The 144,179-nt window shown below is 34.7% G+C and overlaps 1 protein-coding gene across 2 annotated transcripts; it reads right to left on the reverse strand.

The window, feature by feature from the left end:
- Window positions 1-9,443: 9,443 nt before the first annotated feature.
- LOC118186947 (ornithine decarboxylase-like) lies at window positions 9,444-97,066 on the reverse strand. Of its 2 annotated transcripts, XM_085819870.1 has the most exons (11): window positions 96,918-97,065; window positions 70,078-70,208; window positions 62,944-63,040; window positions 60,085-60,161; window positions 41,997-42,169; window positions 39,920-40,054; window positions 36,325-36,490; window positions 28,976-29,132; window positions 28,712-28,806; window positions 17,097-17,317; window positions 9,444-9,629 (listed from the first exon to the last, which is right to left on the reverse strand). In XM_085819870.1, the coding sequence occupies exons 1-11, from the start codon at window positions 96,922-96,924 to the stop codon at window positions 9,509-9,511; spliced, it is 1,380 nt and encodes a 459-aa protein (XP_085675996.1). In that variant the 5' UTR covers window positions 96,925-97,065; the 3' UTR covers window positions 9,444-9,508. The 2 variants fall into 2 exon arrangements, with proteins under 2 accessions (XP_085675996.1, XP_085675997.1); XM_085819871.1 differs by lacking the exons at window positions 28,712-28,806; window positions 28,976-29,132 and having other exon boundaries at window positions 96,918-97,066.
- Window positions 97,067-144,179: the final 47,113 nt, after the last annotated feature.

Genomic DNA, 144,179 nt, shown 5'->3' on the forward strand with positions numbered 1-144,179 from the left:
TAAAATTTCAGAATTCTTTCTTGCTTGATTAACATATTACTGTTTCACTAGTAATATAATATACTAGTGAAAGAAAAACAAATTACATTAAAAGATCATCAAGAAGAGATTTAAGAGTATTAGAAATTTTCAGAGTTGATAGATATGTTAATGGAAATTACTAAAATTTGAAACAGATATTCAAATTTATTTAGCATGTAAAATTGTCATGTGCAGAAAATACGTTACATTTCATGAATGAAAATATTTTTGTCATACCAAGCACATAAAGTATTAAAATTGGCAGTTGGTTCTTTTTGCAATAATGTCACAGGATGTGCTCAGTGGGAGACGTGTGAAAATGCAGCATGTCAAGTCCACTGTGACTGTATGCAATAATATGAGGAATGTAGCCTAGTGTTGTGTTAAGGAAAGAAAAAAAAAAAAAAAATTGGAATGGTTAAACCACTGGTTCCATGACTAAATGGAGCATGATAAAGCTTTATTCAAGAGTGGCTTGGATTTAATTCAGTACATCCTCTGCTTGTCATCTGTGTCTAGCTCAATATTATGCAAGAACATAGTGATGATTTATGTTGATACTGATGGATATCTCAAATTTATAGTTTTTTCCCCTTCAGAATAGGTATTTCAAGTATGCTGCAGAAAAAGGCTCAAGTTCTCTAATTTACTAAAACTTTCCTATTTCCTCTGTGTAGGAAAGATGGCACATGTTATAATTTTAAATGATGAAGGGTTGTTATGACCTTTAAAATGGACAAGACACTAAAATTTCAATATTGGTCCTACAGCAATAACTGTGCAGCTCCACACTAAGAGAGCCAAGGGTGTCTTGCATTTCTTTCCCTGCCACCAAAGTAGTCAAAAGGATTTTCAGTTTGCCAATATTTGAAGTTCTTGCTATGTACAGGCACAATGAACTTTCAAGCATCCTTGTCCAGACTTGGTGCAGCAGCCTTTGTTACTAATTGTTATACTGATTAGGGCAGTGTAGTATTTGTATACTTTTTATTAATTTTAACAAGATTTCTTTATTGTTTTTTAGCAAGAATTATGCTTGCTTTAATGATTATCCCAATAATTGCAGTCTGTGGTCTTATTAACTGCGTATTTACATACATATGAATTCTAAAGTGTTCTTTCATTGAACTTCGGATTTTTAATTCTCTCTCATGCTAACCATAAAATGAAAGCACGCATTATCATGATGAAAGACAGTGTCTTGTTCACTTAGATTCGATTTTTGCTTTTAAACTGTCATTTGGGAATAGGATTTTTCTGAATTTATTGTCTGATTTGGTGGTAACAATTTATAATTCACTGTTCCTTTGTCGTCCAACCATTTGTAAAGCAGTTCCCCTTCTTATTAAAGGAGGTTCACTATGAGTTTACACCATGATCTTTTTATTCTGAAATTATTGTATAGTATCCACTTATGTAATTCTATCAATGACCCATCCAAAAAAAGTGGGAGCTTCATTTCTTTTCAGAAAGAATTGCATGGTGAAATTCGACCAAGCATATTCTGTTCTGTGAAAGTGTAGGGTACCTATACACAGTGCAAGATTTATGTATAAGGCTACACAAGCTATAGCGTAGGCCTCCCCCCCCAAATACCCTCTAAGTATCCAAACATTTTTAGCACTAACATATAATATCTGGTCTTATAAAAGGTCCCATATCGCAAATAGCTTAAGACAGCTATTCTCAACCTTTTCACTAACTCATACCATCTAAACAAAAACTGAGGAACTTTAGTACCACCGTTACATTGTACAATGATTATTTTTCAATTTCTCAATAGAATTATTTTGGTGGAAGAAATATTTTGCCATTTAACCTATTGGCTATGAGGAATAAATATGCACCCATAAAAAGATATTAGAATAAATATTGGTTACCATTTTTAATTATCAAACTTGAACACTGAAAAAAATACTTTGACATACAAATAAGTTATACGGAAGGGCAATAAAAATTTAATAACTTTATTTGAAATTCTCTTTTTTCGTTCAGTGAAAAGTTAACAACTATATTATGTTTTTGAAATATTCATTCGATCACAGGAAATTTCTATCAGTTGCTCTTTCTTCATGAGATAAAATTTTGCATATATTTGAACAAAATGAATTCTTAATCTTGTATTTTTAGACACAATATTTCCTTTCTCATTATTTTTGGAAAAATAGAAGTTGAAATTATTTATCAATGAAAAACAATTTTTAACGTCGGATGCTAATTCTTTTATTTTCACTTAGAAAACTTTCTTAAAAGTGGTGAAAAGCTTAAAGTGTTATTAGCTCGAGTTGTTTTATCGTTGCAATTATTTTATCTGGAATGGTAAACAAATTAACACTTTGTCCTTGTAATTCTGAACTTAATTCATTTACCTTTCCAAAGTTATCAGCTAAATGTGCTAAATGCATGAACCAAAATTCAAATAAATATTTTTGAAATTCAAATTTTGAATCAGAGAGGAAAATTTGAATTTCTGATCGAAGTTTTTTATTCGAAACCTTACTTCAGAATATAACAAAACATTTCATGTTCGCTGCCCATCTCTTGCATAAAATCGTAAATATTCTTGAATTTAAAGCTTGGCTTTTAATAAAATCTATAATTTTCAGAGCTTGATTCAAAAAGATTTTCAGGTTTTCTCGGATTGTTTTGACTACTAAAGTTTCATGATGAATGGAGTGTTGAGTAAATTTAATTTCATGCGAGACTTTCTTTATTTGAGAAATCTCACCGGAATATTTTCCTGTTAAAGCTGAAATCCATCACTGCCTATGCCAATGCACTTATTACAAGAAATGTCATTCTCTAACATAAAATTCTTAATTTCTTTGAAAATTTCATTGGCAGTTGCTCTATCATGAAGAGATTCACAAAATAAACACTCTTTCTTTGGCAATTTGTTTATCTTCTTGAAAACGAATGTAAACTAATAATTGAATAAAGTTCGTTACATCAGTACTTTCAGCCATCTGCAATGTGAAATACTCGCTGTGTTTTATTTTTTGGAAAAGTCTCTTTTTGCCATTTCAATGAATTCGTTGACTTTATCATTTGATAGCGGAATATTACTAATTTCATTAGCCACTTTTTCGTTGAATACCGTTGAAACGGTATCTTTAGCTTCTGGTAATATAAGGTTTTCTCCAAAAGTGCGAGTCTGCTCAGTCTTAGCAATTCTTAGGCTTACCAGGTAACTAGCTTCCAAACCTTTTTCCTTTGGAGTAGCAAAACTTTTCATTACTTGTGTACTAGTTTTAAACACCGATAATTTCCTCTTAAAATATTCTTCAGATTTATCCTTTAAATTGGCATGCTTAGATTCAAGATGTTTTTTAATAAACGATGGTTTCATATTTTGATTGGATAATAGTTCACCGCAAACAACACATTGAGGTTGTGGGTCCATTTTATCTCCATTCCAAGTAAATCCAAATGATAAATAACTTTCATTATATTTTCAAGACACAATATTTTCTTTTTCTTCAGTTCTTAGTGCTAGAAGATCGTCCTGAATCCATCCCCTGTGAATCCTAGCCATTTTTCCTTTTTGAAAATCTAGGTTTGTTTTATTTTTTTCTCATAAATATTTAAATGCACAATATTTTACGAGTTCTTCAAAAACAGGCGACAATATTCTCAAATCGCAAGTAAAGAATACAAAGCACAAGAAGATAAAATAAATACCTACTATTAGAGACAGCATAGAAATTATTCTCATTGAAAATGGAGCAATATGAGCCCAGAAATGATGTGCTGACATGCTAATAAATCGTTAAACTCTTAAGAGAATTAATCAGATACTATTGTCTCTTTAATAGGAACTTATTTTTATTTCCTATTAAATACAGCATCCATATCTATCACTTTTTGTAAAAACATCATTTTATGGCAAATTTTGTTATGTTTGTTTGTTTGTTTTGCTACAGCTAAAAGAATATTCATGAAACGGTCAACATGGAAGAACCATGAAAATTGCCATGCAGACAGATCGTTCGCCTCTTGCTAAAGTCTATCAGCGGCTATTAAACTTGAACAAAGCTCAGATTGCATAAATTTATGAGTTTTAGAGAGAAAAAAAAAATCAGGATGTTGGGGTTTTATTTTTTTAATTAGTAGTTAAAATACTTTGCTTATCACCAATTTTTCTCTCGTGTACCATCAGTTGAGAACCCCCGGTCTGATCAAGTTCTGGCCCTGCCCATACATAGTGATTTACATATTGAATCTTCTTCAAATGATCATGCACTGTACATTTTTTAACATATAATCTGTTTGATAGTTCCTGAACTGTTATAATGGGAATTTTCAGAGAGCTTCTTTGAGAAAGCACTCATTTACAGAGGATTTCCAGTCATTCAGAGGCAGCATATTTTTCATATACAGTATTAATATTACAGGCAGTCTGGCTAGCATTGTTTTTATCAAAATAAAAGAGCATACTATGATAGTGAACTTTTGGGTTTTCCTCTCTTTAGCACTGCAATGAAAAAATTTTGCTGTAAGCACACATTAGGATTATAGAATAGAATCAGAAAAGACCATATTTGTATATTTACTTCGACATCAGTCTGTATCCAGCAGTAACAAAATAATTAAATGAAAACTTCCTTTAATTTGAAAAACTACAGAGCTTTCCAGATGACCTTCTCTGTATATATATAGTATATATATATTACATTTATTAATTTGAAGGTCATTCCGAAACTTTATTGATATATTAGGTGAATTTTAAGCTGTATCATAAGCAGATCTTTCTTCATGTATATAACCTTTTTTCATTTAAAAACTAGACTGTTGATACCATTTTTGAAATACTTTAATTTCTTAGAATTCAGATCTGGTTGATAACTTATTGAACAGCATAAAAAAAAAAAAAACAGCCTCAATTCCAATTGAATTCCCTGAATGTTTTGCATTTGCTGAAGAATGAGACTTGTCTTACTATGAAACAGTAAGATTCATTTTCTTTTGGCTCATGCAGATACCTTACTGTGATTTTAAAGGCAAATGGGAAAACTGAATGCAATAAGCTTCAGAGTTCGTTTCATCTATCTGTGGAGCTCATAATTATTTACTTGATCTCCACCAAATGTAGAATAAAACATTTTCAATCACATGGTTTACTCTTAAGAGTATTTTATTTCTTTCAAAGTGCCACTGACTGATAATTTCTATTTTCTGAGGGTGGTATTTTATATGACACTCTGATTGTTACCATATCCAAGAGTTATATTTGCATCTATAGGGAAGTAAACAAAGCTGGCAATGAATTGGAATTTAAAGTCTTTAAGCATAAAGAATATTTTTCAGCACTATTTTGCATTGCATGCAAGTGACAAACTGTTAATGCAATTTATCTCACTTGAATGACAGCAACTTCAAAGCAAGTCAACAAATTCTTATCATGGCGAGAAGCACAGAATTGTGTTTGTCATGACCAATGTCAAATGCAATCCTGCACTAAAAGTGACAGTATGATTGACCAGTTCCATCCCAATAAAATTCTCTAGGGAGTGGGTCCAAGGGTTTTGCTATTACCAGACCACTTCAGAATACTTCCAGCTTGCCAGTACTTTAAGTGCCCCCATGCCTTATGTCTTCTCCTAGATTCGAGTGGTTAAGAACACTGAGTAGTGGTAGTTTAATTTGAGCTTGATTCCTTGTGAATAGGCTGACTGCATTATTGATTTTCATGGTTTACCCCATGTGTAAAGTGAACACAAGTCAGTTTACTTTCATGATGGCATGCCTCTATTTAGGTAGATAGCCCTCGTATGCTTTGCCACATTCAAATAACTTAATAGAACAAAACTGGGGCCCAAAGATACAATAGCCAGCATTGCTAACCACTATGCCGATCATAATATCAATAGTTGATAGTTGTGTGGCAACAAAGTATACTTGCAATAGAGCAAAATATTGCTGTGCGCCATTTTTTTAAAAAAATTTGAACGAGTTAACTGAGCAGAAGTTTCCCTTTGACCTCCATTATCATCCAAGTTCATCGTTTTCATAATCACCTGTGCATATGCAGTTTTTTCATGCCACATGAGACTTCATTGACATAAAAGTCGACATCGACATTTCACCTTAAATACATGACATTCTACTGGAATGATAAACCAGTATCTCTTCGTTTGAAGGAGTCTGTCCCTTACCATTTTAATGTGTTGGTTATAAGTGGTATGCTGATGAACTCAAGGCATCACATTATCGAATCATTGAAGTCTCATATGGCATGAAAAAACTGCATTTAATCAGGCTGCTATACTATTTAAACTCCTACATGTTCTGATTGAAGCTAACTGCTTAAGGATTTAATCATTTTACAATATTTACAATGCCTTCAGTTTGCATGCCCTTACAGCTTTTCCTTCCTATTGTTGAAATTTCAATTTTGAGCTTTGTATATGTAAAATCAACTTAATTACTTAAAAAAAAAATAAAAATTCAAACGATTGTTTTCGCTGAACCCGAAGATTGTGTTTCTAGACTTTTAACCCTTAATTAAGAAATTAGATTCTCAATTGTAATGCTGTTCGTTTATTAAGTTTTCTTTTAGTCATAATCCTAGAACTGGAATTACATAACTGCGTTGATGTAGCAAAATATGATACAGGGTGCGGCAGGAAAACTACCTTATTTGAACCGTGCGCCATCTAGCGGCATTTATTCCAAGAAGGGTGGGGGGTGGCGCTCATTGAAAAGAGCGGTATCTAAAGCAAAGAATATGTATTGCATAGACTTTTCAACGTACAGCATTTTCATCAATATAAATTGGCAATGGTGCAAAAACTTAATCGACGCGATTTTCTTTCACGAAAAAATGCATGCAAAGCCGTTCTTGACAGTACGCCTCATGATACCCTTGTGTTCTCTAGCGCTGAGGCTCATTTTCATCTTTTCGGTTGCAGCATGCATTAACCTTTTAACTGTCATGCCCGAGATTATCTCGGGCAATAACTGGTGTTCGAAAATGTCACGCCCGAGTATTTCTCGGGGTCATTTTTTTTTTTTTTTTTTTTTTTTTTTTTTTTTTTTTTTTTTGAGTGCATCGTATTGTCATACCCGAATATATATCGGGAGATGTTTATTTCGGCTACATTTGGTTTTTCCAATAAAAAAATTTGACAATTTGTGTACCCAAATCATCAAAATAACTTGACAGTTAAAGGGTTAAGCAAAACATGCGATAATGGAGTGGCACGAATCTCCGAGAATTTCATGAGCAGCTTCTCCATACAGAACGTATGACTGTTTGTGTGCATTCTTTAGAATAGGCATCATTGGACCATGATTTTTTGGAGAACATTTCCCTAGACGCCTTTTCTCCTTATGAGGCGATTGTCAGTGGCCAGCGCGCTCGCCTGATTTAGCCCCGTGTAATTTCTTTTTGTGGGACTATCTGAAATCTCTAACGTCCAAAGACCCTGGCTCAACTGAAGAACAATATTCAAGCTGCTATCAACAACATACCTATTGATATGCTGGTAAAAGTGGAAAGAAACTTCAAAACTGGACTATCTCAATGCATTAACCAGAACGGAGGCTGCCTTAATGATATTATTTTTAAACCGTAATTAAAAAAAAAAAAAAAAAAAACTTTAAGTGACTCTTAAAAAATTTAAACTGATATCGCTTATACTATTTGTGTTATTCATTTTTAAAATAAGGTAGCCGCACCCTGTATCATTCAGTCTATTGAGAACTGGAAGCTAAGGCATTTGCTGCAAAGAATGCATTCCTGTTTAGGTAGAGATTAAAACGATCACTGAATGTTTAACCAAATTTACATTAAATAAATTTTCTGTGCAAATACTCTTAATGAAGAAGTAACAAAATGCAGTCTAAAGTGAGACAGGAAGACTAGCTCAATATCAAAACAATTTTATTATAATGAACAAGAATACTTCGTTATTAATTAATTGCAGGAGGTTTATTCATATTTATGTCTATGTTATTTTTTATTTTAATAGCTGGTCACTTCCTGGTTAAGTATTCATCGGGAATTAAATGCTGCCATTTAGTCATTTGTCACCAGAAATGTTGCCACGGGGCCGAGTAGATATCTACGTGGGATATTTCCAAAATTTTAGGTTTGGTTTTATGTGATTACGGCAAAGCCTTAAGGGCTATCTGCCTGAGGGGTGCCTTCGAGGAGGACTTTCTAAGGGAAGGTTCGTATACACGTTAAACATGGGGGAAAACACGAAAACACCCATGCAGCCTGCCCGTCCGCCGGAGTTGAACCTCGAACCGAATTACCAGTGTTCAACGACTTTACCGCTCGGCCGCTGGTAGGCGATATATCCGTGAGAGCTTCGCCTTTAGATACGCTTTGCATTGTGTTGTGCTTAACGTTATTTATACTCTAGTGGAACTACTGATTATACTCTGTGATACTGTGAAGAGCTGTAGGAGTATTTTTGAGGAAAGTTGCGTGTGCGTTCAATCTACGAACCCGTATGCACGCGGCAATATTTTACAAATATTTTCTACAATAATATAAGACATTTCGTGAAGTATACCATTGAAAACTTATTTCAACTTTAATTTTAACTAATGGGTGCATGTTCTTTTGAGGTTGTAAGTATAAAAGTTCGTGCCTTAATATTCCAAGCATTTTATAGTTAACTAAAAGAGCACTTATCACAAGATTTATTATTTCTTGAACTGTTAAAATTTTGTGATAACGGGAGTGCAACGATTTTTGTCCAAACTTCTGTTATTTGGCAAAATTTTTTTTAACTATATAATGCTCTTATCCTCTGAAAACTATTTTTATATTCATCCAGGTTTCAGTCAGACGATCAATGTCAGATATAGAATCCTGATCAGGACTTGATTATGATTACTTTTATGCAATTTCTTCAAAAGTCTTTATTAACTGACCACTCATCTAACTGAAACTCATGCAAGCAAGTTTTGTAGAAGGTCGTTTTATCTTGTCTGAAATATCAATACATCTTTCTCACATTTGAACCCACCAGTGGTCAAGTGTATGATATCACCGAACAATTCACATTTTAATTACGACAAATCGGCTAGTTGCATAAGTAATTTTGCGGTTGTTTCCAATGTAAATAAAACTAATATCCTTCAGAAATTTACTTACATTCGTAATGGTATATTTTCCATAGGTAGTCTAGCCATTTCATTCGTTGCTATAATTAATTATCATACAAGATTATCATATTTAACGCTTTATTAGAATGTAATAGTAAGAGATTGCACGCAAACAGGCTCAAACTTTGAAAGACAACGGCATGTTTTTGACTAAATGCTTGGCAGGCTTCTCTGTAGATATTACAATTCCATGTTTTTTGGACGGGTTACCATTCTAGTTCTGTAATTAGAAGGCTTTTCGATAGCTGCTCGTGGAGAAATGTAATTAACGGAATTTAAATTAATAGGTAAAACACAAATGCTGTTTCTAATGAAATTATCAATTTATTAATGTTTAATTAAATTAATTAGAATTCATTTTTATTTATCTCATATATTCACTAAAAATGTAGTCATCATCACATTCTCCATTTTTTACAAGGGAAGTTTTATCTTTCAGATAGTCAACCACTTTCTCTAAGTTTGGAATAAAATCCATTTTCAGTCTGAAATAAAGCAAAACAAATTTTTAAATTTTTTAAATATAACACGTAAATAAAATTCAGTAATATAACAAAATTTAAGTTGAACATAAAATTTAAACAATACACATCTCATACTTTACATTTAAAATAGTAAAAGTTAATGAGTATAATGCAATGATAACGTGTGTTTCCTTATAATGTCTAATATAATTATTCTTATAATGTTTCTTTAATTGGATTGTTTGTGGTTAATGATAGGGAATAAGGCGTTATATTATTATCAGAATATTACAAAAGCCATAGCAAGATTGTCTTTCTAAAAAGGTATCTCACTGTCAGTATTTAGAATTGCATTTTTTTCATTGTGAGGTGATCTGTAACGGGTTGATACGAAACTTACACAGTCTACCACTACAGACCACCGTCGACAGGTGAGTGAAGTGTTAGGTTGATAGTACCATTAATGACTTATCGACGCGGAATGTAATAAGAAACTTCTCCGATTATTTGAAAGTGGAGTTTCTAGCCATAACTTTTGAGCAATAGTTGCGTTCACTGTTAAGTTACGCATTATGTAGCCGGGATACCTTACGACGCTGGGGAAAAATTGAGCTGGGGAAAGGAAAATTGTCCATGTAGGAGAGGAACTATAATCAAAGGAAAGTTTTGCTGCTGTATCGTGTACTTGTGGGAAGTCTTCCTTTATATTTCTGAGAGGAATAAATTTCCCGAGTTATCGTTAAATTGAGGACATCATTAAATCGATGGCTGATTGATTAAATGGAGATTTACGTTCGAACGAGTAAGATTTTGTGATTCTTACGAGAATAGTTGTTTATGCACGGACTTATCGACAACAACTTCCTCATACTGTAGAACACATCTTCAGAAGAAAATCTGTGTAAGTGTTTTCCTGATTGGATAGAATTTTGCAATGAAACAAAGTCATTTAAAGGGTGAATTTTCGAATAACGTACATATTGTTGCGTGCGTACGGATTCGTTACTAAATGAATGCACAAGTCCGATGAAAAATGAACAAAAATTTATTATTATCACAACAAAAATGCTTAAATTTTCTCAAATTATCACGCAGTATTACAATATCTCACAGTAGTTTTCTTTTAACTACTCAAATGTCCAATAGAACGTAATTCAAAACAGCTAAAGAACGCTAATCCGCGAATTCGCTACAATCAACAACAGTAGTTTTCTAAACAACAACAAACTAAGCAACTACTACGAACTGAGATGTTTTCCTCCTTTTATAACATTTTAAAATCACGCGCTAGAATTTTCCAGTACTTTCTCGAAATGAAAAAGAGTTATTTATTTATTTAATGCACGCGCTCTTGTATTTTCAATTTTCCGGCTTAGCTTTCTTTTAATATTCGTCACGCGCTGCACTGCGCGAGAAATAAAACCATTTAATTTATAATTGAACTAACATTTGCTTTTTAAATACCAAATTCGTAACACTGCCCCCTTCCCAAGGACTGCACGTCCCGGGCAGTACAATCCCTGGATAGGAAGCTAAACTTACAACTGTGGCATAAACATTACATTACAATATCAAACAACATGAACAATAAATGCAATAACTAACTTGAACAAATCAAATGCTATCAAATACTAAATACAAATCAAATACTAAATACAAATCAAATCAAATACACATTTAAAAACAAAAAGGACCATGGTCTTATACTATTTACAATTATTTACATTATGTACTATGGCCATAGTAATGAGCTAACCTGTCGTAATGAACGACTTTAGGTTTAGAGTTCGAAGACTTACGAATCCGAACCACGACGTCATTCAGCCTGTTTAGGACTGTGTACGGCCCATCCCAAGGTGACTGTAATTTCGGACAAAGTCCTTTCCGTCGAGTCGGATTCCACAACCACACCTTGTCTCCTTCGTGGAATTGATGTTCAGTAGCTCTTGTGTCGTATCGGGTCTTCATCTTCTCCGTCGCCAAGCTGACTCGCTCTCGTGCAAAATTGTGCATCACTTCAAACCGGGCCTGGAGATCTTGAATATATTCCTCAGACGATGAAGGAGCATCCGGAGGGCGGCCAAACAATAGATCACAAGGCAGACGAAGGTCACGACCGAAGAGCATCTGTGATGGAGAATAGCCGGTAGTCTCGTGGACAGCACTGCGGTAAGCCAGTAAAAAGAGTGGTAATTTCTTGTCCCAGTCCTGTTGGTTTCTGGAAACCACTAATGAGAGGTTATTAAGGATGGTTCGATTGAACCTCTCTACCATGCCGTCCGACTGGGGATGCAATGGCGTCGTTTGAGTTTTGTCAATGCCAAGTAGTTTGCATAGTTCTTTGATTACTGCCGAGGCAAAATTCCTTCCCTGATCGGAATGTAACTGAAGAGGCACTCCGAACCTGGAAATCCAGTGCTGTATCATTACCTCAGCTACTGTGACTGCCTCTTGATCAGGAATAGGATAAGCTTCAGGCCACTTGGTGAAGTAATCAATGACAACGAGTATGTATTTGTTGCCATCAGCAGTTCGTGGCAGAGGTCCCAGGATGTCAAAGGCGATACGTTCAAAAGGCGCACCTACGTTGTAACGTTGCAGTCTGCCTCGGCTGCGTTTCCTCGGTCCTTTCCGACCTGCACAGGCATCGCAAGATCGGCACCACTTTTGCACGTCATTCTTTGCATTATTCCAGTAAAAGCGCTCACGAACTCTCTGTAAGGTCTTCATAATTCCAAAGTGACCTCCTGTAGGGCTGTTATGTAGTTCTTTGAGGACATCAGGAATCCGGGATCTTGGAAGTATCAGTTGCCATCGGAACGTCTTCCCATCATCCGACTCGAATTTCCGGTATAAGACGCCGTTTCGAATGTGAAGTGAATCCCAGAGTGCCCAGTATTGTTTTGTTGTAGGACTACAGATAGAAATGTCCTGCCATGTAGGTTTTCTGTTTGATGACTCTATTAAATCAAGTATGGGTTTAATGTCGCGGTCTTCCAGCTGGTCTTTCCTGACTTCATCATCACTCCACGGGTCTCGATCAGCCGATGTTGATGTTGTAATTTGTCTTGCGACCGGAGTCAGCAGCTCGTATTTCGCTTCCACCCTGGAACAATATCCGCAGCTTCCTTGGCAAGGTCTTCTAGACAGGCGTCGGCGTTTCCGTGTGATGATCCCTTACGATGACGGATAGTGATGTCATATTCTTGGAGTCTCTGTATCCACCTGGCTATTTGACCCTCAGGATTTTTGAAATTTAAAAGCCAGGCCAATGAGGCATGGTCCGTGCGGAGGAGGAATTTTCTTCCGTATAGATAATGATGGAAATGTTCTACAGCTTTGACTATGGCGAGCAACTCTTTCCTTGTGACACAGTAATTCCTCTCCGGTTTAGACAGGCACTTGCTCCAGTAAGCTACTACACGTTCTTGGCCGTCTATTTCTTGGGACAAAACAGCACCGACACTTTCATTGCTCGCGTCGGTGTCGAGAATAAATGGTCTGTCGAGCTGAGGATACGTCAGGATTGGAGCAGATGTTAAAGCTTCCTTTAAGTTGTTAAATGCATTCTCGCATTCCTTTGTCCACAAGAATCTTTGCTTGCTCTCTGTCAGCTTGTGAAGTGGTCTTGCGATGGAAGAAAAGTTCTTCACGAATCTCCTATAGTAGGTGCAAAGCCCTAGGAAGCTTCTCAGCTGATGGACATTTTCGGGACGCGTCCAGGATTTAACCGCTGATACCTTTTCAGGATCCGTGCGCACACCTTCTGCAGAGATGACATGTCCCAGGTAAGTCACTTCCTTTCGAAACAATTTGCATTTAGCGGGAGTCAGCTTCAGATTGGCCTCTTTCAGTTTCTGAAGCACCTTTCTTAGATTTTCTAGATGCTCTTCAAAACTCTTTCCGATGATGATGATATCGTCCAGGTATATCAGACAGGCTTCGTAGGAAAGGCCTTTCAAAACAGTCTCCATAAGACGTTCGAATGTTGCCGGCGCATTACACAGTCCAAACGGCATCACTTTGAACTGCCAAAGTCCTTGTCCCGTAGTAAATGCCGTCTTTTCTCGGTCATCAGGATGGATTTCTACCTGCCAATACCCACTCTTTAAATCAAGTGTTGAGAACCACTTGCTTCCAGAAAGAGTGTCTAGAATGTCATCAATTCTAGGAAGAGGGTAACTGTCTTTCTTCGTAACCTCATTCAACCGGCGATAGTCAACGCAAAATCTTGTTGAGCCGTCTTTCTTTCTGACGAGAACGATGGGAGATGCCCATGGACTCGCTGAAGGCTCGATGACATCGCCTTCTTCCATATCTTTTAACAGTGTTCGCACCTCTTCCTGTTTAGCAAACGGTAGACGTCTTGGATGTTGCTTGATCGGGGGATGATCGCCAGTATCTATTCTATGTTGTGTCAAACTAGTTCGACCCACGTTAGAAGACGAGCGGGAGAAAACAACTTGAAGATCTTTAATGACGCGATCGGCAGCATTTTTCTCTTTATCGTTTAATTGTGCATTCTGCAATAACTCCGATGTAATGCTCTCTGAGGACACGGATTCTGGGATGTTACTCTTTTTTTCAACGCTGGTTACTGGAGTACATGTTGCAACCACTTCACCTTTCTTAATAACTCTCGACTTTTCAGTTACATTGGCGACTCTCACCGGGATAACCGTTCTGGATAGGTCGACGAGTGTTGAGGCTACTAATACTCTTTTTGGGATATTACAGTTATTGGGATATTCTATGATGCCGTACCGGAAATTTCTATTTTCGGCTATGGATCCAGGAAGTAAAATTTCTGTTCTTGCCGGTATTGTAATATAGTCTTGTGCTACGATTTTATGGACAGATTTAACTTCTTCATCATTAACGAGAAATAACGCTATGTCCTCAGATGTAGAATGCAATTCGTTATTTTTAAAATCCAAGGAAAAATTGTATTTCCTTAGAAAGTCCAATCCGAGTATGCAAGAATCAGTGATCTCTGCTACATATGCCGTGTGATGGTAAGCGGCACTTCCAAACGTGATGTTAACATTTACTTTTCCGTCGATGTCGATCTTCTCACCGGACACAGTCTGGAGGGTAACGCAGGGCGGCGTCCAGATAAGTTTGTTTCCTAGTTGTTGAGCCAAATCTTTTCGGATGATGGTGACGTTGGCTCCTGTATCTATAGTCATATTGCACGGAACTCCATTAATATGTCCTATTATGAAAAGTCCATTACTGCCGCCTCTCACTGCAGAAATCTGAAGCGCTTTAAACGGGGGCTTTTCATTATCTGGCAACCTCCGCCCCGCGAGATGGCCACTAATTAGTTTCCCTGCTTGTTAGAAGCGGTCTTAACATCAGTACCCTGGGGTGTTTTGCAGTTTCGTGGTATGTGTCCTTCAGCACCGCAGTTCCAGCACTTAACGGTCGGTTTCTTCTCACCAATATTCCGTCTCAAGGCGTTCAGTTGTCTAGTTAAATCGTCAAGTCGAGCGGTGACTTGATCCCCTGGCTCCTGGACTTGAGCAGCTCTGACTGGGTGGCGGTCTCGACGAGTGGCTTGCTGGGCTGCCTCAAATTTCATGGCGTACACTAGAGCACTTTTTAAATCTTTTACATCCGCCATTCGTAGAGCTTTCTGTATTTCAGTATCTCGGATGCCGTCGATAAAGTATTGCAAGGACAGGATTTCCCTTGTTTCTGTCGGGCATTCCGAAAAGGCGAGATGGGACAGCCTTTCAACATCCGCGGCGAGCTCCTGAAGTGTTTCGGTAGGCTTCTGTTGACGAGATTTTAATTGGAGCCTGCTGTAGTCTTTTAAACACTTCTCCCCAAAGCGCAACTCCAAGGCGCCGGACAGAGCTTCGAAATCTAATCTTTTGTTTTCGGGAAGAGTCTGAAGGATATCCACTGCGTCGGCTCTTAGAGAAGCGGCGAGATGACAGGCCTTAGCTTGTTAATCCCATCCATTCGCATCCGCCACGATAGAAAATTGTGTCTTATACACCTGCCAGGAGGTCTTCCCATCATATGTGGATAGCTTCAGAGGTGGACGAGCAGGCATTGGTAAGAATTTAAAATCATCACTCCTGCTCCCTGCCGACGCTACGAATTTCTTTAAAGTATCCATTTCTTTGGCAACTTCAGAAACTCTCTCATCAATTTGTTGTTCGATTTGGTGTTGGACGGCACAAACTCTTCCTTCAATTCGTTCCTCCACAGCAGAAACTCTCCCTTCTATATGTTCTTTTACAGAAGAAACTCTTTCTTCTATTTCTTCTTTCACCGAAGAAACTCTTTCTTCAATTAGTCCAACTTTATTTTCAACTGTGTCAATTCTGCCTTCCATAGCTTCAAATTTATTTTCTATTATGCAGGTAATCTCTCTTTTCATTTCTTCTTGACCTGCTTCAATCTTTTCTTGACCAGCTTGAACGGCTTTCATTTCGTCCTTAACAGAGTTGACGGCCCCTTCCATCTTTCCTTGGCTAGATTTCATCTCTTCTTTCATTTCTTCTTTAAACGAGGCAAAGGCTGTTATCAATTGCCTTAACTGCTCTTCCATCGCTCTTGTTATTGGCATTCAAATCCCACTTCTGACACCAAAAATTGTTGCGTGCGTACGGATTCGTTACTAAATGAATGCACAAGTCCGATGAAAAATGAACAAAAATTTATTATTATCACAACAAAAATGCTTAAATTTTCTCAAATTATCACGCAGTATTACAATATCTCACAGTAGTTTTCTTTTAACTACTCAAATGTCCAATAGAACGTAATTCAAAACAGCTAAAGAACGCTAATCCGCGAATTCGCTACAATCAACAACAGTAGTTTTCTAAACAACAACAAACTAAGCAACTACTACGAACTGAGATGTTTTCCTCCTTTTATAACATTTTAAAATCACGCGCTAGAATTTTCCAGTACTTTCTCGAAATGAAAAAGAGTTATTTATTTATTTAATGCACGCGCTCTTGTATTTTCAATTTTCTGGCTTAGCTTTCTTTTAATATTCGTCACGCGCTGCACTGCGCGAGAAATAAAACCATTTAATTTATAATTGAACTAACATTTGCTTTTTAAATACCAAATTCGTAACAATATATTATATACCGCTTTCTTTGAACATATTATATACTTATATAATTATACATACTTTTCTTTTACATATATTATATACTGCTTTCTTTGAACTATATACTGCTTCTTACATTATCACATATACTATATGCTGCTTCCTTTGAAAATAATTTATTTATTTAATTTTGTTGTATAGCTATAATGTTAGTAGTTAGTTTGATAACTATAGCATTTTAGAATTTTTAAATGAACCTACAAGTCATATAAATGTATCTCTACTAAAGAGCATTTTATTTTCATGCCAGAAACAATAAATGAGAAACTGTAAAAGAGATAATTGAAGTAATTGAACAAATAAATAATTGAAAAATTGATGTAGATTAGAAATTAAAAGAGCCTTACCGAGAATCATACTTGAAAACGTGCTTGCATGCTGGAAGAGGAACTGCACAAAAAGTGCTGCAGACGGCATAGCTGTAGGCTCCCATATTTTGCCATACAATAAATTCACCAATTTCCAGATCTGGAAGTAAGGCTTTCTTGCTGATCATGTCTTCTGAGCAACATGTTTGACCCCAAAGTTTGCTAAAGTAGACAGGCCGCTTCTTCAGTTCGGTGTCTTTCTGAAATTGTACAAGAAATGATAACTGAAGACAATCAGAAAAATGATCCATTACTAATGTTTTCTGATCAAGCAGGTAAAATGAATCAATTTATTCATTATCCCAGTAAATGAAACAATTATTTCTACTTCTTTTAAAGTTGGTGTTTGAAGGAGGAACTTGCGCTTCGAAGACTCCCGTTCAGTCTTTCTTATCTAATCACTATATCTTATCTCGTTTATTTTGCAGCTGAGGATGATGGTTCGGTAAAACCATCGAAACTAGTCCTGTGAAAATTTGAAAACATAACGTTGATTGTTGTTGTTTCACTTCTAAATTAGTGCTTGTTCGACGCGTTATTGTATCTTAAATAATTTAAGCAGTTCATAAACATCAACACGAGTGAAAAAAAATAATATCTATTTCCCCATATGCTTTTCTAAGTCCCCAGTAACAAAATCTCGCATATATGAGTACAAGGCTCACCCCATACGCTTTTTTAAGTTCCCGATATATAATTGCTCGCATAACTAGCCACAAAGTGAACAAATTTCACACATTCCGCAGCACTTCAGTAAGGCATCTCTGAAGTCTGTGTTGTGAAACATCGCCAACAACATACATAGATGTTCTTTGGCCAGCGACGAAGGTTTACCATGCTGAAAATATGTCTATTGAGCATGCGTGAAGCATAAACCATGCTAGGGCTAGAGGCAATTCAGTTTGTAATATGGGAGTGACGACGATTCTTTTGAAGCAGCTTTGTTCAACAAATGGTCGATAAACATCCTCTGGAATTTTCGTTTCCGGGATATCTGCGAAAACCAGTTCTTTAGAAAAATCCTACGAGGGACAAAGCTTCAAGGGAAACATTTTCCGTTCAGCTTCAAAACGGCCCGTGTGGCTAGCTGAGATATGACTCCAGCGAAGCATGTTTCGTGCGAACCCTCTGTATATTAAAGAACCTTGCTTTGGTTATAAGAGATGGAGAAGTTAGTTTCTTCAAGCCTTACGCATCGTTGGATGTGGTAACCCTTCAAGTTTTCGCAGGGTCTCATCATTGGAGGGATTTATCCAGTTCCAGGGAACCGGCTACGGAAATTTTTTTAATTCAGCGAACCGGTTGTTAAAATTGAATTTTAATATTTATTTACATACTTAATTTTTTCTCACCTTTTCCTATATCCGGACAACAATTTTTATTCGCGTAACTAGGCAAGGATTATTCATAAAAAAGAATGTTTTATTCGTGGCAAAACTTCTTAGTTCTTCTTCTTCTTAGAACTTTAAACAAGCAAAGCTAATTCCTTCCTCGAAAATTATTTAAAACTGTAATAATATTTTTATGACTTTCATTGAAACAATGTGAAATTATGTTAGAACATGCTTTTCTTTTATCCATGGTGTGGCGGTGGTGGTGTGGTGTATTTAATTACGGCAAAGCACACTAGGGCTATCTGCCTAAGGGGAGGGATGCCTTCGTGGAGGACTTTCTAAGGGAAACTGGCTCGTATACACGTTACACATTCTTCTATCCATATGTCTGTTTAAAGCAGCATTTCTCAACAATTTTATTGGGAAATTCTTAATTAATATTTACTTCTAAAAATGCAAATATCTACAGAGAATTGTTGAATACAAATATTTGAATTTTTTTTTAATATTTGTGTTCATTTGATTACATTTTAGTTTTTAAGAATGTTTATAACGTTCTGCGGTTTTTATATTTGTTTGTTTATTCGGTGCATTTGACATAAAAATTTTATTATGTACTTTTTCTTTAACTCTTTCACGACCAATCCGCCCCACACGGCGCTACATTGAGACAATCAGAACCGTCCGAAAACGGCCGAGATTGCAATCTTGTTTTCTTCCCTTCCCCTAAGGTATGCAGTAGCAGGTTCAGTTTCCCCAAATGCATTGATCAGTTTACTGCAGACAGCTTGTCCTAAGAGATTTCTTATCTTTTGGTTGCTCGTGAGATTTCGCAGTTGATTCTTTTTTGGTACAGTGTGCTTTTAAGATTTAAAAAGAAATAAAAGTGCAGTTTAAGAGTTTAAGGATTATATTTATTTTTAATCAATTTATTCCTTCCTATAAAAATAACGGAAGTAAACAAAACCTCAGTCGTGATGATAACAAAGCCAGAAAGGCTTGTTGGTCTGACCTTCGGAAAAGGTTTATAAAGAACGGGGTCAAAGGCTAATGGAAACTTTATTAGAAAGTACAAAGGAAATCATTCGAAATATTCACACCTATTTTCTGCGTTAATGGACGAGGAGGGGGAGGAAATTGCTGTGAAACTGGAAAACTATTTCGGGCGGTTTGGTATTTTGAGGATACAGGTTAACGAAGAGTCTGGATTTCAAAGAGTTAATCAAATTAATTTATAAATGTTTATTTTGTATATTATGTTCTAAATCTTGTAATTCTACATCGAAATTCAAATTGTTATAACTCAATTAAAACATGAGCAGAAATTCTCTCGAGAAGCCTTAGCGACAATTCTGTCGTCGAAATGGCGACATTCTGGAAGTTTCTAGAAAATGCATTTTTGAAGCTTTAGGAGTGATTTTACCAAAACTTCGAGGAGTGCTTGGTCGCTCTATAGATATGGCTACATTCATTATAGTTCAAGTCAGTTATACAATTGAGTTAAAAGTCCTCAGCCTTTTGACTAACGCGTACCATCTAAACAAAAATTGAAAACCTTTAGTACCATCACTACAAAGTACTACTACCACCACCACTCTTGAACAAAGCTAAGAGGGCATAAATTTACGAGTGTTAGAGAAAAAAATCAATCAGGATGTTGGGGTTTTAATTTTTGAATGTAATAGTTAAAAATGCTTTGCATCTTTGCGTACCATTTATTTTTCTCTTGCGTACCACCGGTTGAGAAACCGTGCTGTAAATGGTTGCTTTTTTGAACAAATATCGGTGTTAAATCCCTTTAAAGTGAGATGGCACTGCCATCCGCTACTGTTAACAAATTTATTTATTTATTTATTTATTTTGCTTCAATGGTGAAGTGTGGTTGCCGGAGTGTCTTCCACAAATGAGTAAAATAAAAATGATGAAATATAATAGTTTAGTTTGTTAATTAGTTAGTTTAGAGTTTACAGTCCATTTTAGTAATTCGCTGGACCATTCTTAGTGGTCCGTCAAGCTGGAGCTAAACCGGCTAAGTAAATAAGCTAGTTGAACAACAGGGATTTTGCCATTTTGTTTCTGGAGAATTTCTGTTTATGGATTACAGCCAGACGCTGAAAGAAAAGAGTAGGTAACACTTGAAACTCTGTTCATTATGGATGTTGGATTTAGTAAATTCTGAATTAAGTTTCTGTGATAATTCATTATTGATAAGTGTAGCGAAAATGGCTACGAAATTGAAAGATGTTCTCACTAAAATGAGAACTAAAAAAAATTATCTTATTGAAACTGCAAAAGAAACTTTCTGAGCCAGACTTAAGTGTTAGGGACGTAGAATTGTTAAAAACTAAATTTAGCAATCCGCAAAACGAATCTGATAATATTTTTTATTTTATTATTAATTCAAATACGGTAATTTCTAAAAATTCTGTTGTGCGTTTACATAAGATTTCGTTACCCACATTTTCAGAAGAAATGCATTCTTGGCTTTCCTTCAGGAATATTTTTAAAGCGAGTATTGATTAGAATCCAAATTTATCAGATGCTGTAAAATTTCAATATTTGAAATCAGCACTGAAAGAATAATCCAAACGATAGCTACAACGGATACTAATTATAAGTTAGCATGGTCTCTCCTTGAGGAAAGATACTCAAGCCTTAGAGAACAAGCGTATGCACATTTCAAAAGATTTATGAGTATTCCCGTTGTTCCAAACGTGTCAGCTCCAGCGATTCTAAATTTAATTTATGTTACAAGTGAAGATGTAATATCGTTAGAATGTTTAGAACAAAAGTTAGATGGGATTTCGTCCACTACATTGCTTTTATTCTCAGCCAGAAACTTGATCAGAATACGAAGTTATGATGGGAAAGAAATTTAAAGAAAGAAAAAATATCAGCATCACAGATTTATTAGAATTCATGCGAGGAGAATTCCAGTAATGTCTAAACGAAGTCAACCAAAGGTTTCTTCAATGGTTTGATGCATAACAGAGAAAAGTGTATGTATTTGTAAACTGTGCAATGCTGAGCATAAATTATTTAAATGTCCTAAATTTCAAAAATTCAGTTTGAAAGATGAGTATGTAAAAAGTACAATTTCTGTTTCTTCTGTTTTGGAAATCATGGAATGGGAAATTGCCATTCAAATTACTCTTGTCGGCTATGCAGGAAAAGAACAATTTATTGTGTTATAAGCGAGAAAACGTTTAGATTCCACGAAATAAAATCAGTTGTGAAATCGCGTCTCCATCGGGTCAAAAGTCAGATGCCAGCCAGTCTACGATACACCAAAACTCAACGTTCACGCGAAGTCATTCATAAATAAGGATAACGAATGTTTTACGATAGCTACTAATGTAAATAAAAATTGTAATAGAGTGAATAGAGTTCTACTATCGACAACGGTTGTTTACATTAAGGGAAACGAACCGAAAATATTTTCAGCCAGCACTTCGCTTGACAGTGGAAGTATGATTCATCTTTGTTCATCAGAATTAGCTGAAGCGTTTCATTTGCAAAAGTAATGTAAACATATCAGTAGGATATTTATGTTGGATTTCAATAACGGTGAAATAAAAAATGAGCGCGGTTATTTTAAATAGGGAAAAAATAAAAATAATTTTAATAGTTCTGAAAATTACTCACTTGATGCCTTCTAGACAAATTGATGTACGCAAAGAGTTATGTTAGCTGATCCAGACTTTCACAAACCGAGTAAAATTCAGTTGCTTCTTGGATCTCAAATATTTTTCGATCTGATAAGATCTGGGCAAATTTATGTACCCAATACAAATTTAGTGTTGCAAAACTTAGCGTTTAGGTGTTTGGTGAGCGGGAGCATTGAAGATTTGTTGAAGAAGTTTTTCGATTTGGAATCAATTGGTATTAGAGATGATCCCAGTTTTTACGATGAAGATAAAGCATTAGAGATATTTAATAAAATTGTTAATTTCAATTATGGTCGTTATGCTCTTAGCCTGCCATGAAAGAAAAATTGGGAACATATAGCAACAGTTTTGGTGTCGTAGAAAAAAAGAATAGATTCTGATGAGAAAAACGCGGCATGACAAAGCATTATACTTAAAAGGCAGAGGAGCTTTAAAAGAGTATCCTAATCAAAGGATAACAGAAAGAGTATTAGTTACTACGAAAGCAGTACACAAGCCAGTTTTTTATATGCCGCATGCGGTGGGTTATAGAGAAGAGAGATTTACTACAAAAATGAGTATTGTATTTGATGCGAGCTCGCATGAAATAAGAAGTCTGTCCCTTAATTTCAATCAAACTATATTTCACTTGCTGATATATTTAGATCTAATACAGTTGCAATCTTAGGAGATGTCGGAAAGACATTTTTACAGATCGTTTTAGCTGAGAAAGATAGAGATGCAGTTAGATTTTTATTTGTAAAGAATATTGGTATACCTTTGCAGAATATTGACGATCAGTTAGAAGTGTATAAATTTAAGCGTGTACTCCCTGGTTTTAATTCCAGCCCCTTTTTGTTGGCGGCAACTATAAAGCTGCATATCCAAAAATATAGAAATATGTATCCCGATACCTTTCAAACTCTTGATATATGTATGTATATTGATGATCTTGTTTCAGGAGCAGATGATATATCAGAAGTTCAAGGGAAGCAAAAATTTCAAGGGAAGCAAAGGAAATTATGCGTAGAGCTGGGATGAATCTACAAAAATGTGTGACAAATGATAATCGTTTAGTTAAGAAATGGGAAGAAGAACATTTTGACTTTCATCCACTAAGCTCAAATGAAAAGATACTCAAAGTATTAGGAATTCAATGGGACATTCAGGAAGATAGTTTGAGTATACAGACTTCTTGTTTGACTGAAATTTCGAGAAGAAAGAAAAGTACCAAACGCTTTATCCCCCAGACGGCTGGGAAAATATATGATCCCCTTGGACTGATCACAACATTCACTGTTAAAATAAAAATGTTACTACAAAAGCTACCATGGGATGCTGAGCTTCCTTCTGATTTGAATGCCGAGTGGTCTTTTAAGCGTTTCATGGCCAGACGTGGCAAATGTGCGAAAATATTCACTCATAATGCCACTAATTTTGTAGGAGCTAATTCTCTACTGAAGAAATTTTACAATGCAATTAATTTTCTTGACGAAACTTTAGCCTCATATTTCAGTTCCGAAGGAATAGAGTGGAACTTTATCCCTCCCAAGTACCCTCATTTCGTAGGGTGTAAAGTCCGTAAAGCATCACTTAAAGAGAAGAATAGGAAACTTGCATTTTACGTACGATGAGTTTGCAACAATAATCATACAAGTCGAGGGAATACCAAATTCGAGACCTCTTACAATGATTCTGATTGTAATGAAGTGTTACCCCAGGCCATTTTTTAATTGGGAGATCGATACACGTAATTCCGAAACCAATGATAATAGACGTAAATGAAAATCGGTTAAGTCGGTGACAGAGAACAACAAAGGCTGTTCAGATTATTTCGAAGGAATGGTCGGATGACTATTTAGGAACTCTGCAAAGGAGAATCAAGTGGATGGTAGAGAAAGACAACATTTCTGCTAGTACTATGGTACTCGTCAAAGAGGACTATCTGCCAATTTGAAAATTGATTTTAGGTCGAGTTTTTTAAGTCTATCATGGATCTGATAATGAAGTAAGGACTATTAAAATTATAACAAAATCAGAAGAATTAAAAAGAGCGATGACAAAGATCGCAATGCTTCCTATAGAAAACTAAACTTATATATTTGCATATGTAAAAGAAAAATTGTGTTTTATTCCAGTATCGTAATTGCAGTAATTATAATAATAGTATTATGTTGTTTATAAGTATATTAATTTTGATTTAAGAATACTTTGTAAAATTTCTTGAAATTTTGTAATTTCTATCCGGAGGAGAGTTAAATCCCTTTGAAGTGAGATGACGCTGCCATCACTACTGTTAACAAAAATAATGTTATTCTTTTTTTAAGCTTCACTGGCGAAGCGGAGGGCGTGTGATTGCCCGAGTGTCTTCCACAAATGAGTAAAATAAGAATGATGAAATATAATAGTTTAGTTTGTTAACTATCGATAGTTTGTTTAATTTAGAGTTTACAGTCTATTTTAGTAATTCGCCGGACCAATCGATGTTTAAAACGAATTTCTATTTTCCATGTTTTTTGCATCTATTGCATTTTCGCGTTTATATTTCACATTCTACCACACATCATGTTGCGAACATTTTTCTTTTTTTAGCTTTTTTATCACATCTCTAAATTGTGACCATCAGCTCTTTTATTCTCTGTATATTTTTCATCTGAATTTGTAACAATTTTCCAACCTGTAATCAGAGGAAACGTTTTGAAAGTCTGTTTCAAGTGCCTCAAGTTGGGAACTATATTCTTTTAAATCAATGGAAATTTGTAAGCTTCGAACCATTACAGATTTTTCATCGCCAGTCACTAGACAGTGCAAAAGGTGGAATTTTTTTGCTACGTGAATTAAAAGCAGTGCAGATGCTCACAGGTTCTCTTCGATTAGCGTCAATAAATTCACATGGAATACTTTTGCCAAGCTTAGACAAGCTTCCAAGTTCCTTCAAATACAGATGCGCAGTTCCTGATGACGAATTAACCTCTTTTGTCAGCACTTCAATACTTAAACATGGATTTCTTTCAATTGTAATAATGTGAAGAAAATTCATATTTGCATTCAATGTGTGTGTCACTCAATGATGTGTAGAAAACACATGATTATTGAAAAAAATATATGTGGACATCTCATGACTTCTTTGTATTCCTACTAAATTATACACATTTTTTGTTGTACTTCATTTAAATTCATTCCTTTCAGATTTTCCCTAATTATTCTAAATGAATCGAGCCCTGAAGGCAAGTTGAAAATGACATAAAAATCAGCAAACTTTAAAATTAAATAACTCGGTCAATTTTTTTTTGGTACTTGAGTCAAACTTCTAGTCCTTTTATTTTTTCATAATGAGTATAAAACTTTCCGAAATGTAAGTATAGGAACCGGGCGACCGCATTAAAAGTTAGACTTCGTTTTTTGCCCAAAATTAATTTTTCAAAATGTGAAATTGACAAATCATGAATATTTTCCTCATTTAAAACATTTCTGCAATCGGAAGTATATGTCTACCACCAACGATTACGAAAATAAAATAAAATTTTATCCTGGTAAGTGGGTGGTATATATATGTATACTTGATATTACCGATTGCAATATAAAAGTGAGGAGCCGAACTAGATGTTATTGCAGTCCCATAAACAAAATTTGAACTTGCTTTGGCTAATCGTTTTTGAGTAATGCAAGATACATACGTATATACATAAGAAGAGACGTCACGAAGAAATCCATTTTGCAATCCATTTTGAATGAAGAATGTTTTATTCTGTCTGTACGTACGGATGTCTCGCAAAAAATAGTCAAAATGGATTCGGGAACTGTGGAAATGGGTATTTCAGTTGGAATCGGAAACCCTATATTGTTCGCGATTACAATACTTCCTTTACTTCGCACAAGAAAGTAAAAAGACAGATTTGCCCACAGCGGTTGCTATCTTTCAAGCTAAGGTCGCCTTATCGAAACCTATAGAACCATCATTGGCGCTATTTGCGAATATGTCAAAACACCTTTACCATGCTTCCCTTCACAATTTTTACTGCATTCTTAGACTTAGACTCTATAATTGACCGAGCTATTGCGAAGAGCAACATTGCCGGTTCCAGAATTAAAGCCCAAGGGCATATGACATAAAGAAATCCGGACATGGAGAAAATCTCAGATGAGAAAACTGAGAAAAAGGTGAAAAAGAGAACCAAAAGAAGCAAGACAATCCAACAGTTCGCAAAACGTGACGAGCGATCAGAGCTTTCACGAAGGATCCAAGACAATGCAAATTCAATGACAACAATATGAGAAGATACTCTACAGCAAAGGTTTCAATGACAATTTCAAGTTCTTAAAACAACCTCAATCAAAACAACTATATACAACACAATTCAATACAACGATGCAACACTATTATCCGCTACAGCAATACTACAACACCCTAGTTACAGCACAACAATTTCATTACAACAATGCAAAATCCACAACAGTTACAACAATTTCGAATTAGAATATTCAAACTACAGTAGAACTTCAATCAAAATCAGATGCATTGGAAGTATAAACAGCTACCAATTGAGGAGCTAAGTGATAAAGTTGTCATCTCCTCCCATGAAGGTGTGAACTGCAAGTGGTCTTAGGCTTCTATCTACGAAGAGAATTTCATAATTAAAAACTTGAGAGTAAATAACAAAGTCACATTGCACAGCTTTGTTGAAGAATTTTTCATTAGATCTTCTGATATAATCTTTAATAGTCTCACGTTTTAAATTTCTATGTAAAAGTTCATTACGTATAAGAAAGTGTGAGTCAGTAATAATGCGCAGAAATTTGTTTTGCACTACTTGCAATTGATGAAGCTGAGTATGAGTGACCGTGTTCCAAGCAGTAGCAGCATAACATAGTATTGGCCTATATTATACCACATATTTATATGTGGACAGATTTATACCACATATTTATATGTGGTATAAATATGTCTTTTGGTACGTAAGCTAAGATTTGAATATTTTCCAATGACAGTTAGAAATCTGCACATTATGCTCATGGCTTTGCTCTTGACACTTTTAATGTGCTTGGACCATGTGAGCCTTTGGTTGAAAATAACTACTAAATATTTGGCTTTTGTGACCAAAGGAACAACTTCTTGGAAAAGGGAGAGATCTTTAAAAACAATGTTTTTCTTAGTTTTGCTGAGGATTAAAAGTTGTGACTTGCTAGCATTAATTTTTACACGCCAATTTCTGCACCAATCTCTACAGCATAGAGATAATTTTGCATTTTGTCTATTGCGTGATTTGCTTGGATAGATTTAATTGCCATCGCCGTATCATCGGCATAACATGCTAACAGAGAATAATTGTCCAAACCAGGGTGTGTTTCATAGAATATGTAGAAAAGATACAGCACTGGACTGAGAATACTTCCTTGTGGGACGCTGCATCTGATAGGTCTTGAATTGGACTTTTCATTTCCTTGAGCGACGAAGAAAAAGTTTTGCGTTTCTGCAAAAAAGGAGAAGATCAGAAGAATGAGTTCTCTGGGAAGTCCCAAACTGATAAAAGATGAGCTCCTCATGCCAGACGCGGTCAAAGGCTTTTGCCACGTCCAGCATAAGGAGCGCATGCTTGTTATGGAATGTTTACTGCATTCGCTGCTCTATTGCTTATTTATACTATATTCATAAGACATGACATGTCTGATGTGCTCTTCCGTAATCGCCATCAGGGACTATTAAAGCAGCATACTGGTATACGCGTGCTTGCAAGAGAGAATTTATCTGAGTGAAGTTATCTTTGCTCAGTGGTACTTAAACAACGGGGGAAAATCACTTGTTTCAGCCTATTAGAATATGTTTAAACACTAGCCCTGTCTGAAAAAGACATTACTTATGAGCCAGTCTAATTAATATCTTTCTTTGAACTTCTAATAAATTCTCCACATCAAATTTCTTTTCACCGAGACGTTGCATTGAAACAAATGAAAATTTTCGGTACAATAAAACTGAGAATATTACTAACTTTTAACTGTGGAATATTACAAATATGGAACTGAGAACTACTATGGAAAGAAGTAGAAATCGTTTTGAAGCTGAATATATTGAATTTATGCAAAATTAAACTTTGGCTCTATCATATACTGTTAAAGTACCATAATTGTTCTTTGGAGGTTCAGCAAAAATTTCCTTCAAATTCCTTGTATGTTTACTATATGAAAATGTTTCGATTTAAAGAAGGCCTATGCTTATTTTAATTTACATAGCAATAAATCTAAATAAGTAAGTGGTAAAGAGTATGTCTTTAAGTCCTAAACATACATAGCTTTCTATATGGTTCAGTGAGGTCAATTTTGGAGGGCTTCTGCTGTGGGATGTTTTGGTTTTTCATATATTTACAAACACACTCCTTTATTTCATTACTTTTTATTCGTAATATCTTAAGTTTCTTTCAACATCATAACGAAATTCACGCTGTTGGGATTTTTTTTTTAATTTACCTTGTTTAATTTGATTAAAAAAGAAAGAAAGATATGTTGTTGCTTCTCATTTCAGCTTTCTTTCTGCGCATATAATACATAAAATGAGAAGCAAACTTTGATTCTGAAAGAAAAGTAAATATGAAAAATTTATTTTTGTTAACTTACTCACCAATAATGGTACGGGTCGAATATCGTAAGCTTCAATGCCATGAAAAAATGAGCCGTAAATGCCATCATTTAGGAAATAATGTCTTTGAATATCATCTGTAAGATTGAAAATTAAATTTTAGGGATTTGTGCTTTACTCGAGAACACCAGTTGAATAATAGGAACGCAGTTAACTGCAAATATTTGCACATTCAGTGCATAGAAATGTATGAACATAATTAATATTTTTGTGTTGTTGTTTTAATTAAAGTTTCATTAAACTTACCTTTAGACGATGAATTATTTCGCATGGTTTTTTTCCCTATAATTGCTGTTGTCAGAGTGATCGCAGATGCAGCGAAGTAGCAACCAGGTTCTGCTATGAATTCAATGTCCTCCTCTGGAAAGTTTTCCTTCAAAGCTTGTTTGATTTTCTCAGATGTCTGATAATGATTTGGAGATGGATTAAAAATCAATCATAAGCTTTAAGAAAGCAAAAAAGTAAAATTTGATAAGATTTCTTTTATATACATAGGGCTACGATGAAGTTCAGTGAATGTGTTAATAAACAAAAAATTCTCATTTGATCAGGATAAAAACGTTCTATATTCCTTCGAATTAATGCTCGTTTCGGTATTGCGCGGGCAACCCTCGTAACAGTTGTTTTTTAGGGCTTTTTCAGTCACGAGAATAGAAAGAAATCAGCCAGAGGAAGATAAGTATAGCTCCTCTACATGCAATGAACTGTTTCATGGCGTAGGCTAAATGCGTCAGGGCATTATCATGGTGAAGTAATCAGGAATCCGCTTCGGCGCGATCTGGACGTACACAACGTCTTTTGCAATAAATTTGCCAGAACATCTTTGTACGCGTTAGCATTCATTGTTGCTGTTTCTGGTTAAAATAATCTTCCCCTTTTCAATGTTTTCGTCGATACGACATATCATAGGCCTACCGTATATCCCAAAAACGTTTAAACCACTCATAAATACGCTTTGAGACATACGGCTCAGGTCTGTAAACTTATTTAAGCATGCTAGGACTTACATTTGCAGATTTACCAAACTTCAAACAGAAACCTACATTTATTCTCTGCTCTCTTCACAGCCACTGATACACTTTTGCACGACAGAGTGTTACTAATGCCTGTCCCTAGGTCACATACATGTTCAAACACGTTACAGATTGTCTTCTATACGTCGCTGCTCGCAAATGAACGCGCATGTGGATTCTTTTTTTGTACATTTTTTTGATGTGATCCATCGGATTTTATTCGTATATCTTGCATAATACATCTTTTATAATTTTTATTTATTGAATGGTGTTATAAACTTTAATAACAATATTTGATTACACACTGTGTCTATACAAGTGAGTTAATTTTTTGACAAATTCAAAAACATTTTCCTTGCAGGTATTAACGGGGAATACGACGACAGTTGATTGCCGCTCTTCACCACATTCATTTATACAAACATATTAACATAATTAACACTTTTTGTTATTATTCTAATTCCATTAATAAGTTCCATTAGACTTATTTTTACAATTGTAGAATTGAATTATTTTGTATGGATTTTCCAAAGGTAATTTTCAATTATTATTATAACGCCTCAACTTGCCTTTTTAATTATCGCCTGCATTTAGTCAGAACATTCTATACATTTATTGTTTGTTTTGGTAAAGGGAACAACTGCTATTATTGATTCGAAACCTAAGTTCAGAATAATAATAAACGTTTGCTGTAAACGGCTTGGAAAATAATAGGGCCATTTACAATGCCATTTAAATTGCTTCTTGTTTTGTTCTTCACGCACTAAGTGTAAAACGCATAGAAGGTCGAAGTTTTGCATGCAATGATTTGATTCAGATGGCAAACATTAGTTCTGATTTCTTCCAAACAAATTTGAACTAAACATGAAATTTGGTGATCCGAAGTAAAACTGCAATCATCTGCTTGGGTCGAAGGAAGGTTGATTTCAGAAAATGAAATTAGACATGGTCGTAGAATTTGATAGACATGCTCGTAGAATTTTGATTAAAATGGCTGTGGAAATTTTGGAAACTCGTAGACATTTTTGAAATTTTGAAAATCATAGATATGGCCGTAGAAATTTTGATTTCAGAATTCTGGAATAAAGACCATGTTGTTGAAATTTTTTTTCTATTGGAAAGAGATAATTTAAAAGCAGTTTGTTCCATATGCACAGAAAAAGAACTCCATATTTTATGAAGATTTAATGGGAAGATTTCTGAACAGAAGATAAAAATACAGTCATCTGCTTGGGTTGAAGAAACTTTACCACGACCATAGAAATTTTGATTTCAGAACTCTGGAGTAAAGACCATGATGATGACATTTTTTTGATTGAAAAGAGATAATTTCCAAGGAATTTGTTCCTGATGAACAGATGATGAACTCCATATTTTATAAAGATTTAATGGGCAGACATCTGAATAGAAAATAAAACTGCACTCACCTGCTTGGGTTGAAAACGATTCACCACAGAAATTTCGGTTTTAGAAATCTGGAGTAAAGGGACCATATTATTGACCAAGTTTGATTGAAAAGAGATAATTTACTAAGAATTTGTTTCTAAAGAATACATGATGAACTCCATATTATATAAAGATATATACAGGGTGATTCTAAATGGTTTTTACAAATTAAGAGGGGTGATAGTACTCATCCAGATGAGCAATAATTACCATAGAATATAGAGTCGCATTCCACTCTGAGAGGCAGAAAAGAGGAATATTAGAATTCCAACGTGAACTTACAGCAGTGTTGGGAAAGCGAATGAACGAAACCAAAGGTTGCGCAATCAGTTTAGTGAAAAACTCACAGAGAGTGCGCAAAACGGATAAAACCTAAAACTTGGCGTTCGAGTGTTAATTCGAGCTCAGACTTTGATGGAAAACACTCAAATGCACATCTTTGGTTGGCAAGGTCTCAACCCAACGAGATATGAAGTCGTTGTCTCAACCTCGCAAACGATTGCAGCAAGTTAATTATCCAATCAAGGGCTCAATATTATCAACTAACTCCAACTTCCGCTGTATGCCGAAATTAGAATGAAAATTTCATGCTGTATTCCAGCTGTCAGAACTTCGTATCTCATAGAAAGGCGCTTCAAGTAGAATGAGCACAGCACAGGAAGTCCAGGAGGACAGGATAAGAGATGGGGAAGGGGGAAAAACTGCTCCCTTGATAGTATCAAACCTACCTTAATTTGGAGTTAGTTGATAATATTCAGCCCTTTATTATATAATTACTTGTTGCAATCGTTTGCGAGGATGAGACCTTGCGAACCAAAGATGAGCATTTGAGTGTTTTCCATCAAAGTCTGAGCTCGAATTAACACTCGAACGCCAATTTTTCGGTTTTATCCGTTTTGTGAGCTTTTCACTAAACTGACTGCACAAATTTTTGTCTCGTTCATTCGCTTTACCAACACTTGTAAATTCGGGTTGGAATTCTAATATACCTCTTTTCTGCCTCTCAGAGGGGAATGATACCCTATGTTCTATGGTAATTATTGCTTATCTGCATGAGTACTATCATCCCCTTTAATTCGTGAAAACAATTTAGAATCACTCTGTATATTATATAAAGATCTCAGTCGAATATATAGTTACTGTTGCAGGAAAATGTAGATGACATTATTCCATTCTCATTAAGTAGTTTCTGGCAAAGAAAAGTTTCACTATTCTCGCTACAAAGGCTGTTCGCACAAATCTTCTCCTTGTAATTTTTTCTTTTTAAGTGCAACTGTATTTTTGAAAGTATAAATTTTCGTCGGCTATTTGGCAGCTTTGTTTTCATGCTAAATGACGCTTTTAAAGAAGCAATGGATGGAAGGCTATGTTTGTGTTCCTTCCAAACAAAATTATTCCTGTTTAGTTATTAAAAAACACTGTGAAAGCCATGATTTTTTAATATCTAAAGCTAAGATACGAAATGATGTCAAAGAGGGAGAAAACATCAAAATTTAGCTTCAAATGGAAAAATTGTCCCAAATAAGTATCCAAGGAAAAAACGGTATGTTTCGAATTTTGGAAAAATAAGATCTTTAATGTTAAACGAAAATCCGCCAAATCAAGCTCAGTTACAAAATCATTAAAAATGCTCATTGTCAAATGTAAGCAAAGTGATTAATGCTGATTTGAATCTAAAAAAAGGCGAAAAAGCATAATGTACATCGTCTTTCTCCACAACGTATCGCTGAATGTTGAACACGCTGCAGAATTCTCCATGAGAAACATTTATCCGGATAAAAGGCAAAATGTCACAATAGTCGAATCTTGGGTGAACTTAAACGAATGTAATAAAAAGAGATTCACTTATTATCATCAAAGAGAAACAAATCGTAAAACATGGTTCAAAAAATCTAAACAAAGTTTTTCTAAGGGATTTATGATTTTTGCTGGTTTTTCATATCACGGAAAATTAAAAATAGAGAGAGTGCGGGAAGTGTTAGATCAACACCACACTTTATCAAAAACCTATTTTTACCCAATTTTCAAATATGAAATACCTTCCTTCCCTTTACACAATATGATTAATCAGTACAACTGAATTAAGACAAAATTAGCAGGGATACGTCAAAAAATCCACTGTTAATTTCCTGGAAATAATGGAAGAGGAAACGAGTATCAAGGCCATATCCTTCACTCATATCTCTACTAAATCTCCTCATCTCTATCACCAACGCAATTTTTACGCTTTATATTTTTTAAAAGCGGGTTACAATGAAAATCATCTAAAAAAATGGGCGAACAGCCTTTGTAGGATCTCATCAGTGCACTGATGAATTCACTGCAACTTTTGATTTCTTGCGAACTTTGTCCTAAAACTTGGTAGAAGTAGTATGTATTCTTGGCCTTCGCGCAAGGTTGATGTACATTGCGAAAAAAAGAGGACAATTCTGTATCTCCCGTTCTACTGGGCCGATTGACGAAATTGCGTTTTTCCTGTCTCGAAAGCACGACTTAAAATACATTTTAGATTTATATAAGTATAGCGTTGTTCTAATATAGGTATTCTGACACAAAATCGCACTTTTTCTGAAATGACATGCCAATTATTTCGATTCTGTGACTCAAATTATGCCAAACTGCCAAGTTTTGTAAAATTTGCACGAGTAGTTTTTAAAAAATGAGCTCTGAAATGTTACCTCCTCGATGTAATAATTTGTATATTAATCTCTCTTTTTTATTAAAATTATTTCATTGTTACTTTCAAATTTGGAAATTAAGGTTCAAATCCAAATAAAATTCGCCCATTTTTTATGATTTATTTTTAAAATTTGTATTTTAAAATAATTTTTATAAATTTTTTGGAAAAAAAATTTGGTATTACAATCTATAAAATTTTTACCATGATCTTAAAGTGGATGTATTTCTAAGCACACCTGCAAAAAATCAGAATTTTTTATTCAAAATTTCCGAAGATATACGTGAATTTATATACTGGCATGTTTTGTAATTTGGCATATTTGTTGAAAACGATAATAACATCAAATGTGGTTTGTTAAAATTATTTGAAAGTAGGAAAGATGAGACTTTTTTCCGCTCTTACGCAATGCAAGAAGGGAAAGGAAAATAGGTTTAACTTTTAAGAAGTTTACCAAGTGAATTATTCCTGGCGCAAACTGAAAAAAAATGCGCCAAGGTAAATTTTTGAATTTCTCCGTAAGTTTCATATCAAATTTTTCAAAATTTAATATTAAGGCATAATTTGTGTCGTGGAATCGAAATATGGAAAAACATTGGCATGTCATTTCAGAAAAGCCCGATTTCATGTCAAAATACCTATATTAGAACAATGCTATATATAAATCTAATATATATTAAGTCAAGCTTTTAGGACATGAAACGCAATCTGAATTTTGTCCATCGGACCAATAGAATGGGAGATATAGAACTGTCCCATTTTTGTTTTGTGCAATGTGCATACACATCTATTTTGCAATTTACCGTAAAGGAAGTCAATGCGTAGACGCATGAAAGCAAATTGTATAGGAAAAATTGGGCAAATTTTTGGATGTTGAAGTAAATGGAATTCGTTTTGTTTTCGATGACAGATGAAGCTCATTGTTTATTCTTTTGTATTTAATATTTTTTTATATTTGCTGATATACAGAGACTAGTAATTTTTTTTCTATTCTCCAACCTCCGAGAGAATTGTGAAATTGTGAATTTCTAAAATGTAAATAAATGATTACTTCTAAAGTAGATTTTTTTAGAATTTTATATATTTCTTTCACGTTATAAAATACTGTCATAAATTAAGCCAGACACTAATGATTAGATCGTAAATGAAGAGTAATGAGAGCTTTCTAAAACACAGGTTGTAACAGGAAGAGGTTTTCTTTTAACCCCAAGAATCATATAAAGATAACAAATTTACAAGAATTATATAATGATAAAAATGTAATATAAGGATTAAAATTTGTGTGACAAGCATTAATGCTGCATAAAAAGAATCATCAGTATTCCTTGTCTCACCCAGTCAGTGGTTAGACTTATTTTTCTTAGAATTTGATGCTTATTGTTTATATTCACGTCTGGATTGTGTTAGACCTAATGAACTTTCAAAATAGTTACATCAAATGCAGAAAGACCGTGGGAGAGAGTCATTAAGCCGAGGCAAGAGGAAGACATGCAAGCAAAAAAATGAAATGCAGCCAAAATACAACTATAAGATAACAAAACAATAAAAAAATCAAAGGTGTGTCAAACGAGTTTTCTAATTTCCATTTCTCAGAGTAAAAAATGATGCCAGACAAGGCAGTAAGGCAGCAAAATGGAGGTTCATATGGCATCCGCATAAAAAAGAGCACTAATAGGTGAGAGACAATTCCAAATCGAAAGAGATGGGTTTAAGGCAGAACCATTATGTAAAATAAGCACGTGCTTGGGGCATGACGGAAACGAGGCACACAAAAAGGATCCTTAAGATCTCGAGGAAAGGAGGCACTAAAAATGTTTTCCATCGCCAGTTTTGTGGTGGAATATTTGATGCAGCTAAACCACGGTCGTGAGAGATAAAATGGGGAGGGGCAAAAACAGGCGTAAATGCATGTGAGAACATCAGAATCTCTTAAGTGTTTAGGACCTGTAAAAGTCTTGATCCAGAGCTCGCTGAAGAGTCATGATCAGTAGACAAACGAAAGGTAGTGATTTGTTCTGGTAGGGTATTAAACTGAGAAGCTCATTCTTTGCTCGAATTCCTCTTTGTACAGATATTACTGTTATTTAGAATTCTGTGAAGTACAATGGATATTTTAGATCGGTAAGTAACATTCCTAAGTCCAGTTTTTAGGATATGTGGGTGTGTGTGCCCTTCTTTGCAGCATTACACCATGACTCTAATTACAAAAAAATGCAGTTGATTATATATTTGATCATAGCCAGTATTGTTCAATCTTTATGATAAAACACGATTTATAATTGTATCCTATCGTCAATTGCAAAAACTGTTGACACTCGAAGTGCAAAGAATTTGGTTGAAAAACATATGTTTATGGTGATGGACACTAGAATTAAATAAGCAAATTACCAATGCATACGTTTCTTAAAGTATTGGAAATATAAAATAACTGTCAAAGTTATTTTATTCAAGATACATACTTCATGGAATAATTTTTCTCTTTCAGTGGAGCCGAAAAATCCACCTCCGATGTCTACTATTGTGAATTTGAAGCCTAGTTTCTTTGCCTCATCGAAAACTTTTCGTGTGTCACAGATTGTGGAAGCGAAAGATCCAGGTTCCGTACAAAGAGCTCCCACGTGAAAGCTATCGTTAGAAATTAATATTATTTCAGGAACGTTTTTATTTAATAACAGTATATATATCAAAAGTCTTACGAAGTAACTATATTTTAATCATAATTTTCAATCAGTAAAACAAATTTAAGATTCACCATTTGACAAGATTAATTTTTCTGCCGAGTAAGAATTATGAATGTTACTTAATATTTGTTTCATATTAAAATATATTTACAATGTATTATTTGCAGCTGTGGATAGATCTGATTTGCAATGAGCAGAATTGAACAGAAAATAGCAGGAAATTTTTTATATTTCTAAATGTCTGAAGTTCTGGAAACAGTTCTACAAAACTTTAAAAGGAAAATTTAGATATTCGAATGAATTAAGCAGTGATATTTGAAAGCAACACAATTTGTAGAAATATTTTAATTCACTTCCTTTTTACTTCCTTGTACGAAGTTAAAAGGAAGTATTGTAATCGCGAAAAGTTTCAGGCAGCATATTTCGACGAAACTATCCCATTTCGATCTCTTTCAAATGCAATTTAACGATGTATTTCCGTGATATCTGTATGTAAGGGCAGAATAAAACACTCTTTTCCCCCCAAAAAAATTATAAAACTGCTTTAAAATGAATTCTGAAGAGAATTTTTCGTGGCGTCTGTACGAACGTATGTACGTACGTATCTCGCATAACTCAAAAACGAGTAGCCTCAGAACATTGAAATTTTGTATATAGGACTGCTATAACATGTAGATGTGCACCTCGTATTTTGGTTGCAATCGGCCTCACCAAACGTATATAAATATATTTATATATATATCCACTCTGTTACCCGGCTCAGTGATCTCAGTTTCTTTACTCTTATATGTTTGTAAATTGTACATTTTTTGCTTTAAAAATGATTGAATTATGTTGTTCTTATCTTCCGGTTAAGGTTTTTATGCCTTTAGTAAATCTGTATGCAATATTTTTATAATTATCAACAATTTTAAAATTGTTTAAGTGCCGCTAAGCCTAATAATGTTTTTGATGGCGGCTATTTCTCTTGTTTACATATGAAACAGCAGGATAGCGGATTCGTTGCCAATCTAGAGAAACTTAGCTTCGCAACAACAAAGATAACGCCTTCATTTATTATTTAAATCATGCTTAATCCTTTCTGGAATTTTTTCGAGGAAATAAGCGTTTAAGATTTACTTCATAATTTTTAATACAGATATTTTGAGTTTTTATGTATTTTTGCCTTGTCGCGAAGTGAAAACTGAATTAATTGAATGAGAAATACTCAATCGTCTATGAAAAACTGTTTCTTTTTTGTTTTGTTTTCTTAATTTCTTTAGTACATCGTTCTAGCTTTATTATAGTATTTCAAAAGAACATGTGGCAGCGATTAAATAATTCTTTAAATGATATAAATTTTGTGCATTCTGAGTTATAATATGAACGAAATATAATACTGGTAAGTAAACCTAGCGCCAGAGTGTCGCTATGGTAAACAAAGTGGATTTTAAAGAATGCATTTATTCTATTGTGGTTTATGCGCTGTCGGCGAAGTAGGTTTAATTCAATCTAATAAGTTTAAATGAAATGTAAGAAAAAATGCGTATAATTTAATATTACAAGGAAGTCATGTGGTGTACACATCATATTTTTTATTTAAGTTTACGATGTATAATAAAACTCTAATGAATTTTTCATTGCGGAGTGGAATTTTGCTGTATGCATTCGATATGTTGATTAAGAAAAATCATTCGGAATATTCAGTTACTGCTCATCAAATTTACTACATATGTTATTTAAATATTCACAAAAATATATTGTTGTGTGTGAAATGGTTCGTATTAGATTGAATGCACAAGTCCAATAATAGGTTAACAAAATTTATTCTTATCAAAAGAAATATATGAGAACGCTTGAGTTTTCCTCGGAGATATTCATACAAGTGTTCACAATATCACGCAGTATAATCAGTAGTCATACTTCAAACTACTAAAAACATTAAAATACAAAGCAATGCAAAGCGTTGTCTAAAGAGAAAGCTAATTCAGATATCTCAGTTCACGCGGAACTAAACAAATTGCAACAACAATAACTAAGCAACTTGCAACAATTACAATAGCAGCTAATTAAACAACTGAGCTGAGATGCTCTCTGTTTTTTTTCTTTTTTTTATAGATTTCAACCAGCCGACTAGAAAAATCTAGTAATTTCTGTTTTCCGAAATTTCTGGAAAGCAAGAAGAGTGGAATTACAGTTGCAACTAATATAGTAGTCAATAACATTTATTCAATTTAAATACAAATTAACGAAATATCCATTTATTTAATGTTAAATGCACGTGCTCCTGTATTTTTACTTTTTCGGCATAGCTTTCTCTTAAAATTTGTCTCGCGTTGCATTACACGGGGAAATACAACAATTTTAATTACAATTGTACGAAAATTGGCTATCTAAATACAAAATTTATAACAATATTTTTCAGTTACTATTAGCATGCTCTTTTGTTTAAACCAGGACTTTAAACTTTGTTAAACTCTCGCGACCATTTTTTATGGCTCAGAATCTTTTCGCGATCCCAGATATTAAATTTAAAATAAAAATATAAAAATAAATATCCTTCCGTAGATAATTTACTTCTTTGGTAAACAGTATACATATAAAAAGAAGTAGTTTTAGGATTTATTCTAAGCAAACAAAAAATAAAGAAAATTCTATTGAGACAGATGTGTTTGTTTTCTGCTGCGTAACAAATTAAATGTTGGTACGATATTTGACACTGCTGGCTGGACATTAGGCATCTTTAACATGTTTCAAAGTTGAACGACATTTGGTTTTATTAAGCCTTAAAGCTGCAAGTTACATAAAAATATGTAGTGCTGAATGAGAGAAGAACATTTAATGCCATTTCAGAAATAGTTGTAACTCCAATCCAGAATTCATCAAGGATTCTTGTGAAATCTCAAGTTTTAAGTTTGAATCGCTAGATAGTTTTCACAAATTCCTTTTTACACTTTATATAACAGGTGATTAATCGCATTAATATCAATTAATGTAATGTCTTTAAAAGTCTAATCTCATAATAGTAATTTCTTTAAAACTCTTATGAATACAGTTTCTTTAAATTCAACTATCGAATTGAATTTTCGCGACCTCATTTGGGTGGCGACCCGTAGTTTAAGAAACTTTGGTTTAAATGATTCACAAGGTGCATCATAGGCACAGACTTGACAATGAGTTTATCATATCATTAGATTGTAGAATCATTAAATTTGGAGAATGCATAAACTCAAAAGGTAAAAGTTAAGGCTGGAGGGTCAAAATGGATGATATTCTGATAATAACGCGAATGGGAAAATATAGTTCATATTCAGAATTATGCAAACCTAGAACAAAACAATTATCGCATCTAACATTTTCTTACATCGCTTTATATCTAATTATGCATACTTACCTTACTCCGACAACTTTCAGATTAAGTTCTTTAGCTCGAGAGAGCAAGTAATGGATTTCATCCAGTTTGCAACCGAATTTTTCACTCAGATCAAAGGCACATTGAATGTCTTTTGGGCTGAGACGTAGAAGCAACCTGGAACAAAAAACTGTACTTCATACTGGATTTCAGCCACATGATTAGAAATACCTGAGGTATAATAATATATAAATAATCAAAAGGTAAAAAATTAACTTTTATCTTTTGAGTTGTCTGTATCCATAGTCAAAATGAAGGAGACGGCAATATGTGCAGGCAAATTTTGAAGATGAGCAGTTAGTTACAAGTTAATTAAGTAGAAAGACACTTTAAAATGTTATAACTGTGAGGTTACTATAGAAGATTAAAAAAAGATGAAGTATGAAGATTATATTCACATTTATTTTCCCCCTCGCGCACACAAATAACATTTCACAACTACACGCTGTGAAATGCAGTTTGGGAAAAATACTCGTGGGATTGCATAATCTTAAGCTTAATTTTTCGTTTTAATTTGATAAATGTTAGAGTATAACTTGCAGTAAATTTTTCGAAAGCAAATTAAGAAATGTTCATTGATTCTTTTTTATACTTAGAAATAAAAATAAACGGTTCTAATATTTATCAAATGTAAAAATTTGCATTTATAATTGCAGCTGAATGAATCCTTTTTAAGTAAAAATAAAAATGATTTGAACTAAATATAAGGGTAATTTTCTCAATAATAAATATCTTGCAAAGTCTCTATGTTAAAGAAAATTGTATTTTAATAAATAATGACTTCGAGACTCAAATTCTGCGAATCAGTCCTGGATGCATCTGGCGTGATATATAGTACAATTGTCATCTTGGTAGATAGGTTTGGCGGTAACGCTGTCTCAAGGCAAGAAGTCTCCATAAGGGATGACGTAATCTTCCAGTATGGGAATATAATCTGCAATCTTCATCCGAGTATTGCCTTGCACCAGTTGTCCAATGCCAGTCTTCGAAATACATTCCCAAAACAGAGCCTACTTCCAAGAGCTGCATCCATCTTCGAACACACGCAGTGAAGATTATATATCTTTCTGAATCTCTTAGTGACTTTTAGTATTTTTACATGGTCAGCATGCTTAGGAGGGACTTGACATTTATTCTTTGGAAAAAATTTACTTTATTTTTGTACTTGTCTTAGATATTTATTCCTTGGAGAAAACTTACTTTTATTTTTGTACTTGCCTTAGATTTTTCCAATTTTTGCCTTAGATTTTACTAGAAGGTTTTAAACGAACTATTATATTTACTTTTATAGATTACGTATTTCAATAAAGTTCTATATTAATTAATTAGCCAAAGTAGAATTTAATAGAATACCTTTCAGTGATTTTATGCAGCAAAGGGCTACATTTTTGGAATTTATTAAATGGAGGCATTATGTGAAACTGAAACCTTAATTAAATAAGAAGACTCATTAAGTACAATTCAAGTGTTAATTAAATAAACAGTGAAAGCCTTTATTATAGTCTGTTACCTTACAATAGGAACTTCAAGTTTATTTTTCGCCCTCCCCCCGATTATACTCGTAACCATAGGAACAATGGGAAAGGTTATGTGGCTTTTTTATGTTTCCCGCATCATTTCCGTTTACCCAGTCCACCAGTGGCCAAGCGATAAAGTTGCTGAACACTGGTAGTTCCGTCCGACTTCAAAGCCCGATGAACGAGCTGTTGCATGGGCGTTTTAGTGTTTTTATCCATGTGTAACATGTATATATTTCTCTTAGAAAGCCTTCTATCAAGGCATTCCTTTAGCCAGATAGCCCTCGAATGCTTTGCCATAGTTAAATGTGCATAAAGATTTTGAATACAGCCTCAAATGACTTCTAGAAATTAAATATTCTGCGGTGATGACGACATGAGTTATGATCTCAGACGGGGTATGGCAACGGCCTTGAAGCGCCTATTTTAAAGTAACAGATTATAGTAAATTAAAATTGTATTCTTATTTAAGTTATTATATTAATCAGATGCGTTATATTTGATGCATTTAATGGCTGCTTCAAATCTTACTGGTCACCAACCTGGTTTCGGGATACTTCTCATGAATTTTTATGAGCTCTTCTTCAGCATCAAATGTCATCAAATCCACGCCCACTGAGGAAGCATATTTCAAGGCACGAGGTGTCTTGAAAGTATGCGCAAATACTATATTTCGAGGGTCTCCGCCAGCTTCTACGACCATTCGAATTTCTCCCTTTAATAAATAAGAAAACAACGAGCAGACTTAAAGAAAATAAATTACTGAAAATAAATATATTTAAATTAATTTAGAAACATATTTTGACAATTTCTTGATTTATTTTCGATGAACGAAAATCTGTATTTGAATTCTGGAATGAGTAAATTAAATTAGTATATTATTTACGTAGAAATGAGATATATCTTTGTTACGTAATAACAAATTATAACTTTGCAATCTCCGTAAATGTCTGTGTGTGTATAAGGTAAAAATACGAAACACAAAATGACTAACTTTAATTTCTCTCTTTAATTTCTGATGTTAATTTGGCTACGTCCCCTTCCCGGAATCTAAAGTGCGTCATCTGAATATTAATGTGTACTGTGTTTATGTAATCATGCTGTTGTTGTTGTGTGCTGCAGAAGCGTTTAAGTGTGCGCCTTTAAGATGTTAGCCTCACTGCTACAGCTCTCGTACAATTGTATTAAATGAACTTTTACTATACTATTGCGAACCTCTTTCTTTCGTTTCGCCTTGCTTCTGTTAGCCACGTATAATTTCCTGCCTCGCTATTGTCAAGTGTCTAAAAAAGATATGAGCTGTACAAACAGTGGAGTGCATATCTCACCCATAATAAAAATTTCGAAAATTAATATTGTGTCTCTGGAAATGCTTTATCCAGACATAAAATTATGTAAATTCTGCCACTTTTATCGGTGAATGTTATCCTTGCATCTACGCATTAAAGCCTCTGCAGGTAATTACGACATGGATAAACATCTCGTCTTTAACTGATACCTATCCAATTATCCCATTCAGTGGGTTGAAAAGGCTACAATTCAGTGAGTTGAAAAGGCTATTATCCCATTTAGTGAGTTGAAAAGGTTACTGATCATGCGTGTGTACCTTTCCACTACGTACGTAAAGATTTCCGTTTTCAAACATCAAACGAGTTAAGTACAATCTGGCTTCCGACTCAAAACTCGAAGCGAGCACTTTAGAGAGGGAAAAAGGGATGAGTAGTAGTAACAGTGAGAGTTACACTAAGAAGTTCCTTTAATTCCGATTGGACAAGAGCTGTCGCACAGCAGCATAATTACATAAACATGTAACGGATTAATTTTAAGATGACGTACTAAAAGATTGCTGGAAGATGACATAGCCAAATTAAAGTCAGGAATTAAAAAGATAAAATTAAGTAAGTAATTTTGATTTTCACATCTTTATATATAGAAATATCGAAAGCAAATATTATATGATATGGAATCATTTGATGTCAGTTCAAATGAATTAAATTAATTAAGCTTTCTCCTGAATGCACTCCATTTTTCTTGCTTGCTTGATTCCAGCTAACTTCCAGCTGCTCACTTCTCTCTGTCATCTGTATTTGTCTTAAAATGCAGAACTGGTACAAAAATGTTATAAGGAATGGGTGAACATTGCACTCATAATGATGTGTGAATCAGAATGTAATTCTAAATTGTTCTGTCCAGAACTGAAATTTGTTATCAGAAATATAATTGAATATAATTGTCAGAAAGGCTCCGTCTTACTGCACCTATGTAATTATTCATTTTGTACGCTTGCACCATCTACAGCTATCAGCAGTAATTAAAATTATTTGTAGCTTCTATGGCATCCTAAATTATTACATAATATATATATATATATATATATATATATATATATATATATATATGCCACACACACACACACATATATACATATATATAATATATATATATATATATATATATATATATATATGTATATGTGTGTGTGTGGCATCTGACTAACTTCAGAGTCCGATGTTGTCGTTGCGGAGTGGAAGGCAGCCGAATTGAAGACACAGGAGAATTTCACTTTTAAAAACTCCATATCTTTCTTCACTTAAAAAGGCAGATTACTCTTATTTTAGATTCTCCAAAATGACATATCCAATAATGATTTAAATTAAAATAAGTTTAAATTTAGACTTTCGACGTCATAAATATTCTAACAAAGGGAAGAAGAGAGGACAAAGCAGAGCAAGGTCTTATAGCAGGGATGGCAAGGAGCAGTTTCACGAAAAATGGCGCGAACTCAGCATTTATAGTAGCGATTACATAACATGCCAGAATGTTCTCGAAAGTACTGGTCTAGGGGGAAGATCCTGAAATTGCGGAAAGTTAATTAGAGGTTGCCTGTTCGCGTAGAGCAAAGCCATCGTATTTTTTTAATAAAATACGATGAAAAAATACGATTTATAAAAAAAAAAAAAAAAAAAAAAAGATGGCTTTGCTCTACGCGAACCTCATTTAATTTTCTGCAATTTAGGATCTTCCGCCTAGACCAGCACCTTCCAGAACATTCGCGCCTGTTACATAACCGCTACTATAAATAACGAATACGCGCCATTTTGCGTCAGAAGCTTTTTCTCTCTCTGTGCCGTTAGGGTCTATGCTACTGCGCTTCTCATCTTGCTTTCTTTATTAGAATAAGTTATGACGCATTAAAGTTAAAATACTCTTATTTAGTAACGAATAAAGTATCTACAGTGATAATTGAATTAAAGATATGGAATAAAGATGCACAGTTAAAAGCTAAATCATTTTTGTGTCTTCATTGGATTTTTCCTTACCACTCTGCAAAAACCATGCCTGAGCTTTGATGCCAAGCTTCACCACGACTGCTAAAATATCACATATATTTGCGTTTCAAATGTCTAAATAAAATTTATTAATTCTATCAAAGATGGATTTTTATTGAAAAGAAACGAGTTTTCACTTCATTGAAATAAAGTGCAGGTAGATGAATTCCATATCAGTATGGAATGAAAAAGGAACTAGAAAGTTTACTGAAGGTCACACTGAACAGGTATTCTCCAACCATGCTTCACATAATAAATAAGAAGAAAGCGAAGTTTATTAGCTTGTTATACAATCTCAGTAATAGCATTTCCGCAGACAATATAATACGAAAGACTATTATAATAAGACTTCCAATACGAAAGAAGTTTCTAATAATATAATCAGCCGACTCGCCAAGATTCTGTTAATATTAGTGCAGGAAAAGAGAATCAGTGAGTCATAAACTATTTTCCTAATAACTGAGAACTTACTGTCTTAAAATTAATTGCAAAAATTTCTTTTAAGGAAACCAGTGTCACCAAGTTTATCAGGTTCAATGTTCCTTCTAACCTTCTTCGGGAACATGCAAGGACCTGACTCGGAACAGAGAGCTTACTAAAGCTATGTTCAAAACTGTGGGAAGTAAACAGGATACACAAGAAGGGTATACAAAACCCTTTATTTTTCTCTATTTACAATGACTTCCGTACTTCGGAATACACCGACCCGCTACTTGGAGTCAAAACGTAAAAGTATAAAAATAAAACTAAACTCTAATTTAACTTTAGAATAATAAACGTGGAAGATTGGCCTTATATTAACAGGAAGCGTATGTAGTACAGAGAACTGTGAACACTACAATACGTTTAAATTTATCAAGAGGATTAAAACCTCTGGCCTGAAAGGCAACAAGCAACTGCGTAACTTCTAAGGTAAGCGGCCTGCTTCGACTCACTGCTTCCTCTCTCTCGCTTGGCAAAAAGCCACAACTTAAATACTTGGCGTTCGCCAGACAAACTTTGCATAAAAACCTTAACGCTTATAATTCTGGCCGGAAGTAGAAAATAAGAAGTGATAGTAAAGATTTAAAATAAAATAAACGTTAGTAAAACTTAAGATCCTTACATACTTCCCGCCAGAGTTAATTAGTTTGAAACTGAGGTCTAAAACGACCTTGTTGAAAACTTTTAGCTCTAGAATCTAACGCGAGGCCAATCTTTTACAAACATTTTTTTTCGCTAGAAACTAGAAATTTAAAAGAAAGAAATTTGTTTTTACAATAGCAGCTCCCAGGATACACAATTGTTTTTTCATCTGTACTGCATCCAAACAGGAGCTCTTATTCAAATCTGGTTCCTTCCAGAGATCTGAAAGGAAAACTAGTTTAATGAAATGTTACACAATGAAATGGCAAGTAACATGTATAATTATATTTCTCTTAACATTCTTATTTCATTCATGACTATTTTAATTATCTCTCCCCGAGCTCTCTGACATGTGTTGTAACAGAACACCAAACACGAATGTGTTTCTGTCTACGTGTTCCACACTTCCTCCTACAATCAAAACACTAACGTGTTAAAATTCAACATAACCAGTAACACACCCTAATTTCAACTCTAAACCCTGAGGTACTATTCTGAAAGTGTCTAACTCTGAAGTGTTGCGTCAGAGAGCCTAACTACATCATTCAACCTTTAACACATATTCACCATGCTTTAGTCTTTTTACAGTCACACGAATAAAAAAATTTTAACATTCACTTTTACCATATCACGGTATTTCTTAACATTTAAAATAACAGTTCACATTGTATATAAGAACATATCAACATGCCGTTAATTTTATACATTTGAAAACATACATTAGTAGTACATTGTTAACTTCTATTCTTTTCAAAGCAAGTGCCAATTCTTTCTACATTGAAATAATACATTTCAAAAAGTCTTTCAGACTAAAACTTCTTTCTTGCTAGAATGTTTTAAATAAAATTTATACAATAACGTTTTACAATATTTAAGTCTTTACACAACGCTATTATACATCAACTTTATTTTACGCGCGAGTAATTGAAAAACATAATACCAAAATCGGTAACAACTCATTTCTCGCCCTTTTGGCGATAAAGGTAGACCTCGCATGAGGTAAAACTTCTTGAACTCTGCCACTTGCAGTAAGAATGAAAGATTAACTTAAGTTTGCAAAGGAACATAAAATTTTACTTATTTTTGTGATATTCGGACATCCTTTTCTGGGCCCAGTCCTTAAAGGTATTTCAGATAGTTGTTTGATTTATCCTCCTTCTTGTACGGGCTCGCCCTTCAGTGCCTTCCTCTGGAAGCTTCCTTTTTTCACCAGTTCGGTCACCCTTGAATACCTTCTTTTTCTCCTCTGCTTGTGGTCTTGGCCGTTTGATGGCAGCTGGTCTTGGCGGAACCGGGAAACTTCTGTCGTGTTCCTGCTTGGACCTCGTTGCTGGCCGTTCAAATTTTCCTTGTAACTTTTCCTCCGCCACTGATGGCCCTTCCGCAGTTCGGCGACATTTGCTGCGGAGAGTCCTGTCGGATGAGTAGATCTTCCGTTTTAAAGCCGGGTTATAGTTGCCGTCATTTCTCCTGGTTCTCTTCACATCCGTCGTCCTTCTCCCTTCTTCATTCTGGGGGTGTTCGTGAACTTTCTTTTCTGGACGGTGGAACGGCTTCTTTTTCTTGCTACCTTCAGTTTCTCCGCGGGGAAATTTTCTTTTCACTTGCTCCTGCGTCTTAATGGCTTGCCCTTGTACTTGTCGTTTTTCCACCTCTGGAGCTTGTGCCTGCGGTGTCTGCCGTGCCGGATCCTGCAAAAGATCTGAAAATATTTGCATTTTATTACGATCAAAGTAGGGTTTGATTTGATCAATGTTTGCGGAGCAGGTTTCACCATTTCTGGCTGTTAACACTACTACAGCGTGAGTTATTTTTTCTATAACATATGGTCCTTCAAATCGTGGAAAAAATTAACAGTCTTATCTTCTGGTGCTGAAGAAAGTGAATGCTTAATTTTTAAAACTTCATCCCCTACTTTATAAGTTACTCCCCGTCGTTTCAAATCATAATAGAGCTTCTGTTTTCTTTGTGCTACTTCCGTATTCTTCTTTGCTTCCTTAATTAGTTTTTCTATATCACCCATTTTAAATTCTGGGGCTCTTTGTTGCACATAAAATAATTTATCTAACGGCGTTATAATCTTTCTGCCTAGAAATAACTCAGCAGGAGTTTTGCCCGTTGTATCATGTTTTGCGGTCCTAAGGGCGAAAGCAAATTCATTGACATAGTTATCCCAGCTCTTATGAAAATTTTTAACATAACTACGGATAATTTTCACTATATTTCTATTGACCCGTTCCGCTATATTTGATTGCGGCCGATACGGGACCATTTTTAAATGACGTATGCCCAGTTTTTGGCACATGTCTTCAAATATATTACTTACAAATTGAGGACCATTATCCGATATAACTTTTAGGGGCGCCCCGTATTTTAAAATATATTTATTTAAAATAGAATCAGTAACTAATTTCGCGGAGGCTCGTTTTAAGGGAACAATTTCGGTCCATTTACTAAAATGATCAACCATAACAAGGAGATAGCGACTTTTATTTAACTGACTTTTTGGGAAAGGGCCCAATAAATCGATGCCAATTATTTCATTTGGAAATTCGGATTTAATACTATTTAGAAACCCGGCCGGGCGGAAATTAATATAATTAACTGCTTGACATGTTGGGCAGGACTGGACATACGCCCTTGTTAACTTTTTCAGTTCAGGAAAGTAGACTGCCTCGCGTACGCGTTGGATAGTTTTTCGAATACCAGCATGAGAAGCTAAAGGGCTGTCATGGAGCTCCTGCAGGATATTTAATCTAAGACTAGCTGGGATAACAGGTCGAAATTCGTTGTTGGAATTCGTAGTTTTTGTATAGAATAATAGACCATCTATTAGTTCGTAATGGGCCGCCCTATTTCTTATCGCCACAATATCTTGGTGGCTAAAATTTTCAGGATCCTTTAAATACTCATAAATGCTTCCAAACTCAGGATCCTTACCCAGTTCGGTTATTACAGTTTCTCGGGAATTTATTGTACATGCTGTGAGCATTGCCACCTTTACGGTATTACCTTGTTCATCTATTTTAATTCTTGATAGGGCATCTGCTACGATATTTTCCTTTCCGGAGGTATGCTTGATTACCAGATTATATTCTTGCAGCTTGAGTGCCCATCTTATTAACCTTGGGGATAAATTTTTCCCTGAGTACAATCTAGTTACCGCCGCATGATCAGAGTACACTGTTATCGGCGCCTTTCCAAAATAGACTCGGAACTTTTGCACTGCTAACAGAACTGCAAGTGCCTCTCTCTCAGTCGCGGAATAGTTTCTTTGTGTTTGATTTAAAGTTCGGCTAAAAAATGCCACGGGCTGCTGATTTTGCGAAAGTACCGCTCCTACCGCATAATCCGAAGCATCCGCTGAAATTTTTAAATTCTCATCCTTTTCAGGAAATTTCAACACAGGGGCTTGCGTTAATGCTTGTTTTAATTTTTCGAAAGCACTATTGGCTTCGGCCGTCCACGAGAATCTTGCCTTTTTCCTTTTTAATTTTAACAATGGCTCAGCGATAGCTGCAAAATCTTTTATAAAGGACCTATAATATGAACAAAGTCCTAGAAAAGAAGAGAGCTTCTTTGCCGTGTTTGGAGTCGGATACTTTTGTACAGCAATTATTTTTGATTCGTCTGTCTCTATTCCTTTCTGAGATATCTTGTAACCTAAATATTTTAATTCAGGGGCTGCAAATTTGCACTTTTCGACATTAACTTTTAGACCGGCCTCATTTAATAAAGAAAACACCTGTCTTAAATCCTGTACATGTTGGTCGAGATTATCACTAGTTATAATGATATCGTCTAAATAGATAAATGTGGACTTTCCAAGAACAGGTCTTAACACAATGTCCATGCATCGCTGAAATGTTGCCGGGGCCCCTGAAAGGCCAAACGGCATCCGCAAAAATGCATAAGTGCCAGACTTGGTTATAAAAGCAGTCTTAGGCACGTCCTCAGGCCTAACCCCTATTTGAAAATAACCAGTCGTTAAGTCTAAAGTCGTCATAAATTTGGTTGATGTTATGTTCCTTAGAATTTCTTCTATGATCGGTAACGAATATACCGGATATATAGTTATGGAGTTTAATTTACAGTAATCAATCGCGAATCTCCACCTTTTCGGATGTGTCAAAGGATAGTCATTATTTTTCTTACATAAAACCACCGGGCTAGCATAACTACTTGAGATGGGCGTTATGATTTTTTTACGTAGCATATCGGTAATATGCCATTCTATAATTTTTTCCTTATTCTTATCATACCGGTATGGTTTTTGACGAACTGGCAATGCATCTCCGGTGTCAATACTATGGTTAGTAACCTGAGTAAATCCTGGAATATCACTAAATAACGAAGCAAATTCACTTACCACTTGTCGGATTCTATCTTGCTCGTCATTAGGCAGGTGGTCAAGATTTAACCTTGGCAATTCAGCCTTTTCTGCACGAACTGGTTTCATTGTCAGCTTAAGGGACGCTTCATTAAAATCCAGTGTTGCTTGTGCGTCTGAAAGAAAATCTATTCCTAAGATTATATGTGCTTGCAGATTCTTTACTATGAAAAACATAACCTTTACTTGTTCGTCCTTGATACGGACATACAGCGGTAATTTACCTATACACTTACATCTTTCTCCTTGCGCAGCTAACACTGTCGTATTATCCGAATTATATATACGATATTTACGAAAATACTTCCTAAAAAAATCTTCTGCCACACAGGAACACTGCGCGCCTGTATCCAGGAGTGCGGTGGCTGGGATATTATTCACGAACACTTCAATCTTCGGAAGAGTCAAATTTTTCACCATTACTGTATTTAACTTGTAGGAAGAGGGGTTTTCGTGACCTTCGGATTTCCGCACCCTCTCGTCAGCAGAAATCCGTTTTAGTTTAAATTATTTTTCCTTTCCGTGCTTTCCTTCTTTTTCCCCTGGCCTTGAGACTTTTTTTCTGGGTTGCTATTGAACTGTCGACGTTCGCCGGCTGTTTTTGAATGCTCGGGTTTCCTTGCCCACTGATTCGCTTTTTCTCCGTAGCCATGTGCTTGAGTTTGCTGTAGTCTTGGCGTACCAAATTGGTTTCGCTGTTGATATTGGCGTCTTCTTTCGACGTCCGCCGTTCTTCTACTTTCAAACTGGATTGCTAGCTCAAATAACTTTTCCAGTGTAGTCGGATTTCTTAATTTAATAAAGTCTTGCACTTGGGGCAGTAACCTCGGCAAAATCACTTGAATTATCTCAGGATCCGGACGGTTTCCATACAAGAGTTTGAAGACATGAATTTTTCTTAAAATAAAGGTGGAAAGATTTTCGATTCGTTGCTGATATATGCTGTAAAGTTCCGTTTCCAATTTTGCACGATCCCTTACGACAGGGAAGGCTTTTACTAGGGCAGTCTTGAAATTTTCGTAAGTATAGGTGAGACTTCCTGCTTGACCCAATAGACTTCTGCCTATACATTTGAACCAGTTAAGCGCTTGGCTCCTCAAAGCGCTGGTAGCTAAGGTAACTTTTTGAAATTCGTGCACGGGGTAGAGCATGAAGTGGTCATCCAATTTTTCCAAAAAACTGATTACCCGTGAGTTTCCATTAAATGTTGCTTCTGGTTTCATCAAAGCGCGCATGGTCTGGACGATGTAACCAAATCCTTCCAGGGCGGCAGCTGGCATTTCTGGATTCTGAGCCGTGTCTGCAGGCAGCACAGGTTCTTTTTGAAACTCGGCCATGGTTATTCTTCTTCGTTGGGCGCCACTATCAGGTTCAATGTTCCTTCTAACCTTCTTCGGGAACATGCAAGGACCTGACTCGGAACAGAGAGCTTACTAAAGCTATGTTCAAAACAGTGGGAAGTAAACAGGATACACAAGAAGGGTATACAAAACCCTTTATTTTTCTCTATTTACAATGACTTCCGTACTTCGGAATACACCGACCCGCTACTTGGGGTCAAAACGTAAAAGTATAAAAATAAAACTAAACTCTAATTTAACTTTAGAATAATAAACGTGGAAGATTGGCCTTATATTAACAGGAAGCGCATGTAGTACAGAGAACTGTGAACACTACAATACGTTTAAATTTATCAAGAGGATTAAAACCTCTGGCCTGGAAGGCAACAAGCAACTGCGTAACTTCTAAGGTAAGCGGCCTGCTTCGACTCACTGCTTCCTCTCTCTCGCTTGGCAAAAAGCCACAACTTAAATACTTGGCGTTCGCCAGACAAACTTTGCATAAAAACCTTAACGCTTATAATTCTGGTCGGAAGTAGAAAATAAGAAGTGATAGTAAAGATTTAAAATAAAATAAACGTTAGTAAAACTTAAGATCCTTACAAGTTTAACAGCATTTATATAAGATGAGACCCTCAGAAATGTGAAAGATAAAATACGATTATTTAAGAAATCTTTTTGTCTCTTTATTCCCCACAGAATGATGACAAAACTGTTTACTTCCTGCTGATGTTAGTTGGGGAAGATTTATACAAAATTATTTAATTTTTTTAATTACGATGTATGACTTCTGAAAGTACTACAACATAAGCGGTCAGCCGCCTAAAATAGTTACTGTAAAAAAGAAAAAATATAAAATGATTTTAACGAGTCCAGCTGTAGAGACATTAGGTTTTTTTTTTTTTTGTTAAAGTTGGAGAGATGAAAAATGAGCAATGCTCTCGCCTGCACTCGAACCACGGACCTCTCGAATACGCGTCGAGTGTGCTGACCACTACATCACGAAGGCTTGCTAAAAAGGCGAGAGAAATACCTTATATACTCTCCCTTTTAAAGGGCGACTGGTGATTAGGGGACCTAATCGCCAAATCCTGGTGGTGGAGAATCATCGTCCACCACCTTTTAGTTCGGGCGCCAATGTAGAAACATTAGTTTTTTTTTAAAGCAGAAGAAATGAAAAATGAGCAATGCTCTTGCAGGGACTCGAACCACGGACCTCTTGAATACGCTTCGAGTGTGCTGAGCACTACACCACGAAGGCATGCTAAGAAGGCGGGAGAAATACCTTATACAGCTAGTGTAATTTCACTGTTCCAGCTACTATAATACGAAGAAATGCGTTCCTTTTTTATAATTGCTTATTTTGTTGATCAGTAGATGTATTAAATTTTTTAAAAAATTAAATATCTGATATATTACCGAACGACAATCCATTGGTGAATAGAAGATAAAAATATTTTTTTTTCGGGAAGTGGCAATACGTTTCTTCTAAATCGCTTGAATTCGTTACTCTAATTTAAAAGCCAAATACGTGTTGCCAAATGGCAACACATGCCTTTCAAATTGTTCAGCTTCCTTGTTAGACGTGAAACACAAATATCTTATGTTTTGATGAATGGCAACAAATTATATTTTAAATGGCTGAACTTTTTCAATGAGAAATTTAATTTTAATCAAATTTTTAAATAGCTACAATTATAATTCACAAGTCAAACAACAAAAATCAGCGTTAATTTTCAAAATTTTCACAGGACTAGTTTCGATAGTTTTATCGAACCACCATCCTCAGCTGAAAAACCGCAAATGATTTGAGCAAAAATTTGCGGTTTTTCAGCTGAGGATGGTGGTTCGGTAAAGCCATCGAAACTAGTCCTGTGAAAATTTTGAAAATTAACGCTGATTTCTGTTGTTTGACTTGTGAATTAGAACTTATTCGGCGTGTGTTTGTGTTTTAATTAAGCTAGAATTATGTTATTTTTCTCGAATCCTCAATGCTAGCCTGAAGACGAATTCCAAGAAAGAATTTCACTTGCCACTATTAGCATTATGAACTGAAGAAGTGAAGGTTCATATTCAGGTGCCACTGCTAGTATTATGGACTTAAGAAGTGAAGATTCATAATGAACCTAATGAGGTACTTACTTTCGTATACTTACTTTCGACGACTATTTCTAGTTCTTTAACTATCGAGTTCAGAATTTGGGAACTATGATTACTGTATTATCACAGCCTCCAAAGTACACCGTATTTACTCGTCTGTTACCCCATTTTTTACTAATTTTATTGTAAGAAAATCGAGAGGAGTAAAATGATGGGAATAATTTAATTTCCAGAAGACGTGGTGAAAATAAGAATATAACAAATGAAAAGTAATCTTGGGTAAACTACCGATAACCATTACAAGATTATTTATTTAGAAGAAATCTACATTTTAGTAAAACTAGAGTAATATTAACATTTCATTGTCTAAACAGTTATTTCCTTTTCTACTTCCCTATGTCCAGAGTCTCGTCGCTCTCATTACTGTCTGTGTTGTCTGCTGCAGCTTGCAAAATGTTGTCATCATCACCATCAGGAGCACTAGACATCCTAGTTTTCTTGAAACACTTCACTGTTACTGCTTTATTAATCAGAGCCCATGCATCCAAAGTGTATACGAGCCAGTTTCCCTTAGAAAGTACTCCACGAAGGCATCCCTCCCCTTAGGCAGATAGCCCTAGTGTGCTTTGCCATAATTAAATACATCACTACACCACCCATGCATCCAAAATCCACGAGAAAATCAATGAGTAAAAGGAAAATGGGGATGTAATCAGGTTGCTGAGTTTGTGTACAAACTTAGCTAGCTTTCTGAAAGCCTTAAACATGTTGAAAATGATATCAATATAAGGTTGGATATTTTAGATGGGGAGATTAAAAAATAAAATTTTTAAAAGTAGGCTTATTTTAAATAACTTTTCATTAAATTTTTATGAATGAAATATAGACATAACTGAACCTCTTTCGTCTTGCATATGGCCCTACTGTTGAGATTAATACTTCTTTTCGGGAGGCTGTTTACGATATGTAAGTTACATATACTTTTTTTAAAATAAAACTTTCATTTTTTTTTCTCTGATTAAAACTGCCTTAATTCATATAAATTATAATTATTTCAACATGTTACATAGATCAATATAATATGTAAGCATATCAAACATTATTTAAAAAATGATCCATTAGAGTTGTTGCATATTTCTTGCTAGTAGCTTCTCAACAGTGATCTCCAAGACACGACATTGGTTGTAACTTTCTGTATCTCCGCGTTTAAGTTCGAGTGTTCCTCTCAAAATTTTAATACTGTCGAGACTCTACTGCTGTTGGTACAGGATCGGAATTTTCATTTTCGGAGTCACTTTCATTTTCTCTAATTCCTTTGTTTTCTCTGGTAACTTCGATAATCTCTGTATCACTCTTTCGTAGCAAGTCTGTATATTTTCATCGATTCCCAGATATTAAAGGAGGGTCTCATCATGCATATCCTCGTCGTCACCCTTGTCTTCTGACACATCTTGAGAGTTTCCAGAAATTTGCTTTGGATGAAAGCCGGCTTTTAAAAACAATTTGACATCGTTTGCGAAGTTACTTCATCCCACGCATTTTAAATAACATGCATAGCATGTACGAAAGAAATTGACTTAGCAGTTTCCTTAGAAAAACAAACTGCATCAGTCATCTCAGTTTCATTAATAACATTTCGAACTACTTCCTTCCTGTAAAGACGCTTGAATGCTTTTATAAAACCCTGATCTAATGGCTGAATGTTACATTTTAGTACACCCTGATCTAATGGCTGAAGGCACATTTTATAACCCTTTGATTTAATGGCTGAATGGTAGATTTTATAACACCCTGATCTAACGGCTGAAGAATGAAAGTTCTATTAGGAGAAGGGAAAACTAATTTTATACTTTTCAGCGAGAGACCAGTTGGATGGGCAACGTAGTAATCTAACAAGAGCGTCACTTTTTCTTGCTGAAGTTCTTTATCCCATTTCATAACAAAATGATTAGAAATACTGCTTGTCAACAAAGCATTCATTGTTGTAATAAGTTACAAACAAATGCTTGACGTCCTTCAGACAACAAGGGTTTCGGTCGAACAGATGACTAATGGAGTCTTTTTAACTGTTCCGTCCATATTACACGTTAATAACTCAGTAACACGTTGTTACATTTTTTACAGCCAGATGACGACCCATTTTTAAACATAATGTATGATCTGAGGTAGGGCTGGATAATAAAGAGCAGTCTTATCAGTGTTAGAAATTTGATTCGATTTGTATTCTTGCAAAAGTACGGCAAATTTTTTTCCTATCCGATTATCGGTTTCATTACAGTCTACACCTTGTTTCTCTAAATGTAATTTTCAGAAAACGATACTGTTTCTTTCTTTTCATTTCGTAAGCAATCCAGCGTTAAAGACAAAGTCCTCTACGAGCATTATGGTGGATTCTGTACTTTTTTTACATAGGATTTCTCGCGACATCGTAGCGTTCTTGTTCCTGACATTTCGAAACCACTCCAAGACAACAGTTTCTACATCGGTAGACTTTACACTTCGCCTTCGCTTACGTGAGACATTTGCACTTGCCATCAGTTCATCCGATATTGCCTCCATTCTTTAAATAACGTACATAAAGCAGATTGTGAAATTCTGAGTTCTACAAAGGATTCACATTTTGGCAAAGTATCATATTGCTTAAAAAATTCTTTTATCTTTTAAGGTTAAGTCCTTGTGTTTGGAAATTTCGAGGCATGACAAAACAGGAAAAGCACGATGTGCGTGAGTGAACTGAACGATGTGCGTGAGTGAATTGTATGAATAAAAAACAAGGACAGTTTTTAAACACATTCTTCCTCGCGTCTTTCTTATGTTCCCCCCGCCCCCCATCTGAACCAGTCATGGAGGTAGGAAGTAAGATGAAGTCGCCCTAAACAAGTTTCTCCGTACCCAGCTCTGAAGCACCGGCGATCCCTACGTGGTGACCAAAACATTGGGTCATTTACCATTGAGTTTTATGGGATTTGACGCGTTCGGGTGTAAATATTTTGTAATTACGTCGCAAATATACATATAAATGTATATATTTTCTTTTTCTACAACACTTCAGAGTCCTAAGTATGTGACAACAACATATTTTTAAACAACATTTCATTCTGAACGGAATTAAATGCTATACTTTTCACAGGACAGTTTTCTCAGAATGGTTTAATTTGAATGAAATATTTTCACAAATTTTCGTTAATTACATTAGAAAAAAAAATTAAGGTAATTCGATTTTATTCGGTTAAGGTACAAAAATTAAGATCAAAGTTTATTGTATTATTAATATTAAAATTATGCATTATTTCTTTTCTATTTATAGAGCTTCTTCCTAAAATACTTTCTTAAATACGACATGATTTTTTGGCTTCTTTTAAATCGAAAAATGTAAGTCAATTTATAATTAATGCTCTATTCGGTTCATTTTAAATTAGAGAATTATTAGGAATTAGCGAAATACTTTAAATAAGTATTTCGGTATTAAATAGTATTTGACTTTCTCTGAACATTTCTGAAAGGGAATAAAATAAGTTTTTTTTTTTTTTTTTTTTTTTAGGTATTATTTAAAACTTGTAACTGAGTTATTATAAAATGTAAAGGGAATAATTCTTTTAATTATACTTATCAGATTTATTTTTTTTACCCTTCATTTCAACAATACATATTCCAAAACTCTTTATTACGTTCTTAAGTGCGCATCTCATAGCATTTGCTTTACAATACCTTTTAACAGATTGCTTTCCAATACGAACAATTCTTGCTTAAATAGTTTTATAACGTATTTGTCAACAGGATTTCAATTTATGTTTACAATTCAATATTAAGGTTATTATATATTTAGATAACATTTATAATCATTATAAATTAGATACATTTAATCATTAGATTTTTTCACAGTTGTTTATAAGTGAATAAATTCTTCATTTCAAATACATTTATAAATAATTTAATGAATATTTAAGTATTTTGTCAAAGGCAGATACATGCTTTTTGCAAGTACATGCATAAATACCCATACATATTTCCTATTTTTCATTTCCGGCATGTGCAAATCTTTAATTTCTGTGCATTCACTATATTTTTCGTGTAAAGTAATTTACACTAATTTAGGATACACCCGAAAGTTTTACATAAAAAATATATATGAATATAATTTGAATGAAAATTATAAGTATTATTTTTAATACGCATTCAAAGGTCAGTTTTTCTTCAAAATTCTTTCACGATGGCATCTCTCTCTTTAGGCAGATAGCCCTTGCATGCGTTACTCTATTTAATAAAAACTTAATCTGACCTATGTGCCTAATTACAAATATTTGAACATACATAATTTTATATTTACATTTAGCCATCACGTTTCAAACTTTTCAAATCTTCTAGAAAATAAATTTTGGCAGATCTCTTTTAGCAATTTTCTTAAAATCTATATTTTTGTAGTGCAACTGCTTAGAATTTTATAAAACAAATTCATAATCAAAATCGCTGTTGTTAGTTATCGAAAAATAACCAAGATGCGATTTTTGCGTAAATGTCAGTAAACTATACAAATTGCTATTATCCATCACACTATGAATGTTTCTTTCATGCGAGAGTGTCCCTTTTTCGATTTCTATGGAACTGTCGTGTGTCGAAATAGACAGAATCTTGTCAAGCGAGCTTCTGAATGTAAACAAAGAACACCCCGTCTGGTGACCTAAGCTTCAAAGCAGTGCTTCATTTCTAGCGCGGAATGGCCCGTCCTCCCTTTCCTACCTCCATGCATCCAGTGATTATAAATGTTATCTAAATATATAATAAACTTAATACTGAATTGTAAACATAAATTGAAATCCTGTTGACAAATACGTTATAAAACTATAAGCAAGAATTGTTCGTATTGGAAAGCAATCTGTTAAAAGGTATTGTAAAGCAAATGCTATGAGATGCGCACTTAAGAACGTAATAAAGAGTTTTGGAATATGTATTGTTGAAATGAAGGGTTAAAAAAAATCTGATAAGTATAATTAAAAGAATTATTCCCCTTACATTTTATAATAACTCAGTTACAAGTTTTAAATAATACTTAAAAAAAAAAAAAAAAAAAAAACTTATTTTATTCCCTTTCAGAAATGTTCAGAGAAAGTCAAGTACAATTTAATACCTACTTAATTATTAGGAATTAGCGAAATACTTATTTAAAATATTTCGCTAATTCCTAATAATTCTCTAATTTAAAATGAACCGAATAGAGCATTAATTATAAATTGACTTACATTTTTCGATTTAAAAGATGCCTCAGAAGCCAAAAAATCATGTCATATTTAAGAAAGTATTTTAGGAAGAAGCTCTATAAATAGAAAAGAAATAATGCATAATTTTAATATTAATAATACAATAAACTTTGATCTTAATTTTTGTACCTTAACCGAATAAAATCGAATTACCTTAATTTTTTTTCTCTAATGTAATTAACGAAAACTTGTGAAAATATTTCATTCAAATTAAACCATTCTGAGAAAACTGTCCTGTGAAAAGTACAGCATTTAATTCCGTTCAGAATGAAATGTTGTTTAAAAATATGTTGTTTTCACATACTTAGGACTCTGAAGTGTTGTAGAAAAAGAAAATATATACATTTATATGTATATTTACAACGTAATTACAAAATATTTACATCGGAACGCGTCAAATCCCATAGAACTCAATGGTAAATGACCCAATGTTTTGGTCACCACGTAGGGATCGCCGGTGCTTCAGAGCAGGGTACGAGAGAAACTTGTTTAGGGCGACTCCATCTTACTTCCTACCTCCATGGAACCAGTTCTGGCAAACCTCTTGTCACTCACCTCCTACCCATGATTGGTCAAGATCGGAAAATTCTATCCTTTCCAGTTGCACGTGTAAAAGGGAATTGACTTTGAATGAAATGAAACACAAACATGGAGGTTTTCACAATTCCAGGTAAGAAAATTCTAGCATTTGCACCTCTGCGTGCGAAAGGAAATCGAGTTTGACCAAAATCGAAACACAACTTGTGTGACTTGAAACACAAACTTGGCGATTTGATTTTACAATTTTAAAAGGGATTTGATTTTTATAAGCGGTAGCGTTAATTTTATTAAGCGGTTATTTTTTTAATGATACTGTATTCATTTGCGTTCTTTCATTGGGCTTTTATTTTAATAAGCGGTTGATTTTATAAAGCAGTGATTTAATTAAGTGGTACCCATTGTAGTTACAAATTTCAAAACTTTGTGCTAAAATGCTAAGGGGAAAATACGCGAGTAAATACTGTACATATTTCAATCATTGATTGATTAATAAACTGAAAATTCGATTTCAAAATTATTACAAAAGTTATCAAAATAGAATAGATAGTTACCTCCGTAGCACAATCAAAGGATAATCCCACGAGAACGAATAGTCTTAGGAGCACAGGATCCGAATTCACTTTCACAGCTATGAGAACGATAGCGTATGTTTATGAAAGACGTTTAAAAAGACATTTACGAAATATGTTTAGAAAGTGAAAGCTATAAGAAAACAATTCAAACATTTCTTTAGTATGTTAGAAATACACAAGATGGACAGAATTACATTATAACGAGATTAAGTGCCATTTCAAGTGAGAGAAATTCGATTAATGCAGAGATTCCCAACCCTTTTAAAGAATTGTTTCCTTCATCGACCTCTTTACATTTTTCTCTAAATTAAACATAATCATTGTGCAAATAATTGCTTATGAATAACTTAAAGATAACAATTGGATTAAGAATATAAGCAAACGTTTTGACACAGATGATTTATTAGCTTTTATGTTTTATTATTTATTAGATTGCTGCAATTTTTAATTTTACAAACATAAGCAAAAGTTTTGAGACAGATGATCTATTAGATTTTATGTTTTATTATTTATTATATTGTTATAATTTTTAATTTTACAAACATAAACAAATTTTTAGGAACAAAAATCACAGATTTTAACTCTACAAATGTTAACAACTATCAGTGATCGGCAGAGATGAAAGAATAGTTGTAGATTTATGTCAGTATGGTTTATTAATTTTTTTTTGTGTGTTGGTCTTATTTTTTTAGTTATGTTTTCTTACATTTCTCTGTCGCTTAATAATTTTTAATTCTTTTTCTGACTTATAACTGGCGAACTTATCTCTTATTTGGCGATGTTATTTTACTTTAAAAATTATTCTATAATAATTTGATCATATTAATCGAATTGTTGATTACAATAAGCAATGCATTTCTAGTTGTCGTATACAAACAGACGGGACATCGTCAAATCGATAACAATATCTAAATGGTAATATTACCCGTGATCACATCAAGCAGCGTCTAGCATATTACTTTTGCAATTCGAAGCTCCTTAGGTCTTTATAATCACTGATTGTTGGACAAGAGTAAATCTTAAATGATTTGTGTTTTAATGACAAGTATTTGATGCAGATTCACTGAATATCACAAATTACTTTAATACCCAAACTTGTTCCGAAATTTTTTTGATTGTGTATCAAACGTCACATTTATTTCGGAATTCAAAATTCCGGTGAATTTTGAAGAATCCATAGCTGAAAGAGTAAAAGACAAACTGCTAAAGTAACATCATGCTTTTATACCTACCGGTATATCAATCCAAATGAAGAGTGAGTATGTTTTAGAAAATTTCAGAGTGAACAAACATCGTTTATGGAATAGAGTAAAAAATGTTAAACCACAATTTATTCAATCAATTTATCAAATGATTAAAGTGTTATAACCCTGTAATATAATGAAAACAATTTCGTTAAATTAAAACTGTCACATATTATTTAAAAATTATTTATAGATATTAAATTATAAAATTTTTTATAAAAATATTTTTGGGGGGATTGGTTATCTTCTTGATTAGGGTTACACAAGGATCACGGATACAGGATCTTCTTAATACAGGGGGAGCATAAAAACAGCTTCTGATTTCAACATCTCGCAAAATAAAAATTTACTTCGTAAATGTGATATTTACGACTAAGTTAACTCATAAGTTCTTCTTTTCTTTCCTTCTGAGAGACACAGTTCTCATTCCACTGTGGCACAGTTTCAACAGTTACAGTGCCGCTCGATTGTAGTGACATCGAAAATAGCTTTCTGCCCACAGCAGTGAAGTTAAGAGCCTATTAAAGTTTGCGAAAACAAGCAATGTTATTAGTACGGAATGTGGATTCCAACAAAACGTTGGCGTTAATAGGCTATACACAAATCTATTTTCAGGTAGTGTAAGCACTAAGTGGCTTTGTGTTTAATGTTCGCAAAAATTTGCTTAGCTCTCTGCAAATTTAGTGCTTATACTATAGTGATTTATACAAGCTGACGTCATTTTCAGTTGGCAACCTTGCTAGAACACACATGTGCATGTGCAGCATAACTACATATATGGAGAATCAATCAATTAGTATATCACCGACCGTTGAACGATTACTGCCATGAAAGCTTTTATTCAAATAGACTCTGTCGTACATTTTCAGACTGCATTGCGTTGGAAGAATGGAAATCACCAGCTTGGTGGGCAAGCCAGCTATGAGGATCAACTTATTTCCAACAAGACGGTGCAACAGTAAGCACCAGTGTGGCTATAATTCAACAGACATTTTCAAATAGTCTGATTTTCTGTCATTTCGTCATAGAGTCCACCTTTTATAGAGCGGAAGAAGTGCACCCTGTTGTAGCTGAGCCTATTATCATAGTCATAAGACGTAAAAGTCATTACACAACTTTATTTTCAAAGTTCGTTGCTATCTGCAGTGTTCGTACTATGAACTTCACTGGATGTCTATGTGCATACTCTTACTTCACAGCCACGTAAACCGCTTATTCCACAACCACTTTACTAGAAGTATTGTCCATGTTTCAGTAGCTATTTAAAGTTAGTAGGTACGACCTACTAGGTCAACTTACAACATACGTAAGTATGATACTCTGAGAGATAATTTTCTGCTTTATTTAACATTTTATGTTAATTATTTCTTTACGTTATCTTTTCGTGAATCTGTAATTGATATTATGGCTGTTTAGAAAGTAAACAATGAACCTAATTCGGAAAGTCAATACAATATCTATTTAACTAGCAAGTGGTGGTCCTTGTATTCAGTTGCTTATAAGTTTATTAAAACAAATTTCTGATATGTGAAATATATAAAATAATTCTTAGCAACAGAAAATCAAATTACCTTAACAAAGTAAAAATTCTTACCGTAATAAGGTCGAACATCAGGCAATTTTTCCCTCCAGAGCTGCAATTTATATAATATATCTGCAAAATCGAAAGTATAAAAAGCTTGTTCCTGACCCTAGAATTGAGAAATGATAGCCAATTTTAACTAAAAATACTTCACATTTCCTCAATATTTAGAAAAGTCAAAGCTTAATTTCTAATATCAGACATGCCAGAGCTCGCGAGGCCGTCAAGAAGGTTAAATGAAAGTAAATGAACAAAACAATAAAATTTTAAAATTATAATTAAACAAACCGTAAATTATGAAAAATAGTTAACTTTAAATATTGAATAAAAATAAGAAGCTTGTTTTATTTGGGGCTTCGATTTAAGTTAGGATTTGACTCAAAAACTGAGAAGTACCGGGAACTGAGAAGTTCTGCTGGGTTCGTTTTGAAAGCCCAGTTTTATGGTATAAGCTTTAAGGTCTCTAACTGTGTGCTCGAGCTACTGTGAACTCGGTGCTCCTCCATTTTCTGGGGATTATAGGGCCATTGTAGACTATGCCAATTGTTCTTAGAGAGGAAAGTTCTGCTATACGGAGTGGAGCCAGTGGGGCGGTTGTCTTTTGTGATGTGTGGCTCTTAATACAAGCCTATGTGTATCTTGTACTCTAGCTGCTGATGTAACATGTGTGCTGTGGCAGTGGTAAATCTTTGTAGATTACATTGTATACAGCTGAGAACTGGTATTCTCGTGGTGAGTGTTAACTTTAGCGTTGTGACGTGAGTCGAAGTTGTTGCTGAAGCTCCATTTTGTAGGCTGGACATGTTTTTCGCATTTCGTCTGGATGACTGCATTCGAAATCAGTACCCTTGTTGATATTGTACGCTGAGCAATTCTTACAGTTCGGTGCTTCTTGGCAGGTTTTTGTTGCTTGATCGTGTGTTCCGGCACACTGCAGCCAGGCCGGTTTCTCTGTACAGAATCTACTAATGTGGCCTATATCTTGGCAGTTGTGACAGCGTTGTACTCTGATATACTTTCTGAAAGGACAGGAGTGGAAACCCAGGAAGATTCTTCCGGATGTGCCGAGTTTCTGCGCGTAGTCTTTGTTCAGGGTAATCACCCAGTTGTTTTTTGAGTCCGCTCTGTGCAGAGAAGTTCTTGGTTGAATTGAACCTTCTTGGTTAGATGGAAGGTTTGAATCGTAGGCTGTTATGAGATCTCCCTCTGTTAGTTCTTCTGGTACCCCAAAGAGGATGATTGTTTCCTTCTGTGGCTTAGGTTATCTTTGTGAAATGGTGTTTATTGAGCCTGGTATCTTGCGAGATTGTTTTTTCATCTTCTTGAGATGTTCTTTCGTTTGGCACCTGATGAGGAGTTCTTTAGTGAGCGCTGGACGAACCTGTTGGGTTTTAATCCCAATCTTTGCCGGATTTAGGTGGGAAGCTAGGTGCTGCTGAGGTGCCTGTGGTGTTGTGTTTGGCTCTTTCGCTGCTACTAAGATGACGTTGTCCGAAAGTTGTTGCTTGGGTCGTATCTTCCTCCGTTGAGCAAGAGTAAAAGGGAGGTCTTCCTCCTGGTGTGGAGACGGGGAGATCAAGTGGGAAGCCTGTGCTGCACCGGGAGCTTGCTGGGAAGGGAGCTCTATTATTTAGAGTACTTTGTTGATTGATTCTGCTTGCCCGCTGAGGATTGCCAGTTGGGATTGTTGACAGTTAATGAGGAGCTCCTGTTCCAGAAAGATGTTATGCGCTAGGTCGATAAAGTCGGTGATGATCTTTAGATCGTCTTTGTTTAATTTATATCTTGCGTTGCGAGCTCCTAGATGTCTACTGATGAAAGCGCTCTGAGCCAAGAAATTTTGTGCTCTCGAGAAAGAGGAATCTAAGGTTGGCGGCTGCACAATTTCCTCTGAGGTGACTGAGGGCGTTGCTATTGTGGTAAGAATTGTATCTTTGATGGCATTACAGACGGTGCATGTGACTCTTGAAAACTTTAGGAAGAAGAAATTGAATCCTATGAAGTCCTTGTACAAGAAAGTGGAGAAAAGCAAATACCACACGCGCTGCTGTGCTAGCTGTTGCGAAGGGCTTAGAGTGCACGATCTCCTTTGATAATACTTATGAGCCAACGCGTGGACTCTTTTATCGCTGAGTGTTGAGCACTGAACTGACTCTAATGTTGAAAGATAGATACTTGGCAGGAATCTTGATGAGATGATTAACAGATACTTGGCAGTTTACAGGAATCTTTTCGGACTCTTAATGATAGTCCGGAAAGTCAGCACCACTTTTATTGGTTTAAATTGGTCTTCTTCTGCCTTTTTCCGCCTTCCGCCTTTTCGTTCGCCGTCTACTGCAAAAATTAATACTTTCAAGACTAAATTTCAATCTTCATTACAACAAAATAGTTCATGCGAACCAATCTGAAATTACAGCAAACATATCTGTTGATCATGCCTTACAAACTATGCAAGAAGCTCTACAATTTAATAGATCCAACCATCAGCATTCTTTAATAATACAGTAAAATACCGAAAACCCGCCAACTCCTGAAATCCGCGTTGCTTCCAAAATATAAACACTTAATTTATAGGTTTCGGGAACCACAACATGGAGGACGAAATACCGAAGAAAACATACTTGCCGAATAATGACATCATAATTACCGGATAATAATGAGTCATAACGCAAATATTACTGACCGGAAATACCAAATTATTGACATCATGGTAAAAGTTTTTTCCCCTTCAATCTGCATATAGGTAAAAAGCAGACGATTCATTCAACTTTTCTTTCAAGTTCACAATTCACTATATTATATTTTCTGAGCTTTGTTATTTCACGAGATGCTGCCGTTTTGTTTTTTATTCGGGTATTTTGTGAATAAATTAAAGATATTTTAAATTTCAGCGATTTTTAATACGACAGATAAGAAACGCGTTCATGATTTCACTGCTTGCAACGTTGAAAAACATAAACACGTTGCATTGACCGTAATGCAAAAAGTGGAAATTTTGCAAAAGATGGCGGCAGGTACTGCTCCTCAGTTTATAGCAGAATTGTCTGAAATTGCGACACGGACCGTGAATGATATATGGAAAAATAAAGAAAAGCTGTTGAAATTTTACAGCAACAGTGATTCTAACACCGGGATACGAAACCGAAAATCTTTGCATGAGGTGAAATCGGCAAAGCTCGATGCTGTCTTGTACGAGTGGTTCCTGCAGCGGTGGAGCGATGGGGTACCAATTTCAGTCCGCTCCTGAGAGAAAAGGGAAAACAGATTCATGCTGATTTAAAAATAGAGGAGCTGTGCGATTTCAGCAATGGTTGAATGAACATATTTAAGCAGAGACGCGGTATTACGTTATTAGAAAGCATGTGGGGGGAAACTTTCAGGAGATAAAGATGCTGCAGAGGAATTTCTTGATGAACTTTCTGTATTAGTGACAGAAGAAATCTTAGCCCAGAACAGTTTTTTATTATGGACGAGACTGGATTGGAAGACACTTGTGACAAGCGAAGCAAGAGCAACGTGAGGGGTGAAAGAAGCTAAAGAAAGAGTTACTTTTTTAGTATGCAGCAATGCAGCTGAAACTTACAAATGTGAACCAGTGGTAGTGTGTAAGAGCACTAATCCCAGAGCTCGGAAAAGAGTAAAATCCTTACCTGTGATTTACAGAAATAATAAAAATCCCTGGTTCACGGAATAACTTATTACCGAATGCTTCACGAAGCATTTCATTAAAGAGGCAAGAGGGCATTGTAACAATGTGGGGTTACCATCAAACTGCAATATTTTACTGTTGTTAGGCAACTGCTCTGCACATCCAGATGTAATCGCTTTAACATGTGATAATGTCGTGGCTCTTTTTCTTGCCCTCAAATACTATATCATTAATCCAACCAATGGATCAGTGCATAATACACAGTCTTAAATACCGCTATAAATCAGAGTTTCTGAAGAAAATTCTTTTAAGTGACCATTCTGTTTCACTTTGTGATAATAAAAAAATTCACCATCAAAAACTGTATTATGTTTATATGTTAGCTGAATCATAGAATTCTGTTTTCCAAACAACATCAGTAAATGCCTGGCATAATGTATGGCCATCTCCTTTGTTCATTGAAACTGAGAGTGATGACAGTGAATTTTCTGTTTTTAGGGTCAGTGCAGCAAGGGTTAAAGCAAGAGAATTGCTTTTATATTCTAAAGAAAGAATAAGTAAGGAGGCTTTGCAAGAAGAAGTTATCTTTGAGTGGATGATGTGTTCAGATGAGCCAACACTGGCATATCAGATGACCGATGATGAAATCATTGGCTTTGTTTTGATCTCGCTACAGAAAGAAAACGATTCCGACAGATAGTGAATTTGATAGAACAAAATATCTTTTAATGAGGGTTTGTAACACGGTGAAAATACCTAAAATTTTTAGAACAATAGAGCTGTGCCACAGAACAAGAAATTATGACTCTATTTATTTTACAAAAAAAATTTACTCTGGAGCATCCTAAAGTTTCAAAACAAACATCTATCAGAAAAATGTTTGAAATATATAAAAAAATTAAATGTTTTATGCTTTATTAAAATTCCTTTTTTTATATTTGTTTTCATTGTATACGTCCTTAATGCTATTAAATATCCCTGTAAAATAATTTAGCGCATATAATAAATTAATGTAATAATGTATATTTATATTATTGTAATAATTTAATTAAATATATCTTATATGCCTTTTTTATTTTGCTCTTTTAGTCTGAAAACTATGATTTATCATTTCTGTTCTGAAATCCGCAAAATCCTAAAATCCGCACAGCCTCTCATCCCAAGCATTACGAATTTGTGGACCTCTACTGTATCATTTGATATAAGAATCGGCATTCGCCTCTATTCCATGGAAAGACATACTAGCAATTTGACACTTTACAAGTTGTCCGCAAGATATATTTTTTCTCATTAAAGATTACTTATGCAACAGGTATCTACAATACACCTCAAATATAAGTGTTCAGTATTGTAAAATAACAAGAGGCTGTTCGAAAGGCTCGTGTCTGGAACCTATTCTACGGAATCTTATTGTCAATGTAGCATTAAAAAAGCTTTGGAAACGTCCCAGATACGTGTGCTCAAGAATATACAGATGATTTTCTATTTATTGTCAGAGGAAAAAGGCCGAAGAGAAACTGAAAATAACACTCATAATTCTTTACAAATGTTTCAAAGCTGGGCAATAAACTTCCAATTAACAGTCTCTATTCAAAAAGGCAAAGCTCTATACTTACCTAAACCAGGTTCTATTCTTAGAAATGTTAGAAGTCCCATGATAAAATCTCAGAGAAGAAAATTAATGTTGATAACATTAATTATCTTGGAATTATAATAGATAATCGTCTTTCTTGACACAAACATATACATTTTATAAAAATTAAATTATTAATTATCTCTACTTCCCTTAAATCAACGTGAAGAATATCCCCACAACTGTAGAAGATACGGTATCTCACTGTTATCGAAAGAATCATTCTACATGCAGCATCTGCCTGGGCACTAACTTCAATAACCACGCCAAAAGACTGCTTCTCTCAGTTCAAAGACATTTTCTACTCTCCCTTGCAAAAGCATATTGAACCACTCCTACTAGTGCCTTGCAAATTATAACAGGTATCACTAATAACTTTTACTCTGCAGAAAAAAACAACTAAAATAAAAATTTCAAAATTGAAACAAACATGTTGTTACACGACGATGGAATGCAGAAAGGAGGTAGAAAATACCTTATAAGTAGACTAATAGACAATATCACGATAGCTTTACGTACTTCTCCAAAGACTTTGATATTAGATATTTGATTTTAATACTTACTTTGGACATTTTTGGAATTGATTTATTTTACTTTTGATATCCAATTTTGATACATATCTTCATATTATATACTTTCAATTATATGATTACACATTTTTCTGGACAAAACATTCCTATTTTAGCCAAATATTGTAAAAATTGTACGTAAAAAAAAAACTGTAATTGCATGTAAAAACAGTATATTAAGTATAAAAAATTATGTACGGGTAATTTTTCTATGTAATGCTCACCAATGCATTCAATTGGATCAATGGAATTTTTTAATAAATGCCACGTAATAAGCGCTAATGCTGAAAAGTTGCAATGACGGTATATCAGCTTATTACGTGGTCTTCTGTCTCCTATCCGAGTCTGAACTATCATCAAGAGCTTTATGTTTTGTGGTAATCCTCATCAGATTTTGATGGGCCTTGGGCACTCCGACTATTAGCTTTACTGAAAGGAAGTGATGGGAAATCACCAGAATGTTCGTTGTTGGGAGAAGCAGCAACATCTTGAGGGGTGCTGGTCTGTTCAGCGTTTGCCCTGAGGAATTCTTGATCAGTCGCTGGAAGAACATCAGGTTACGGGATGCTTGTTCCGTCAGGTAGCCTCTATCTTCTTCGATCATCTGAAGGTTCGTAATTTCAGTTCCCATATAGTCGAGGAACCGATCGATGCTGGATGTTTAGAAGCAGTCAAATAAAAGAGAAATAAGTCGCAGTACGAAAGGCGTCACACTAAGGCCGTTCAGCTTTTTAGGAGCACGGGAGAAAATAAGAGGATCGCATAAGAAGGCAAGAGTGCTCTGTGTCTCTGAAATCTCTTCACGCTCTGTGTCATTGAAACTCTGCAACTGACAGAAAACTGATGGTCTCTCCGGTTTTATATAGATTTTATCCGTTCGCCGATAAATTTCCAGCAGTTTCAGGATCTCGAAATTGCTGAAGGGCATACACAGTTTCAACTACATTGGGTCGAATAAAGTTACAGCTACATAAGGATCGGATCAGTTGCAGTTACAGAGGGACCAGACCAAAATATCACCAGATAGTCACCGAGCTTGACGAATTTTGGCGATTCCTCGCTAAACTTAGTGACAAAAATTAGTCACCAAAGCAAACTGGGGAGATAGCGCCAGCCAATTTGACGAGATAGCCAACTACCTCAATGTTTAATGGACTCCGTAATCTTATTTTCCGTCTGTGCTTCGCATTCTAAAGCTTTCCTTACAACCTATACAAGTGCTATTGCATATTACGTATAATTTCACTATCATTATTTACAAGTGTACAAAACTCATAACAATATATGTCACTTACCACTTCTTTTCCTATGTCATTAAGGTATTCAAACATACTCTTGTAGACTTTCTTAGATGATTTTGATGCAAGTAGATGAAATAAATTTTTTTTATTGCACCCGTTGACCACTTGGTTAAGTTCTTTTGACCCTAAAATTTATAAAATTTGAAATAAAGAATTATCGTGCTCCAGTTCTCATCTTTGGCTAAAATAATTATTGGTATATCAATTGATTTATAATTGACTTCAACAAAACATTAAATAACATATGTTAATCATTGGTTACTTAACATTAGAAATTTCAGAAATTATAATACTTAAGGTTTCAACTATTTATTCTAATTCAGCATCTAGATATCTCCTATGGAAATGAAAATTCCTGCATAACATTCTCAGAATATGCTTTCATTTATTACTTTTACTGAAATTTTGTTATCAAGTTCTGACATTATATAAATCACAAATGTAGTGAATGTAATATCCGATTTTTTTTTTTTTTCTTTATTTGTTAATTCTTTAAACATTCCTTCAATTGTTATTCAGAGTTCTTTTAGTTTTAGTTTGAAACAAAGCAGCACTGAAGATTTTATGAAAATTTACATGAAAAGGCTTATAAACTTAAAGGGAATTATTGCGTTACTGGGTGAGTGCTCGCGTAGAGTAAGTGGATTAGCTAGCAGTTGTCCAGCTAGCAGTTGGAAGGTCAGTGGTTCGAATCCCGGCAAGGGCATAGTTGGATTTAGTATTAATTGCTCCCTAAACATTTTAATGTCTCTATAAACTGAGGTTCGATATTGGTTAAATATACACTAGATGTAAAACTTTCTTAAAGCATTCTTTTCTTTCTAAGAATTTTAATGTTTGTATTACAGGTGGGATGAACTGTAAATTTTCTGAAATCCGAATCTCTTGAACCTTCATTTAAGCATACCTTCTTACCATCATCATCATCATCATAATAATAATAAGGGAAAGCTTTAATTTAATATTAGACGTTTATAATTAAATGAAATTTTCTCATCTACATTTAAATGGGAAAGCTTGAATTTAATATTAGAAGTTTATAATTAAAGAAAGATTTTCCATCTACAGTTAATGAAAAACAAATTTAAGTTTACATTCGGAAGAGTTAAATTATAAATGAGCAAATATAAAATTTACAACAATAATATATAGCTGATTATATTTCGGAATACAGTTTTAAAAAATACATCTGCTGTTATTAAAAACATAGAAATGAAATTTAATAAATGATTTTAATATTTGAAACTGTCTAATCTTGAGATTCATTTTCTCGATATAATTTGAGAAAAAAATAAATTGAGGGTATTTCCTTGTTAAAGTAGTCACCGCGTTTAGTCACCAAAACTGATAAACATATTTTTTCAACATCTAACATACAAAGTTGATTTGCTTTATCTGATTACGGCAAAGCACTTTAGGGCTATCTGCATAAGGGGAGGGATGCTTTCGTGGCGAAATTTTGAAGGGAAACGGGCTCGTATACACATTACACATGGGGAAAACCACGAAAACGCCTATGCAGCTAATCCGTTCGCCGGAATTCAAGCGCCAGCCCAAGGTCGGTCTGGGGAGGGGAGAAACCTGGTGTTCCGCGATTTTATCACTCGGCCGCTGATGGATCCGTACAAATTAAAAACTAATTACCTCTCAGTCGGCAGAGCGTCGGGAAATAAACAAAGTAAGACATAGGTGAAATTACGGCACTTTTTTGTTGTTGCAAGCTACTATTCATAAGAAATGTTAATTAGGATAATTTAATACTTCCGAAGATGTTCTTGAGCTTCCTCAATGTGCTAAAGAATTCCATAAAATTTGTCATTGAGGTTAGTGTTTTAAAATTTTTCAGAATAAGTCTGTTTGGTTTGATATCTGTGATTACAGCAAAGCCTTGAGGGCTATCTGACTAAGGAAAGAAATCCCTTTATAGAGGACTTTCTAAGGGGAACTGGATCTTATACACATTACACATGAGGAAAACCACGAAAACGCTCATGCATGTTCGCTGGATTCGAATATCGGACCGAACTGCCAGTGTTCAGCGACTTTGCCGCTCGGCCGCTGGTGGTCCGTTTCGAAATAAGATTCAAGTTTTAAGATAGAACTAAATCTGGAATAGCTTCTGTTAGAATATATTATTTCGTTCTTATCAGAAAAAGGCTTTAAGGATTGTGCATTTTGTGGCTAGCATTATTATCATATTGAAAAACCGATGGATTTTATGAGGTTTGGTTTTTAGAAATTTGGGGTAGCAATCGGTTCTTAAAAGTAATGCATTGCATAAGAAAACTTCATGATACTTTCAGATATTTTTGATTTCTATAATAGTCTGGAAAATAATTTTAAAATAAAATGTCCCATTGAAGTTTCCATTCAGTTGTGCATTACTCGTGATTTTTTACTACCTTCTCATGTCAAGAAATGGATTTTTAACGAATTCTGTTACTTCTTCTCCCAATTCATATTCTTTTCTGCTTTCAAACACTTGCTGGCTAGGGAATCCCACTAGGTAGGGCTAGTGAGTAGCAACGGCTAGGAAGCCAATTGACATTCTATTGGTGTTAGCCAGGATCACATTTTCGTGCCCTTGACAGGTTGAGCACTTTTCTAGCTGGTATAAAGAATAAGTGAAACTCCAGTTTTGCCAGTGTCATCTTTCTGGATTTAAAGGATTATTGGAATGATCTGACATCCGGATTTCGGACATTGTGGTATAAGACGTTATCAGTGCCAAGAAGACAGTGAAGATGCAGCAGGGATAAATAGAAGGGCTAGGTCATTCCTTTGTTCGACTCCTCGCCGACACGAGCCTCATGGAGGATGTGAACTAGAAGTAATCTGACGTGTTTCTGTTGCACCTGCTCTGATTTCGCGCCTTTAAAACTGTAGTTTCATTCAGTTGCGAGACGATTTTCTGGAGGTCGCATATCCTAAATTAATTTTAATCATACATATTTGTTTTCTACTAATGCAAATATTTAAAATAATTTGTGTATATATATAGTTTTAGTAAGTTTTCCCTTTAAATTCTATATTTAAAGTATCCTTTATGTAATATGGCTTCTTGTGCTGTAGCAACGTGCCGTAAGGGCCCTATCACTTCTATAGACGCACGCGCTTACCCGGGACAATTCCGAGAAACGAGATTCTAGTAGCACGGCTTTAAGCGGCAGGCTTCCGAGAAATGCTTCGTCTAGCTAGGAGGAACGTGTCCCGGCTATGAGCAACATTTTAAAACTTTCCCAAAAATGTTCCGGCTGGAGACGTGTTCCTCGAACGTTCAACCAATCAGACGAAAGTTCTGCTTCTGAAGGATCACGGGTAACTTTCAATATGGCGATGGCTCTCACTGTGAAGTGATGGACGGTGGAAATAGAGGCCGATTTAATTATTGCTGTTTTGTTGTAATACAACTGCCTGAGTCATTTTTTTAAATGTTTATATATTCATTAAATATATAATCGTGGAAATTTCAGAGTTGACAGTATTTTACGACGTTCTTGCAGTTCAGATTTGTTTACAAATTGTTCGTCGCCAAAAGTTCGCCAAATTTGTCGTATTTCGTGCAGATCGTGTATTATCACTTATATAATAGAATTTTATTTCTTAAATTTAAGTTGAATAATTTTTTAAAATCCGTTTGTATATGTGCGGCTTTTCTCCTAATTACTTATCTTTTAAATTGTTAATTGCATAATCAGTGACACATTTTAAACAGCATAAAAGATGTATAAAAAAAGAAAAGCATAGCTTATGTAATAATGAGAAAACTCATTAAATTTGTCTATTATTTTCATGTTATTAATGAAATACTTTTTGGATTATAAATACATTAGAAACTATACTTTTATTGTAAATGCTACATATTGAAACATTGGAAATTTATGGATTTATTATTATGCATGATGAAAAACATTTGTATATACATTCATTAATATAAATCTTATTCATTACATTAATACTAATAAATATATATTAACAACTTCTAAACCATCGCATCTCTCTATCTGTATGTAAATATATGACTTATTAGATGTGTATATATATATGTATGTATGAATACAAAAATGAACATTGCCAAGAAGTTTATTTGAAGTTGCTTTTAATTCAGATAACGATTATGTAATTGGCAGCAACTATAGTTATCAGTTCTTTGCAAATTATTATGGGTATGTAATAATCAGTTGAAAAATAATTTATGAGTATTTGAGTACTAAAGAGTGTACACATTTTGTTATTGGGTAAATTCATAATTATATCATACGTATGATCTACGTTATAAAAACATGACTAAATAAATAATAAGAAATGTAACAGCTGTGCATTTATAACATTTGATTACTTAAAACAGTGCACAACTGATTATCACCTTCATATCTGTTTACATAATGAATTGCACTTTCCAATTAAGTGCACGGGCCTACTAGTGGCCGAAGCGTCGTTGAACACTGGTTGTCGTGAACATTGTGAGTTTAAGAGAAAATAATGAGCGGTTTGTTAAAATTTAGATCAGATGAAAGATCTTTTAATATATAGCATTTTAATACTTAGCACAGTGTAATAGGTTCATTTTACAATACGGAACATCCACAAAAATGATCGTTACAACGCAGTTCGATCATCCATCTTTTTCTGAACAACAATCTCTCTCGTTGCCATTCCGTAACAGAGAAACTTACCTCTCATGGAGTTCGATAGTGGCGCGACATTCTCCTCACCTTGAGTTTGGGGATACAAACTCAAAACAGTAATATAATGATAATACATACATACAATTTTGAGATAACAATAATGTACATAATAATAATAGAAATATTTCAAAATATTAGAACGCAAATTGAAATCAATATTTTAGAGTTCAAACACAGAAAGTTCAAAAGTTTGTTTAGAAGTTTATAAATCCAGTCTTTTAACTGGTTTTATTTTTCGTCTTGAGCGAGACACGCGAATAGTTTCATTAGAGTCTTAAGCTCAGGTTTTTCAGCTATCACTTCCGGAACTTTCTGAGGTTCCGATACGACTTGCTCGTAATTTGGGGTCAATTCCAAAGGGTACAGTCGTTGGATTGGTCTTAATATGTTTCCCTTTTCAGTTCGCAGTTTCACAAGTCTGATGATTCCATCTTTTCCTGGAAAAAGTTCCAATACTCTTCCTAGCAGCCAATGGAGCCTTTTTTTATCATCTGTACCAATTAACACTATGTCACCTACATTTATTTTATCTTCTCTTTTGTTAATTGAAGAACGAAGGAAACCCAGATACTCCCTTTTACCCTTTTACCTTTTACCTTTTAAACCTTCGTTTTAGATTTTCACGAACCTTTTGAATATGTCTCCATCTCAAAACAATATTAGTCTTTTCAATTTGATCCAAATCAGGAACATCATTTAATGGAATGTCCTGAAGAAACATTGAGGGGGTCAAGGTTTTCAGATCTTGTTCCTCGGATATGTAAGTTAACGGTCTGCTGTTCATGATAGATTCGCATTCGCAGACGAGAGTCTGCAATTCCTCGTAAGACAAACAGGAGCGTCCAAGATTTTTTCTCAAAAGATCTTTCAAAATCCCAATCAAGCGTTCCCAGAAGCCTCCCCACCATGGAGAGGAGGGTGGGTTAAACTTCCAACGAATTTCGTTGACTCTGAATTCACTTTCAATTGTAGTCCAATCTAATTGTTTCAGAGCATTATTTAGTCCTGTAAAATTAGTACCATTGTCTGAATACATCACAGAAATTCGTCCTCTTCTGGCTATAAACCTACGCATAGCTTGGATGAAGTCATTGGTACTCAGTGAAGGTATTAGCTCAAGATGGACAGCTCTAAATACGGCGCAAGTAAAAAGTACTATCCACACCTTTTGTTTAGATTTAGTCAATAGAGGTCCAGCTATATCTACACCTGATACTTGAAAAACTGCTGCTACTTCTGTTCGGTCTTTTGGAAGAGGCGGAAAAGGTATCTCAAGATGTTTTACCTTTTGCCTTTTACATGTTAAGCATTCTTTGATAACACTCCGGACAGTTCTTTTCCCTTTCACTATCCCAAATCTTTTCCGTAAAATAGTCAGTAGAGTTAATGTTCCAGCATGCTTGTTAGCAATATGTTCTTGGGCTATAAATCTTCTCACTGCCAGGTGTTTCGATGGTAGAATTATTGGAGAAATAAAATCTTTCGATTCTTCCTCATTTATCAATCTGGACTTCAATCGTAAAATTCCTTCTTCATCTTCAAATATTAGAAGACCTTTCAAATTTTTTCGTGTTTCTTCATTAGAGTAACATTCCTTTTGTATTACACGGAAAATAGTCCTTTGTGCATTTAACAATTCTTCATTTTGAAGTTCCTTACATTTTCTTAAGTCCTTGGCCTTTGGTTGAAAACGCAGTATCCAAGCCATAACCCTTATCATATTTGAAAATCTAGATAATCTTCTGGCTAACTGTAATGGAATTGACTCTAGCTCTGTGTTACTAGCAGAGATGACTGACTTTCGTTTCTCTATCTCTACTTCTTTTTCGTTACTATTTACAGCTGACTTTGGCCACTGCTCCTTCGGATTCTTCAACCAGGCTGACCCTTGCCACCACTTTCGTTTCTGAAGTTGCCTAGGTCCACAACCTCTTGACAAAATGTCTGCTGGATTCTGGTCAGTTGAAATATGGAACCAATCTTCCGAAATTGTCAATTTTCTAATTTCACTTATTCTGTTTGTAACGAATACCGACCACTATTCTCGACGAGTTATCCACACAAGAACTGTGGAAGAATCTGTCCAAAAGTAAGTCTTGATGTTGGGAAGTTTTAGAGCTTAGTTTTACTAAACAGCCTAGCACCTATGGTAGCAGCCATTAGTTCAAGTCGTGGTATAGTAATAGTCTTCGTTGGAGTTATTCGTGATTTGGCTTGAAGTAATTGAACAGTCACTGAACCCATACTGGATTCACTTCTTAAGAAAATGCATGCCGCATAAGCTGTCTTGCTGGCATCGACAAAAGTATGGATACTTAAATTGGATTCCTTCATCACACCTAACCATCTTGGAATTTTTATATTTTTGAGGTATTTCAGTTGTTTTCCCCATTTTAAAAAATTCTTCTTTATTTCATCATTCACTTCATCATCCCATGATTCTTTGCTCTTCCAAGCGGCCTGCAGCAAAATCTTAGGCTGAATCATAACAGGTGCAAGGAAACCTATGGGATCAAATACTCGACTAACTAGTGAAAGCATTTTCCTTTTAGTTACTTTTTCTCTTTCATCAAATTTCAAAAATTCGGTGTCTATTTCTAAGGTATCTAAATCTTTGTCCCAAACCGGTCCTAATACCGGTGATGTTTTACTTTCTGAAAATGCAAGAATGCCAGAACTTTCCCATCCTCTGAGATCAAACATTCCTTCTTTCATTACATTAATTGCAGATTCGATGAATATTTCTAGTTCGTCATTATTTTGTACACTAGTTACGTAATTATCGACATAAAAACTATCTTGTAATTTTTTAAGAAATTCTTCAGAATATTTTTCTTTCCACGTTTCTTTGGATAAATGATGGTCAATAACCGCCATCAGCAAAAAAATGGACTACAAGTAATGCCAAATACCACACGGGTGTGACGAAATGTCTTCACTCTACCATCATCACCATACCAAAGAAATCGTAAAAAATCTCGATCTCTTTCATTTAGAGATATCTGTAAAAAAAGCTCTTCTGATGTCTGAAATCACACCAATTTCATGTAAGCGAAATCTTGCTAGAATAGACGGAATAGTTTCAATCAAATTAATTCCAGTCTCTAAGCAATCATTTAGAGATGGCTGATTAGAAAGCTTTGCCGAAGCATCAAAAACGGGTCTAATTTTCATGGAAGATAGTGAGGACGTTTCCTTAATGACTGGACGATGTGGGAGGTAATGAACAACGGGTAAAGACAACTCCTTTTGGGGAACTTCTTCAATCATTCCTTCCTGCAGCCATTCATTAAAGACTTCATGATACATTTCACGATATCCGATTTTTTCCAACTTCTTCGTAGTAGATTCGAGTCTTTTCAAAGATAGGTCATAATTGTCAGGTAAGACTGTATGCTCAATCTTCCAAGGCATATCAACCTCGTATCTACCATTTTCTAATTGACGAACTGTTTCTTGGAAATGAACCATAATAGCTCTTTTTGACTCTTCTTTAGTTTTTTGTTCAACAGGATCTCGGATACCCAATAATTTTAAGTCCCACAACGATGAAATAGGCAGGTCTTCTTGAGATAACATAGAAACTATAGTCATATTTACATTGTGCTGATGTTCGGATTGAGGTACTTTACCCATCAAAGTCCAACCCAATTTTGTTTCTATAGCCACTAAACCTGTTCTTAGTTCTTCTCGTTTGCCAGTAAATAACTTCCCTGCAACGTCTGCCCCTAACAGTACTTCAATAGGGCCTGGATTCCCTTGGGTATCAGTTAAGCGTATTCCTTTATTTCCTAATTCGCGAATCCAAGAACCGTATCTTATTCTTGAAATATCATTACAAATAACATCATGGTCTACAACATCTAATTTACACGAATATTTACCATCAAGGCTACTCAAATAAATCTTGTAACATTTATGTTTATAAATTTCAGTTTTCGTTCCACCAAATAAAGAGTGACTAAATTCTTCCTCCCATTGCAAGTCAAAACCCATTTCTTCTGCGGTAGACTTTAAAACATAACTTTTTGAGCTACCCGTATCAATCATTAATCTAACTTTACGCCTTTTATTCTTACCCTCTATGTTTACAACTAGGGTCTGAAGGAAAACTTCATTCGTAGCACGCGAATGCAAGGAATCGATTGTTTTCTCTTTTTTCTCATTATTTGCTCTTAAACTCACAATGTTCACGACATTTCTGGCGCCCCCGGGTGGGCGTATTTCAACAATCTCTCTCGTTGCCATTCCGTAACAGAGAAACTTACCTCTCATGGAGTTCGATAGTGGCGCGACACTGGTAGTTCTGTCTCAGGTTAGAATGCCGTGAAAGGGCTGGCTACATGACGTTTCCTTGGTTTGCCCTATTTGTAACTGGTATACGAGCCAGTTTTAAAAAATCTTCTACAAAGGGATCCCTCCTGTTGTTATCCCTCGATGCTTTGCGGTAATCACATAAAACAAACTGAGCCCACCAGCGGCCGAGCGGTAAAGTCGCTGAACACTGGTAGTTCGGTCCGAGGTTCGAATCCCGCGAACGGGCTGGCTGCATGGGCGTTTTCGTGGTTTTCCCCATGTGTAACGTGTATACGAGACAATTTCCCTTAGAAAGTCCTCCACGAAGGCATCCCTCACCTTAGGCAGATAGCCCTAGTGTGCTTTGCTGTAATCTCAATAAACTAAACCATAAAACAAACTCATGATGTGAACACCTAATTTCTAGAGTTGGTATAATTAATGTGTTCTAGGTATATTACCGAGTGTTCTCTGGGAAAGTAAACAACTCGCACATATTTGATTGCTCATGTATTCATATGCTTTATTTGATCTTCATTTTGCTGAATAGTATCTGCTGGCTGTGAGGAGGTAAATATCAGCCATATAGATTTTTGTCATAGAAGGGTTTTTTTTTTTTTTTTTTTTTTTTTTTTGTCTGTTTGAATGGACAGAACAGTAATTATGAGCCATAAAGTTAGTCAGAAAATGCTTTCACCAGGTCACAAATTTTCCAGTGAGCCATCAAATTTTCATTGAAATGCAGACAACAGAAAATACACATAAGCGATGTGTGATAGATTTATCCAGCACACGTTTTTAAACTATTCTTAGTGTATAAAGAATTTGACTATTACTGATGTAATTGAATGCTATAACCAGAAGTGTGTTTATCTCTTACATGAAGTGCTAGAGTGGATATCAAAGTGATTAACTTCATAGCAATCACCTTTCTATTATCTTCTATTACTAACAATAAAGTTTAAAACGAAAAGCGTGTGAGCGACACAAAACAACACGAAGAAGCGAATGTCATTTGAAAGGAAACGTCACTTTTGCCAATCTGAGCGATAATTGATTCTTGTTTGGCTTTCAGCCTGTTTAACAAGTGAAGATGGTAACCCTATTTCGCCAAAGGCCGTTTCTCAGAACTGTTGCTGCAAACGTTTTGTCCCGGCAACAAACAGCTAATGTGATAACGCTTTAACACTTATAGAAATACGAAAGGAAGAGATATTGTATTTCATGTTTTCCCCAAGGACAATTTGCTTTTGACGAAAGAATGGATACATAAATGTCGAAGACAGGATTCTATTAATGTGAAAAACGCAAAAATTTGCAGCGAACATTTTCTGTGCAGTGATTATGAAGATGACATGAGAAATCGCTTGCTTGGATTGCCGCAAAAGAAACTGTTGAAATGTAATACTGTGCCGAAAGTAAATTTATCGTGTGCAGTAAACGACACAACACCAAGAAATCGGAGACATTTGAAAAGAAAACCAATGCAGAGTGCTTTTGAAAGACTACACGAATTAAGCCCAAAGAAAATTTATTTTGAGGCCGAGAATGAAATTGAAGCTGACAATAATAAATCAAATGTGAATGATTTTGAAATAAAACTCGCAAGTTACAATGCCCTATTTGACAATACCCCTGAATGCTCTAAGTGTAAAGATAAACAAGAATGTATTGATAATTTGAAGAATAAAATAATATACTTAAAAAATTGTAATAAAATATTGAAAAATAGAGAAAAGAAAAATTTTAGAATGTTTGCTCAGCGACAAAGGTGGACGACATCTAGAAAGAAATTTGTATCGGAAATTGAGAAATTAAAGTCCCAAACAGCGAAATTTAGGAAAAAACAGCACAGATCGGAGAATTTGGAAAAACGTCTAAAGCATATTTTTACAAAGACGCAGATTAATGCATTGCTAGAAAAGAAGGAAAAAATCAGGTGGACTAGTGAAGATATTTCACGTTGCATTTTCATAAGAGCTCCGTCATCTAAAAGCTACGATTTTTGGAAAGAAAAAATGGGAATTCCTTTACCTAGCACTAGCACATTAGAGAGATGGTGCACTAAATTTTCATGTAGTCCAGGAATTCAGAGCGATGTTCTTGCTGTAATGAAGGAAAGATGCGAATATTTGAATTCTGTAGAAAAAATATGCGTTCTCAGTTTCGAAGAAATGCACACAGATTCTAAACTCTGACTCTAAACTGGACCAAATTCTCGGTCCTTTTCAAAAAGTGCAGTTTGTTTTAATCAGAGGTCTCATTTCGCAGTGGAAACAACCATTATTTTTTTTTTTAACACTCCAATGAACTTCTTTTTCCACGCATAAGACATATTCAATCATCTGGAGTAGAAGTGAAAGCAATAGTGTCTGATTTAGGAGGATCTATTACTTTGTGGAAAGAGTTACAGATTTCGATTAATAGTTCTCAGTTTCCAAATCCAGTATTGCAAACGAAAAAAATATGGGTTTTTGCAGATTTAGGGCACTGCCTCAAATTACTGAGAAACCACTTTTTAGATAAAGGATTTGTTTTAGAAGATGGAACTGTTTCAAATGTTGATATTATTAAAGAGGTTTTAAATAAAGATTCAGGAGAAATTAAATTGTGTCACAAACTAAAACCAAATTAATGGTCAAGGAAAACGAGAGACAAAAAGTCGCTCCAGCGAAAACATTATTTTCAAGAACTACCGCAAAGGTATACTCCACCTCACAGGAAATAAAAAAGCATCCGACTTCTAATCTACAATTTTTTCGATATTATTAATAGTACCAAAACATACCCTCCTTCAGATACAATACTTAAAGTAGCATTTGGATTAAATGAACATCATGAAAAACAAATTCAAGTTTTGGAATTAATGTAGAAAGTCATTGGTGGATTAAGAGTTCAGGGAAAAGCCAACTTACTGCCTTTCCAAAAAGGAATAATAATTTCAATAAATTCTCTTTTTGGCCTACACCAGGATTTGAAATCGTCGTATGATGCTAAATATATTTTAATCTCTAGATTAACTCAAAATGCACTTGAAAGTCTCTTTAGTCAGACTCGAGGGATTGGTAGGTTTAATGACCATCCATCACCTAGTGAAGTTATACGCCGCTTAAAGCAATTAATACTCGCTAATAAGCTGCCAAATTTATCTTCAAAAGTATGCATGACTAAAGAAAGCAGAAATATTGATTCATATTTACATCAGAAATACTTGAAAGGGCTTTGAAAACTGAGGAGGAAGATGCTTTTCCATTAAATACTATTGATGATTTGGATTTGGATTTCATAGAGGAACTTTCTCTTATGGCTTGGGAATTAGAATTGAATTCCGACAGACAATTTTCGACAGCCGAAAAAGAAGCATTAATATATGTTGCAGGTTATATTGCCTATCGTGTGCGAGACAAAGACCCATCATTGGGAACAATATTTAAAAACAGTGCTGATGAACCAATATTTAATTCAGAATGGATTAAATTATTGTCCTTAGGAGGTTTGACTACACCTTCTCATTCATGGATGAATACAGTTTATGAGTTCGAAAACATATTTTGTGCAGTTCATGGTACAACTTACTCTAAACGGAAGCATGTAATTGGCTCTTTAATTAATAAACTGGAGCAACATTATCCTGAAGTTAACAGAGAAGCAATTCGTTTATTTTGCAGAGTGAGAACTTTTATTAGAATACGTTTCTTAAATAGAAATGCATATGATTTTCCCCAAAGAAAAGCAACCCAAAAGGCAAAAAAATGGATTGCTTCGAATGTGGCAGCCAATAAATAATGTTTCAACAACTTGTAGTTGCATTGCGACTGTACATGTAAGCATATATAATATGCTTTGAAATATATAATAATTTCAAATCAAAACATTGAAATATTTGAAATCAAATTGCTATTCTCGACATTTTAGAAGTTAATAGCGTAAAGCATATTTCAAATGAGAACTAATTCTGTTAAGTTATTGTTACAGTTATTTTTATTGTATCCTCTGTTATTATTGATTCGATTGTGCTAGCTTAGCATTCTAGATAAAATATATATAAAATATAATATTAAAGTAATTGGTATAAGAAGACCTGCCCCCTTAACCCCCACTTTTGAAAAATTAAATAATTATTTTAGGTACTGTGAGTAAAGTTGTTTTGTCTAAATTAAGATAACAATCTTACATGTATTTATTTAAATGAAATATTGATATAAGCCTAAGTTACAAAATTATTTAAAAAAAATACGTTATTATATTGGATCGAGAGAAAAATATGCCAATGTAAAATTTACAATTAGGCTGAAACTCAAACTTAGATTAGCAGAAATTTTGCCATATATATTTATATTTTGCCATGTTTAAAACTATGCCAATTTAAGGTTGTTTTTTGATTAATTTTAAATAGCTGTTATTATAGTTATCTTAGGAGCAGTAGTACAGTTCTCTTAGTTAACATGCAGATAAAGAAATGATTAGAAACAAACAGGCATTTAAAGAAAAAAAAATCCCTGCAAATAAAAAAAAAGGAACTTTATGCTAAGAGTAGCGCATTTTATCTCTTATTTTAAAATTGAGTATGTACTATTAAAATTTTTAATGTTCAGTGTAAAATGCGAACTGCAGTAATATTGTCTCTTCCAAATTATAGCTATCTTTCACACACAGCTCATTTTAAACGCTGGTTCTTCAAATTTAAAACGCTAATTTCTATGTTGTCAATTGCATCTCCGCGCTCAGTGGCATCATTGCTACGTCATCACTCCCCACTGCCTGTTTCAGGGGAAAACGCTCTATGAGCTAGCCCTTCTCTTTTAAGTCCTGAGATGCAGGCAACACAAAAATATGTAGGCCGGCATAGAACAGAGTACGTTATTGATATAAAATACACAATGCTTAACAGTTAAAATATTGTGATCAATGTATAAAGAGCACTATGCGCAACAAAAACGTACATAAAGAGTAGCACATAAAATTTGCAATACCGAAGAGTGAGATATAAATGTAGTTCAATAAACTTGGTTTCTGGTTGATGTACTTTTAACAGAACCATGTAGACTGAACTGTTTTTCCATTAAAAAAGCGACGGAAAAGACGCGAGATCCAGGAGAGCAAATCTAGGTGGTGACCAGTTACCGTCCATTATATTTTAGCTCGAGCGCTAATAGAGATTTATGTTTTTATTGGAGGAGAAAACCAGACGCAGCCGCCCAACTGGGATAGTGGTTAGTGACCTTTGAGTGCTGGTGCGACATAGAGGCGCTTTAAATGAAATCACCTCATATGCGGTCAGGTCGTAAATTTAGAACCCCTTTTTCCAGGGGGGTTGAAAAGGAGGGGATAATCTTGCTCGTTGTTTTGAGAAAATGTGGGGGTCGTTTAAACATCTAACTTCTCTACATTCAGTTTTTATACAGAGGAGAATACAAATTGAATTCTTCGAATGAATGCAATTTTGTACAATGAAAATGTATTATTGAACTATAAAGTGTAAGTCAAATAACATCTTTTTTTAAAGTAGGAGTACAGATATTTGTTACACCAATGAATTTGTAGTAAATACTGAATTTTTCATTTTGAATGCTATGTTCCATGTATGCGAAGTAGCTGCGTATCTGAGAAAATAGTCTTAACCCAAATGGCCTTCAAACTTTTAACGTCTAAGGACTGTTTTTCAATTACACTGTGGTCGCTGCTTTTTGGTTAATTTTCTAATGACATATAAACAAAATATTAAATTGTTTTTAATTAGAGACTTATGAATAAAATAACGCAAACTAGATTGCAGAAAATTCTTCAGAATGAAGTTAATACCGAAAAATACATTTATCCTATTATCCAAATTTATCCTACAACAAATCTTTTAAAAAGTGTGGAATTAGGAGTGCACTAGGTGGAAAGATTTTAGCAACAGTGATGACGAATTTCTGGGATTCTAAGAAACGCTGATGTATTTGCTAATTTTTTAATGCATCACAGTTCCGTTTTCGTTGTATAAAGTGTTATCATTAAAACAGGTACTTAATCCTTTTCTGTCTAAGTATTTTTCGCAAGTTTTAACCTGATAAACCACTGCGCGTCTTGCAGGTCAGGAAATTGAGGTATAGTATAAATCGCCTTTCATTTCGTATCAGTGCCGACGATTTCGATGAAAAAGGGTACCTTTTTAAAAACGAACTTCTTAACGAAGAAAAGCCGTTTTATGTACAGCATAATGTCTAAAAATACCGTCAAATTAAACAATAATCTTAACTTTAATGCTTTTGTATGCATTTCTTGAATTGATTAATAAATGTAAATTTGTAATTTAAAAAAATGTATAATATTTTATTTAGTTACATGCTAGTTATCTGTGTTATTGCTTCGTTTCTGGTATAGACCTTCCCCGTCCCAGAAAAAGCGTTTTGCTCCTCGATCGCAAAATTTTCTCGATTTTCCATTACTTAACTAGTGGAATTTCTTAGTTCCCCCCCCCCAATAAAATTACAGCTCTGCGACAACAACTGAGTGAAATATTTGCAGCTCTCTAAACATAAATTGAATGTTTATTTAAAAATAAAATATTTCCTAATTTTTATATCCCTTTTCTAGTGTATATGAAATTTCAAAATTTAACGTTATCAGTTAATGAATTACTTGCAAGTAATATAATGGTTCTGCGAAATATATTCTTGATTCCAAAGCCTTACTGCTAGGCATCAGCCCATCGCTTTTAGAATACATTATTAGTCCAAAGGGGCAATTTAGCCAGAAGGATTATTAATTTCATTTTGGAATTTTGCGTTGAAAATATAAACGGCGAATCACTTTTCAAATTGTTGCCACCAAATATTATCGCCCTGTATTATATTTAAAGAAATTAAATAATGAAGAGTCTGCATGAAATTATGTATGTTTCTCGCTTATGATAAAACGACGGTACCTAGAACCATCAAAATTTGAATAACGTAATCTTCCATAGAATATCGGCGTGTGGAAGCCCTAATTTGAATTTAAAATTTGTTTTATTATCGAATTCATATTTTATAACACTTCAATGAATTTTTGATTAACAAAATCAGCGATTTCAAAGCGAGCAATGGCAACACTGTAAGGAAAAAAAAAAAATTATCTCCAGCAAGCGATATATATTCCTGATATACTGATACTGAATGAGACCTAAAAACACTTTTCTTTTAAAATATATCTTCTTCTATGATCCCTCACACAGCCGTTTACTTTCCCCTTCCGTAATTAACGTCAGTCTCCTGCTCTTGACCGCATTTGCAAAGCCACCCTCTATCACTTTTCAAATTGTTGCCACCAAATATTATCGCCCTGTATTATATTTAAAGAAATTAAATAATGAAGAGTCTGCATGAAATTATGTATGTTTCTCGCTTATGATAAAACGACGGTACCTAGAACCATCAAAATTTGAATAACGTAATCTTCCATAGAATATCGGCGTGTGGAAGCCCTAATTTGAATTTAAAATTTGTTTTATTATCGAATTCATATTTTATAACACTTCAACGAATTTTTGATTAACAAACTCAGCGATTTCAAAGCAAGCAATGGCAACACTGTAAGAAGAAGGAAAAAAAAAAAAAAAAAACCATTTTTATCTCCAGCAAGCGATATATATTCCTGATATACTGATACTGAATGAGACCTAAAAACACTTTTCTTTTAAAATATATCTTCTATGATCCCTCACACAGCCGTTTACTTTCCCCTTCCGTAATTAACGTCAGTGTCCTGCTCTTGACCGCATTTGCAAAGCCACCCTCTAGATATGTGGCGAACTTAATGTGCTCTCAAGAGGTTGGTGGCGTGGCAAATGCGGTCAAGAGCAGGAGACTGACGTTAATTACGGAAGGGGAAAGTAAACGGCTGTGTCAGGGATCATAAGGGGAGATATATTTTTTTTTTAAAAGTGTTTTTTGGCTAGTTTATACATTCAAAGGAAAATACAAGTTACTCACTGAACTTCGCACATTAGTCTGAATAACCTTTAAACCCGATGAACAGTACATTTGTGTGACAAGGCGAGCTTTCTGATTGTACAATCTGTTTTACATTTAGTGAGCTTGTGCCGAATAAGTTTATTCGCTATTTTATGTAATTTCTGCAATATTTTGTAATTCTTTTATTTTTTTCATTTAAATTTTATTTTTTTAAAGATAATTTCTTTTTATTCACAAATATTTATATTTTCTATTTTTCTAATAAGTGAAACATTTAATTAGATTCTGATATTTTGTTTTCATAAGATAAAGTACGAAACCTTTGTTAAAATTTTCATAGCTCACTGTAGTTCAGTGACCGTATTTTAATGTGCCATTTTATTCGCGAGTCCATTCATCCGATTTGAAACTTGGAAATGAATTAAGAAATCGATCTTTCCATTCAATTGGTCCTATCGACTTGAATACAGTGAGCCTGAGTAAACGGGAAGTATCTTTCGTAAATATAAAAACCATTATAAGCGCATTTCTAAATAACAATTTTAAAATATAATTTTGACAGCTGTTTGACGCTGCTTTCAAAAGATTTCTTAATTATAAATATAAATATATGTACTGAAAATTACGAAGAGAATAACACATACGTATCTGTTATTACGAGAATAAGTATTGCTAATGTATGCAAAAGGCCTTGAAAACTCATTTTGATTCACCTTTCTTTTCTTTATGAATGACGAATATCTGTTTGCCATACACGTGATCAAATAGGGAATAAGTGTTTAATCCGTAAAATTATAAGTATTGATTAACATTTCATATAACTACTTCTAATTGAGGCTTTCTAAGAGCAACCCCCTTAATTTTGACTCGCATCTTTTAATTTTAGACTAAAATATGAGCATAGAATCTACCTTTAAACAATGGGATTTTTTTTTAAACACTGTGGCATGAGAGTGCCTAGTAATAATAGTTTTAGCGTCACTAAGAATCATTTTCTGGATTCTCATATTGATTTTTTTCCAAAAGATATTAAAAGCTGCAATTGACGAGTATGAGCAATGCATAATACATACATATATAACGTAAGCATACCATAAAGAAAAATGAATCCCAACAAAAGCTGATCGATGCTATTAAACTCTGAAGAGGGGTTTATCAGAGGGAAAATGGCAATTAAAATTCCATTTAATTGATTTTAATTATTTATTTACTGTATCGATTTATTATTAATTCTAATGGATTGGAATATTTGAATATGAATTAGCTGAATATTTAAGAATAATATTATGACTGCGAGAATAGGAAAATAAAACATTTTTTGAATATTTACTTTCTTATAGAATGCAGATGAATTCATTTTTACTCAACGAAAATCAAAATTTAGTAGCTAATTAATCTGTCCTGTATCGAGCACTTTAGTTCAGTGATCCGTATTAATGTGCGCTTTTTTTTTTTAAAATTTAAATGCTTCAAGAATAATTAGAAAAGGACATAATTCTCTTCTTACCCTTAAATTCTTCAATAAAAAAACTGCATTTTCAGCTATAACCAAGTGAAATAATTTTCTAAATATAATTCAAAGCATGAAAAATAAGGTACATAAACAGCTTGGAAATGGAACTAGCATTGAGATTCTCTTTAAGAAATATGGTGAAGCTTAAAAAAACGTCTACGAAGTGAAGTAATTCCGTAGAATATTTTCTAACTCTTTATGATTAAATTGCACTCAATTATACTTTATAAACGACATGTAAATACTATTTAATGTATATGTGTGGATGTGTGTGGGGGGGGGGCTCACTAGCGGCTGAGCTTAAAGTCGTTGAACTCTGGCAGGTCGATACGGGGTTCGAATCCGGATCAGCTGTATTGGCGTTTTCGAGTCTTTCCCCACGTGTAACGTGCATAAGAGTCAGTTTTGCTTAGAAAGTTCTCTACGAAGCACCCTTACCCTTAGGCAAATAACCGTCGAATGCTTTGCTATAATCAAACAAACCAGACCAAACAATTGATATATAAATAAGTAGCTTAAAAAACTGCTATATTTTATGTATACTTATCAAGTAGTATTTCAATATATATAATGATTAAAAGAAAGGAAAAGTCGGATCCTAACTGATTGTATATAATGTAATCCCTATGAAGACCCTAACAATTCTTTCTTACTTAAAGTCGTAACCCAAAAAGAGAACAAATTAAACGTCAGATACGTATACAATACTGAATCTAATACAAAAAATACAAATATAAAAATAAATTATATATGTACGAAACCTAACTAACTATTTATATTGATATTACGTAAATATACGTATGGTAATAAACATTGTATAATAAAAATATTTTATACCTTGTTCTATATTTGATTCCATTTATATATACCTATACATAGATATATATAATTTAAGGATTCCATTTAAGGATTATAGTAGTAGTTAATACTACTACATATAAAACACAAAATTTTTCAGTATTATTTAACTTCAATCTTAAGAATTTTCTGCAGTCTAGTTTGCGTTATTTTATTCATAAGTCTCAAATAAAAACAACTATTGTTTATATGCCATTAGAAAATTAACCAAAAAGCAGCGACCACAATGTAATTGAGAAACAGTCCTTAGCCGTGAAAAGGTTGAAAGCCATTCGGTTATGACTATTATCTCACATACTCAGCTACTTCGCATACATGGAACATAGCATTCGAAATGAAAAACTCAATATTTACTACAAATTCATTCGTGTAACAAATATCTGTCTTTCTACACCTATGGCTTTAAAAAAAAATGTTATTTATCTTACAGTTTATCATTAAGTAATACATTTTCATTGTACAAAATTGCATTCATTCGAAGAATTCAATTTGTATTTTCCTCTGTATAAAACTGAATGTAGATAAGTTAGATGTTTAAACGACCCCCACATTTTGTCAAGAGCAGGAGCAAGATTATCCCCTACTTTTCAGCCCCCCCAGGAAAAAAGGGGTTCTAAATTTACGACCTGACCGCATATGGGTGTATTTCATTTCAAGAGGTTGACTGTAGGAAAAGAGTGACCCCCCACTCTTTCCCTTCGGACCCATCTCCCCCAATGGTGCTCTTCTGGAAACTGGGGCCGGAACTAACCTAAAGTCAGGCTGTCACCTATATGGTGCTCAAGGTTCTTGCCAACGGCAGGCGCATTTGACTCCTGGCCATGATGAATATTGTGGGTTTGTGCTGACCTTTTTCAAACAAGTGAGATTGATAACAACAATAACGAGACAGATCACCATGGACCTTCCCGTTTTTGACCGTAACGTAATAACACGTACGGGAAGGTGATACTTATTTATAAGTTAACGTACGTTTTTCTAAGCTTACAGCAACATATAATATAATACATACTGTTACTAATTTGGTATTTAAAAAGCTAATGTTAGTTCAATTATAAATTAAATGGTTTTATTTCTCGCGCAGTGCAGCGCGTGACGAATATTAAAAGAAAGCTAAGCCGGAAAATTGAAAATACAAGAGCGCGTGCATTAAATAAATAAATATCTCTTTTTGATTTCGAGAAAGTACTGGAAAATTCTAGCGCGTGATTTTAAAATCTTATAAAAGGAGGAAAACATCTCAGTTTGTAGTAGTTGCTTAGTTTGTTGTTGTTTAGAAAACTGCTCTTGTTGATTGTAGCGAATTCGCGGATTAGCGTTCTTTAGCTGTTTTGAATTACGTTCTATTGGACATTTGAGTAGTTAAAAAATAACTACTGTGAGATATTGTAATACTGCATGATAATTTGAGAAAATTTAAGCATTTTTGTTGTGATAATAATAAATTTTTGTTCATTTTTCATCGGACTTGTGCATTCATTTCATAACGAACCCGTACGCACGCAACAATTTTTCGTGTCAGGAGTGGGGTTTGAATGCCAATAACAAGAGGGATGGAAGAACAATTGAGACAGCTCATTACTGCTTTTGCTGCGTTCCAAGAAAAGATGGAAGCTGGCCAATCATCTTTTAAAGAAGAAATTAAGGAGAAAATGGATGCTGGTCAAAAATCCGTACAGGAAAAGATTGAAGCGGGACAGGAAGAAATGAAATTGGGCCAGGAATCCCTTAAGGAAGAAATGAAAACGGCACAGGAACAAATGAAATTGAGCCAAGAATCCGTTAAGGAAGAAATGAAGGCCATTCAAACTGGTCAATTAACTTTTAAAGACGAAATAAAAGATGTTAAGGAATCTGTTAAAGAAGAAATAAGAGCTGTTCAAGTCAAGATTGTAGAAAGTCAATGCGAAATGAAAAGAGAAATTGCCTGCATAATAGGAACCAAATTCGATGCTATGGAAGGCAGAATAGATGTGGTTGAGAATAAAGTGGGACAAATTGAGGAAAATGTTTCTTCTGTTAAAGAAGAAATAGAAGAAAGAGTTTGTTCCGTTCAGAAACAAATCGAACAACAAATTGATGACCGGGTTTCTGCGGTTGCCAAAGAACTGGAAACTTTAAAGAAATTCGTAGCGACGGCTGGGAGTAAGAGTGATGATTTTAAATTCTTACCGATGCCTGCTCGTCCATCTCTGAAGCTATCCACATATGATGGGAAGACATCCTGGCAAGTGTATAAGACCCAGTTTTTTATCGTGGCGGATGCGAATGGATGGGATTCCCAAGCTAAGGCCTGTCATCTCGCCGCTTCTCTGAGAGCAGACGCAGCGGATATCCTGCAGACGTTTCCCGAAAACAAAAGGTTAGATTTCGAAGCTCTGTCCGGCGCCTTGGAGTTGCGCTTTGGGGAGAAGTGTTTAAAAGACTACAGCAGGCTCCAATTAAAATCTCGTCAACAGAAGCCTACCGAAACACTTCAGGAGCTCGCCGCGGATGTTGAAAGGCTGTCCGATCTCGCCTTTTCGGAATGCCCGACAGAAACAAGGGAAATCCTGTCCTTGCAATACTTTATCGACGGCATCCGAGATACTGAAATACAGAAAGCTCTACGAATGGCGGATGTAAAAGATTTAAAAAGTGCTCTAGTGTACGCCATGAAATTTGAGGCAGCCCAGCAAGCCACTCGTCGAGACCGCCACCCAGTCAGAGCTGCTCAAGTCCAGGAGCCAGGGGATCAAGTCACCGCTCGACTTGACGATTTAACTAGACAACTGAACGCCTTGAGACGGAATATTGGTGAGAAGAAACCGACCGTTAAGTGCTGGAACTGCGGTGCTGAAGGACACATACCACGAAACTGCAAAACACCCCAGGGTACTGATGTTAAGACCGCTTCTAACAAGCAGGGAAACTAATTAGTGGCCATCTCGCGGGGCGGAGGTTGCCAGATAATGAAAAGCCCCCGTTTAAAGCGTTTCAGATTTCTGCAGTGAGAGGCGGCAGTAATGGACTTTTCATAATAGGACATATTAATGGAGTTCCGTGCAATATGACTATAGATACAGGAGCCAACGTCACCATCATCCGAAAAGATTTGGCTCAACAACTAGGAAACAAACTTATCTGGATGCCGCCCTGCGTTACCCTCCAGACTGTGTCCGGTGAGAAGATCGACATCGACGGAAAAGTAAATGTTAACATCACGTTTGGAAGTGCCGCTTACCATCACACGGCATATGTAGCAGAGATCACTGATTCTTGCATACTCGGATTGGACTTTCTAAGGAAATACAATTTTTCCTTGGATTTTAAAAATAACGAATTGCATTCTACATCTGAGGACATAGCGTTATTTCTCGTTAATGATGAAGAAGTTAAATCTGTCCATAAAATCGTAGCACAAGACTATATTACAATACCGGCAAGAACAGAAATTTTACTTCCTGGATCCATAGCCGAAAATAGAAATTTCCGGTACGGCATCATAGAATATCCCAATAACTGTAATATCCCAAAAAGAGTATTAGTAGCCTCAACACTCGTCGACCTATCCAGAACGGTTATCCCGGTGAGAGTCGCCAATGTAACTGAAAAGTCGAGAGTTATTAAGAAAGGTGAAGTGGTTGCAACATGTACTCCAGTAACCAGCGTTGAAAAAAAGAGTAACATCCCAGAATCCGTGTCCTCAGAGAGCATTAAATCGGAGTTATTGCAGAATGCACAATTAAACGATAAGGAGAAAAATGCTGCCGATCGCGTCATTAAAGATCTTCAAGTTGTTTTCTCCCGCTCGTCTTCTGACGTGGGTCGAACTAGTTTGACACAACATAGAATAGATACTGGCGATCATCCCCCGATCAGGCAACATCCAAGACGTCTACCGTTTCTAAACAGGAAGAGGTGCGAACACTGTTAAAAGATATGGAAGAAGGCGATGTCATCGAGCCTTCAGCGAGTCCATTGGCATCTCCCATCGTTCTCGTCAGAAAGAAAGGACGTCTCAACAAGATTTTGCGTTGACTATCGCCGGTTGAATGAGGTTACGAAGAAAGACAGTTACCCTCTTCCTAGGACTGATGACATTCTAGACACTCTTTCTGGAAGCAAGTGGTTCTCAACACTTGATTTAAAGAGTGGGTATTGGCAGGTAGAAATCCATCCTGATGACCGAGAAAAGACGGCATTTACTACGGGACAAGGACTTTGGCAGTTCAAAGTGATGCCGTTTGGACTGTGTAATGCGCCGGCAACATTCGAACGTCTTATGGAGACTGTTTTGAAAGGCCTTTCCTACGAAGCCTGTCTGATATACCTGGACGATATCATCATCGTCGGAAAGAGTTTTGAAGAGCATCTAGAAAATCTTAGAAAGGTGCTTCAGAAACTGAAAGAGGCCAATCTGAAGCTGACTCCCGCTAAATGCAAATTGTTTCGAAAGGAAGTGACTTACCTGGGACATGTCATCTCTGCAGAAGGTGTGCACACGGATCCTGAAAAGGTATCAGCGGTTAAATCCTTGACGCGTCCCGAAAATGTCCATCAGCTGAGAAGCTTCCTAGGGCTTTGCACCTACTATAGGAGATTCGTGAAGAACTTTTCTTCCATCGCAAGACCACTTCACAAGCTGACAGAGAGCAAGCAAAGATTCTTGTGGACAAAGGAATGCGAGGATGCATTTAACAACTTAAAGGAAGCTTTAACATCTGCTTCAATCCTGACGTATCCTCAGCTCGACAGACCATTTATTCTCGACACCGACGCGAGCAATGAAAGTGTCGGTGCTGTTTTGTCCCAAGAAATAGACGGCCAAGAACGTGTAGTAGCTTACTGGAGCAAGTGCCTGTCTAAACCGGAGAGGAATTACTGTGTCACAAGGAAAGAGTTGCTCGCCATAGTCAAAGCTGTAGAACATTTCCATCATTATCTATACGGGAGAAAATTCCTCCTCCGCACGGACCATGCCTCATTGGCCTGGCTTTTAAATTTCAAAAATCCTGAGGGTCAAATAGCCAGGTGGATACAGAGACTCCAAGAATATGACATCACTATCCGTCATCGTAAGGGATCATCACACGGAAACGCCGACGCCCTGTCTAGAAAACCTTGCCAAGAAAGATGCCGATATTGTTCCAGGGTGGAAGCGAAATACGAGCTGCTGACTCCGGTCGCAAGACAAATTACAACATCAACATCGGCTGATCGAGACCCGTGGAGTGATGATGAAGTCAGGAAAGACCAGCTGGAAGACCGCGACATTAAACCCATACTTGATTTAATACAGTCATCAAACAGAAAACCTACATGGCAGGACATTTCTATCTGTAGTCCTACAACAAAACAATACTGGGCACTCTGGGATTCACTTCACATTCGAAACGGCGTCTTATACCGGAAATTCGAGTCGGATGATGGGAAGACGTTCCGATGGCAACTGATACTTCCAAGATCCCGGATTCCTGATGTCCTCAAAGAACTACATAACAGCCCTACAGGAGGTCACTTTCGAATTATGAAGACCTTACAGAGAGTTCGTGAGCGCTTTTACTGGAATAATGCAAAGATTGACGTGCAAAAGTGGTGCCGATCTTGCGATGCCTGTGCAGGTCGAAAAGGACCGAGGAAACGCAGCCGAGGCAGACTGCAACGTTACAACGTAGGTGCGCCTTTTGAACGTATCGCCTTTGACATCCTGGGACCTCTGCCACGAACTGCTGATGGCAACAAATACATACTCGTTGTCATTGATTACTTCACCAAGTGGCCTGAAGCTTATCCTATTCCTGATCAAGAGGCAGTCACAGTAGCTGAGGTAATGATACAGCACTGGATTTCCAGGTTCGGAGTGCCTCTTCAGTTACATTCCGATCAGGGAAGGAATTTTGCATCGGCAGTAATCAAAGAACTATGCAAACTACTTGGCATTGACAAAACTCAAACGACGCCATTGCATCCCCAGTCGGACGGCATGGTAGAGAGGTTCAATCGAACCATCCTTAATGACCTCTCATTAGTGGTTTCCAGAAACCAACAGGACTGGGACAAGAAATTACCACTCTTTTTACTGGCTTACCGCAGTGCTGTCCACGAGACTACCGGCTATTCTCCATCACAGATGCTCTTCGGTCGTGACCTTCGTCTGCCTCGTGATCTATTGTTTGGCCGCCCTCCGGATGCTCCTTCATCGTCTGAGGAATATATTCAAGATCTCCAGGCCCGGTTTGAAGTGATGCACAATTTTGCACGAGAGCGAGTCAACTTGGCGACGGAGAAGATGAAGACCCGATACGACACAAGAGCTACTGAACATCAATTCCAAGAAGAAGACAAGGTGTGGTTGTGGAATCCGACTCGACGGAAAGGACTTTGTCCGAAATTACAGTCACCTTGGGATGGGCCGTACACAGTCTTAAACAGGCTGAATGACGTCGTGGTTCGGATTCGTAAGTCTTCGAACTCTAAACCTAAAGTCGTTCATTACGACAGGTTAGCTCATTACTATGGCCATAGTACGTAATGTAAATAATTGTAAATAGTATAAGACCATGGTCCATTTTGTTTTTAAATGTGTATTTGATTTGTATTTGATAGCATTTGATTTGTTTTTTTGTATTGCATTTATTGTTCATGTTGTTTATTATTGTAATGAAATGCTTATTAATGCATTTATGCCACAGTTGTAAGTTTAGCTTCCTGTCCAGGGATTGTACTGCCCGGGACGTGCAGTCCTTGGGAAGGGGGCAGTGTTACGAATTTGGTATTTAAAAAGCTAATGTTAGTTCAATTATAAATTAAATGGTTTTATTTCTCGCGCAGTGCAGCGCGTGACGAATATTAAAAGAAAGCTAAGCCGGAAAATTGAAAATACAAGAGCGCGTGCATTAAATAAATAAATATCTCTTTTTGATTTCGAGAAAGTACTGGAAAATTCTAGCGCGTGATTTTAAAATCTTATAAAAGGAGGAAAACATCTCAGTTTGTAGTAGTTGCTTAGTTTGTTGTTGTTTAGAAAACTGCTCTTGTTGATTGTAGCGAATTCGCGGATTAGCGTTCTTTAGCTGTTTTGAATTACGTTCTATTGGACATTTGAGTAGTTAAAAGATAACTACTGTGAGATATTGTAATACTGCATGATAATTTGAGAAAATTTAAGCATTTTTGTTGTGATAATAATAAATTTTTGTTCATTTTTCATCGGACTTGTGCATTCATTTCATAACGAACCCGTACGCACGCAACAATACCATAACATGCAAAATATCGGTTAATCTACCATTTACGTTAGTAAACATGATCATGTTTTTAAAAATACTTAATTAAAATTAAGTTTTTGGAAAGGCATAAATTATATGGCAAAAATTATACGATGTTTGACATCTTATTTCAAGGATAGATTGTTACATTACAAATCAACGGAAATATTAAATTTTAATTTCTAAATAAAGTCGCATCAATATTATCATTTAAATTTTCAAATAAAATGAAGTGATATTAAAAACATATGAGAAAATCGATATACAGTTCAATAAAGCATGCAAAACTTACCGTTCATTACTGAGACTATCTGTCAATCACCTTTTGGAGAAAACAACTTCTGAGTAGTTCTGATCAATAGATCAGCAGGAGGCAATATTCTACGTTAATATACGATAACATGAGTTTACTGGTTCTTTCGAAACACTTATCATAAACTATTTGCTATCTTAACATCTTTTACACTTTGGAACGCGTGCTAATAAAGCGAAAATTTCTTATCTTAGAATGAGGGAATAGAAAGTAGTTCATTGATATGAAGATAAGATGGTATTATTCAGTTCGAAGTGTATACAGAATCATGTATAACATATCTGTGGTAATGCATTCTGTTTGTCAAAAAAACCATTGTGAAATGACCTGCATAAAAAAAGAAAGAGGGAGAGACAGAGAGAAAGAAAGAAAGAAATACAGACATAGCAAAAATGACTAAGGAATATTTTTCAGTAGTTAGTGATTTGCCATGGTATACATTGCCCTGAAAACATTTCCTTTTATTCAATGGAGTTAAAAATTAGAGTAAATAACTATCCCAATATCCCACACAGATGTGCGAATCAGAGCTGTGCTTATATAGTTTTTCACCTGAGTAAAGAGGTAAATGAGCGCCACTATATATATATGCGTCAAGCCATTAAAAAAAGGTGTGCAGAAAAAATGTCACCCGGAAAAAAGGGAAACGGAAAGAATGTCTCCGGAAAATAAGGAACGGAAAAAATGTCACTCGGAAAATAAGGAACGGAAAAAAAGGAACTCTAAAATATCGCCAAATAATGTCGCCGATTGGAGTTGGGGAAACCTGCCAAATTCTAATTTAACGGGCAGGGTTATAGGGGGATCTCTTGAGGGAGGTTTTTAAGGGTAAGACGTTGAGCTAGCTACAGCTGAGCAAGGTCATTTCGATAGCAGGTTTTTCCAACTTGCCTGCGGGAAAATCGTATGTTCTTCCCCGCGTTTGCTTCACCCGTTTCCTTTAGGAAACCGACCCACGTCACCCGAAAGGCAAGAATTCACGGGGAGCAAATGTTTCTCTTCTGTTAAATACCAATGATTGCCGGCCTTGAAACTAAATTTCATCCATCCCTAACTGGAAGCTAACAGTTTGTTCACATTAAAGTGTTGATAAATGAAGAATTGTCAGTAAAGACGGCACGCGAAAGCTGCTTGTTTGCAGTACTAAATAGCTCAATAATTTGACAAGCTGTAAAAATTTAAACAGAACTATTGGCGTAGTTATAGTCTGTTATTTTTTATTACGGTTTAACTCTTTGGCATCGAAATCGCCCGTAGCGCCCGTTCATTCAGGCAACGGCAAACCGCCCCAACGCCTCCTTTATTTTCTACCTAGTTCTTTCCCCTCCACGTTAGTGTATGGCTCATTGGTTTCGCGAGTTGTTAAAAGACATGTCAATCATTCTTTTGAAGCAAATAAAGGAGAAATACGGAAAGCTATTGACGTTCACAGGTGCAATCCGGCCCTAAGGTGAAACTGCGCACAATGGATGAATGGATGAAACCACAAAAGGGGGAAGGGAAAACTATTCCAAGACAAATTCGTAAACACGGGCGTTTTCGATGTTTGTTGAAAACAGATTTGGTCGTCTCTCGATGCGAAAGAGTTAACGAATCTAGCAATAATATTATATTATGCATTCCTTTATTATTAATCTATGCGTTATATGAAATATAATTTTCTAAATACTAACGATTTATCATCACTTAATTTATAAAACGACAGATATTTTATAGTATCAGCTTTCTCTCTCTCTCTCTCTCTCTCTTTTTTTTTTTTTTTCAAGGACTATTCTTTTCGTTTTGCGATTTTGCGTTGAATCACTATAAACGGCGAATCACTTTTCAAACTGTTGCCACCAAATGTTAGAGTCTTTCATTATATTTGAAGAAATTAAATAATGAAAAATCTGCGTAAATGTATGTATATTTCTCGCATTGTGATAAAACAACGGTACATAGAGCCATCGAATTTTGAATGACGTAATCCTCCTGCGAATATGGGCATCTGCAAACCCAAATTTGAAATTTGTTTTATTAACTACTATTTCATATTGTGTAAAACTTTAACGAATTTTTGATTAACAAACTCAACGATTTAAAAGCGAGGAATGGCAACACTATATGGAAAAAAATTATCTCCAGCACGCGGAACTGTGTATCGGAATTTCTAAAGATATGCTCATTTTAAAATTATTTTGCGACATTGCTATTGAACTGAATTTTATGGTTTAATTGCAAAGAACATAATATTTAATAAATAAAGGTAACACACAAAACGCTAAAAAAATGTCCCTTTGGACGTAATTTAAAACCTGAAACCTTTCAGATTTTTTTGTTGTTAAGTTTTTTTTTTTTTTTTTTTTTTTTTTTTTTTTAATATGAATGTTGGGCCCTCAGCCGACTTCAACTTGGCCACTACTAAGGCCAGAACTAGTTGTCAGTTTATTATGCAGGCAGCTAATATGTGGGCCACCTTTGCCTCCTATGAAGGGACGGACAATTAGAACTATGTATTTCGCTGGATTCGAACCCAAGCCGGGGCCCATCAGCGGCCGAGCGGTAAAATCGCTGAACACTGGTAGTTCGGTCCGAGGTTCGAATCCCGCGAACGGGCTGGCTGCAAGGGCGTTTTCGTGGTTTTCCCCATGTGTAACGCGTCTACGAGCCAGTTTTCCTAGAACGTTCTCCACGTAGGCATCCCTCCCCTTAGGCAGATAGCCCTATGTGCTTTGCCGTATTCTCAATACACCACCACCATCGAACCCAGGCCGTTAGGTATCACAGTTAGCGCCCCTAACCACTACACTGTCTGGGCGGCATTAATCATTAGTTAGTTTATAGAATATTGTTGCGTGCGTACGAGTTCTTTATGAAATGAATGCACAAGTCCGATGAAAAATGAACAAAAATTTATTATTATCACAACAAAAATGCTTAAATTTTCTCAAATTATCATGCAGTATTACAATATCTCACAGTAGTTATCTTTTAACTACTCAAATGTCCAATAGAACGTAATTCAAAACAGCTAAAGAAAGTTAATCCGCGAATTCTCTACAATCAACAAGAGCAGTTTTCTAAACAACAACAAACTAAGCAACTACCACGAACTGAGAGGTTTTCCTCCTTTTATAAGATTTTTAAATCGCGTGCGAGAATTTTCTGGTACTTTCTCGAAATCAAAAAGACATATTTATTTATTTAATGTTAAATGCTCGTGCTCTTGTATTTTTAATTTTCTGACTTAGCTTTCTTCTTTTAATATTCGTCACGCGCTGCACTGCGCGGGAAATGAAACCATTTAATTTATAATTGAACGAATTAGCTTTTTAAATACCAAATTCGTAACACTGCCCCCTTCCCAAGGACTGCACGTCCCGGGCAGTACAATCCCTGGACAGGAAGCCAAACTTAGAACTGTGGCATAAATGCATTAATAATAATTACATTACAATAATAAACAACATGAACAATAAATGCAATAAATAAAGCAAATCAAATGCTATCAAATACAAATCAAATACTAAATGGAAATCAAATACTAAATACAAATCAAATCAAATACACATTTAAAGACAAAAAGGACCATGGTCTTATACTATTTACAATTATTTACATTACGTACTACGGCCATAGTAATGAGCTAACCTGTCGTAAGAGTTCGAAGACTCACGGATCCGAACCACGACGTCATTTAGCCTGTTTAGGACTGTGTGCGGAAAATCCCAAGGTGATTGTAAATCAGGCCTGACTCCTTTTCGTCGAATCGGGTTCCACAACCACACCTTGTCTCCTTTGTTGGATCTATGTCCAGTAGCTCTCGTATTGTACCTGGACTTCATTTTCTTCGTCGCCAAGTTCACTCGTTTTCGTGCGGAACGGTGCATCACTTCAAAACGGGCCTTGACACCTTGGATGTGTTCCTCAGGCGATCAAGGCGCATCCGTATGGCGATCAAACAGGCGGTCACAAGGCAGACGAAGGTCTTGACCGAAGAGCATCTGTGATGGAGAATAGCTGGTAGTCTTGTGTTTCTTTTCGATACTAGCATGATTTCGGCTGTTTCTCGAGCTGGTTCTTTCGGACAAAGCGTCGGCATTTCCAGGTGAGGATCCCTTCTTAGGATGGATAGTCATGTCTTCAGATCCTGAAAGCAGTTTGTTGTTTTTCAAGTCTAAGGAAAAATTGTATTTCCTTAAAAAGTCCAATACGAGTATGCATGGATCTGTAATATCCACCACATATGCCGTGTGATGGTAGGCGGCACTTCCAAATGTGATTTTCACGTTTAACTTCCCATCTATGTTGATCTTGTCACCAGACGCAGTCTGAAGGGTAACACGGGATGGCGTCCAAATAAGTTTATCGTTAAACTGTTCAGCTACATCTTTCTTAATGATGTTAACATTAGCTCTTGTGTCAATGATCATATTGCAAGGAACTCCATCGATATTTCCATTGATGGACAGTCCGTTACTGTTGCCACTCACTCTAGAAATCTTGAGTGCTTTAAAACAAGGTTTTTCATTATCTGGCAACCTCCGTTCCTTGATATGGTCATTAATTTGATTCCTGCGTCGTTGCTGAGAAATGGTCTCAATTTCCGTACCCTGGGGCGTTCTGCAATTCTTTCGTACGTGACCTTCAGTTCCACAGTTGCAGCACTTTGGTTTCTTGTCAATCCTTTTCTGTCCCATGGCATTTAATTCTCTATTTAACCGGCCTGCCTCTCTTATTTTCCGTGTTCTAGGGTGTTCTGCAGTTCCTTCGTATGTGGCCTTCAACACCGCAGTTCCAGCACTTTAGGGTTGGTTTCTTCTCACCAATATTCCGTCTCAAGGCATTCACTGGTCTTGTCAAATCATCCGTTTTATTATCCGTGCCCTGGGGTGTTCTGCATTGCCGTCGTATATGCCCTTCAATACCACATTTCTAACACCTTAGAGCCACTTTGTTCTCACTCCTATTTCGTATCAAAGCATTGACTTCTCTAGCTAAATCATCTAAACGAGCCATCAGTTGATCCACTGGGTCATGGACTCGCATAGCTCTGACTAGGTAGCGATCTATACTAGTTGCTTGCTGGGCTGCCTCGAACTTCATGGCGTACAACGTAGCGCTTTTTATGTCCCTCACATCTGCCATTCGCAGTGCTTTCTGTATTTCAGGGTCCCGGATGCCATCGATGAAATATTGCAGCGACAGGATTTCCCTCGCTTCTCTCGGGCACTCCGTAAAGGCGAGGTGGGACAGCCTTTCAACATCCGTGGCGAGTTCCTGGAGTGATTCGGTGGGCTTCTGCTGACGAGATTTTAATTGGAGCCTGCTGTAGTCTTTTAAACATTTCTCGCCGAAGCGCAGCTCCAAAGCGCCGGATAGAGCTTCGAAATCTAGCCTTTGATTTTCGGGAAGCGTCTGCAGGATATCCGCTGCGTCTGCTCTCAGAGAAGCGACGAGATGACAAGCCTTAGCTTGGGAATCCCATCCATTCGCATCCGCAACAATAGAAAACTGGGTCTTATACACTTGCCAGGATGTCTTCCCATCATATGTGGATAGCTTCAGAGATGGACGAGCAGGCATCGGTAAGAATTTAAAATCATCACTCTTGCTCCCTGCCGTCGCTACGAATTTCTTTAAAGTTTCCATTTCTTTGGCAACTGCAGAAACTCTCTCTTCAATGTGTTGTTTGACGGCCAAAACTCTTCCTTCGACTCGTTGCTTTACAGCCGACACTCTATCTTCTATTTCATCTTCGACAGAAGAAACCTTTTCTTTAATTTGCCCGACTTTATTTTCGACAGCTCCTATTCTGTCTTCCATAGCCTCAAATTTACTTTCTATTACGCAGGTTATTTTTCTTTTCATTTCGTCTTGACCTGCTTCAATCTTTTCTTGTACAGCTTTTATATCTTCCTTAACGGATTCCTGTCCCAATTTAATTTCTTCCTTAAAGGATTCCAGGCCCAATTTCATTTATTCCTTAACGGAGTTAACGGCTCCTTCCATCTTTTCTTGGAAAACAGCAAATGCAGTCATCATTTGCCTGAATTGTTCTTCCATCGCTCTTGTTATTGGCATTCAAATCCCACCGTTGCCACCAAAAATTGTTGCGTGTGTACGGGTTCGTTATGAAATGAATGCACAAATCCGATGAAAAATGAACAAAAATTTATTATTATCACAACAAAAATGCTTAAATTTTCTCAAATTATCATGCAGTATTACAATATCTCACAGTAGTTATCTTTTAAATACTCAAAAAGACAACGCACTTGAAAAGCACGTAAACTCTATGCAGTTATATCTATAACTTCGGATTACAGTGTCTAATCAACACATTGAAAGAACAGTAGTGGTACTTACTGGATAAAATTGTATCTCCCATTATGGCTTTTATTTATGGAATCAATCGACATTCCACATCAATACTGCATATGATCGACAAGACATAACGTCGACACACGTAAAGTCAACACTGACATACGAACGATAGTTATTAGCACAAACGACATGGTAAAAAAGGGTGAGGGTGAGTGAGAGATTATGGAGCAAAACCAAAGATGATTATAGTCCGCCAAACACGAGATGGGATGATAACAAATGATGAAATTAAAGTACAATTAAAAACAAGTATACAAATGTATCAAAAGTTATATAAAAACAAGTTAAAAGCACACATTAAAATTCAAGACACAGTCTCCAAAACAAATTACATTAGCTAATAAAAGCCAGTCTCTTTTAAATAATAATATTAATTAATATTGACCTCTCTTCCGATTAAACGGTCGAGAGGTAAGTCAGAGCTATTAAAATATTTCTGGCGAAGCCTATTAAAACATGGACACTCAATTAAAATATGACGAACAGATAAACAAACATCACAGTTAAAACAAACAGGCTCATTTTCAGCTTTTAAAAGGTAGCTATGTGTCACTCTAGTGTGACCAATTCTGAGGCGAGTCAAAAGAACTTCCTCCTTACGATTTTTGGTTAATTCCCAATGCTCAATTCTAAGCTTTACATGTCTTAATTTATTATGAATCTAAACATCCCAAAGTTGCTGCCATTTTTTTCGGATCTTCTGTTTCACAACACAACAGATGTTTGCAAAAGGGATAAGACGACTGGACAATTCAACAGCATATTTCCCTGTGATATCTGCCAGCTCACTCCCTTTTATTCCCACATGCCCGGGAACCCAGCAGTACAAGATTTCATATCCACGACCTGTTAAGTTTATATGTAACTTAAGAATATCCACTATTACTGGATTTTGAGTGTTAGAAAAAGCTTCTAATGATTTAAGCGCACTATACGAGTCTGTATAAATTATAAACTTTTTGTGGCAGAGCCTTGAGATGTTCAAGAGACTATAATATATCGCAGCTAGTTCGGATGTTAATACAGAGAAATCACGGTGCAAGCGTCTGCCCTCCATGTGATCTTCAATTACAAATGCCATTCCAACATGATCTTTTGACTTGGATCCATCTGTATAGAATGAAAGATAACTGCTATATTTGTGCCTGTGCTCAGTGAAGAGTCGTCTGCATACGATCTCGTTAGTGCTTGCCTTCACGTGATGTTTGAAAACATCAAGAAGCTGAATCCGTGAATTTTCCCAAGGTGGGATTTCAAAGTTCTATACTGCTTGGGGGCGCATATCAGAGAGGGAATGTTCCTCAATGATAGGGCGAACTCTTAAAGGAAAGGTAGGAATACAGGATGGACGTATTTCAAATAATGTATTACACTCATTATCAAGTAACCACAGCTTATTAGGATGTTCAGGTTGAGATAGAATAGTAAAATATTGCAAAAGGGACAATTGCTCACGCCTCAGATAAAGTGATGGTTCGTTAGAGTCAACATATAGGCTCTGGACAGGAGAAGTCCTGAAAGCTCCTGAACAAATCCGCAGAGCTTGATGGTGAACAGGATCCAGTTTTAACAAAACAGATGAGCGAGCGGATCCATAAACAACAGAGCCATAGTCCACTCTAGAGCGGATAAGCGCTCTATAAATGCGAAGCATGGAGCAACGCTCTGCACCCCAGGAGGTGTTCGCCAACAGTTTTAAAATATTTAGTGTTTTTAGACACTTTTTTCTCAGGTTCAAAACATGAGAAAGGAAAGGCAATTTTCGGTCGAACGTTACTCCTAAAAATTTTACTTTCGGCGCAACTGGAATAATTGTACCATTCAGATATAACTCAGGTTCAGGATGGAGACCACGCTTCCTACAAAAGTGCACGCACACAGTTTTCTGTTTTCAAAAAGTAAATCCCTGTTTGTTTGACCATTCCTGGATCTTATTCAGAGCCATCTGCAATTGCCTCTCTATGTATCTCATGTCTGCCACTCGACAGCTAATCTGTAAATCATATACATATAGAGATTCCAAGATGGTGGGAGGAAGTTCTTTTAATACGGAGTTTATTTTTAGGCTGAACAGCGTTACACTACCCTACTAAAAATGCCCCATAGAAACCAGTAAAACTTTTTATGGGTACCCATAAGATTTTATGGGTTTTTATTGACTTTTACTGGTTTCTGTTGGTCTCTGTGGGTTTTTTTTTACTGGTTTCAAAATGACCCATAGAAACCAGTAAAACTTTCTACTGGTACCTATAGAATTTTTGATGGTCTCTATTGGCTTTTACTGGTTTCTATTGATCTCTGTGGGTTTTTCTTACTGGTATCAATTGACACCCATACAACCAACATTCAATAGCAGAACTTTGTACTGGTTTGTATAGGTTTATATTGGCTTTTGCTGGTTTTCTTACTGGTATCAATATAATAATAAATCTTCTGTTGGTTTATATGGGTTTGTGCTATTTTTTTATCTGACGTTAATATACTTCTTGTAAAAAATAAAATTAACAGAATGAAAATATGATCTCTTTAGGACCACCAGAGTAACCTGTAAACGCAAGTGGTCGTTTTAGAGAGGGTTTTTACTAAATATGCTATTTTTTTATTAAATTTTTTTTTCGGAAACAATAACAGTAATCATATTATAACACCACACACAACGAGGTCTCTCCAAGGCGACCAGCCGCAAATAAAAATTCACCTTTGCAAGTGGTCGCCTTAGAGAGGTGATGCTCACTACCAATAGATACTCACGTTCTCAGAGATACGTTTATCTTTTAGAGGTGGTCGTCTTAGGGAGATTGCATCTACGGAATCGCTCTAAGGCGACCAGACACACTTGCAGAATTTTCTTTGTGAATGGTCGCCTTACAGAGGCAATATTCAATACCAAAGTATACTTATGTTTTCAGAAATACTGGTTTCTTTCAGAGGCGATCGTCTTAGGGAGGTGGTTTTTGCTACGAGTTGGTTCTCTGAATACACACACAAAAGCACTTACATTTCTGATATTACAAATAAACACCGGTATCAACCAACATCTCAACGCAAACAAGTTCATTCACAATCGCAAAACTTTTCTCCCTGTTAACGCTGACGTGAAGAAAAAAATTCGGGAGCGACTAAATTTCAACGCGGCAGGAAAATTTTATTGGTCAACGGTACACGTCACATGTGACGTCAAAAGCGGGGTGTTTTAGATTTACTCCACATGATTACCTGCCATTTTCGGTTGCTTGTTTTCTGAACTCTGCAGTGATATTTTTTGGCGAGCTAAAAGTGTTTTTTGATAAAATATTTTAATTGGTAATTTAGGTATTGTTTGCTTGTAATTAAACACGTGATTACAAATTATTGTAAAGTATTGGGTTTTCATCCGCAGAGAACCCGTTGGCGCTTCGGGAAAGAACCAATTGGCGCCGTTGCATTTTTACTCGCCAATCTCTCGTTTCATCGGCGATGAACCGAGCCGCAAACGTGATATTTTGTAAACGTGATTTTTAGTGCATGTAAATTCAAGTTAGCAGACAAAACAATATATTAAGCATATGGTAGTAAAAATTCACAGATAATACGCGTGTAGTTGTAAAACTAACTGGTTAAACGTGATATACTAAATAAATTTGTATTAAATTCAAGTTAGCACAGAAAAGAATATATTAAGTATAAGACAATATATAAGCATTTATAACGGAAATAAAAATTCATTTGAAAAATATAAATTAGTATTAATGTACTGAAATTAACCGGTTAAACGTGATAAACGAAAAAAATTTGTCTTAAATTCCAGTTAATATAAAAAACAATATATTTCTTACACCAGCAGTGTTTGCTACTTTTGATGACCATGGTGATGCATCAAACTATTCTGTCATCTTAGATAATCGATGATATTTTTTATTTCAATTTAATCATCTATTTATGTCACACCAGCCATCCTCTGAAAGGTTATTGTTAAAATTTAAGCCAGAAAATTGATTTATTCTCATTTTAGATGACAATAATAAAAATAAAAGCATTACTTAGTTATTTAAATTGCTGGTTCTTAGAGCTGTTAATAATTAAGAACACAACGTGAACAGCCGTGTTACAAATTAGCATTCACCCCTCACGCCGTATTTTCTTCCTTTCATCCCGAACCGAGATTCGGCATCTATCTATGAAAATATTTCTATCCATTCATTATTAAAAAATTCAGAAAAAATAATAATATAAATCTGCAAATGCGACCAACGACAGTGATAATTCAACAAAATGAACCCAAGAGGAATGGTTGCAAACTTCGAACAAGCGAATATGATAAATGCGCTGGGTTACCAGGTTTGAACTATTATCGCCAAAGTTGGCGATGTTTACATTTACCGGGTTCTCTGCGGAAGTGCTTTTTGAGACAAACTTTTTGTAATGTATTTATTTTTCATATATTGCCTTTTGAGAACAGATAAATTTAGCGGAAATTTCCTTTGTTGAACAAAGGAAAATGAAAAATGTTTCAGAATAGCAAGCCGTGTTAGTTTCAGTCAAACATTAAATATTTTAATATCATATGCTACCATTTTGTGTCAAACATTAAATATTTTAATATCATATGCTCCCAGTTTTTATTCATTTTTTAATATTTCTGATAACAAAATAAGTTTTTTATTTTCTATTGTAGTACATAACTTTTTGTTATAACTATGGAATATGAAAAGATAGCAGTATTTGAATGTATGTACTGCTGCAAAAAGTACAGAAAGAAAAAGGTTTTATATGAACACATTCCGGAAGTACATAAAGTACCTGTTGTGGCTGAAGGAAATTTGAAATGTCCTATTAATGCCTGCAATTTTTCATGTAGAACGTTTGAAGAGTTAAGAAATCACGCAAGAGATCAACATGGTTACACTCATAACTCTGTTGAAATGGCATTTAATACATATGAAGGTAAGATATTAGAAATTTGCATTTTCTGCGATAAACGTTTTTAATTTGAATAGCTCCAAACTGAGTACAAATTACTATTTTTGCAAATTCATTCATCAAGCTGGGGAATAAAATACATCTATTTTTGTGAGTATAATTGATAACAGAATAATTTCCTTAGCATCTTGCTTTTTTCTGTTAGCCTGATAAACCCCCATTATTCTTCAGTAAAAATATTTCAAAGTAATATTTCTCTTCCTCAACTATTTGAAATATGAAGTAAACATTTTCTAAATAATAAAAACATATATAGAGATGTACTGCTACATAATTATTTATACATGTAATTCAGTGCTTCATTAAAAAAAAAGACTATCCTGTTATTACACAAACGGATCTCTTAATGCATATGTATGATGAAGATATCAAAAATAATGTGGACCTAATAAAAAAATTGTTAAAATCTTTATTAAAGTGGCAACCTTCAATCGTAAGTTTAGTATCATAATGATAGACACTTATTTTATTATATGTAAATGAGGCTTAAAATTTATTATATGTTATTTTAAAACTACTTAAAGAAATTTATTCGATGTCTTAAAATTTTAATAACCTATACACATTGTATCAGTTATCAAGAAACAGGTTACAATGTTTTTTTACTTTAGACATAGGCCAGATGACACTCATGTTATGGAAAATGTCTGATGACAATTTGTCTCTTAAGAATAAATTTTTTGCATTATTATACAACTTTGGGGAATATGTTTTAAGTCTTGTTTAGCTGGAACACGAGTACTAGTAACTGTCAAATAGGAAGAAAAATATGCCAATGTACAACTTAAAATAGAGTCGTAGCTAGGGTTTTCAGCGCCCAGGGACAACTGAAGGTTTCGCGCCCTCTACTGCTTGCCAAGGATGGAAAACATTTAATTTTAAAATCTCATAACATCAGTTTGGCGCCCCTTGGATTCTGCGCCCGGGGACAGATGCCCCGCCTCTAGCTACGCCCCTGACTTAAAATTAGGCAACTTCATTTCAGTGTAGATTTTAAATAAAACTATCAGTTTTGAGAGCAATTAGACACAGGTCCCTCTTCTTGAAGAGAAAAAAAATTCTGCTAAAGTGACCAGTATCTATTTACAATCAGTGCCAAAATAAGATTTTGGTTAGTTTTAAATTAGTAATTTTGTTTTAAAGATTCACTAGTTCACAATTATAATGGGCTTTTATATTGTATGTAGGCTAATGTTTACCCTTCAAATTTAGATTTCTTACAATGGAAAAGTGAGGAAGAACGAAGGGAAAAAATTTACTTTTTGAGAAGTACAATTACTCTTAAAGAAGGTGGGAAAAAGAGTTACTTCCTTTGTAATCGATCTGGATTTTATAATTCTAAAAGTAAAGGTGTAAGAGCTATAAAATCACAAGGTACCTTCAAAATAGAGGGGCACTGTCCATCTACTATTGAAGTTACCAGTAATGGCATTATTAAGATTTTATATTTCCAAACACACATGGGACACACGGTAGATCTAGAACATTTGCCATTAACAAAAGATTTGCGAGAAGTGATTGCAGGTAAGTTTCTTTATGAACTTGATTGTGAAATTAAATATAAAACAGACATTATTATACAACATTATCATATAATTGCAATATTTTCAGGTAAGTTAAATGAAGGCATTCCACCACAGAAAATATTAGATTCCACAAGGAATAGTATTAAAAAAGACATTTACAGGGAGCATTTATTGACAAAAAAAGACATACATAACATTTCTAATTCTTACTGTATTGGTAATGATGAACAATATTATCCAACTGATGCTGTCAGTTTAAGGATCTGGATAGAAAAAATTAAATGTTTAGATGATAATCCAGTTCTTTTTGTAAAATTCCAAGGAGAAGCAGCAGATCAGCACTTGGAAATTAGTGACTTCTGCATCATCATAATGACAAATGTTCAAAAGCATATGCTTTTAAAGTTTGGATCTGATAGCATATGCATCGATAGCACACATGGGACTAATGCTTACGATTTTCAATTATCAACAGTTTTAGTCATAGACAAGTTTAATTCAGGATTTCCTGCTGCTTTTTGCCTAAGCAATAGAGTAAATTTAGGTTCAACGCAAAAATTTTTTCAGTGTATTAGGGACAAAGTTGGACTGCTGTATGTAAACTGCTTTATGAGTGATGATGCACCAGTATATTATACTACATGGACATCAGTAATATGTGATGCCAAATTTAGAATTCTATGCACTTGGCACATTAAAAAAGCATGGCTGCAAGCAGCAAATTCAATTATCCCCTCAAAGCGAAAGGAAGTTTTGAAATTTTTAAATGTAGTATCTGAATGTCATGATGTAAAAGAATTTGAAGCACTGATATCTGATTTCCTCAGCAAACTCTTTGCTGATAGAGATACAGACAAGTTTGCTAATTATTTTGCTTCAAATTATGCAAACAGATGTGAGTTGTGGGCTAAATGTTATAGAAAAAGATGTAACATCACAACTAACAATCATCTTGAAGCACTGCATCGAGTTTTAAAATATTCTTATCTTGATGGATTGAAAAACAAGAGGGTTGATAGGTGCATTGCGAAGCTTATTAATATGGTGCAAGATAAATGGTTCCAGAGATTTATCAAAACAACAAAAGGGGCAAACACATCAAAGATCAACCAAACAAATTTATGACACAACAGAGCAATAAATTTTCCAGCTAATAATATCACAGAAATCAATGAGTTTTCTTGGCATGTGATTTCAGAAAGTGACCCTACTCTTGAATATACTGTTACTCAAATACATACACAATGCATTAATTGTAACATTGTTTGTAAATGGTGCAAAATTTGAAACGATGCATTTGTATGCACATGCACAGATGCCACGATTAAAGGAAGTGCTGTAAATATATACATGCAATAATTTTAAAGACAAGATTACCTAATAGAGAACAGCCAGCTAAAACTAAAGAATCAAATGATGTAAAATCCTTTCTCGATCTATCAGCACAAAAATTTAAAAAATCAGGAACCAAGCACCATATTATAGATCAACTGAGTATCATATCAAAACTTGTAACATCAACAACAGTAAATACAGTCAAAAGTCGTTAATTCGGACACCCATAATCCGAAATTATCCATAATCTGGACCTCAAAGCTACAAACTTTCTGCGCATGCGTCACCGCATAGGCGTTCACGTGCACGCGTAAGACCTTTACGGCTGCGATTATGCTTGTGCGCATGCTCATAACACGTTTACACATGCGCGTTTAATGTATAACGGACGGTGTAAGCTAAGCTAAAATTATCTAATTCAGTTAATGTTGCAGATTGCGTTGTTCCTTAATCTTCGAATTGGATCCGGCTTATTATTTTTTGCAGACTGTTAGAGCAATTTTATAAAAGTAAGCTTAAACTTTCGATTATATCAAATAGGATTTCCGATATATATTTGTTAATATGTAAAGGATCTAAAGCGAAAGTATGTTTCGAAATTCGAAATCTGTTTATCAATTTCTCGCTGCTCGGCGGGGGGAGGAACGCTGCCGCGCTCAATGAATGGAAGTTGATCTGTCAGTACTATCCTTATCTTCAGGTCAGATGTTTTTATTTTATTTGGCTTATAATTCCTTACCAAATGTAGTATTTCATCTCGATGTGCTCCGTCTTTGATATGATTTAAAACGAGTTCCTCGTCATTATAATTCGCTTCCGATAGTGAAGAAAGTGACAGAGGTTATTGAAAACGAAAAAATTTCGATTGACAAATTAGTCGGTATTCTCGACACAGCAATTATAGGACTTGAACAGCGGAACTTGGTAACTAAACAAGTAATTATGTCTGTTTAATAGAATTAAAGAGAAAGTATTATCACATGAAATGAAGCAACTTAAACAACTTACATTGAAAGAAATGTTTAATAAAGTAAACAAATAAATATTAAGCTTTTTCTTTTTGTAAATTTTGATACTCTTTAGATCATAATTGTTCTTTATTTCATAAATTACGGTTTCATATTTTTAATTTTAATTTCTGCATGCTATCTTACCAGATTTAAACTGATGATCTATAATCCGGAATCGCTGAAGTCCCGACGAGTCCGGATTAACGACTTTTGACTGTAATATAACTTTGGGAGATATTGAAAACACACTGAATAAAGTGATTACAAAATTAAAGAACGAAAAGCCGAAATTGAAAATGGTGAACTATGAACCTACAAATAAAAAAGCAGAGAAACAAAAGAATTTCTTTTCTATGAGAAAGAAAAGAAAAAGTCCATGCAGTACTGAAAATATTGCAACAACTTCATACAAGAAAGCTGCTATAGATGCCATTGGAAATAATGAAACTCTTATAATTCATGATTCTTTTGATCATGTATATTGATATCTCATCATGTAAATATATTGTATATAAAATAATCTCTAAATAGTTTATAAATTAAAATATGATGAATTAAAAACAGTATATAAATTTAAAATGCTCTTAATCTTGTCACTACTTCATCCTTGCTAGTTACACAAGTAATTTATTAATCAGTTTTTGATCTGCATAGTCTGTCGCAGTATTTCACTACTAAATTATTAGTGTAAAGTTCTCCAGTTGATGGTACACATACAGTACAGTTAGCAACATCATTTTACAAAACATCGACATATAATGTGTTTATTAGGATGTATCACAACAATATGTGCAAAAGAACTAAAAGTTTCAGCATGAAATATGCAGTTACAGATTCAGTCAAATATAGATAGTAACATCATATACAGATAGAGAAAATAATAGGAATAACAATCGCACTTGATTATTACAAAGGAAAATCATAATTCAGTATCTGCTGACAAATCAGAGTGTGCTGGTATTTCTCTAAATAAATGATTAAAAATGCCACAAAAATATAATAAGTGCTTTAAAATTCTTAAATTCATATAAGTGTAAATCTTAGTGTTTTTGAAAATGCTACTGTATTTTGTTATTGAGCATTTTTGAATTGCTAGTGATTACAATAACAATTTATGAATGGTGAAAACTTAAATTATTCTAAGAGAATTTATTAATAAATTTCATACAGTAAATAAATCATTGGGCTGCAAAAGTATGCAGATATATGACAACCAATAACAGAAATAAAAATAAAATCTTTAAAAATTTTATAAAGTGGCGAAGCATGCAAGAGCTATTTATTTATCTTGTAAACAATACATTTTCAGTAGAATCAGTACTTTAACCCCTTAAGGCACACATTAATTTCTAATTTTCGGTCGAAAAATCACCTATTTTTTTTCTTGCATAATCATATTCTCTAGTGCATTTTAAGACATGATCCACAAATAAAAGTAATTTTTAACTAAAAATTTAATTAAAAAATCTTATTTTTAATTTTGGAATAATTTAACTTAAAGTTGTCTTTTGTTGTGCTCCTTTGTATTAGAAAAGACAACATACAGGGGTACAAGTATAGGCTAATTTAAAAAAATATATATATATATTATACAAACAAAGTGAAAACGATTTGATTACATGTTTATTTTGAATTTCAAGTTATTAAAATCAAATTAAATCAAATTTTCATACTTGCAAACATAAAATTGACTAAAAATTCAGTTTGGTATGATATACCATGAAGCATGGTACTGCGCAAAGTCCAACATTACAGTTCCTACAATAGTATCTTGTTTCTTTCCTTATTTTTTTACCCCTCTCATCTCTTTTACTGCAATAAACGGCGCAATTTCTACAAGGGGCCACTTTCTTTTCTGTAGGTGGTACAAATTCGGGAAAGTGCCTTTCAGTTAGTCTCAGAGGCCCAGGTTGGTAACCAGGCCGACCTGTTCTTTTGGGTAACACTTTTGAATGGTATTTTTCAATTAATTTTTCCACAAGCATTTTACGGAATTCCAAATGGTCCCGTTTTCTTCCATTTTTTTGATATAGTACAAATGAATTCCATACGGATATATCCACAAGATGGAAAAATATTTTCTTATAGTACCCTTTTCCTCGTTTTCTTGTTGTTGGGTAATCGTGGAGATGCTGATCAAGCCAATCAACGCCTCCCATTGTATCGTTGTAATCAATTACAACTTTCGGTTTCTTTATTTGAGTGCCATCATTGGCTGTTTTACTTGTATTTCCCTGATGTGTGTTATGGATTGTTGAAAGCAAACAGACATCTTTCTTGTCTTTCCACTTCATCGCCATTACTTTTCCTCTCTGAAACGCTATAACATCTCCCTTTTTCAATATTTTATTTCTAATTTCAGATGGAACTTCTTTTCTGGTACTTTTCAGAGTCCCGTAGGTATCTGTTTGACATTTTACCAGGAAATCCGCTAATTGTGGAGAAGTATAAAAGTTGTCAGTCGTTAAACAGTACCCTTTATCTAATAACGGTTCAATCAGTGACAACACTACTTGAGTTGATACCGGCATTTCTCGATATGCATCGCTCAGATTCGTTCCTTTTCCGGTATATATAATGGATGAATATAAGTAACCGGTTTTTGATTCACAAAAAAGGTACATCTTTATTCCGAAACGAGCTCGTTTCAGTGGTATATATTGCTTCCATTTCATTCGCCCTTTATACAGTAGTAGACTGTCGTCTATCCTGATATCTCTTTCCAGTGTATATAGAGAAGAACACTTTTTATTTATATGGTCAAATACAGGCCATATCTTATTGAGCTTGGGATGGGGGTGAATCTCAGCATCGTAAGTTTCATTGTTAGAGAAGTGAAGATATCTTTTTATCTCAGAATAGCGACGAAAGCTAAGGAGCTTCGGAAAAATAGGTGATTGAAAAATTTCAACTTTTGACCAATACATCCTTATCTCAGGCTTTCTAATTATACTTTGTAGTATAGTTATGGCTAAAAATATGTATAATTCTTCCATAGTAATCGGTGACCATAGGTTCTGTGATGATCCTGGATGTTGAAATGCATATCTGTTTGTTTCAGTTAGAATTATGTCCATGAGAGAGTTATCAAAAAATAATTCAAAGTATGACAAAGCATCATCGTAATCCGTCAGAGTAAAACAACAGCCAGGTTTAGCTTCAAATCGAAATCTCGGTGGTGCAACATTTGGTTGATTTATACTAATTTGATACCAATTCCTTGCTATATCCAAAATCTCGTTGTCATTATCTTCCGATTCACTTCCATCACTCAAGAAATCATCACTCGCATCGCTGAAACTGTCTGATAAATTGGCATATTCAAAATTGTCATCGTCAGAGTCGCTCATTATCAGATAACTTTTTTTAAATTACAAAAACACTTAGTAATATAATTTGCAGTTAACTGCTTACTTTTATTATATTTACGTAATAAAAATGGATATATTACCTTTTCCACACCAAACGACTACTTTATAGCAAAGAATTCCTAGCAAACTTATTTAAATAATTTAAATGCTAATGGATCAACTAATGGCAAAAGACTTAAAAAACTTTACCTAATCATTTGTACAAGATTATTTAATGAACACAAAATGTATAGGAATTACTCCAACCCTTTTTTGACCGCGGACACATTCTATAACATATATTTTGAGATCTTGTACCCTTATGACTAAACATTCAAACAGATTTCAGGCATGATAGACTTTTAAGTGCTTCTTTGTCATGAAATTACCTTATGATCATTTCATTCAACTACTACAAATCAAGGAAAGGATAATTAATTAGCAGTGTTTTATACTTTTAGCCACTTTTTACATAATATGGATTAACTCAAAGCAAATTCTACTGATTATAATCAGATAATTGCATATCTCGCCTGAGAATTTAGATTCTTCCGCATTCATTTCTTTGCAGATCTTGCTCTAAATGGATTTCAATACATATTTACCACTAATAATCGCAAATGATAATAAATAACAAATTAAATTTTATTCTAAACATGATTTGGGCTGGCTGCATAGGCGTTTTCGTGTTTTTCCTCATGTGTAATGTGTATATGAGCCAGTTTCCCTTAGAAAGTTCTCCAGGAAGGCATCCTTCCCTATAGGCAGTTAGCTCTCGAGTGCTTTAATCAAATAAAAAACTATTTTTGAACTACAATTTCAAATTTTGTATTTTGTCCTTATTTATTTCACTAAATAATTGAAGTCCTCTTTAGTACATACACATATCAGGCGCTATTTTATCTTCATTTACAAAATAAAACAGTTTTAGGACTTTTCTCTCATGGGGAAAAATATCTGCATTTTATCCAATTTCCTTTATGAAAACTGAAGTTTTCATACCAACGAAATTCTTACAATATAACATTTCCTTATGAACTCTCTTATTTACCATATAAACTATTTCGGATCTTTGCTTTGGTAAATGGTGTAAGGCCTTTTACCAGTATATGGCTGTCATAATCCCTAAGGAAGCATATTAGAAAAACAAAACGGTCAGCTATACGCAGGGTTTAATTTCAAAAATTAGAAGTACCAGAGCCCTATAGAAGACCTTCAGGAAAATAGGAACAAGAATAAATAAGAGAATAAGATGACTAATAAAATCATTAACAATTAAAAAATTAAATAATTCATTATTAAAAAAATTAATGGTTAAAATAATTAAATAATTAAAATTTAATAAAATGCAAAGTGATAAATTAGAATTTAATAAGCAATTTTTAATATAATTTTATTATTAAAAATAAAGTTTCCAAGACCAGATTTCTACTGAAATTATTGTTCAGTTACATAAAAGAAGTGCCAAAGCCTTCTTATTTAGGGCTCCAGCTAAAATTATGAATTTTTCTTAAAACTAAGAAGTATCGGAGCCAGCCTCCGGTGGGCTCCGACGCAATTAAGCCCTGGCTATACGGATATCGGTACTATTCCGTTTTGAGGACCGTAAAAAAATTGCATCGAAAATGTATGCGCAAAAGCGCCAAATCTAGCAAACGCGCCCATTTAACAGCGCGCCAAATATAGCGTACGCGCTGATTTCAGATTGCTTAAGTTTATATAGTTCTATATTTCTTAAGACGTCATTGAAATACTAGTTTAATTTTTAAATCCTTTTTTGATATCCTATGGATTTAACAATTTGGGAATTGCCATTTGACGAAAAATCTGCAATAGAATTTTGGGTAAAGTGCAGAATCACCCACCGCTTGACGCGTTTTTAAGAATTGCACATACTCGGTGTCCATGTACACATCAACCTATTTTCACTAAAAAAAAATCGAAAGAAATGCACAAAAATGGCACTGCGCACACCCTTGACTTTATCTATGTACACATCGACCTATTTTGACTTAAAATGTAAAAGAAAATTGACAAAAATCCAATTTTTTTTACCTTTGTAAAAAGCGGCAAACAAATAAGTGGACGATTCTGCACTTTACCGAGAATTTTTCAAAGAAAAGGCATCATCATTATAGAAAATTATGTTTGAACAACCAACGAGATGAAACTATGCTTTAACGATAACTCGGTAGCGAAATAGCGATGCAGGCATCCATTCAGTTATGTTTAGCAAATTTTACATAAATTATAATAATTATTTGAAATAGTTATTTAATCTTATGCTTCCATTCAGTCATGTTTAGCCTTTTTTATATAAATTATAATAATAAAAAGGTATTATATGAAATTAACCTTTCACCTAAATTAATACATCAATCTTAGATAATTATTTACTATTATATTTCCCTTCCTGAGTTAGGGTTGCCGCAATTATTTTTGGCAGCACTAGCATCAACGATAGTTTGGCGATTTTTTACGGCCCTCAAAACCGAATAGCACCCGGATATCTTGGTAAAGCAAAGGAAGAACCCATCTTTGGTCATGACCAAACATGGCGCATGATGAGTTTTGATTGTAAACCACATGAGAGGCGGAGTTTAAATACGTCAAAATGACGTCACCAGAACCAACCAATCAAAATTTCCTGCCAAGTTGAAATTTAGTCTCAACCAAAAAATTCTCCCTCCCTCTCCCACTCTGAGAAGTTTCCCAAACAAGCAATATGGCGCAGCTCTAATTATTGTTATGTGGTGGTGGTGTTATTTTCTTCGTGGTTGTAGTAATGCAATATATTATTTACTAGGATTTATTGTATTACAAATTTTACTATGTTTTACTGTTTAGAAATTAGTAATAAATAATAAAATACCAGCACTGACTATGAATATACTACTAAAGCCATGCACGTGTAATCGTGTCTAATGTTCGAGAGAACGTTGCTGATAACTGACTAGTTGTGAAATGGAGTTTCTGAGCGTGAAATTGATTTTCCATCTTTACTTTTATCCTGAAAAACAATGTGCTTAAAGACTGAAAAGTGATAATTTCAGACTTGATAATTTGTTTCAGTGTGCAGATGCAGAAATGTAGTTTTTGCATTCTACTGAAACTGTATTTTGGAAAATTTATTTTTTTGATTAAAGTTTAGAAATACTTTTTTAAAGCTTGTTCATGTAGATGCTTTATCATTTGAATATTATGTACTAATAAATTTGAGCATACCTTACTTAAAAATGATCTTGCATGATTCAATTTTGAATTTTTCGACTAATGTGATGTGGCCAAACAAAAAGAATGTTTTTTTATGTTTTAAAAAATGTATTAATTATATTTCGCAAGCAAAAACGGTAAGTTTTATTAATGAAATAAACATTGAAGTATTTAATGTGTTTATTACTTATTGAATGGGGTAGACAAGACATACAAGCTTAAGGAATCTTTTTTCCACTCTAAAATTATGTGAAAATTTAGTAGCTTACATTGTTTTTTCTTTTTGGTCTATTTTTCTTTACAACTATGAGACTAGAACCACATTTTTACATTAAATATTTTGTGCTATTTTGTTAAAACACATATAATCATTTTTATGCATATTTTAATTTTCATTATTATTAGTTTGATGAAGAAAATTTCAAATGTGTTTTTCATAAATTGCTTTTGAAATAGAAATAGATTTGTGAATAAGATTTATGTAATATTAAATGTACTAGTCTTGGGAGTATAAAAAGTGAATTATTTATTTGAAAAAAATTACATTTAGTTGAAACCTCATATAATGGTTATTTTCTTAAATGACCACCTCTGATAATGGCACATTTGTCAGGACAATAATTAAATAACAGGACTTAAAAATCATTCATAGTTTTGTCAGGCTACAGGAAACTCGCATTATCTCGAATTGTGGAGTTGATTGTTTTAGGAATGTTTTGCTGTATAATCAATTGACTTCGGTGTAGTAATTTTTACGTGGGTATGAATTTTGCAGAAGTAATTGAAAGTTTTTACGAGACATTTAAAACCAAAGCTTTTCGGATCATGAGTCTTATAATAGCATTGCTTTCAAATATAGTTAGAGTAATATTTAAACATTATTTTCGGAATCACTTCCACAGGGAATCCGGTTGTTCTCTGCGGATGAAAACCCATATAAATAAATCTTCTGTACAGCCTTATACAAATGCAGTTAAAATTACTGACATTACAATTAAGCGAATATAGCCACATTTGTTTACAAAAAGTTATTATTGCTAAATACTGCACTATATAAATTTCATTTAGCATTGTAATTTCAGAAAATGCTCAGCATGAGGTATTTTTATATTATATAATCTACTGTCAAAAACAACAGCTACCTTTTCAGTACTTTAAATTTTACTATTGAGAATTTTTATGGTTCAAAATAATATTTCTATACATTATTTCAAGTATTCTTTCTACAATAGAAATCTAAATAACTTGCACCTAAAACACTGACTCAAATTTATTCCAATAATGCATCGCTTTAATTAAATTTATGTTCCCTTGAGATGATATATGAAAAACCTTGTGTAATAATAAATTATTAATATATATAGGTAAATAGTATTTTTATATATTTTTTCGGGTAAAGTGCAGAATCGCCCACTTATTTATTTGGCACTTTGTACAAAAGTAAAAGGAATTAGATTTTTATCAGTTTTCTTTTGACTTTTAAAGTGAAAATAGGTTGATGTGTACATGAATAAAGTCAAAGGAGTGCACAATGGCATTTTTGTTCAATTCTGAGATGTTTTTTTAAGTGAAAATAGGTCGATGTGTACGTGGATACCGAGTATGTGCAATTCTTAAAAACATGCCAAGCAGTGGGCGATTCTACACTTTCCCCATTTTTCTATAGGAATTTAGTTTCATTAAATTAGTTATTTAGTATAATTATGTGTATATGAGTATCTTCATACTTATTCACGTAGATGGAATTTTTACAGTACGAAAGTTTATCTTTTTTACATCAAGAACTACATATACTAAGATTATATAGCACTAAAAGTTTGATACGGAATAAAACATTATACGCTATGAGATATTTTCTTAATTCCTGAACTGTGCGTTGAGAAATGGTATTTGTTGAAACTTGTAAATTTTTTTAAATTCATTTTGTTACAATATAATTTATTGTATTTTGGGTACTATTAAGTTTATTATATATGTTATCTTCATGTTTCATTTATCTTTTGAGAGATACAAGTAACATTCAAAGTATTGTAATAAGGGGTCGACACAGTGTTTGTATATTATTATTTCTTCACTACATTATATTCTTGGATTCATCCTTTCTTCCACGCAAAACATCTATGTGTATGCATGTCATAATAAGCTGCAGGGTGTTACTATCATCGGTAAGCGAGCTTTAACCCTTTGCGACACGCATATTTAAAATATATTTTAATCTTTAAAAAAATGCCTTAGAATAAGTCAGATGGACTTACTTAAGTGCCTTTAAGGCTTGAAAAAAATTCTGCGCTTTTATTTTTTACGGTGGAAGGTGGGATACCGTTTGTCCCACCATGCAACTAGCACATGTCTTATAGCATATTGGTGTATAGCAGGAAAAAAAAATCCTATGTGGAATGAATAAACAAAATAAAGCGTGCATTCTAAAATATTCATAATAAACACACTAAAATGCATTTTGTACTTTTTGCATATATGCATGACTTGTAAAATTTTGCATATGCACATTTTGCATATAGTATATGTTTAATATTTTTAAATTTTAGGAACAAAAGAAAATATTTTCTTGAATATTATTTTAAGATTAAAATTTGATACTCGTACATATGATACTAAATAAAATATTAAAATTGGCATTTGATTCAAAAACATTTATATATGATTAAAATTGAAAAAAAATCATTTTTCATGAAACTTTGAAAAACATGTTGTTTCATTCTTTTGTAAGCATAGAGGCACTTCACATGTTTCACAGATCCAAAATGTTCGTCGTTCTTCTTTCGATATGCTGCAATATGCACATCTTCTCCTGCTCATTCTCTTTGGCGTTTTACTTACATTTTTTAGTCTTTTTTCTGGTTGTACGAACGGGATTTTAGTTTTTATTTGAACTGGGGATTTCAGTTTTCTTTTCAGCTCTTTCTTGCCTGCAAGTGCCATTAGACCTTCTATAACTGAGGGAAGAAAATCTTTCATTGTTTTTACATCATGATCAGGTTCGCGAACAAACTTGACTAAATGTGTTTACTATACTCGCATCTAAAAAGTAAAAAAAAAAAAAAATCATGTGCCACCATTTCTTGCTTTTGCGGTTTATATATTTCATATAGTCTGTCAGTTGATCAAACAAACTTGACTAAATGTGTTTACTATACTTGCATCTAAAAAGTAAAAAAAAAATCATGTGCCACCATTTCTTGCTTTTGCGGTCTATTTCATATAGTCTGTCAGTTGATCAATCAGTCGACATATCCCATATTCTTATTGTATGGAATAATGCTGTTTGGGCACAGTACTTTTTTTTTTTTTTTTTGTCTTTCCATCTCGCTCTTTTCTATTAATTTCTTTCATTTCAGTTGCCTTTTCCAAGCAAGGCAGGATAGAAACGGATCTTTTATCCTTCCATTTTATGCAATAAATTGAATCATCGCTAACTGAAAAGTCTATATATTCTCTTGACATAAATTTGTCTTTTAAAATTTGGGTAGATACTTCCAATCTATATTTACAGTGCCACATGCATAGATGGGTCTGTGTCTTTAAAAAGTGAAACAAATTATAACTACTTCCCTTTCTTCTTCAGCAATAACTTCAACCTCAGTTATTCTCTCCTGGATTTCAATTTCATCTAAATCAGAACTGACATCTGAAGCATTTGAGTCGCAATCGGATGGCAATTCAGCAAAACGATCCATAGCTTCCTCAGTTGTTAATTTTTTTGTAGACATTTTAGCACATCAGAGCATACAACGGATGTAAAAGCGCGCACAATCACGAAAAAAGTAGATGCGAAAAAGAAAAGAAAAAATAATCGTGAGTGCTGCCATCTATTGAGCGGAAATTCAAGTGTGTGGTGGGACAAATTTTAACCCACTTATTTCAACTGCAAAATTAATGTTATAAAATATTGAATCCAATTAAGATTTTTGAAAATAAAATACCTTTGAATATTAAAAAGAATCATACATATCATAAATTGTATACCAAAATTTTTAAAATATGGAAAAATGCGAGATACATGGATATCACTCTTGTGATCCTATTTTGAATATTTTTTGCTTATAAACTTAAGCCCTGGTATAGTAGTAACATATACTGAGAAAAATAATAACTAAAATAGATTATTTTTAAAAGATTAGAAAATTTCTAACGGAAATTGCTAAGTGAGAAAATAAATATTAATTAGGTGGGACATATATTGACCCACCATGCCGCAAAGGGTTAAGGGGATAGCAAGTATGCTAAATTTGAACTCTATGTTAAGTTTCTAATTTGAAAGTCCCGTATTCTTTTTGCTTGCTTGTTAATAATGTTTCTCTTCTTGAAAATTTGGGTTTCTTCTAGTTTTGTTTTTTAATTTGGTTTAGTGCATTGTAGGTAACTTAAAATTTAAGCAGATGCTAGAAAGTACCATCCTTTGGCAATACATTTCTCATTAGGTATCAAATTGTTAAACAAGCTGATGTGATTAAATACAATTGTTTAATTTCCCAATTAAAGAACTGAAATACAAATATATGCAGTGAGGTACAGTACTATATGTATATATTTATAATGAAATCAATAATATATATACAGTCAAAGTAATGATTCGCAACCATCAAATGAAATGATATTATATATATATGTAATAGATTCTGTAGTCGAATACAAGCAGCTGAATCCGTAATGAACAGCAAGAATTTTGATGGCTTAGAGATGTTGAAACTCCAATCCACAATGAATAAGAAATTTGGCAGTCGAGGTAGATTTAATTCAACTTTTCTTTCAGCAAATATGTTGCAGCCACAAACAAGTTGGCACATTATTTATGCCTATTCCAAAAATTAACATTTTTGATAAATGTGTAGTAAGAAACAAGGAGCAGACAGACTGCAATCCAGCTAATACAAAGCGTAAAAAGCAAATGCGTTACATTAAGGGTGAAATCTTAATTCAGACCGAGTTAATTTTGGTTCTCGGTGCATTTTTACTCGTCTTTGATAATTAATACTGTAAAATTACTATTGGCTGTTTGAGTTTTAGTTTCTTTTACAACATCAAATTATGTAAGAGTCATATGACATGAATTAATCTCCAAATGATGCAGTGCAGAAAGATTACTGTTTTTAGAATAGAGAAGGAAAATTAATTTTACGCTGCTAATTTAATCTTTTGCATATTCCTTATTTTTCTTACATATATATATGTACATATATCATTCGATGGTTGTGAATCATGACTTTGGTTATTATCTTTCTATTCATTTTATTTTCAATATTATATAAAGGTAGTTTAAAATTTTGTAAAGAGAATTTATACAAATATTTTGTAATATGTTTATAGATATTGACATGCATTAAGGACAGGCTCGTAGGCTTCTAGATATTTAAAAATTTTTATTTATTCGCATTGAGTTTTATTTAAAATTACTTTACATGCTTTCTCCGCAATTTAGTTCTGTACATTTCATCAGTGCTAATTATGTACTTCTGCTGGTTTATGTTTTTATGAAAATTTGATTTACAGTTATATTTTTGTGTATTGTTTTTTATAGGGATTCTGTATATGGATACCTGTTCTATGTACGATTCTATGTATGGATACTCCACTATGGTATAATGCTATTGGTTCTGTTTATGGTTTTTGTGCAGCGATTTTTCCAAGAGGTACCTTTATTGGTCTGTGGATTTTTGTGTAGTGGTTTTTACTGGATTTGGCGTATGGGTGCCTGTATAGATGTACATGCTTTTGTTTACTGGTTTTTACAGGGCATAGACCTACGGAATATCCATTTTTTTAATGGAAATTTGGCCAATGGATATGCATATAAAGTTTTGATTTTTGGCTATGGGTTTTTACTGGAATTTTGTTTATAGTGCCTACAGTTCTACAGAGATTTGGCCTACTCGTAACCATACAGTTTACAGGTTTCCGTTTACAGGTTTTTTACGGGTATTTCGCCTACAGGTACCTATACAGCCGTGCAGGTTTCTTTCTATGGGTTTTTACGGGTATTTGGCCTACGGGTACCCGTACAATCGTACGGGTTTATTTCTATGGGTTTTTACGGGGATTTGGCCTACGGGTACCCGTATAACCGTACGGGTTTCTTTCTATGGGTTTTTACGGGGATTTGGCCTACGGGTGCCCGTACAACCGTACGGGTTTCTTTCTATGGGTTTTTACGGGGATTTGGCCTATGGGTACCCACAGAGCTGTACGGGTACCCGTAGGCCAAATCCCCGTAAAAAAATTTTATGGGTTTCTACGGGGCATTTTTAGCAGGGTAAGCACACAGCTTTGAGGCACACCCTCTTCCTGTTCAAAAACATTCGATAAAGCAGAGCCAATTCTTACTTGAAAAGTTCTATTGTACAAGAAATTCTGAATAAAAATTGGTAGGTTGCCGCGCAAGCCACTCTCATGGAGATCGCGAAGTATACCGTATCTCCATGCCTTATCATAAGCTTTCTCAATGTCAAAGAATATTGAGAAAAGGTGACTTCTTTTGACAAAAGCTTTTCGAATAGATATCTCTAAAAGAACCATAATATCTACGGTCGTTCTCCCCTTTCGAAAACCGCTTTGATAAGGCGATATAATATAATTCTTTTCCAAGAAGTAGACTAGGTATCTGTTTACCATCTTTTCAAACAGTTTGCATATGCAACTCGTAAGGACAATTGGCCGATAGTTGGAGGGATTCCTTGGGTCGTTCCCTGGCTTAGCAATAGGAATGACAACAGCTCTCCTCCATGCACTGGGAAAGGTACGCTCCTTCCACACTCTATTGTAAAGAGTGAGAAGGGCATTCAGTGACTTATAGGACAGATGCATTTCGTAATTCAGGCCATCAAGACCCGGAGAAGACCTATGTGTCTGCAATAAAGCACTCCTTAATTCAAGCATAGTAAAGTCTCTATTGTAAGGATCAGAGTTCAAAGAGTTGAATGCGATTGGATTTATTTCAGAGTGCTGCTTCATAGAGAGAAATGTAGGTGAATAGTTTCTGTTGGAAGAAACGGCAGCAAATGCCTCACTAATAGTATTCGCAATTTCTTCTATGGAGCTAATCACTCGGCCATCTTTTTCCAAAAAGGAAAGTGAGTGGTCTTTATATGTGCCGCATTCTTTTCGAACTCTTCCCAAACCCGCTTACTAGGCGTAGAGGATGTTATTGACGACACATATTAAATCCAAGAATTCTTTTTGCTCTGCCTCCTTACTTTTCGTGCATTTGCTTTGGCTCTTTTAAATGCTATGAGGTTTCACAGAGTAGGATATCTACGAAAAATACCCCATGCTTTTTTCTGTTTCTTCAGTGCTTCATGACAGTCGCGATTCCACCATGGTTTTGAATATTTTAGTAGTTTTCCTGATGTTCTAGGAATGGAAAGCATAGCTGCCTGAATTAGTAACAGTAACAGCTTCAACAGCGTCATCGATATGCCCATCTTCTACCATTTGATCTCTGAGCTCTGCAACGGAAGAGAAGAGTTCCCAGTCTGCCCTGTCCAGTATAAACCGAGGGAGTCTCGTCATGGGGTTTGCTCCTCTTCGTGCAAGAGACACAAAAATGGGTTAATGATCACTGTTGTAAAGATCCTTTCCCACATTAAAAGTGCAAAAAGGCAACAGAGATGGTGAACAGATGGCAAGGTCGAGAGCATGGAATGTCTTTGAAGGCTCATGGAAGTAAGTATCCTGCCCATTATTCAGGAGACAAAGGCTATGATCTTCAATCAATTGCTCAATTTGTCTTCCTCGGCAATTTGTATCTTTACTACCCCAGAGCGGACTATGTCCGTTAAAACACCTATTATGATGAAAGGCTCAGGCAGCTGTTCTATAAGGCCATTTAAATCTTGCCGATCAATATGCTCATTTGGAGGCAAATACAGAGAAACGACTGTAACAACAATATCAAAATTTGTTTGAGTAGCGACAGCTTGGAGGGATGTCGTGAAAGAAAGCATATTTCAGAGATAATCCGGTGAGGTGAAGAGACCTACACCTCCTCATGTTTGGTTTTTCGTGGAAGGAGATGCCTGGGAACTTCTAGACCCTCTTCTACTTCCATACTGTCTGAATCTGCAGATTCAGAAATCATTTCATAAAATGAGCTATTGCTGGAACTTCTATTTTTATTTGATACTTTTTAGTGGCAGTTTTGGGTTTACTTTGAATGACTGTTTCTTTATTTTGTATTAAATGAGTTGAATTTTCTGTTTTCTTGTTGGATGTGTTGGTTTGGGCTTTATTTGGTACAGTCTGCGTGCCTATTGATGTTTGGGGGCAATGCTACGTGTTGTTTTAACGGCACTGGCATATGATTTGTTTCGTTGGAGCTGTGTGCTTTGAACTAGTTTTCTGGCTTCAGCATAGGAGATGTTCCTGGTAACTTTTACAGTCTGCACTTCTTTTTCGGATCATTTTGGGCACAGGCGTGAAAATGCTGGGTCCTGACCCTTGCAATTTATACACAAAGGCGCAGCGGTACAATTTTCAGAATTGTGGCCAATCTGTGAGCATCGGGCGCATGTGAGGCTGCCACGAGAAGACATCTTAGTATGGCCGAAACGCTGGCATTGGAAACATCGCATAGGGTTAGGAATATAAGGTCTTACAGGACAATTTAAGTATCCGGCCTTAATATTCTTAGGCAGAACAGGCGCGTTGAAGGTAAGGATCACATGTTTCGTGTCAATCAACTTACCTTCCTTTCGCATCTTGATCCGCCTAGCACCACAGACGTTTTGGTCAGCTAACTCGCAGACGAACTCTTCTTCTGAAATACATAGAAGGTCGATCTCCGATATCACACCTCTACAAGAATTAAGTGTTTTGTGTGCTGACATAGTAGTTAGTTGTAGATATTTCTCCAAGTTTGGCTTGTCGAGAAAGAGAAGCAGACTGGGTGGCCGATACGGTATTTCAATAAGCAGGTCACCAGAACGGAGACGCTTTATGTTCTTTGGCTCACCTATGCACGATTGAATGTATTTGCTTACGAGAAAAGGAGACATCTGACATCTTTTGCAGTTCACCAGAAGGACTAGAGACAACAAGGAAGCGCGGACAATCAGTAGATTCTTTGGCATTTGCATCGGTTCGGATCTTCTTCGTACTAGATTTGTCAATAATTTCAGTATCTTTGTCATTTTCATCGGTACGGATCTTCTTGTTAATTGATTTATCAACAATTTCAATATCTTGGTTGGTGTCTTTTGAGTCAGGTTTTTTTAGAATAAATAGAGAAGCCATAATTGAAAGAGAAAAAATTCGGGTCCAATGGCCCTGCCCGCCACGCAGCCCAACAAGGGAACACAGATTCCTGTGTTAGGGCTAGCCGGACCTATACGCAAACTGAAGCCCCACAGTCGGCTTTCCCAAGAGCTTGACCCCAAGCCACTGACACAAGGACTAGTGACCAGCCGATTGACACCCATGAGAACGACTAAGGTGCCTCCCATTTAGCTGAAGCAGAGGCCAAAGCAGTGTGTTGGGGACAGTACCTCGTCCCTCAACTACCAGGACCCTCCTTTCCAGCGACATGGGTCTCCACGCACGGCAAACACGTGGGCAGTTTTCTCGCCACTCGAAAACTAGAGACAAGGTCTGTTCCAGTCTCTCGTGATGAGCCCCAAACTCCGTAGAGAGAAACCACAAGGGAGAAAGGAAGGGAAAAAGTTCCAGCCAAGAGGAGAGGAGACGGAAAAGAGCATAGATCACTGGGGCTCCAGGATCGTGACACCCGTCTCATCAAGAAGATGATCCCCTGAAGGGCTAGGGTACATCGGGATTGCCACACTTGTACTCACAAAAGTGAGCCCCCTGAGGGGCATGGTAAAAAAGAAATTTTAATAATGGTATAATTATTGCATATTTTTTACGTGCACACAGAATTTTCACAGGCATACAGTCGACACAACATACAGTTTGCCTATATATAATCGGTATTTTCATAATGACCAACCGTGTGTAATCAATAAAATAAGAATTTGATAAAATTAGCAATTTCCAGGGTAACTGCATAAGATCGACAACGATGCAAATCGAAACCGGTTATTGAGCTCTTGTTTTGATCGTACACATTACCGATCGTGGGCGCCATTTTCGTCATTACGAAAGAAAGATTTGAAATATCAGAGGTAGCTATTATGTGTCCACAAGAGCCAACATTTTTCGTTTATTTACCAGTTGTAAAAGTGGGCCACTTGTAACCGAGAGCTGAACTCTGGTAGTTCAGTCTGAATCAATCTCTGGTAATGAGCTGGTTGTATAGATATTTTCAAGGTTTTGTCTTATGTGTAATGTATACAAGCCAGCTTCTCTTAGAGAGTCCCCCATGATGCAACCCTTCCCTAAAGCAGACCTCTCGCAATTTTCTAATAAACATACTAGTATAAAAGTTTTCTCTTTTTTTATATATAAATAGTCCAAAGAAGCTTTGTCCCTGAAGGACTATTGTTTTCGTTTCGCAATTTTGCGTTGAATCACTATAAATGTCCGTTTCTCTTTTCAAACTGTTGCCACCAAATGTGAGAGTCCTGCATCATATTTGAAGAAATTAAATAATGAAAAATCTGCATAAATGTATGTATGTTTCTCGCATTGTGATGAAACAACGGAACATAGAGCCATTGAATTTTGAATGACGTAATCCTCCTACGAATATGGGCAGGTGGAAGACCAAATTTGGAATTTGTTTTTTTTTATCGATTTCATATTTTGTAAAACTTAACAAATTTTTGAGTAACAAACTCAACGATTTAAAAGGGAGCAATAGCAACACTCTACGGGGAAAAAAAAACCTTTTTGTCTCCAGCGCGTGGAACTGTGTATCGGAAATTCTAAAGATATGCTGCGACATTGCTATTGAACTGAATTTCATGGTTTAAGTGCAAAGAAAATGATATTTAATGAATAAAGGTAACACACAAAACGTTAAAAAAACGCCCCTTTGGACTTAATTTAAAATCTGAAAACTTTCAGAATTTCACCCCCCCCAATGGCGTGGTAAAATGAATCATTAGAAACGAAGCTGAGCTTCTTAATATCATTTTGCAGCTTTAGAATGATACCGCTAATTTGATTATCCAGAACTAGAAATATTGAATAAATTTGAGTTAAATAAAATTCAAAACTAATGCGAAAGAATTTGTTTTAGCAAATTTCATATGTGTTTTCAGTTATAAACTAAATTTTTTTCTTTCTGCGTTTGTTGAGAGTGAAACAGGTTCTTTTCTGCTGTTCTGTAATTTTTAATTAGGATCGTAACAGAAATGTTTCTTGACGAAGAGGTGAAAACTGTTGAAAACAGTCAATTTTCTATTTATGAGAAAACTTTATTATGACTTTGGAGATTAAAAAGTACATATAAATATTATATTTCTCATTTTTCATGTTTTAAATAATTAGCAAGAAATATGGATTCGAATGCAGCAATTGTAGTTGTAATTCTAAATGAAATATTTATAGCCATTGTTATCAATGAAGCAACAATCGTATAATTAAAAAAAATGAATGCAAAATTCTATTCTTGTTTTTTTGAGCTCAAGTTCTATGTTTCAAAAGCTTTCAAGTCTGAATTAATTACTTTTCAGACTTAAAATTCCAGTATAACTTTTGTATTTCAAATTTTGTTAGCAGTTTCTTACCAGTTCCAAAACAAATATCATGCAGAATTTTAGCAGTATTACAAAAAGACTCAAAAAGAGCTGATAAGGAAACTTCTGCCTATCTTTTGGGTTTTTTAATTATTGAAGTGTATGGAGTCAAAATTAAAGCAACCAGTTTAAGCGTCATGTTTATGAGGAAATGACAATTTAGATAATAAGTATAATAACGTCCACTGGTAAGACAAGATTCATGATGCGAAACTAAGCTGAAAATATCCTAGTCCCATCTATTTTCATGGTTTAAAATTTTAGCCGTTTATGGTGGAATATTTTCAATTATAAAGCATTCGTGGCAGTTATTAATTATGAATGAAATAAATCCTAATAAGCAGATTTCGTACCATTGCCCGCTTTTGTATTTGAATACAAATACGAAAGTGTTGCATTAGATAAATATTTGATTAAAGGTATAATTTACAACTAAGTGAGAACCCATGAATCAAAAGTAATGTTATACAATGTCGCTTCTCACTTGTCTTATACAATGTCGTAAGTAAGAACAGAATGATTTCTGAAAAATCAATCAAATTTTCAAGTTATTCTGAAAATGTTTTCTACAACCAAATTTACTTGACAGAGCCATCGCATAAATGCTGCTTATTATTAAATTGTCATTTTGAGGAACTGGATTAGAATTTCATATTTCCTTTTCATCAGTGGCATTTTGTTGTTCACCTTATGTCATTTGGTGATCAAAATATTTATACCGAGTTTAGACTTTGTGGCAAATATTCAGTGATTGCCATAAAACTTGGCCAGAGAACGGGAGACCACTAGAGAGGGAAAATAAGCAATGAAAAGAGTCACACTGGAAAAATTATTATGGAATACACGCCTTAGAATAATTAAAACTGATTTATATGAATTTAGTAAAACTATGCTACAATGATATGTTACTGTAACGCAGTTTAGCGTAGTTTCCTGGGTAAAAGTATATCCCAGGGAAAAATATTCATATTATTATATATAAATTTCCCTTAAAAAGAATGTAATATTTAGCAATCATACTTAGTATTGCCGATTTTTCAAGAAACAGAAAATTCATAAGGTTTTGCAAGCGAGTACACCATTCAATACTTTTCAAATGAGTCGCACTTGATGAAACAAACCATAGGCTTATACACAACCATCCAGAAGTAATTTAGTCAGGTATCTTTTTTAAATGTTAATAAGCAAAATATAAAATTAGTACTAAATATGCATACATTTTAGACTTGATTTTTTTTTAATTATGTTATAAGATCAAGGACACTTATAACATAACATTCAAGTCAAGAAGGCGGGAGCCTACACTACGAAAGCGGGAGCCTTCTTGACGTGATGCTTTCGTGGTGTAGTGGTCTGTATGCTGGGCGCGTATTCCAGAACTCCGCGGTTCGATTCCCGTCGAGGGCGTTGCTCATTTTTCAAGTCTCCTGCTTCCATAAAATATCGAATGTCTCTACAATGTAAGTAAAGAAATATTCGACATAACAGACATTTAACTTTTTCTTATAATATAAATTTTGCGTGGGAACAGTTTTACATTGAGCTGCAAATACGTTTATGTATTCTGCAGTAAAAATTTACATTAATTCAATTAATTATTTATGTGTACTGAAAATTGTTTTTTAATTTTATGTAAAATTTATCTGGCGAAATTGAATTTATAAATTTTCTGCATTGGTTATAATTTTCTTCCTTCTGCAGAGACTGGTATATAAACGACACATATTTTGTCGAATGCCGTAGCACAGTGTCCATTTATTTATACGATGTTCCCATTATCACATTTTTTGCGATCCTTTTATGTTAATATATTCAAAAATTTAAAGTGCTATTACGTAAATTACAGCATTATATGTTACATGAAGGGGATTAAATTGAATCCAAATTCAAAATATTTACATGTTTTTTCATTCATAGTTCTAGCAATTTTATTTCCATAGGGAAAGTTACCAAACACTGATGATATAATAAGACTAACAGTCATTTGTGTTCTATATTCTAAAGCAGAATACATAATGCAGCTCATCAGCACTCCAGCGGTAGCTTAACACTGATAGTTCGACAGGAGCTCATATCTCAGCAAACAAGCTGGTTGCAAGATAATTTAGTTATTTCTTCATGTGTAAGATAAATCAAGTTTCCTTTTCTCGTACTTCGTGAAACCCTCCACGAAGGTATCGATAGTAGCTATTCAAGGAATAGAACAATTAATAATAGATGTAGAAGAGCATTTTTGAAATCATTTCTTGAGTATCAATTCCGGGGAGTTCTAAATCACCGAGAGTTCTTAAATGTTAAATAACTTCAGAGCCTTTAATTGAGTCTGAAAATTGGAATGATGGAGTTGAATTTTTTGAATTTTAAAATTTGCAATTTACTACGAAAGACGAATCTTCTGCTCAAGTGCTTGCAACAATTTTGAAAATTCAAAATTTGCTAATCTATGGGCGACGTGCGTGATTAATTACATCAAACGCTTCTAATAATTGACATAGAAACTCTAAAATTGCGGGGACTGTAAATAATCTAAAGACATTTAGAAATACAACAAGATTTGACAATTTAGGAAAATAGAAAAATACACTAATTATCATAAAAGATGAACAGGAAATAATTATAATGTAAGAAAAAAAATTTTTCTTCTTTCTTTTTGTTTATTTTCACAATTTTAAAAAAATGATATAAATCTAAAATTTGGTTACTTTGGTTCAGACGTGGGCGCATAGAGGCATAGTCATAAGGGCATAAAATACGGGAGACCTGTTCACACCTGCGAGAACGAAGTGTAAGCCGTGGCCAATGAGAGAAGCTAAATTTGCGCATGCGTCGAATGTCTACAACTTTCCCGCGTTGTTCTCCTGCTCGATTGATTTCCCGCGTTCGCTCTGCTTGTTTTTTTCGTTGTGTCATGGCTTTTTCAGCTCGCCACAAAGTTTTACTGGCTCAACAGAATGATCTTTTATCTGCCCTTCTCATTAGCCAAGAGGCAACGGAAGGAGGTAAAAAACGAAAAAGAACGAAATGGTCGAGAGATATTTTTTTGAAAGACCAATACTTATATTTCTGTGCAAAGCAGTATGGAATATTTACATATATTTAAATACATATATTTCTGTGCAAAGCAGTACGGAATATTTCTGCATTGTACTGTAGTACAAATACATATATTTCTGTGCAAAGCAGTATGGAATATTTCTGCATTGTACTGTAGTACTCTCTATACTATAAACGTGCACATGCATATTTATATATATAAAACCTTCTTCAATTTTTATATATAATTTCTCTTTGGAGAAATACGATATTCTAAATATGCCTAATTAAAAAAAATTCTTGAGGATAACTAACAGATAGCCTGTATATAATATTTTTCCATTTTGCAGGTGTGAAAGCAGTTAAGCTAAAAACAGTACTTACCATATATTATTATTATTATTTTTTTAATTTTCAATCAAAAAGAACATGTTTCTATGACAGTGAAACATGTGTGCTTAGCACTCCTTATTCACTGTCCCTGTCGATCATTATAGTAGTTTGCTGCTCTACCAGTATCAATTATCACTAGTTCTAGTATCCCACAACTGGTCACAATGTCCAGCAACCATAACTAGTACAATACTAGGAAACGTTTACCCAACAATGTATTTTATGCTCAATCATTAAATACATTTTCCTGTGTTGCCAGCTGTTTGTATACGCCTATTTCTAATAATTTGCATGTATAAGCCGCACCCCTGAATTCAATTTCAACATATGCTGTCATTTCTATTTACGACCAAATCTCAAAAGTAATTTCACATTAACAAATTTTAGGTACCCAAGTCTTCAAATACATCAAAATTATAAACATTCATACCTTATCCAGGAATTTCTACCAGAGAAATAGCATGAATTTAATGATCAAAATTCCATTCAAATGATAGTAATAAAGAATGGATAATAATAATAAATACTATTCATTAAATTATAGCCCATGTTGTGAATTATGTGTGCTATTCAGTTTCATTAAAAGTAAATTCCTTTCATGGAGAACGTAATTAAAAAACAGAACAGAACTTCAACAGGAGACAAAACTGTCTAGACTCTTGACTGTTTTAAGGATATTTCACTACATTTTTTTTTCCTTCTTGGAGTTCATAAGAGCATTTTCTCAAAAGATTAATCTTTTATTACTTATACAAAGCTTACACCATTGAATTGACTATTGTGACTATTCTTAAATAAGTAAAAATAATTTTTTCATTTTTCTTTAAAGTAATATTTTTACTGTTAAAAAAACAGCAGATTCTTGATATTGATTTGATGTTTTAGTAAAATTAATTCATGAAGTTTGTTTGGAAAGAAAATCAGCATTTGAAGCAAATAGCAATACAATATTTCCAGCTTTTTCAATAAATATATTCTTAAATACAAAAATAATTAAACAGGACAAAATTATAGATAGAAAGAAAGTAATAATAATAGTTTACACAGAAATAATAAAATTTTTGCAATCACGCATTTTTTAAAGAATTTTCACAATAAAATGAAAATATTGGATGGGATCAATCATCTACAGGATCATACACAGCGTGCATAATCCTGAGCTTAACTTTCGCTTTACGAGTTTCATCCATATTTTTCAATATAAATTGAAAAACTCATTAAAAATGCATTAAAAACTCATTAAAAAATGCATGTCATCATCGTAGATTTCTTGCGAGATCAACTCTTTATTTCGTTCTAAAACGATTACAACTCATTATTACTTTCGGATAAGATTACAACTCATTCGGATACGATGTGTTCCATATTAAAAAAAACGTCGCTTTCGATGTGACAGCGAAATCGTCTAAAAAAAGCCGCTTCGTTTTAGCTTCGCTCTGATTGGTCGACGCTTATCCCAAACTCGGCGTAAAGTTAAAAACTTTGAACCCTATGCCACGAGCCCTAAACCAGATTCTGTGACGTCGCAGAGACTGGTTGCCTTGGCAACGGAGCTCGGCTTTAACACTTATGCCCCTTACGCCCTCATCTGAACGGGGCCTTAGGGAAATTTCTATAAATTAAGCATAAAACAAATCAGTGCGAGAATGGTTTTGCATACGAACTGAGACTGCAACACATTTCAACCAGTTTTAACCAGCTTCAGATGTTAAAAAGTTCCATAATCAAGATCTTCTTATTGTAAATGCACAAAGTTTAAATCTTGGCATAAAATGAAATAACTTGGGCATTTAAAGCCCGAATATTGGAAAATATCATAATTAAGAATTTTTAAATTTTTTCAATAGCATACGTACAAAATAATGATCAACAATTGATTCAAGGCTTTCATACGAATACAATAATCCGAATGGAATGTAAAAGATTATTACTTTTCTAATTTATAGAGAAAGTTGTTACACGACCTTGAAAAATCAATATTATAATTTATAAGGGAGACATGTAACTGAAATTATTAAATGCCGCAAAAATGCAAATATAATGAGACTTTTCTAATGCGACCACTAACGGCGGCTTCAAGCGATTTAAGCCACTTATATAGATGGTTGCATTAGAGAAGCAAATGTATAAAAGCCTATTTATTTATGTTGTACGAAACACTTTTAGAGTTCGCTGTCATGAGATTCTCTGTACTTATATGTAGAACAGTTACAAATAATATGTCTTACTAAAACGATCTGACATATTTAGGCTTCTAAAATGATGTCAAAAATTTAGAAAAGGAAATGTAACAGAAAAAAAATCCTGATTTGGTTAATTTCAGTGGCGTAAATAAGGGTATGCAAGGAATGCCGTTGCATAGGGGCCCGAAGGTTTGGGGGCCCTTAAATGTCCTGCTGAACTACATTTACATGTTTAAAGTTAAAAGTATCTTTTTCCCTTTCGCTTTTCATTTTTATTTTTAGAGTTTGTACTACTATGAATTTTTATTTTAATATAATAGAATTCGTCTTCTTTTAAGTTTTTAAGGGCCCTCTTCCTATATGGTGCAGCGACGCAGTTCCGTATAAGACGCAGAAAAGGGGCCCTTGGAAGCACATGAAACAGTTAAATTCAGTGTTTGCAAAAGTTAATATTCCATCATTCGACTATCAAATAGTAACTTCGTGACCTACCTCAGTTCAGGCATAGGAGTCAGCAGCCACTATATAGGAAAAGTTCCTTTGTATTTCTTAGTTTCTTACCGGAAAATTTTTAAAGGCGACCCCTGAAGGAAAGGTTTCTCCCTTTGTAATCCCAATTCAACAGGGGGTGGAAGTGAAAATTAATTGTAACTATTTATTATAATGTAATTATTTTTTATATTAATTTATTTCTATATACTTTGTTATTATGATCGAATAATTAATAGACACATTTTCTAAGTATAAATAAAAAAGTAACTAAACAGGATTCTGATACTTAATTTCGAATGACCTTTGCAAATTAAGAGGAAACGTGGTATATTATTTGCAGTTCGAAATTTTCATAATATATCATTTCGAAGCGTTTAATTTTGTTCATATATTGAATCTGTTCGTATATTGAATCATATATTGAATCTTCCATTAAACCCAAGTCCAAAAATCAGGACTAATATTAAGCTTGAAATTGAATTTATTAATGTGAATGATTTTTACAATTTAATATAACATGTATTGCGTTGGTTCACTATAAACGGCGTATCACTTTTCAAATTGTTGCCACCAAATAATTTCACCCTGTACTATTCTTTAAAAAATTAAATAAGGAAGAATCTGCATAAATGTATGTATGTTTCTCGCACTATGACGAAACAACGTTACTTAGAATGTTTGAATGTATGGTTCTCACAATGTAAAAAACGACGGTGCAGTCGCACCAGAAAGCAGGGTATAGGGACGGGAAAATTTTGTTTTTAGAAATATGAAACATTCCAAAATGGCAAAGTTAAAGGCGGATTGATTTTTTTCTCTTTTTTAGACTAATAATCTGGAGGGGGAAATCATTCGTAAGTATCAATTGCTAACTCCAGAATGCATGCTTTCCTTTCTTAAGGACACAAAATCATTGACGTAAGTTGAGCAGTCGTGGCATGAAAGGACTTTGCCCATCCACATGTCGAAATGGTGTCCTCGTCCAGGAAATGCAAAGAATTTATGACACCACATTTAGAAAAGAGAGATTTCCCGTTTCTTAGGGATCTTTGAATGAATTCAAAGAAAAAGGGGCATGTTTTATGCGACAAAGCTAACTCCCTTTGCAATCCCAATTTAACGGGTTTTGTTGTGTTTCAACAAAGAACACAAAGTTTCATTCTGGTTGCTTAAACATTAAGCGGCAAATATTCCAGTTAATTTTTTTTCCTTAAATTTATCGAAATTCATGACTTCTTCTTCACTTATGGGGAGAGGAAATGGAATGGATGAATATTTTTACTTGAAATAATGAGTAAATCAATATTTATCGTATTTTTCATATCAAAATTTACAAAATATTCTCACATTGCAGATAAAGTGCAGGTTAAGAATTCTTTAAAATTCCTAAACGAGAATTAAATCTGAAGGCATAGAACTCGTAAATTGATTTGCTTTAGGAAAGACAATAGCTGTGGTGTTTCTTAGCTTGTAAATTACTCATCTACCAAAAATTCACACTAATCTGTAAAAGATAATTCTGAAGATATTAAATTTGTTTTGAAAGAAATATTTTAATTTCCCTTCGTTTGAAAAAATATAATAAATTACAATTCATTTTAACAACGTGAAACATTTAAGCTTAGAATTCAGTAATATGCAATAATTTGTATGTTATTTAAACGGAACTGAATTGAATTATTATTGTGTTCGAGAATAAACATACTCATGAAACACAAACACTAAGCTTTAATGGACTGTAGCTTTATTTCTTTTAACTTCTGTTTGGATGGACACTCTTGCCATCGCATAGGTGCACCACTCAGCACGCAATCAAGCACACTAATCATGGCCGCTAGCTAACCACGTTGTCGTTTTCTCCCATCGTGGTTGCCAGATCACTTCTGCCTTAACATACCGCCCGGGTTGGGCATTTGTTACATAGTTAACAATGACCAAAATTAAACAGTTTTAAATCACCATACAATCCAAATCATATATCAGAAATTTTAAATTGATACACATGAACAAAAGCAATAAACATAATTAACCACAGAACATGAAATGCACAACATCTAAATTAAAATACAATGCATATATAAAACAATTTTTTGAACTCAGGAAATATACATGAAATTATATAACATCTACTGGTAGTACAGCTAATTTAGTTATTGGTCTTTTTAAAAAACCTGACTTGGTTCTTACAATACAAACTCTAACCTTTTTATCCTTACCATAAATTACCTCTTCTATTTTACCCAGTAACCAAGTCGAAGTGGGCATGTTGTCTTCCTTTACTAAAACTATAGTGCCCTTTTTAACGTTATCCTTAGAGAAATACCACTTAAATCGTTGCTGTAAATGACTGATGTAATCATTTTGCCATCTTTTCCACAAATATTGCGTTACTTTAGTAGTGCGCTGCCAGCGCTTTAAAGAACTATCAGAAAAATCAGTTAAATCAGGCTCTGTTATTGATGTTAAAGGTCGCCCGACTAGAAAGTGTGCTGGCGTAAGAGCTTCTAAATCATTGGTGTCATTTGACAAAGGGGATATTGGACGTGAATTTAAAATTCCTTCAATCTGGTTCAAAATTGTAAGAAACTCCTCAAATGTAAAAATCAATCTCCCAACTGCACGCTTAAGATAAAACTTAAACGACTTAACACCTGCCTCCCAGATACCTCCAAAGTGAGGAGCCCTGGGAGGGATAAACTTCCAATGAATTCTTTCAGATGTCAGATATTTAGTTAAGAATTCATCAGGGTATTTCAACAAATTGTAGAGTCGCTTCAATTCATTGCTAGCCCCAACAAAATTTCGAGCGTTATCGCTAAATAAGGTTGCGCATTTACCCCTTCTAGAAATAAATCGCTTCAAAGCAGCAATAAATGATTCTGTAGACAAATTTGAAACGATCTCGAGGTGGACTGCACGAGTCAAGAGGCAAACAAAAATTGCAACATAAATCTTGTGCACTACGCTCTTTTTGTGAGTTGTATACTTTATACCAAAAGGGCCACAAAAGTCAACACCAGTATGGTTAAAGGGAAAGGATGGATTCAGTCTCTCTAATGGTAAATTTCCCATCTTTTGATCCAGCAATACTGGTTTTACTTTGGCACACGTAACACATTCTCTTAACTTATCGGCCAAAATTTTTGTCTCACACTATGCAAGAGCGCTTGTGCTCCAGTATGAAAGTTTCGAATATGGTAGTGTAACATAATTAAATGAGTCAGTTTATGATTTTTTGGCAGGACAGCAGGGTGCTTTGTGTTAAAGGGTAAGTTAGCTTCCTGCAGTCTACCACCTACTCTAATAACTTGAGATTCATCTAGAAAGGGACATAAAAATTTTAACTGACTATTTTTACATACTTCCCTTCTCTTACTTAAGTTCTTGAATTCTTCAGGAAAGTTTTGACATTGGACTAAGGAAAGTAATTTATTTTCGCTTAACGAAACCTCAGTTACTGTCAGAAACCTTTGAGGAGTTACTGTCAGATGACCTACTTGTTTTTCCTTGGATCTACAATTTCTTATAAATCTTAAAACATAAGCAAAAACATTAATTAATTCAGCATAATAATTAGTAATACTAAAAACATAATCCAAAAGAGAATTTTTAACAGTTACGGTCAAATTTATATTAGAAATAAGTTTCAGTTCACGCACATAGTTCTCATTTGAATTTTCAAAGTTATTATGAACACTATAATTAATGACCTGTTGATGCAGAAAATTTGGTCCTTGAAACCACAAAGATTTGTCAGCAATAATTTCCGGTCTCAGACCGCGAGAAATTAGGTCAGCGGGATTGTCTGCTGTTCTGACATGTTGCCAGCAGAAATCCTTAGTTAGCTTTTGGATACGAGCTACTCTATTTGACACAAACACTTTTAGAAGATGAGGAGATGTAGCAATCCAAGCTAACACAATTGTTGAATCTGTGTACAGAATAACTTTGTCAACATATAAACTCAAAGATGTTATTACCTTACACACAAGTTTGGAAAGGAGCTCTGCTGCACACAACTCCAGACGAGGAATGGTTATTACCTTGATAGGCGATACTCGAGATTTGCTGCAAAGTAAAGTCACTTTAACTTCGCCAATTTTAGAGACACAGCGCAAGTAAATTACTCCACCATATCCAAACTTTGAAGCATCAGTAAAACAGTGGAGCTCAATTTCTTTAATTGATTCTATTAGAGTGCAACGAGGGACTTTGATTTGTTTCAACTCTGGTAGGGACTTTTGAAATGTCTCCCATTCTTGTTGCTCTTTGAAAGGAAGTGGATCATCCCACTCTAGATGTAAAAGCCACAGCCTTTGCAGGAATATCTTAGCACGCATGATTACAGGCCCTAGGAAACCTAAAGGATCAAACAGTTTAGCAATATCAGCCAAAACCGTGCGTTTTGTACAGATTTTTGACGAACTAGACACAGTAAAACTAAAAGAGTCTTCTTCTGGATTCCATCTTAAACCCAGAGTCTTTACGGTGCTTTGTGAAGATTCTCCAAAACGATACTCTTGTTTTTCGAATGGAACTTGTTCTAAAAGAATTTTTTCGTTTGAGCACCACTTGTGCAATTCCATTTTCGCAGATTGTAGCATGTCTATTAACTGCCGCTGCAATTCTACAGCAGAGGTGACATCTTCTGCACCAGACAAAATGTCATCAACATAAAAATTGTTGAGTGTCGTTTTAGAAGCCAATGGATACTTATCCTTTTCATCTAAGGCTAACTGCTTCAACACTCTTGTTGCTAAAAAAGGCGCTGATTTTGTTCCATATGTTACCGTAAGTAATTGATAAAGTTTAGATGCATCATTCAACGTATTTTTCCAAAGTATGCATTGAAGTTTTCGTTGCTCAGGATCTATAAGAATCTGCCGATACATCTTGCATATATCAGCAGTGAAAGCCACCTTGTGTTTTCTAAATCGTAGCAAGATAGCAAACAGGTCATCTTGAACTACACCTCCATTCATCAAACAGTCGTTTAATGAAAAACCAGACGATGAAGGAGCCGATGCGTCGAATACCACTCGTATCTTAGTTGTACTGCTGTCTGCCTTATAAACACCATGATGAGGCATTATGTATTTAGGAGTTTCCGTCACACTCTGCATTTTTTGCATATTCCCTAACGCTTCATATTCACTCATGAACTCACAATACATCCTAGACATGTCAGGGGTTTTGTCTAGTCTCTTCCACAAATTATTTAACCGCTGGGTGGCTAATTGCGAAGAATCACCCAAATGAACATCTTGCCTTAATGGTAGCGTCACTACATATCTACCCTCAATATCCCTCTGATGGGTTTTTCTAAAATGCTCCTCACATTCTACTTCTTCTTTATTTTTTATTTTGAGAGATTCTGTAACAGCCTCAATTTTCCAAAAGGACTTGATTAGTGAATTTAAGTCTTCTTCGACTTTTATAAATCCGCACTGAATCGTATTGCCTGAATTTGAACCAACATTTACACCGGTAGCAATGTATCCAAATACGGAATTTTGAAGAGTTAAATTAGAATTTCGTGGATGAATTTGATCAGCCTTCAGTAGTTCATAAAAGCATTCTGCACCTAACAAGGCATCTATTTTCTGGGGCTTGTTAAAATGAGGATCCGCTAGTTTGATCTTTTGCGGAAGCTGTGAAAATGAAAATTTAAAATAATTCATTGGTACTAAATCATTAATTTTAGGTACAACAAAGAATTCGAGAGCACGGTGGTAATCACGCTTGTTTGATATCACAGCAGTAAGCTTGGATTTTACCGATAGAGCTTTTCCATTTAAACATGAAATTGATATGTTAATTTTACTCCCTTTTATTCCAAGCCTATTAGCGAAATCATAGGTGAAACACGAACACTGACTTCCGCAGTCAAGTAAAGCTCGACTAGCAATAAAATTCCCGCAAGAATCTCTAACATAAATAATAGCAGTAGATAGTAATACCTCTTTCGAAATCTCTTGTGAAGCAGTTACAGACGAACCAATAAATTCCGAATTGTTTATTTGGTTGCAATTAGATAACATTTCAAAACATCTGGCTTCAGCGTTCAGCTCCGAGTTGTCTACTAAAGGGGGGGTCAGAATTATTAGCTAGTGCTTCCTCCTTCCCCACACAACTCGCTATAGAAGCAGGTGAATGCGAAATGTCTTGATTGGGAAAATGCAGTAAACTATGGTGTTTTTTCATGCATTTTGAACAGCTGAATTCTGAACGACAGTTCTTTGCAGTATGAGTCGGATTAAAACCCAAGCAACTAAAGCATAATTTATGTTTCTTAACAAATTCAAGACGTTCACTTACAGTCATTTTCAAGAAAGAATTACATTTATACAACTTGTGAAAATTGATACTTTTACAACAAATACATTTAAAATCTTGACCTTTAACATTTGACACTAAGGCAGTCACCTTTTGAATAGGTTGACCCTTTTTTGCATTAAACATATTAGATGACTTTGACGACTGCAAAGTTCTAGCATGATTTTTTAGAAATGTAATAAGCTCAGATAATTTAGGTAACTCACTTGTTTTTGAATCTCTTTCCCACCAAAGACGAGTGGAAACATCCAATTTTTGCAGCAAAATATATACAAGAAATGTTTCTGCGAATCCCTCTATTTTTTGGTCTAATATTTCCAGAGACCTTACACTTTCATTCACTGTGTCTACTAATTTCAAAATAGAAGACGGGCTTTCATTTTGTATGGGAGAAATTGACATGAATCGCTTTATCTGGGCGAAAACCTGATCACGTTTATTGGAGTATCTCTCTTCTAAAAAATCCCAAGCAATTTTATAGTTATTGTCACAAATTGTGACTGATTGAATAATCCTAGCTGCTTCGCCATGAAGCGATAACTTCAAATACGAGAGCTTTTGGGAATCCGATAATGCATTATTATTATGAATGCTTGAAATGAAAAGATCCCGAAAGCTTAACCAATCTTGAATATTTCCACTAAAAGACGGCAAGTTTAATTTAGGTAATTTCATACCTTGTGCACTGGTATTTTCAATCTTTACATTACTTGCATCTTTAGCACTAAATTTTGACATTTGTCGTTTAACCTTAACCCACAAAGTATCAATACTGTCTTGAATAGTTTGTTGTTCAGTTACATATTTGTCAAACTCTTTTTCATCAACTATTACAAATAATTTATCAAAAATATCTGAACATTCATTATTAAATTTTGCACATTTATTTTCAAAAAGTTGTAACTGAAATTCATCACAAGTATATTTTTCGAAGTCTGATGTCGCTTTCATTATATTTGACTTTAAAATTATTTTCTTAATTAAAAATGCTTCCATAATTAACGTTAATTAATAATACCGAACATATGAGCAAATTCACTTACCTCCGTTTGAGGTAATCCAAATGAACCCGAAATTTGTAAATCCAAACACACACTAATTTTTATGTCGAATGCGAAGTAACATATCACACTTTTTTATCAATTTAACACTTCACCTTTAAGCTTTTTAACCAGCACTTTATCCATAGGCACTAATCTTCCTACCGGGTTGCAGGCTAAATCGCAGAATAGGCTGCATCAGTCGATGCTGTGTTTACTTCTCTTATGCTTGGACACGCCTTTTTATGACGTAATATTGGTTACGCCTCTTCTTCAAAACAAGTTATAAGTATGCTATAGCTTCGTATTTAAAGAAAACTTATATTATATTTTAACTGAGTTGAAATAGTAGGT

The sequence above is a fragment of the Stegodyphus dumicola genome, chromosome 7 (assembly GCF_044657685.1).
Source record: "Stegodyphus dumicola isolate Sdum_Otavi_A_Nest chromosome 7, ASM4465768v1".
Taxonomy (NCBI): domain Eukaryota; kingdom Metazoa; phylum Arthropoda; class Arachnida; order Araneae; family Eresidae; genus Stegodyphus; species Stegodyphus dumicola.

What these genes read in the sequence shown, in the direction of transcription:
- LOC118186947 (XM_085819870.1), bottom strand. An exon ending in GAGAAAAATTATTCCATGAA is followed by an intron (nt 29,133 to 36,324) that starts GTATGTATCTTG and finishes AATCATTATCAG; the next exon opens with ACATCTGAGAAAATCAAACA. An exon ending in TTCGACCCGTACCATTATTG is followed by an intron (nt 17,318 to 28,711) that starts GTGAGTAAGTTA and finishes GTACAATTTCAG; the next exon opens with AAAGACACCGAACTGAAGAA.